The sequence below is a fragment of the Strix aluco genome, chromosome 11, assembly GCF_031877795.1.
Source record: "Strix aluco isolate bStrAlu1 chromosome 11, bStrAlu1.hap1, whole genome shotgun sequence".
Classification (NCBI taxonomy): domain Eukaryota; kingdom Metazoa; phylum Chordata; class Aves; order Strigiformes; family Strigidae; genus Strix; species Strix aluco.
This window is the reverse complement of record NC_133941.1, coordinates 24,416,441-24,545,156: the sequence shown is the minus strand read 5'-3', so window position 1 is coordinate 24,545,156 and position 128,716 is coordinate 24,416,441. Positions and strand designations below refer to the sequence as shown.

Here is a 128,716-nt window from a genome sequence, read left to right as displayed (position 1 = left end):
GAAAGGATGCACGCTGCAGAATGCTTTTGTAGTAGAGTCTCTCTTAGTCTGCATCGATTTCCTGTGCCAAAGAAACCAGCGCAAGGGGCCCAGAGGACGGTGCCACCTTCCTCTGAGAACATCGCTGCAGTTCTCTGGAGGCTTGTCATAAACCTACAGCAGCATCTAATGTTGTCCAGATAAAAGGGTTTAGGGTCAGGACCTTAGTTTCATTTTCTTTCTTCAGCTTCTGTCATTTGGAAGGAAGCAGGAGCTTCCAAAGCTGAAGAAATAGGAGATACTGGCAGTATTTGTCATAAAAGCTGTAAGCTTAAGACTTTTCTTTGTCCTAAAATCTGTTCTTCTGAGTACAGCTTGCTTCAGTGCAGAGGACTAGCACAAGGATTAAGTATCACATAAGTCTTACTTTTGCCTTCATATTAGTGCATAAATAAGATTTAAGCTGCTCATAGCCTCTTTCTAGCTCTCTGCATAGAGCTGAATTTTATATGCTAGCCATGATAAGACTAGAGAAAAAAATGTAGTTGTGGCAACATCAGGCGAGTTTAAACAGGGAACTGAAATTAAATGAAGTGGGGATTAAAAGTGTGATAGCCATAGCTGAGATGTCCTGATGTCAAGCATGTTTCAGAAATGATGCCCAAACCAGGCAATAAGTCAACAACCTTCTCTGTGTGTGAGGTACATGGTCAGTTGAGCTGCACCAACAAACCATTTCCACCTTGTTGATTGCAACCTTGAAGTAAAATACACCAGGTCTCAGTGATACCAGCTGACGGATCAAGGACATCAGGCCCTACCTGCCTCAGAGTCACAAAACACCTTTTCTGAGCTTGGTCAGTGCAGAGTGAAACCAAGCTGCGATGTTCTGAGCAATCAGGTACTGCAGGATCCCAAAATACTGCTGCGCCTGGGAGCTAAACCTCTTGGATTTGGGACAGCTTGCTCTGTTCTTCCCAGCAGTGGTTAGGTGAGGCTCTCCTCTGATCAGCTGCTTATCCAGGAGTCGCTGTCTCTGTCTGAGGTGCCCATCATCCCCGTTCTGTGCTGAATTAAACTGATGCCTGTCATTTTTTTCTTTTTTTAAAACTGAGAATCACAGACTAAGGGATTGGAACAAAAGTGGTTTTGTTTCAAGAGGCACTCATTAACAAATCAATTAGGTGTACTTAATATCATTCTAGTGCTGTTTTCAGTCTGAGTGCTTTTCTATTAATTTTCCTATTTTGCTAAAATGTAGTGTTATGCTGGCAGAAAGAAGAGTTGGCAAAGGCAAAAACACAAACAAGAGAGCTGCCAAATGCGAGGGTAGAAGGAAGTGCCAATCCAAGTAGACGTGGTGAGTTTTCAATTATGTGTTCCCTTCCTTAGATGTGGGATGGACTTTGGCAGGTGTCTAATCTGGGACACGATGAGAAGCATGGTGATGAGGGTGAAGAGCAACACGCCACAGCATTCCAGGAATGAGCCTGCTCCAATTGGAATCTCTTTTCCAACTGCATTTGGGCCTTTAGTACTTCGCAAGTGATAACTGAGCTCTTTATACCTGCACTGTGATCTCTGCAGCCTGGACAAGACCTGCTGTCAGCACCAGGGCTGCAGAAACGCAAACCAGTCACTGAAAGAGGGGTTTTTTTTCCAAATCATTGTTACCACTTAAAACGATGAAGGAGGAATCAGAAATGGTCAGCATAGAAGTTATATTTTTGCTAAATGATTTAATGTATTTAATTTAATAAATTTAATATATCTGGCTCCTAATTACTTGAGGGTATCCACATGATCTGTTATATGGTGCACAGGGTCCAGTGGGGCTTGCGCAGGTGCAAATCTAATGAGAAATGGGAAACTGTAAGATGGATGGTCCTTGTCTGCTGTGCCCACTGGGGACCATCAGCACTGGGTAGTCTGGGCCAAGTTTTGATAGAGGAAAATGGGACTCGTCCATTCATCTAGATATTTAGTATTCACCGTAATCTTTTATAAAATATCTAGATTTCAGCATGCTCGTTTGGTTTATTCATTCTCCAGTCTCCGTGATGGCTACTAGGGGGTACACAAGGTTCATTTGACCTTTTTTTCTAAGAGAAGAATGAATCTGAGGTTTGAGAACTAGTCCCACCATTTCAGAGCTTTGTTGTAAACAAGTGAGGGCTTCTGCTAAATCTAAGCAACCCAAGGCGAGTATAACCATGTAACTGTGATAGCCCCTCTGTGTAAAACTGCTTCTAAAGGTGGCATGTGGCAGCAGGGAATGTGAGTCCCAAATCTTTTTTTCCTGTGCTCATGGATTGTTACTGAGGGGTGCTTACAGCCACTTCAGAGAGGAAGATAACAAAGCTCTGAATTTCTTGCTTGATGCTGAAGCTGTTTAGAGAGAGGAAACACAGTAGAGCAGTGAAAATGATGAATATGTCTTTATGTTCATTATAAACATCTTTGTTGGAACAAAGTTATCACTGTACCGGAGTGCATTGGTGCTGAGTTTGTGCCAGTCCCCCTTCTCTGACAGTGACATGGAGATGGGTCTGGTGGATCTGAGAGGCAAGCTCCAGCCCAGGGCACAAAGCACAGACAGGTGAGGAATCTGTCTCCAGCCATGGCCAGGAGCAGATGTGCAGCAGCATTTAGGGAGGCACTCTAGTGCGACTGCCAGCTGCCTGATGCTCAAAGACATCCCACGCTGGAACTTGTACCTGGCCTTTAATAGCCCCTTAGGGGATTTTTGTCCTAGAACTTAGCTGATGGGGTTTTTTTCACTGTATGGTTTTTTTTTTTTTATATCCACAATAACCTGTGTCAAAGAATCCTAAGGCTAAACTCCACTTTAGGTAGAGAGCACCTTTCTTGGTTTTGAGGCTGCCACACTGACACCTTCTAGGTCTTTCCTGGGGAGAAGCACTGAAGAGCACACCCCTTAACCTTCCCCAGGCCCCTGAGGCTGTACAGAGCTCTCTTGGGTCTTCCAGGGGTCTCTTTGTGGGGCTGAAGAGTCTGGCCTCCTTACTCATCCCTTGCTGGGAAGCTCTGATCATGTTTGCTTCCCCTCTTTGAAGCTCCTTTCTCTGAAGCTGCCCCAGTTCAACAGTGCTCTTTTTGGAACCACATGGGGCAGGGGCAGGCTCTGGGACAGGTTCAGGGTAAAGGGCAGGGGCAGGAATTGGGTCAGGGTAAGGGGCTGGGGCAGGGGCAGGAGCTGGGGCAGATACATGTTTTTGCAAGTGGCTCATCACTGGTTTATACTGTGGTGTAATGTCTGTTTGGTTTGTTCTCTCCTCCTTTCCAGGTGATTTCTTGTATCCTGTTTGTAAATATAACCTTCCCCAACATTTGTTAACATTTCCAGTCCGAGCTCAGTTACTCCTTTTAAAGCAGACACCAGTGTTTGTCAGGGGGATGGAGTGGGAAATATTCATACCTTCATGACCCTTGCATGCAGCCTGCTGGCTGAGAGCATAGGGGTACAACACAGTTGGTTGATATGAGGAAAGAGAGTAAAAAAATAGCTCCTTTTGATGTTCTGCAGTGTATGAAGTGTGGGAAGTACTTTGGAAGTCTTCCCTGGAATAATCTCCCCAGGGAAGTGGTGGATTCTCCAACACTGGACACTTTTAAGACTCGGCTGGACAGGGTGCCGGGCCATCTTGTCTAGACCGTGCTTTTGCCAAAAGATGATCCTTGAGGTCCCTTCCAACCTAGAATTCTATGATTCTATGATTCTATGGATATTTTCCTGCAGCTGAGTGCTGTGGTGTCCTGGGTGACTTTCTATTTTAACATTTCTGTCCCAGAATGCTTGTGTCTGTGGGCAAAGAATATTTTCCTTCTTCGGCATCTCGTGACATTTTGACTGTCTTGATCAATAGTGATGTGTCAGCACTTTGCTGGTTGGCATTATTTCCTTTGTTCAGTCATTTTAACAAGTTAAAAGAAGAAGTATTAACCAATATCAGCTTCAGGCTTTTCTGAAGTTGATACTAGATTTGTGATTGTGTATCCTTCAAGCACTGCCCTTTGCTAAATGAACAAATTGATGATGTTGCAGAGCATCTGTGCAATTATATTTGAATACACCATCTAGAGACTGTGACAAATCCATTGCGTGAAGTGAAAAGGGCAAAAGGTTTAAATAAAAATGGCTTAATAAAATGAATCATTGCAATAATCCATTTAAAACTGCACAAGGGGAAATGCAGCACTGTGAAAAACACTGAGCATTCACCATGAAAAAAAATCTTTGTAAAAATGGATAGTGGGCAGCTCCTTATCTGGTAGAAATAGATGGATTTAATTGCAACTCTGTCTGTTAAATTAGCTGAGGATCTGACCATATACCTTTGTTTGATCTATAAGCATGAGATCATTTCTGCTTTCTGCCAAGCCTCAAATAATCAGGGATTTACATCATGGCTTTTGCTGTCCCTAGATGTACAGAAGACTCGTGCAGTTGTTCAGTTTCATGATACTGCTTCCCTCTTACAGCAAAGCTTATGAGGCTTTATAATTTCAGGTTGGTTTTTTTTTCCACTCCAAAACCAGATGTGAAACTCTTCCCACACTTCTGGCTACAGGCAAACCTGCTCTCTGCCAGGAGAGGCGGAGGGTGAGCTGGTACAAGCAGCTCAGAGCAGGGACCCTGCGTGGGGCCCGTCATTGCTGGAGTCAGTATGCCGGTATGGCTTGAAGCAGCAGTTTCCCACACCCTGTACCAGCTCTGAGCTGGACGGCCGCGCTCCCACCAGCTCCAGTTAAAGCACACACCACTGTAGTTGTGCTGTGGCTGTGGCTCAGTGTCCCCCAGCCCTGGGCACTGTGGCTTCCAGCAGCACAGAGAGCTGGTGAGCTGGCTCCATGCTGGGCAGGGCAGGCAGGCAGGTTGCCCCTGAGATCAGCCTTGGCATGGACAAAGGAGAATCGGGGGTGGGATGCACTGTCTGGGTTAGTCTTCTTGACCCCCAGGATAAGCTTGTAGTCTTTGAAGAAAAAAACACAACTACATCTATGTTGCCAAACGCAGTTACCAACATTGAAGACTTCCAAGCTGGGGCTCAAAAATTTGTCCTTGTTTTTTATTCATAAGTGGCTGCACTGCCCACGGGGCCACCACGAGCCGCAGTCGGGTGGCCAGTCCTGGGGCCAGCAGCTCCTGCAGCCCCTGCAAAGGGGTTGAGCCTGCCCACAGCCACTGTGCAAAGTCACAGAAGGAGTCTCCCAAAAGAAAAAAACCCCTATGTCATCTAATAGAAATTGCTAGCTGGTGTGATAGATAGTTTTGCATATTTTCAATCTATGTGGATGCTGGTTTTATCTTGCTCAAGCTCATGTCAGTCAGCCAGATTATCATAAGGCAAGGGAAGATTGCACTACATGCCCAAGATAGTGAAATCATGGCTATTTGCAATTCTTCTCGTGTGGAGGGTAATGGTGTGCTAAGGAAAGCTGTGGGTGGGTGTGATAGTACCTGGATATGAGTAAAAACATACTTGAAAAAAACATTACTTCATTAAACATTTTTTTTCAAAGATTAGTGATTGATTTGTGGTGTTTGTGGCATTCATATCAGAAAGATGTAGTTAAAATAGAAACGATGCTCTCATTGTCAGGTCATCAGATACTGGTAAAGGCTTGAGAGAGCTGCCTTGCTGTGGCTGGGTGTGAATGTGAATTAGACTATTCACAGCATGTGCAGCCCAGGAAGGTGGCAAAAAATGTTACCAAGAAAAGAATTCTAGTTCCAGTTAGCACATGGGACAGGAAAAGTCATTATTTCTCTTCAGTTATGTTTGAGGACTCCCAGAATAAGAAACTGAGGCAGCTTCAGGGTCTGTCACCGATTTCAGATAGAAGTGTGTTAGGGATGTGGTTATCCACAGGAGGATGTCATTCAGCCAGCTGACCCAAGTCCTTGGAAGAGGAGCTTTTGGGACTAAACCGAGCTGAAGCCAAGCTGGGCATAAACAGTGCTGCAACGTGCTTGTAGGACTGAGTGAATTTCGTAGTTGCAGCAACAAAAAAAAGCAGCCTTGTAACTGAACTGTGCTTTGCCTTCACACAAAGAGTTTTAGTTTTAAATTGGGAATAATTATTGGAAAGAAAATGTGACCCATCGGGTGGAGCCAAGGGGTCACTTCAGCTGTGTCTGGCTCTCCAAACAGGAGGAGGCCCCCAGGAGCTGGATGTGGAGGTGCCTGCCAGGCAGCAGCAGGCGTCCCCCCTCTTCCAGCCCTCCTCGGCACAGGGCGTGAGTCCCAGCAGCTGCAGCTGCCCCTCGGCCCACTCCCCACAGAGTCATTTGGAGACCAGGTCTCATCAGATTTCCAGTGGTCTTTGCCTGCAAATAGCTCTTTAGCTGATTTTTTCCCTCTTCAGTGGATTTTCCCCAATTTCCATTAGCGCAGGGACAACCGGATGCTACTGGTTGTATCCGTGCTAATGAAAATTGGGGAAAGAGCCACTATTTTTTAATTTTTTTTGGCCTGAGAGATAATTTTTGTGTCAAATTTGTGGCATATTAGCACTTCTTCCCTGATTTCCAAAGTAAGCACTAGGCTTAGGATAATGCTGCATTACTATAAATCTGTAAAGGAGCCATCACTTAGGAACAGTACACTAATGCTTTACTACATTTCTTAGCGATTACTTCCTGTTGCTGTTTTGGAGGGATAAAGCAAATCCAGCGCGTATCTCATGAAAGTTTCTAAAGCAGGTACTGGTATCACATGGGTTCAATCTTCTTCTGAGTTACCCAGATCAAAATCCCCAGGACTCATTTGACCTAGGGCCTTGGCAGCTGCATGGTGCCAGCTTCGTTACACAAACATTCCCCTAGCACGGCGGTTTGGGACAGACTTGGACAGGCATGAAGCAGGTTCCACTAAGTGAATGGCATTTCTTTGAAAACAGGGCAACTTACTTAATATTGGAGCAAGTTGCTCATGTGTCACCTTTGGCTCCCTGCCAAAACACCCCAAAATAGAGTAAAATTTGTAAAAAAATAATGATTCTTACGTAAAAGACAGGATGTAAAAAAATCTGGTTTCTGTATCCTAACACTGGAACAATATTTTGATTAAGAATATCTGAGAAAATTAATACTAGTTTTCACCTGGAGGAGAAACTTCAGCCATACACTATAGTTGGACAAGTTTTAGGTAGATAAAACCAGACTCTGATAATAGCAGGTGTCAGGGCCTTTGCCTGCGAGAGCCAGAACATTGACTCAGGTAGCAAATGCCATGGCTTTGGTGGCCCTTCCAAAGTAAGATGCTCTGAATTTTTTTCCAGAGGCATGAGCAAGATATGGTGACCCTTGGAGTCTTTCACTGACCCAGGCCAAGAATGAGCTTAGTGGGAGCTAAGTGGAAATGTCAGCATGTGGAGGTAATGTGGCACTGTCATAAATTTAGCTCTTTTTTTCTTTATGGACAATCCATCATATTATTATTTGTAGAAACTCGGGCTGGATACAAAATTTTAAGTGTATTGGTCCAAGAGACCAGATAGACAAACTATTCTAATAGTAATAATAATAATAAAAAAAAAATAGACATTTCTTGTCAGCCATTGTCAGAATGGTTTATAAAGTGATGGACCACAGCTCTTGAAATGACAAGATGACAGCTTTCCTATATATTACCATTATAAAAGCACCCTGCAACTGAATTTCAGTGGAAGACTGGGGTTGCTTGAGGTTATCTGCATTTACTTTAGAAATATAGCAATGTTTTAAAGGCTGCCTGCATTAATATGAAGAACTGCATTTATGGAGGAAAATATCATCACCTTACTATTAAGGGTTCATGGTGTCCTCATTCCTTATTCAAGGCAACACAAAAAGCTATTTTCAATTTTAGTAGCAAACATGTATGAAAACTGACATGAATGCTTTCAGGTGGTACTCAAAACCCATAGAAATTGGAATCTAGGAAAGCAAACAATGAATAATGTGGTTTAGCAAGGTACAAGTGTACAGGGTACAAGTGACCCGTGTCATGGTGCAGAACCATAGCAGCAGGCAACTGTAAATATTTCAGTCGGGGTACGAGCACCCCAGCCCAGTTACTGCAGGGCAGGATTACCAATAAAATGCTTGAGCAAGAGAGAGAAGCAATTATTTTCGCAGTAAAACTGTAACACCTGGGTGACCGTTTGTGTAAGGATTCTCCCGGACTATGTTTAAAACCATAAGTCTCCAGCTCTCTCAGCACCAACAGCACTGTCACAATGTCATTTATACAGAGTGTTTTAAACACAAGGTCAGGCATTTCTCTATTTGGACACTCCAGCTGCCTCCATCCACAGCTTCCTGAAGGCCCCATCCTTCGGTGCTCTTCGCTCACAGAGCTGACACTCCACATTTTGCTGTTTTAAAATGCATGTTATTAGCCAACATCGAATTTACCAGATGAACCGGATTTCTCTGTGCCAGTCACCTGTTTTCTTCTATCTTTATGACATTAGCAAACTTTAATCATGATGATTATATATATATATATTTATATATTATATAAATCATATTTTGCCACCAGTAAAACTATTAAATGGTTCTGAGTCTGGCACGGTGGGAATGCACTGGGAATAGTGATGCTGAGCCCCGGCTGCAGTTAGGGTTTGAAGGCTGTCAGTCTGCCAAGTCGCTAATCCAGGTGAATCCTCCTGAAAGGAGAATTGCGATTGAGGAGTACGGCTAGCTCCAAGAGAGGGGCCATGTGGGAATTCAGCATGATTTAACTTCTGCACCCTGACTTCATGCCTTAATGGGTTTGTCTTCCTTTTCCAAGTGTCCCTACAGAAGTAGACTCCTCCATGAAATATCCTCTTTGTGGGGTGGCTGTGATAGACTGGGTCTAAGAGAGGCTAAACCTGGGGGCGGGATGAGTGAAGCTGAACAGGAGAAGGGTGTTTCAATAAGCTTTTGCTTTTGACTTTGCTTCTCTTTAACTAGTGAAGCACTGGATTAACTCTAAAAGTTATGAGAAATGAACCAGACTTTCCAGAAGTATAGTTGCCCCGTTTCACAGCTGGAGGACTGTAAAGCTCAGATATTCAACCCCAGATCTGTGGAGATGTTTACACATGTAGCTCCTATGTAATAAGTATTAGACACTTAAATAGGAATAAGGCATCCAAATGCCTTTGTAGAGCTAAACCAAAATTCTCACCCCTGACTAGAGAAGGAAGGCTTTAGAATGAAAAGTCAAACCTGTCTGTTCCCATATCTTGAGCTGTTATCCCAATCATTTGATCTATGCTATGGATGCTTCAGGGTCAGACTGTTACAGAATCACAGAACCACAGAATCATCTCGGTTGGAAAGGACCTTGAACATCACCCAGTCCAACCGTTAACCCAGCACTGACTGTTCCCAACTACACCAGATCCCTCAGCGCTATGTCGACCCGACTCTTAAACACCTCCAGGGATGGGGACTCCACCACCTCCCTGGGCAGGCCATTCCACTGCCTAATACCCCTTTCTGTAAAGAAATACTTCCTGACATCTAGTCTAAACCTTCCCAGGCGCAACTTGAGGCCATTCCCTCTTGTCCTGCCGCTGGTTCCTTGGCTCAAGAGACTCATCCCCCCTCTCTGCACCCTCCTTTCAGGGAGTTGCAGAGGGCCATGAGGTCTCCCCTCAGCCTCCTCTTCTCCAGACTAAACCCCCCCAGTTCCCTCAGCCGCTCCCCATCAGACCTGTGCTCCAGACCCTGCACCAGCTCCGTTGCCCTTCTCTGGACACGCTCGAGTCATTCAATGGCCTTTTTGGAGTGAGGGGCCCAAAACTGAACCCAGTCACCGAGGGGCGGCCTCACCAGTGCCGAGCACAGGGGAAAGATCCCTTCCCTATCCCTGCTGGCCACGCTAGTGCTGATACAAGCCAGGATGCCATTGGCCTTCTTGGCCACCTGGGCACACTGCTGGCTCATGTTCAACCAGCTGTCAATCAACACCCCCAGGTCCCTCTCTGACTGGCAGCTCTCCAGCCACTCCTCCCCAAGCCTGTAGCGCTGCTGGGGGTTGTTGTGGCCCAAGTGCAGCACCCAGCATTTGGCCTTATTGAACCTCATACAGTTGGCCTTAGCTAAGGTATGATACTCTGTCACACTGACTTACAACGAGAGCCCAAAGAGTTTAATACTAAAACTTTTTTTCTTTAAAAAAAAAAAAAAAGGGAAAAAGGAAAAAAATATCTATAAACAACAAATCTTTCTGATGTTTAAAAATGAACCCTAGAACTGCATCCCTTAGCAAATTAGAAAAGAGCAAGTAATGGATGACTCTCTTTTTTTTTCATTTCATGTTGGTTTTTACATAATCTCAAACTCCAGGAAGTATTGTGTGTTCATGTTGCCTTCAGTGGAGTTTAGCAGATACTCAGTTCTCTGTCCTGGGGTACCAGCTGTAGCATGGCACACTTCTTTGATTTCTAACTTCTTCACTTGATCAGAAATCTAAGTTTTGTTTGAGGTGCGATGTAAAACTTTAATATTTGGACCATATACCAACCCTTGAGTGCTTCTGTGGGACCCAGCAGATGCATCTCAAATATTGTCCTGAAAGATTGCTGCCTTAGTGAAATATTTTGTCCACGTTATTGATGTTGTCTACTTGCCCATGCTTTTGCCCACATTAGCTGAAATAATTGTTTCAGCCTGCACCAGAAGTATTGTCTTCTCACAAGCAGAAAAAAAACGGAAGTGTGTATGTGTGTGTGTGTGTGTGTACATATAAATATTTATCTATATAAAAATATATATATTCACATAAATGTATAGACACACATATATACATAAGAAAATACATATATATGTATGTATCTGGTGCTCTGGGTGTTTGTGCATGTATACTTTGTGTATTTTATATATATGTATTATGTATACAGACATAATATACACACATTGTATGTGTTATATATATATAATGTAATATATATGCACAAGCACACAGAGCACCAAGATAGAGCTGATGTGCTAAAGTGTTTTTGAAAGATTAGCAGGCTCCTGAGTGCTCTAATGTCCAATATAAATCAACCCCGTGCTGAGCAGATGCAGCCATCTAGAAAAAAAGGGAGTTAAATTGTTCCATGTCTGTTGGGAGGGAAGGGAACCTGAAAGGTTCCAGTTTTTATCTGAACTCCCTTATGTTCTCCAAGTGCAGGGAGGATGGGGATTTACAGAATGCAAAATGGTTTTAAAATGCATAACGAGGTGGTTCTGCTCTTGCATGAGCCCTTTTCTGAATTCCTGTGTTAAAAACACAAATGCAAAAGTCAACAACCCCCAAGATGACATGTTGTATAATACAAATATATTAGGCAAACATCTGTAGGCATGAGTTAGGGTCCCATTGTATTGCGCACTGTGTGGGAATGAAGAGCCTATGCCTGGAAGGGTTTGTATTCTACATAGACAAGATAGCAAATGAGAAGCCAAATGGGGACAAAAGGAAGCATATTAGTCTTTGTCTCTGCCATTTCCCTGATATTATCATGTTATTTAAGGACTGGAAGCCTGAGAAGCAATTGGAGCATCTGTAACTCCCTTTGACTGGTACTTTACCAAGTGATGCTGCTTCTTGCAGCTCTGAGGGTAACACACTTCTTTGGGTTAGACCAGGGCTTCTGACTGAGTCAGAGTCTAGAAGAACATTTTCCTGTTATCCCAAGTAAAAACCTGGAGTTTGAGGCAAGTGAAAATGTAAATCACAACCATACATTCATATATACTATGGCTATGTAAACACTGACGTTTTTTCTTTTTTTTTTTTTAAGAAAATAAGTGTCTTTTTTTTTAAGAAAAAAAAGGTTTTTTCTTTTTTAAAAGACAACTCAGCAAATGAAGCTTTGTTTGAGATACATGCAGGCTGGTCTTTAGCTGAATGGTCTCTTTGCTCAGGTTTTGCCTTATCACTTGTGTTTGGTGCAGACTGAGCCCGTATCTGAAAGCATTGCACATTGTGTGCTCTATTAGAGAAGATAAGATAAGCTGCACGCACGCACTTCTCCTCTAATATTCAATCTATTAATGGCAGAGTGGACTTTGTAACTCCTGCTATGAAAAGCCAACCCTATGGGGCCCAGGGAAGGTGCCTGGTTTCCAAGCCTTCATCACAAGGCCCTTGAAGCACATCTGCCATGGGGAGGGGGATCCAGAGAGGCAGCTGCGACCTGAACACCAGGTCCCTGTGACGTTCCCCTGGGCTCTGGCTCTTTCCCATATCCATGGGGGATACAGGAAGGCCAGAGCCATCCCTAAGGAGAACAGAGGGGGTGGATCAGAGGAGATGATGACAGGACACTTTTATTTATAGTTTAACTAAAGCAGTGAGAAGGAACTGTTTGGTGTGTGAAAGGGGAGTGAAATCACACTCCCCCTCCTCGGTCCCTTCATGCAGAGCAGTTGGAGCTCGAAGGTTTGGCTCTGCAGAACTTACCTGTCACCTTAACCGCTCCTGATTGCCTCAGGAGACAGTTCCTACAATTCTTCTAAGGAAAACACACAGCCAAGCCCTGTGCCTTGCTTCAGAAGTGCAATTTGCTCCTTCAGCCTGCTACTTGTACCATTTAATTTTTTTTAGTTTTATCCTCACTCTGCCTGCCAATTGTGTTTTATTGCAGTGATTTGGAAATGGACTCCTTAATCTTTCACATTGTTAAGAGAATGATGGTAACTTCACTTCCCACTTCATAGAGAGCAGGGGAAAAATGATTACTGCACTATAATGTGATACTTGCTAAATAGGGACTGGATCAAACCCCTGTCAGCTGGCATTTCTCCTTTTGAGCTGAGGGGGCTGGGGAGACTGAGGCTTTCTTAGCTGCTTTGTGATTGCTAATATCTACAACTGTCACTGATGGTCAGAACAACCAGCGCTTCGCTAGGCGTAAAGAAAACCTGTGTCTGCTGGTGGACTATGCAGAGCTCCTGAAGAAAAGTGGCATGAAATTTAAATAATTCACTGTAATTCAGATGTATCAGTTGCTGGAGCGATGACATACCCAGTTGTAAGGAAAGGTAGTGATTTTGTAAGATACAAGAAAAGTACCCTCCTTTACTTCTCTCCACCTCAAACTTAATCTGCTGCCAACTGAGATTCCTGACCTGGAACTATAGAGAGGTTTCCAGATAACTGTCTCTGGTAGTAGGGGAATAAAGATGAATCTTAAACAACTAATAAAGGCAAAAACATGTTTAGAAGGAAACTTTGTCGTTAGTGTCTTCATCTCATGTCACTGGAAGTGGCTGAGTGTGTGCTGATACTCTTGGGGATATTATTCTCTGTGGGAGGCAGCCAAATGCCTGCCTTCATCATCAGTAATTTCTTTTGTTGTTTTCTCAGGGATCTACTGGAGCACATAAACACCTCCATAGTGTGTTTTCAGATTCATTAGCAGAATTAAAACAAGGCTGCCTTTTAAGGCAGAGATGAGGTGCATGACTGTGTGAGTCCAGGAAAGGAGTAGGACCATTTGGGGTCAGTTGTGCTCAGTTGTGAGCACTCTGGCTGTGGAATATGTTGGTTAAATGATACTGGGTTTTAGCAGCTGTAGTATGTGATATTTAAGGTTTTGATTGGTTACATTTCTCCTGGCTTCTGTATGTTTTTGCATTTTTGTTGGTTTTCTGTATCACTTCATTCAGTTTTGGATGAAGGGAGTATAAGGGAGATGCTGATGAACTGGAGCAAGGCCACTGGAGGACAAAGAAGATGGTAAGGAAATTAGAAGAGGCAGCCAAGGGAACTGGGCTTGCTTAGAGGGGGCCTGTTACCCACTTTCTGGCACTGATGAGGAAGAGCCAGGCTCTTTACTGAGGTGCACAGCAGAAAATTAACAGTGAAGACAAATTGAAGCAAAGGACCAGAGATAACGAAAAATATTTTTCATTTAGAGGATAATTAATTACAAGAACAGAAGCCCACAGCACTCCAAGGACACCACTGGCTTTGGAGGTCTTCAGCTCCCAGCTGGGTAAAGCGTTGAGGAACATGGTCTGAAATCAGTGTTCACCCTGCTCTGAAAGCAGGACTGGAGATCTCTCAAGGCTCCGTGCAGGCTGAAAGAGTCGCTGGTTCTACAATATTTAAGTTTGGCTCTATTCAGCATCACCCAGGTTTAGTTAGGACTGGAGTCAGAGTTAGAGCAAAAGGGAAGGCAGAATAACAAATGCTGCTTCTTGCTGGATCTCCTGGGGCTTGGACTTCTAGGTATAGGCTGGTTTTTGATGCTAATATGTGTCTGCTGCAATAAGACAACTTAGGTCACTTTGCTTTAAAAACCTTATGTGGGAGAGTGGCTGCCTAAGGTTCCCACATCAGAATCATCATCCTTGTTTTGCTAATGGGTGACTGAAATGGCAGGATGGAAATGTCATTACCAACTGTGCAAGCGAGGTTGTCTTGTTTTTAGAATAATAACACAAATGAAAACTTATATGTAAAATTCAGAATCAAGGTAACAGACTGTGGGAGGAGCAGGATCAGTCCAGCAAGTTGCCTTGGTAGAATTTATTTGAATCTCTCAAAGGGAGTAAAGAAGCTGGCAAAGTTTACCTGCAGCAATTTGGACAGAAGACCTACTCCTGATCTTGCAACCATTTTGCCAGGAGGCTTGGGTTATCCCCACAGAGCCACACTGCCAGCATCAGGAACTGCCACATGCAGAAACCTGCTACAGTTTGGGACTTCGTCTTGTATTTCCTATCTTCTCCAAGGGTGAGAGTCTCTTTCCTGTTAACTCAGCGGAACAGACGTACAGGAGTCATCTTCAAAGAACAAACCTACCAGGAATAAAGTTTCCCTTCTCATTCATTTAAATAAGGAATAAGAAGCGGAAGGTCCTGTACGTAGGTAGAGCTCAGATCTCTTCTGTCACTTGCTGTACTCTGCAATTCATTAATATTAACTATGTCAAAATTTGATTTTAGAATATCAGCTCTAGAAGAGATTTTATGACCATGAAAGCTGGAGGTGACTGCAGCCAACAGAGTGTTGATGTTATGTTTATGGTACCTAAATACTGCTGGAAAATTCTCAAACCTTGGGACATGACAGGGAAGGTTTCCTGCAGGACTGCATCCGTATTTGTGTAGAATACAATGCTCTGGGATATTGTCCCAAGTGAATTCTCTGCAAAAAGCACTCTAGAGCAATATCATATGGAGTCTCCTTTAAATCCCATTTCTTTTAATTTTTCAAGTAAATATAGTAAACAAACTCTGCAGAGCTGCGTTGGTGTGTGCAGAGGGCCTGCAGTGCTCTTCCCTCCCTTGAGCAAGAAAAATGATTCTAAATATCCTGTTTTGTTCTTGCATCTTCCAGCTGTGCTATCCTGCCATTCCCGGGGCTCGGGAGAGGCTCTGCCGGATACAAAAAGCTCCCACATACTCGCTTTAACATACTTCTCCTTTGTTTTAGTGCAGTGGATTAGCTAAAATCAAGAGAGCTCTTCTGGGGGAAATACTCATTTTATGTTCCTCTTGGTTTTAAAATAAAATATGAAATCATCTCTTAGTTCTCTCCAGTTTATTGTCTCTTATAGGTATAGAACAGCGTCTTACAGAACATTCATGCCAGAGTGAGAGGGAATTTGCTTTTATGCTATTTAAAAACCAGTCAAGCACAAACTGCCACCACACTTACGCACTTAATCTAGATGTGAGGTTTGTATATAATGATGCTATGTGAATATGTATTTGTATCCATGGGTGTGCATCTATCTTTATAGAAAATTAATACTTACCCATTTATAACTTTAGTATTTCAAGCATATAGGAGTGAAACGGATATAAAAGCTACAATTACAAAAAGAAATTGTCTGCTTAGATTTGGGAATAGATTGAACCTCCTGGTCTAGAAGGACCTTGCTGATAAGGACTCTGATTTCACTGTAACAGAAGCAACGTGATTTCTAGCCCAGGCTGATGGTCTCCTGCAGTGAGCAAAGACTCTGTTTCTGTCTATAAGGAAAAACCTAAGGTTTGTAATTTGGACATTTTTGCTGCACTAAATTTTATGCCAAATACTGAATACAGAGGTTAAAACTACTGCAGAAACTCCTAGGGACAGCATTATTGTCAGACACAAGGAGACAGACCAGCTGCAGGCTGGAGACAGCCTGGTTCTGTTGAAATGTTTGTGAAGTCAATCTCCTGCTTGTGCTCAGTATTCAAGTTTGCAGATGGTGGTGAGGCCATATCATCTTGAAGGTTAAATGCTTCACCAGCCAATAAAACATCAATATTTCCAGAGTTCATTTCCATCCACTGATTGTTCATGTAATCGTCTCAGACATTAAGATCCTTGGGTGGCAGCAGTGTGTGACAAATGCACCTGTACAGTATAAGAAAATGGATTGTGTTATCTTGGGAATACCGTTAATCCCTTATTTTATCTAAGGTTCCCTGCAAAGGCAGACCTCTCTGGCTTCTGATCTGCACTGCTCAGGGCCCATTTTTTCTCAGCTGTCTGTGGACTTTGTACACCCCAGTGCTGCAGCTCTGACCTGCCAGCACTGAGGAGCTGAGGACTTTGGTGACGGCTCTGCACAAACCACAGCTGTTAAGTGGCTGAAGTTCACTTCTGTTACAGCTGAAAGGGGTCTTTCAGAGAAAGTAGTGACAACAAAAAAGAAATATTTGCCCAACGGATAAAAGAATAAAGGTTTCTTCCATGACTTTTTCAGTACAAGGAGGAGATATGCTCTGGAAATCCTCTGTGGACTTTCTCATTTGGTGAAATGTTCCCTTCCCTGAATGTTTTATTTGATCATATGTACTCTTTCTAGTTTTAGCTTACGTTTTACTTTTGTTACCCTGCAGATTTCTGTCTTTTCTTTTCCTATATTGGAAGGCTAATTTAAAAGAATGAGACTTCATTAAACTCCATTGGGTCTAGAATTCTGGTCAAGTCATTTTAGATTTGTAGCAAATTGTTTTCAGCTTTAACTAAGTTCAGTGGAAGCAACAAGTCAAATACTTCTCACAACTCTTTTCAGATTATGTTTATTCACTTTAATGCAGTTATTTTGTTGATCAGCTAATTTAGGAGATAGAGATCTCAGCCTGTGACCATAATCCATCCCAAGGTGAAGCCACTGTGCCAGTCAATAGTTCTTTCCCTTTCAATTTCTGTTGGGCCAACACCTGAGGACAACATATGGTGGCATTAGGTACCATCTATTTTGTTGGCTAAAGAATACACAGGGATTTTTTTTTCTTTGTCCAGCAGCTGAAACAGAATTTTCCTTCCAGCTGCGCTGATCGTGCAATGGTCTGTTGTGGTACGTGTGGTGATGGTGTTAGGATGGGACACGGCGGTGAACCAACTCCTACGCAGAGCAATGCACATGGGGGTGATTTTTAGCAGAACATAACCCACAGTACAGTGCAACTTGGTAAACAGATGCAGAAATAAGAAAGTGGGCTTTGGATTCTCAGTGATCTTGGCATCAGCAATTTCAGACAGTATTTTTTGGATTTGAGTTCTCATTCTCTGCTAGTTTGGAGTCAGATTTCTGAACTCCGGCAAGCTTGATTATTTATATTTTTTTTCCCAGCTTATTTCTTGCTAGATTCCTGGTTTAGGAGAATCATGATTTATGGTTCCCCTGTGTGAACCCAAATGATTAATTTGCACGAAAGTATGGACATGTACAGTGTTTCCACATACTCCACTGCCATAATGGCTCAGTCTGTAGACAACAAGTCCTCAGTGACCAGAAACTCTGGCTATGATGGGAATTGTGCCATTGCCTTTACTGAGTGCACGATCTCAGTACATAAAACTTCAGCTTTGTCATTCATGTGTCTGCAGAACGAAAGAAAGATGAACGTGCTACTTCAACTGTACATGGTTTTTAAATGGAAAGTTTATAATTTTGATCGGGTAGCCTGAAATGTGTCCAGTTCATGGTATTTTTACTGCTCAGCTGTGAACACAGTCCAAAAATGTGACACACTTGTATTGCTTTTTCACTTAATGCTGGATATTAAGTACTGAAGCAAAACAGACAACCAAGAAATTATGTGTTCTAGTAACCAGACAGCTGACTGTACTTAGAAAGCTCTGTTGCAATTTTAATATATCATAGAGTAAAAGCAATTTGTAATTCATTTAAACAGATATAAGTACTTTCCATTAAAGATCACAAATTGTACCTGGGTGTGTTTCTCTCCCTTTCTCATCTTTTTCTCCCTCATTTCAATAGTTACCAGAGATACTCTCATTATTAGTTGCTAATAAGGTATCTTTTTTGTCGGTTAAGCTGCAATGACTGTTAATGGCATACTCTGGACTACAATTTTCCCTGGAAAAGCTTTTGTACAACTTTAAGAACACTGCAGATATTTCAGGTACCTTCACAAAGCTCTGCTGTCTGGGGAAAACCTCACCAGCAGGAGTAGGATCCTTCTGCACGCTTCGGCCAGCTGAACTCTGGGCTCTTCACATTCAGGAAAATATTTTCATATTTGTTTGTGTTCTTTGCTACTCAACCATCTCTGGCTGGCATTGACCTCCATAGCAGAGCATGGCTGGCCTGAACCCCAACGTAGGAAATGAAAGAGCAAACTGTGCATAGTTTCACATCTTCATTCCTCCTTTTCTCTCTCTTTGTGGCCAAGTGACTGGGATCCTCCAGTCTATGGAGCTGGAGCAGTTCTACACATTTGAGTACTCAATAGCTGTGTTGTCTGTTGTCCTTAATTACTGTGGAGCTCTGTGCTGAGTAACATGTGCATTGACACTCATTTTCTTCATTACTGATGGTGTCTGAAATTTAACTTTTCCTCCTTTCTGCCAATTCTGTCATTTTGACAACATTGGCATTATTTCTTAACCATTTTGGAGCCTTGAGAGATGCCCAGCAGGAATTAGTCATTCCTTCTGGCTAACCAGTTTAACAAATGGGATGGCCTGGCTGCCTTTTGTGGGAAAAAAAAGTTCAGCAAATGAATTCAGTTTTAATTTTATTATTTGATTTTCTTAACTTACTTTTTATGTATCATCTAATTCTGTTCACTCTTTTCTCTCTCATGTGCTGTTATCCTTTCAATGTTTAGGTTGGAAGCATCTGAGATCCTGTGGGTGTCTGATAGGGGACTGCAGTCACTGAATAAAGATGAGTCTTCTAATGCTGCTTCCCGTGAAACTCAAGAACAAGCTCCTCTAGGCTATGGGCAAGATTTTCCAGAGACCTTTTTTGTCTTTTTCAGCTTTTAACATTTCATTCATGCCTGTGATATCACTTGCAGATCCACTCTTTGTATTGCTCTGGTATTAGCACGTTCTCGTTTGACTTTTGGGGTAGCAGGGATTGGTTTTGTCAGCTGCGGTCAGAAGGCAAAAGAAGCTGGCTGGCCATGTACAAAGGGCTGCTAACAAGTGAATAACTTGAGTTTTCTCCTGACAAACAGTTTAGATCTGCTGGCAGTGCCTCCACACATTTATTTGAGAATGGAGCTGTTGGAGGGCTGTAGACAAGACCCAGCAATTCCTCAAGAAGCTCAAGTAAGCCGTGATATCACTTGTAGAATGAAATATTTTCTGTAAACTGCACACCTGGCAGACTTGGAACAGAAAGACTGCTGTTCTTCTTGCCTTTTTTGTTAGAGGGACGTTATTTCTTGCTTGAATCAGATGGACTTGAGACCATCTCATTTAATAGCCCTTTTTAATATAATACAATATACAGGTAATTCTAACAATGCACATCACTAATAGCACAGGTTTTCACTTCAGGCCAAATATTTAAGCTATAGTTCTTCTGTTCATGCTATTACAGGGTGAGCTCTAACAAATGGTTATTACAGAAAACTGCCTGTATAAAGCGTAACTTATTTTATACAGATTAATAAACAGAGAACAAGTAGGTTCTCTTGGCTTCCTCTAGCCACCAGCAAATGTATAACTTGCACTTTCAAAAGTTGCTGATGTCTCTCTTCATGATTCCTGTCAGGAATATATTTTCATCATTGCTGTACTCATTAAAAATAAGCACCTAAGGTTTCACGGATACTCAAGGTACAAAGACCGAGTGGATGCAATGAAGTAAAAGGTACTAATTACAGCAGGGAAGTCAGCGGGATTTGGAGTGCTGCCAGATCATGCAATGTGTTTTGGATGACTGTAACTCCAGGGGTTAGTTTGTGGTGGGAAAATAAAATTAACATAAATATCCTAATAATTACTTTCCTTGTCTCTGAAATCAGATTGACAAGTCCTGTGGGGGGAAATAACTCCTTTAACCAGCCTTTGCAAAGGTGATGGCTGCTGGGCTTTTTCTTGCTGGTATAAATTTGAACTTGCAGGAGTCCATTGTGGCTGTCCTGGCTACTTCTTGTTTTCAAGAGAAAAAACAGGACATAGAAGTGTGCATTTATTTTCAGTTTAAGCAAAGTAAGTACATTCAGGAATACATTTCATGCCTTTGCTTAGAATCCATCTTAGTGGAAAATGTCATGCATGGGTAAGACGTACAGGCTCAAACTCAGCTGCAGTTGAAGCCCAAGCTCTTGATGGCTTCAATATTCTTTCACTAATGTGTACTAGAAATGAACTTTGCCCATCTTCTTGGGGATAATTTAAAAATTATCACTTGAACCTCAAGTTTATTTGTGAACCTGTCAGCACTGTCCTTTTTATATGCTTTAAAACAGGCCATCTCACTACCACTGATAACATTATGAACCTGTATAACTCCTGTCTGTGGCATCGGACTCAATATCCTGTCAGCCTCGCATATTGTGTCCCATAACTTCTCCATCTTAAACTCTGTTTGCTTACATTATCTCAGCCCTCAGGCTGGATTTGCAGCACTGAGGAAGAAGAGCCCTGGTGATGGGGCTGGAAATGCAGAAACCCAAGCTCAATTCTGGATATTGAGCACAAGGCGTCACTGAGCACGGTCATTGTGATTTCTTCTGCCTCATCCTTTTTCAGAAGGGATCATCCTTTTTCAGAAACGAATCCTCCCCCCCCCCCCGCCTCACACAATGAATTCTGCTACTTGTTGATAATGCCAGGAGACTTGCTTCTGCAGACAGCTGCTTCTGCCCGGAATCAGCGATGCTCTGATTTTCACAGAACGCTTTCCAAGAGTTCTAGGTCTTAAGGGAGAGGAAAATCCTGCTGCTTACTTACATTTTTATTCCACCATACCATCTCTGTACTTAATGCCTCACAGCATTTTTTCTTTGAAAGTGGCTCCTGATTTTTGGAACTGTTTTCACATTCAGATCTTAACTATAAGAGTAAAAAAAAAAAAAAGAAGAAAAATCATTATTTGTTAGAGCAAGTCTCAGTATGAACAGTACCCCAATATCTGAATATCCCATATTTTGGGGCATTCATATCAAGGACACCTAATGTGAATCTAGCTCAGTTCCAAATCCTGTGGGAATGCAGGTTTCTGCTTTGAAGTGTCCATCTTCCAAGGGATGGGGGTGAGGGAACCTGAAATCTATCCTTTTCTTCTTCAGGCTCTCTCTGCTGGGTCCCCCTAGGCCTTGGTGTCCATGGGGACCCCGCTCTATTCTCCAGGCACTGCTCTCCTTAGCTTTGCCATTTAGCTCTTCCTCAGATGACGGCCATCAGCCCCCAACAGGCGTAACCCACTGGTTGTGAGCCTTTGCTGTTTTCTGATTCCTCATTGAGGCGCCATCTCATCCCCTGCAACCTGCTGTCGGACGCTTTTTCATGGACTCTGAATTCTCTGTCTTGCTGGAAGCCTGGAAATGTCACACATGCACACTTTTTTACTTTTTTTTTTTTAATGAGCACTTGCTTTCTGTCTCTCATTTCCCAGTTCCTCTCATCATTCTTTGTTATTTATTTCCCATTCCTTTATGTGTATTAATTCTGATACTGTGCCTCTTAAAAACATCTCTACCAGCTCAAAAGCTGGTATTTGAGCTTAAACAGGGATTGTGAAAGCTCGGCAAAGCCGAGGCTGCTATGCAGCACACTCTCGCACATTTGTAGCAGGGTCCAGGGCTGTCAAACCCCACGGTGTGATGCAGCGTGCATGTTTGTAATGGAGGGATTTGCATGTTTTTACCATTTTTTTTTCTTATTCCTATAATCAGGCACAAACAATTTAAATGGGGAAACAGAATTATCATTATTTGCTTTCCATTATAATGCTAAGAAATTAAGCTGGAGAAGAAAGTGTGACATATGCCAGATTACCACAGGCACCAAATCCAAAACCAAACATGAATTTGTAAGGCCGTGTCTGCTTAACTGTAACTGTGCTGATTAGCTCCGAACAATGCTGGAGGAGATAGTTTGCATGAGAGTGTACACAGAAACATTTTATCTTCTATTGAAGACATAAATGGTTGTTCTCAGAATGTTTGTTTTTCCAAGCTACTGGCAAAACGGTATGTATATTGATGCCACTTGGCCTGTCACACTGTATTTATTCATTTCTATTTCAGAGGGAACAAAAATGTTCCCTCTTCAAATTAGCTTAATATTTTCAGACTCTGATGGGACAAACATAGCTGCGTGTTGCTGTATTTTTCTATACTGTGGCACTGCACTATACTTAATAGTAGTGCAAGAAAATAGTTCCTGAGCTATGGCCCCTCATGGAATCCACTACGTCCCTAACATCTGCCTACATCTCCTGGGGGGAGAAGTGTAGGGTCACTAGACAAAAGGAAAATATGTTGGGCTTTTTTGCAGCACATGAGTGGGTCACTTGTTATCAGCCACAAGCTGTCACTACGTGAGCACAACAGAGCTCTGCGCCCTTGATAGCCCAAGAGAGTTGGTGGAGGGGCTGAAATGGAGTTTGGCATGGGCATGCAGCCAGCCCCTGGCAGAGACTGACTCTTCAGGTGCAGTATTCCTCACTCCAAAACCAGACTGATATCCCCCATCCTGAGGAGTTCCCATCATCACCCCTCTCTGCTGGGAAAAGCAGCCCTTTATTCCCATCTTTAATCACTTTTTTTATTTTGCAAGGTCCTTTCCTGTTGTGCCATAGCTGTTCGAGGTCCTTTGAGAAGAGATTTTGCTGAAAGCCCTTTTATGAAGACCCACGTAGAAATTATAAACTGGATTTTCCCTATCTTCTGGCCTGTTGACTCTTGTAAACATCTCCAGAGGTTTTTTGAGACATAACTTACTTCCGTTCATAAAACCCATGTTGACTTTTCCCCAGTATATTAAATGATCTTATTTGCTAAAACATTTTCTATTATCGTGGCTGGTACACATTTCAGGGTTACCAACCAGTAGTTTCTGAAGTCTCATCTGAAGGAAATCCTTTTAAAAAGCTGGTGTCATACTTCCTCTATTTCAGACCTTGGGTAATCAAGAAGGTTTTATGTGAGAGGTTATGCACCATCATTAAAAATTAATTTGGTTATTTCATCTTGAGTTTCTTTTGAACTCTTGCTGAATGCCACTTGCTCCTGTTCTTTGTCTGCATGTTCCACAGCATCTTCTACCAACACACAGACCATCTTGTGCATCCCCTCAAAGAGGGGCTCTGGCTTTCCTCTCTGCTTTCCTCCAGGGTAAGCAAAGACTTAATTTAGCCTTTCTGCTGTGACTTTGTCTTGTCTGAGTGTTTCTTTCAGATGCTGATCAAGGACCCCACCAGTTCTCTGACAGACAGACTGCAGGGCATCCAAAGACAAATTTATGATTTGGTTTGATGCTTTTTGCAAGTTGTTCTTCCATTCTTTGGCCTGCTTCTTGTGCCTTTCATGTTTAATCTGCCAGGTTTTCTACTTTCCTCATTTGGGCACATCTTCATATTTTTCAAAAGGAAATTTGCTTCTAACAACCTTTTCTCTCTGCTGCTCAGTCCTGCCAGCTTTTCCTTTCTGATCCTTCTCAAGTCCTTGCTGACAAGCAGGTGTGTCCTGTGCCTCCAGCCCAGTGGCAGCCAACAGTCTCTGCTCTGATGGGAGGATCTGACGCGCTTGGCTCATCCTCGGGGGCTCTTTTCTAACAAGGTCCTTTTACCCAGTTCGCTTTCTGCGGTCAGTACAATGGTGGTGAAATGTCTGGCTCCTGTTGCTTGTGCAAAGAGATTGGATCTAGAGTGTGTTGTGGTCTCAGAGAGTCTCAGAGGTGGCAGTCTGAGCTCGATGGCGTGCTCTGGGTCATTGCTCTTCTGGAAGGTTCCTTAAACAGCGGCTCCATGCAGCAGTCCTTGATCGTGTCTGAGAATGCAGCCTCCCGGGCAGACCTTGAGCTGCACAGGGGTGGCTGAAGCCATCAGTGACAGTTGTAGGTGAAAGAAAAGGTGAGGGCTTCAGGTTCCAGTTTCACAAGGCCTGGGCTGGGCTAACAGCCCCCTGCCAAGGCAAGAGGAAGGAGGCTGCTTTCCCACTCTGGTTTTGCTGGGTTAGCATGTTTTGCTGGCATCTTGCTGTAGGAGCCAGCAGAAGGGCAGGGATGAAACCTATAGCTGGGAGGAGGAGGAGGAGGAGGAGAAGCTGGGGGCAGAGTAAACTGCCTCCTTTGGGCAGCAGCACACCACTGATTCAGGAGCATCCTGGGGACGGGAACAGTTTCTACAACCCAACAGATTATTTCACTGTAACTTCTAATGGTCTCGTTTTCCTTTCAGGAATCTAATTGCTGAACCCAAGGAGGAGTTTTCGCAATAACACCGATGCGTGTGTTATCTGGTCAAACAGAAACCTGTGACCGAGGGTACTGTCCTCTCCAAGAGCTACTGAATGAGCAGCCCGGCTGCTCAAGGCATCTGAGCAATGTGGGCAAACCCAGGTTGTATGGCCTAGGGGTAGGGGGGCTGATGCAGCTCAAAGGGAGAAGCAGGGTGAAGAGGAGGTAGCAGCAGGGCTGGCTGCAGCGAGGGAGAGAGCCAGGGATCAGACTGCTGCTGCTGCTGCTGGAGGACTGGAAAGGTGCCACCGCCTGGCTGGGGAGCGTGTCCCTGCCCTGCAGCCAAGCAGGCTCTGCGGCCGCTGGCTGAGCAGGCGCACCGGGATGCGGGCTGTCACTTCAGCAGTCTTGTGCCCTTGGCATGGTTTGAGCCAGCCCTAATAACTGGGATTAGAAGACAGACAGTGCCCTAGGGCAGCTTAGCAAAATCCAACAGTTAAACAATCCCTGTGCAAACCTAACAAGTGTCTAGTTGGGGTTGCACATCTTCACCTGATGCTGAAGATGAAATAAGGGGTTCAGCAGGGAAAAACTGGGCTGCAGCGTGGAAACTTCCATCAGTTTTAAGATGCACTCTCTGTTCTCTTCCTTCTCTCTCATCTTTTTTTCTTGTGTTCCCACTATACTGATGAGAATTTTTTTACTAAATTCAAAGCGTATTTGCATGGGAGGGGTGGCTTTAAAAGCAAAATCACGTTGCCGCTGTTGATGATGACAGATGACAGCACCTTACTTGGGCAAAATTCCCTTCTGTTACAGCTGGATTTGAAATAAGGATTGTAGACATCGGGTCAATGGAATTGGCCACCTTCTCCATTCAGACCATCAGCAGGACTCCCGCTGATGGCACGCACTAAGTCCCCTCAGCTTCCTCACACAAGCACTCTCCCTGAAGCCAGGGAGATGAGTTACCATCACAGCTTCCCCACACGAGCTCCCTACCTGAAGGCAGCGCCAGGGCTGCTCTTTGCCTGGGGTGCTCCAGGGCCCACTTAAGCAAAACCACCTCTGTTGGCTTATGCCCCCCATTACAGAGAAAAATGAAAAGTTGGCATGAGGTGAGTGGGATTCAGATGCTGCTTCTGAAGCTGCTTCTGTAACTGCCTGTAAGAAAAACTTTGACTTGCAACAGAGTTGTGTTCAGCTTTAAGGAAAAAAATCACTTATCTGTCTTTGGCATCCCTCTGGCTTCACAGGCATGAAGGACTTGATTGCAGGAGCTATAGTTCCTTGTTGACTTAAATTAGATTTATGAGTATTGGGCATTACTGAAAATACAGACCTAAATCGTGAGCATTTTCAAAAATGCTGTTCTTTTGCTATAATGTGACCAAATATTACTTTTAAATTGTGTTTGAGTTGTAGAGATGGAAATAGCAGTCCTTTATATATGCCATATTTCTATGGACTCCCTGCCAAATAAGCTCACAGGAAAGAGTGTTTGTCCAGTGGCACGGCGTAGCTGTGTTACCACTACCCATGGGTACGGTTCCACGCCGGTTGATATTGCCAGAAGAGGCTTAGGAGTTTTTTCTCAGTCTGTTTGTTTGGTGCATCTTGGAATTTCATCTCTCCAATATGCTCCTGCGGACTTTTTTTCTTCTAATTCCATGTGAAAAAAAATAATGAGAGGGTAAGGCAAGCAGAGTGAGTGTTAATAGCCACAGTGCTTAGTGTGGGCCCCAGCCCATATGCTCAGCACCAACAAGCAGGGCTCCTTCAGAAGAGCCTGCTCTTCCTCCTCTTGCTGTTCCCGGACACACACTGCAAACCACTGAAGTACTTTTCTGAATCTACTGCTAGTGTCAGCAAACCGATGATCTCACCCAGCACCGCTGAGACCCAGACTCACTCGTTTGAGGTAACGCTGCGAGGGCAGCGACTGTGGGTGATCCGGCCGGGGTGTGATCCGCACAGCATCACGCGCAGGATGAGTGCGCAGGGTTTCGCTGAACAGCTCGTGCGTGCTGCTGTGTGCCAGCAGCTCCCAGGTGGGACGGGGATGGATCTCGGCACTACCCAGCGAGCACAGTTTCAGATCCCAGTGAAAACAGACACAACTTCGAAGACCGTAAACTGCGCGTACGTGAGAGACGCAGCTCCTGGCACACGCTGGCACAGTGAGCAGCGGGCAGCAGGTTTGGAATGAGAAGAACAGACCCACGAGAGCAGTCTGCCCCGCCTGAGGCTGCCTGCGAGCACCCGCCTGGCCGTGCTGGGGGCCGACGGCAGGCGGGGGGGGGAGCAGGCAGGGCAGGCAGCGGGGGGGGGAGCAGGCAGGGCAGGCAACGGGGGGGGAAGGCAGGGCAGGCAACGGGGGGGAGCAGGCAGGGCAGGCAGCGGGGGGCAGGCAGGGCAGGCAGCGGTGTGGGGAGCAGGCAGCGGGGGGGGAGCAGGCAGGGCAGGCAGTGGTGTGGTGAGCAGGCAGGACAGGCAACGGGGGGCAGGCAGGGCAGGCAACGGTGTGGGGAGCAGGCAGCGGGGGGGGAGCAGGCAGCGGGGGGGGAGCAGGCAGGGCAGGCAGTGGTGTGGGGAGCAGGCAGGACAGGTAGCGGGGGGGGGGGGGGAGGAGGCAGGATAGGCAGCGGGGGAGGGAGGAGGCAGGGCAGGCGCGGAGGGGGGGGGAAGAGCAGGCAGCCCCTGCCCGGCGCCGCGGGGCAGTGCCGCATCCCCGCCAGGCCGCTCCGCGGGAGCCGTGCGGGTCGGGAGAGGACGGGCCCGAGTCCCGGGTGCCAGCGGGCGCGGCCCCGGCCCTGGGGGGGTGTCACAGCACGGCGCTGCCCGGTGCCCCGGGGCCGCAGCGCGCTGGGAGCCGCTCCGGCGGCGCCTCGTCTCCCGCCAGCCCCGAGCAGCCGCCGCCTCCCGCCTCCCGCCCTCCTCCTCCGCGGGTGCCGGCGGACGGGCCGCGGGGCGGGCGCCCGGAGCGGGCTGGAGGGGCCGCGGCGGCGGCTCCCGCGGGACGGCGGCTCCCCCCCCCCGGCCCGGCCCCGGCGGAGGGCGGTCGGAGGCGGGCGCGGGCTGCACCTGCCGGGCGGCGGCGGGGCTCGGCGCGGCGGGGCTCGGCGCGGCCATGCCGGCAGTCACGGCGCCGGGGCTGGACGTGCCGCGGAGCGCCGCGCCCGGGCGGGACGGGGGCGGCCCCCGCGGATACCCAGGTACGAGCGCGGCCCCGGCCCCCAGGGCCCCGCAGCGATCCCCGCACAAGTTCCCTCCTTGCGCCGCTCCGGGAGGGGGGCGATGCCGGCGGGGGGCAGGGCCGGACCCCGGGCGGAGTGCGGGACCCACCCCCCGCGGAGGGGTGCGGAGTGCCCGGGGCAGGATGCGGGACCCCCTGGGCAGAGACGCGTGTCCCCCGGGAAGGGGCGCGGGGCCCCCTCGGCCAGGGTGGCGCTACCCCCCCACACTCCAGGCAGGGTACCGGCTGTGCCGGCTCCGGGGCCGGTCCCTGCGGCCGTGCAGGGCGGGCGGGCGGGCAGGGGGGGGCACCTCGCCCCCACCCTGAAGTTCTCAGGGACCCAGCGCCGCCCCGGGCACGGGAGGGGGCTCGGCGGGGCCCCGGCGGCGCGGGAACGGCTCTGCCGGCGCTGCGGTCCCGGTGCGAGCGGGGAACGGCGGCTCTTGCGGGGAGAGGCTGCGGTGCCGGCCCCGGGGTGCGGGGTCAGACAGGGTGAGGGCCCCCCAGGGATGGGTGTCTGAGCTTCCCCCCGCAGCGCCCTCCCCAGAGCCAGCCCAGCGGGTCACCCCGGGCGCCTCCCGAGCGCCGGGACCGGCCCGAGGCCACAGCCCCGCATGGGCCGTCCCGCCGCAGGGCCGGGCCGGGCCTCCGCTCGCCCTGATCGCCCTTAACTGGGGGGCACTGGGGTTCATTCACGGGAGTCTGGGGTCGGCTCTCGGCTGCGGTGGCGAGCGACTCCCAGCTGCGAGGGCTGGGCCAACAGGAGGTCAAGTACCGGAGAGAAACCATCGGGGCAAATGTGAATTGACTGGGTAGAAAATGAGGATGTCGGTGTCTTAATGGAGCAGGATAATACACTGAGGAGTGCAATGGGAACCAGTGATGGCTTTTTTGCTTCCTTTTCTCTCTCTTCCCCCTCGGTTTTGTTATTCGATTTGATCGCATAGATCATGACGTGCTTTCAAAACCTCTTTGACTCGAATGGGTCTGATTAACTTGATGAGAGCGGACGCTGACGGCGAGCCTGGCCCTGGCGCGGCGGGCTGTGCGCGGGATGTGCGCGGGATGTGCGCGGGCTGTGCGCGCTGCGCGGGGGCTGCAGCCTCGGCCAGTCTCTGGCCGCGGGCGGGGGCAGCAGGAGCCGCCTGGTGCCAGCCCCAGGGAGCCGGGCTGGGGGGCAGGAGCCTGCGGGAGCCCGGTGTGGCGGGGGGGCTGCCCTCGGCCGGGTGCTCCCTGCCCCGGGGCAGGGCTTCCCCTGGCTTCAGTGCTCCTGAAACTCAGGGACCTCCTCCGCCTTCGCAGCCTGCCCCCCCGCCCCGCACTTTAATTTGCTTGTGTGGTTCTAGCAGACTTTATCAATGACCTGATTTTGTTGTTCTGATAGAAATGAGCAAATGTGTTTGGGCTAACAGTGTAGCGATGCTTTAAATTGCATCCACTAAATGTCCTTAGCTGTGCATTTAATTTGAATTTAATAGAGCAGTTCGTTTTAAAAATGCAAAACAAGTTCTTGGAAACCTACTTAGAGAATTAACAACTCAAACACAAGTGTAGGCCCTGTTGCTCTAGTTTGATGCTAATGTTACTAATTATTGACTTTTTTCTTTTGTAATATCATGTGTGTTTGGTTGCTTTATTTGTTGTGTCAAATTGTCTTCTGGGGCTGGGTCTGCCCACAATTAAGGTGAGATTTAGAAGTGGCACGTCCCATGTTACACTCAGCCTTTCTGCTCCTGCCTAGGCTAATCTTGCCCCGTGTAGATCTGTGGCAATACCCCTAGAAATGTGATATCCACAAAAAAAAAAATGGCATTAAGACTGGAAATTTACCCTCAGTTAATCCCTCCTATATCTACAAACCTGGCTTCTCTCAGCCATGTCTCCAACCAGAACAACAAACACTGTTTTTTCCAAACCAACCACACCAAAACCGTGGAGCTGGAGTTCTCGGTAAGGTGCTAAATTGGAGTAAAAAGGGAGTGCAGAGGATCAGGGCATGGCTCTGCCTGCGCGCAGCTGCTGCGCCTGTTGTAGGACCAGCAGAGACGCTTGTGGCACAGGGGGCTTTGCCAGACCTTTGCTGGGTGTCACGCTCCCTCGTCCCCCCTCCCCTCATTGCCCTGCTGCTTTATGGGGGGTTGTCTTGGCCTTCACCATCTGTGCAGATTTCACCTTCGTTGAATATCCATTTGTTACTATGAATGTGTTGAGTTAGGTGGATGTGCTACTGTTAAATCTGAGTGGCTTAGCTAAAATTATGACTACTAGTATCATTTTAAATTAAACTCTTGTTCAGAATACTTAATTTAAATGCGACCATGTTATTTATGCGGTAATATTTGCTGGAGAAGTGACCTCTAGAGAAAGGTGATGACAACTGTTACACAGTATCTTTCACTGCATCCTGCTGTTATTGGTGATCACTTTTCAGGCTGCTTTGATTGAGTGTCCCCGTTGTCAAATTATAGGCTTTGAGGAATAGGGTAATAATAAATATTTGCACGGACAAAATCCTTCACACATTCCTTTTGCAGAGGATGAAAAACCATGTGGCAACATTTCCATTTGAATTAACGCGTGAATAGAGAGAAGTTAGATGAAGTTCCTTGGCGCAGCCTGATGCCTGTAGCACTTAGAGGGTCCTACAGCTTCCTGAAACACAGCTGTGAAATTCAGACACCCTCTGCTTCTCCTGGTCTTGGCTGCTTTTTGAGGGCTGGTTTCTCTCCCGTCTCACCTTCAGCAGGGAGAATGATACCCCCCTGTGCTTGAGGAGGCTCAGCAGTGCACTTGCAAAAGGAGCTGTGGGAGCCTGATTTACACCTCGGGAAGGTCAGTGTGTTGCTCATATATTCTGCGTATCAGAAGGGTGAATGTGCAGAGTGGGAGCATGGGGTGCGGGAAGAGCGCAGCAAATATCTTGAAGCTGAGAAGAAGCCTTCTTCAATTCAGCCTCATTTTTAAATTATACAGATGCTTTTATGTGTTCCATATCGTACTGTGGTTGTTTTGCTGTCACAGCAGCATTACAGTATTATTGCCTTTCTGTGGTAGTTTATTGTGGACAGATACTCATCGACCATCTCTTGCCAGGCTCATTATATTATCTGGAAAAGCCTCTGAAATTCTGAACTGGTCATGTCGGTGGTGGCCCGAGCGCTTTCCTGCCCTGCAGGAATTGCCATGAAGCGGGGTGCTGTCACCAGCCCAGCTGATGCACTGCCACTGAGTTGCTGTTGCCTCTGAAGCTGCTCAAATTATACTGGGGGCTCTTTGGGTGAAAAAGGAGAGAGAGAAAGGAGTAACAACGGTGTGTCATGAGTTTTAGTCTTCATGTTGCTGAAGCTGGGGGCTCTGGCCCTCTGTTTTTCCAGGGTGGTACCTTGGTTGTTGCTGTGATTCCTCCCTCATTCCTCAATGCAATCTGTAGCTCTTTCAGACCGGGGCAGCACATACTTCTATAAACATATAGGTGCATCTGCAAACGCATTGGTGCAGCCACAGACAAAGGGAATGTAGGAAAGAAATACAGAACATGACAGAAACAATCGTTATGCCAGGTTATAAGTTAGTAAGGCCCTTGCTGCTGGGTTGTGTCTGGAGTTGTGGTTCTGCTTCGTCCCTCTGCCTTCCCAAATCAGGGAACCAGAGAGGCTGCCTAAGGCAAGGTGAAACGTGCTGCAGGACACTTCCAGACCGTGTCGTGGAAGAAATTATCTAGCAGACACCATTTATGAGAAGAGAGACGATCTCTGGCTTAGGGCAGACACAAGCTGCAGTTTGCTGGAGGATGGAAGAGGTATCACCACGTATTTGCTTGGTTATACCCTGGATGACTGTTAGTGGCCGTGGTGGGATGTAGGTACCGGGCTGGGTGTATCTTTGGCGTGATTTGAGGTGCCTGTTCTTTTGTGAGCAACCTTTTTTTACTGAAGTGAGTTTCCTTGCCGGTGCAGAAACTGTGAAATCTTGTCACTGAGAACTTACAGTTGCTCTTCCAGGAAAGCAAAAGCAAAGTTGTTCTTCAAAGCCAAGAGCACTGCTGCTCTGCAGAAAGGCTGCAAGGAGGTTTCTCGCCTTGTTTTTGTGATCCTGAGATACGGCTCAGTTTTTAGGCTGAGGAAGAAAACATTGATCCTGAATTTTAATTTCCACAGGGCAGGATGTGACACAACTTGGAATATATGGGTTTGTAATTTCTTCAGGGTTATTTCTCCTTCCTTTTTCTCCCATGAGATCAAAGTAAAAGCTTTTATTAAATAAGGTAAAAGAAGTGACAGTTGTAGAATTTCAGCTAATTGATTTTATCTCCTGTACTGCAAGATGCTGATCTTAGTGGTTAGGCATTTGCACCAGGCATTGTTACTGCTTTGAGAGAATGATTTTTGTGCTTGTCGCAAAAACTCTAGAACGGTACAAAATAGAGAAGGAAAAGAGTTATTAGGTCTTCTGGCACAGTCCTCCATGGCGCAAGATTGTTCCCTATGGTATTCTCCAATACTTTGTCCTGGCTCCTCTTAAATTACCTAGGTTATAAAGATGAATTATGTCTAGACTTCTGAATTTCAGCTAGGGAATGAAGTGAGCTGAATGTTTTGGACCGAAACCATTGATATATCAAAAAGCAGAAGTCAGCCTCAAAACACTGAAACAAAACCACCCGAATGACAACAGATAATCCAGCACTTTCTGGGTTAGTTGTGACCAGAAATGTGGCTGATTTTAAAGAGCCAAAACGCTGCCGGTTGGGCTGTTCCCACTGTGGCAGAGCCAGGAGGTCTTGGGACCTTTCCCGTGAGAAAGCGGAGCCTCCCAACACCCATCTGTAACTCTACAACAAAGAGAATTTTAACTGTGCTGAAATTAGCACTACTTAGCTTTTTTAGGCCCAATTGCCACTGACGTTTTCTGTGCCTGGCACTACAGAGCCTTGCCTTCAATAATTTGATGGGGACAAGCCAACATGTAGGACAGTTGCTAGTTTTCATTTAGGCATTTTATTGACATGCTGTCTTTCAGATGCAGTCACAGATAAGCAGGCGTGTTATTCGGAGGAGCAGTTTTGACTAGCTCAGTGGATCAAAAGATTGACAGAAAGATCATTTTGCAGTCTTGGTGGAGCTCTGCCTCTCTTGCCATTTTGTTTTGTTTTAAGATGACAGCGAGAAATGCTGAAGTTGCAGAAAGCTCACCAAAATGAATCAATTCCTGTATCTGTAGAGGGTCTCGGAGATGGGGTTGAGCTGGTGCCTGGTTTAGGTAGAAGCTTTGGGCAGCAGAGCAGAGCCCCTGGGGTGGGTGCAGAGGTGCTGGCCCAGCACCCTCCAGGCTGCTCAGGGGGGCAGCGCTCACGTGAATTGGAGCAGCAGCAGCTGGCAGAAGCTCTTGGAGGGGAAGAGGATGGGTTAACTCTTTGCTCTTCCTCTGACAGAGTTGGAAGCGACTATTAAGTTGTTATTTCTGGGATGAAATAAAGCCAAACACAATGTTGCTCACATGTACAAGTCTCCTCAGCAGAGGGTCTTTGGTTGGGAGTGATTTTGAGGAGGGGTGAAAATGGGGACAGAAGCTGGGTTAGGTGAAGTGAAGGGATGAGGTACAAAAACCTGAGTCCGTGCGTGGGCTGGGAAACAGTGTTTGGGAAGATGTTTTGGGCTGGCGTGGCCGAAGGAGGTGCAAGGGGCAAGCTTTGTTGTTTGATTCCTCCTGTTCAGGAGAGCAGAAATTTGTGCCTTCATGTAAAAGAGCAGAATTATATACCTTTGCTAGTTGGTTGGGTCAAAAGAGGCATCTGGACTGGACATCAGGTTTTACTTTGCTCTAAAAAGAGGTGCCCTATGAAGCCCGTGGCAGTTTTGCATAGGCAAGAGAGAGCTCTGGTGTTTGGCCAGTTATTGTTAATAAATACAGAAATACAGACTTTTCACTCATTTTAAATACAAATCAGAGACTATCCTTGCCTTGTATTCTGGCCATCCAAAAGCTGCCAGTGATTTAGCTGAATTATCTGATGCAGATCTTAGTTCCTTAGACACGTGCAGTACAAGAAAGTGAAGGGCATGGGGCTGCTGTCCTTTGATCTACTCACTTAAGAGACTTGTCATTCTGCGTATAACTCACCTGCAATCATTGACTTTTTTAATGGGAAAAAGTAAACACAATGGACCGGTTCCTTGTCCTTTTACTGGCATCCCCGTCAATCTTCATGCCATCTTTCACTAATTCCTATGGCCAGGGAGGCCAAAAGCAGATGTGCTTATTGACTCGTACTGTTAATCATTGCCATGCTTCAATGGTTTCTGGCAGGATGCTGCGTGACTTTCACATGTTGCAATTTTGCAGGTTGCTTTTGTGTTCATAGCCAGGCTCCTGGCTGCATGCCCCTCTGCTGTCATGGGTGAAACCCAGGAACGGCAAAGCTGAACCCAGCAGCAAAAAAAAAAAAAAAAAAGAAAAAGAAAAAAAAAAAGAAGAGAAGAAAAATAAAAAGTGATAAAACTGCAGAAAAGGTTTTTAAATCTGTTTAAAGGCTGTTAGTTTCTCAGTCCATGAATGATTTCTATCACCATAATAAATTGCATGCTATTGCTAACTCTTTCAGACTGGTGTCTAAAAAAATCAATTATTCACAGAAATTCTTGCTGACAGTTGCGAATGCAGGGTCACAGCTCCGTGGTGTGCATTTAGCAGCTTAACACAGCAAACCAAGTACAGGAACAGCTTCAGTTTGCTGTTGGAAAGGAAAAAGGACTTGCAGAAGCCAAACCAGGCCAGCCAGGGGGAGCAAATGCAGACAAGGTCACTATCATTCAGGTTGGTTTTGTTTAACAGGGTGGTTGGAAATTCCCCTAGAAAACTAACAGACCTGTATTCAATAGTCTGTTTTAAAACAAGAAAGTAGTTTCAAAGAGAAAAGGTTGAAAAGATTCTATATTCTTTACAAATAGGTGGTTTGTGCAAATGAAATTTCTACGTTTTGGGGCTTTTTGGCCAAAAATGAATGTGTAGCCATCAAGTACCAAGCATTTCTGGTCCACCTAAAATTTCATGTTGGGGGTGAATTTTCTAATGCCTGAAGCAGCTTTTGGCCAGCTCTGGACCCTTCCCGCTCAGGCATTTTTCAGTCAAGGCAGCATCGGTGCGATGCCCACCTCACTGCCCCCCACCAGCAGGGATTTCTGCCACCCACAGAGGTTGAGCTCAGCCTGGCAAATGTCACGCAGAAGCAAGAGGCCACCACCTGCATCACCAGGGGACATCTGCTCTTATCTCGACGTTCATTACCCCAAGCATGTTTGCACGCTGCTGTACCCGAACCAGGCCAAGCAGTTGCTGCAGGCAGATAGCCTGGAGCTGTGGCTGGCTGCACAGGGGCCAGCCGCACGCTCACCTCTAGCACCCAGGTTAGTGGTGAGCAGTGGGAGCGTGTCAGGGTGCGGGCGACAGATGCACGGGGATGCTGCCCGCCTTCTGGGGGGCTCTTGCAGAAGGGGTCCCCAAAGGGTGGCCGAGCAGGTGGCAGGGCACAAGCAGCAGCCTCTGCCCTGTTGAACTGTCCGGTAGGGCATTCTTCATCCTTCCTCCATCTATGGCTCCGAACAGATACGTGCTTTCCCTGTGGAAATAGGTGTGAGGTTTTCTTTTGGCTTCTCCAGTGGCCAGTTTTTCAGTGAGGTGCAAACTGAATAGACTATTGAACACCATGTTAAAAGCAGGAGATGCCTGATGTTGCCAGGGGCATCGTATTCAGACTCATTTTTCCATCAGGTGTGTTCAAATAATAATTTTCTGGCCTTTACCCTTTAATTTCAAAGGTTCCTACCTTAGCTCTGCCCAGTTCATCTGTGCAGCCCACTGTGGGTCACCAGAAGCACCAGTGATTTATATATTGAATCTGTAGATCCAGAGCTTAATGGACAACATTGCTGCTGGTTTCTCTCTATTTTAGTTTCCTCATCTGCAAGAAGCAGTAAAATATGAATCTTGCTCAGTTTACCAAAGGTCTATTAAAATGTTTAATTTTGGCGACAAAATGATATTTATCACGGGAAGCCAGAAAATGTTGGATTTGTTATTAGATGGTGTTCTGGTTAAATATAAAATTGATCCACTTAGGTGTAAAAAAAACCTGTCTGCTCTACAGAAGAAAAGCTGAAGGGTTTTGCAGAGATCCTTAGAGGTGCTAAACCATTTTGTAGGTGAAAAGCCACAGAGCTGAAGCTTTTCTGACAGCGAGCCCTTTTCTTGGGCCCGTTGATAGGATGAGTGCTGATAAGGTATTTGTATTAGAACTGGCCAGACAAGATGGTTTTGACATTTTTCTTCTTTCTACGTTTTAAAGGGAACAAAAGCAAGATAGTGGATTCTGTCAGAGCATCCCCTTTCAGACAAAAGGGGCAAGTTTTCCAATTCAAGTTCCTACAAGCGAGCACCTGCATCCTCCTCTAGACCCCGGAAATGCCCCTCATCATCTCTGTGAGAAGGGAGAGTGCTGAAATAGTTTTGCTCTCAGAAGTGGTTGTTGGTTCTGTCTCACCTCAGGCTTTGTACGAGCACGGAGAAGGGCTCGCCAAAGACAGACTGCTAGTAAAACTTGTCTGTTTTCCTCTTGCTGCCTGACCTGTGTTAGCAAGGTGCTAAATATTGAGTTGGATGCTGAACTCTGGATTTCCCAGAACCATTGGCCTTCTGTAGCGTATTTGTTTAACTTTTATTTCATTTGTGGTGATTGTTTTCTTGCAGTTATTGTGGTGATGAAAAATGCTTTGAGCATTGGTCTGAGATAATCTCTTATCTCACCTACGGACAACGGAGAATTTTAACATTTCTGGTCATCATAGTTTCCATTGGAAAATGAACAGGGTCTGGTTAATGGAGCCCCTGTATCGCTTTGCACCATCTGCAGAAACGTTACAGCTGGCTGCACTGGTTTAACGAATGAGAGGTTATTCATGAGCACTGGGGAAAAATAATGATGAAAGTTGAAAATACAAACCTACAGACTTCACCAGCCTGATGTTTCATGAAGGACACTTCCACCAGCAAGAATGTGCCTCTCAACCTGGCTGAGGACAGAGGGGGGCCTGGCAGCAGAGGGAAGGTGAGGGGATGCTCCTAGTCTTTGTTATTCCCTGGAGAGAAGGAAAATTATATAGAAGCAGATTCCTGACCTGCAGATTTCAAATTCAGAGTTGACCTGATGGATTCATTTGTCTTGTTTTACGTTTCTGACATCCCTGATTCTGCTTGGCTTTCCCTAAAGACGGGGTGACAAATCCTGGGGTGACAGTCGCATCTTGCTTTGGATTTGAACCTCTGCAGAGACTGTGGATGTAGAGATGCATGGGGGAGGCTGAGGACCATCTGTAGAAGACTGCAGTATTGTGTAACTAGTTACTTCTGTTCTTCTTGTGAATACGGATGCTTATTATGCAAGAAGCAGTGCTAACAGACTTTGGAGGCAAGCAGAACAAGGGCTGGAACCCTCACTACCTGGTGAGGATGGCGTGCTAAGACTCAGCGCTCTGGAGCGGTGGATTTTGGTTGCATCCTGGTGAGACCACCTGCCCATCGGGTTTATCTGCTCCACGACATTCGATACATTCAGTCTCAGCTGAAGTGCAGGTGAAAAGTTCATTTCAAGTTATTCCTCTTAATTTTATTGTCCTTAGGATCTTTGTTTTAGAAATTAGGCCACAAACTCTGCATTGTGCAAATATGTAATTTATTTATTATCTTCTTTAGAATGACAAAGAGGGGAGACCATCAGCAATATTAGCTCCATTCACTAAACAATCAGTCACAGAAGCAACTGTTGGCATCACTTCCATGGTAATTTTTAATTGGGAACAGGCAGAATTCTGATGTGCTCCGTAGTGGAAAGATAGATAGATAGACAGACAGACAGCTAGAGATAGAAATAAATTTTTTTTTTTTTTAATTTGATATGAAAGTAATGGTCAGGAGATAAATAGATGACTACTTCTAATTTACTTTAGGTTTAACAGAGCCTTCCTGTTCTCAAAAGTTGCACTATTATTAACTTTTCAGAAGTGTCGTGACCTATTTTTTCAATTCTGTTGGTAAACAGACTAATAAAGCACAGAAAACCCATCTGTTCTTGCTTTACTGGGGACTTCATCAAATACCTCATTTTTCATTTAGTTCTTATTTCTCATTTAATTGTTCCCACACAAAGAGAAATACTCAGTATTGCCCTTGTTGCTAGATCCAGATGAGAATAACCTGACTTTGATGTAAACTGGCAAAACAAATCAATCGTGGAGATGGCAGTACGGTGACTGGAACAAATCCTCTCTTAAAAAAATAACATAAAAGACATGAATAAGAATAATTCTACACCAATCCTGCACATTTTTTATGTTTGAAATAGGAGTGGATTGCGCATGTTGTCAATAAACCCTAATCTAGAATTTGGATGATACGTAGCTTTGGATTTTACATGGATTAAAACTGCTTGCAGCCTTCTACTATCAGAGAGTCATAGAACGGTTTGGGTTGGAAGGGACCTTAAAGATCATCTAATTCCAACCCCCCTGCCATGGGTAGGGACACCTTCCACTAGCCCAGGTTGCCCAAAGCCCCATCCAACCCGGCCTTGAACCCTTCCAGGGAGGGGGCAGCCACAGCTTCTCTGGGCAACCTGTGCCAGTATCTCACCACCCTCACAGGGAAGAATTTCTTCCTTAGATCTGATCTAAATCTGCCCTCCTTCAGTTTAAAACCATTATCCCTTGTCCTATCACTACATGCCCTTGTAAAAAGTCCCTCCTCATCTTTCCTGCAGCCCCTTTAAGTCCTGGGAGGCCGCTCTAAGGTCTCCCCAGATCCTTCTCTTCTCCAGCTGAATCCCCCCAACTCTCTCAGCCTGTCCTCACAGGGGGGTGCTCCAGCCCCCCCCGAGCATCTTCGTGGCCTCCTCTGGCCCTGCTCGAGCAGGTCTGTCTCCTTCTGATGTTGGTGCCCCCAGAGCTGGACCCAGCACTGCAGGGGGGGTCTCACAAGAGGGGAATAGAGGGGGAGTATCCCCTCCCTCACCCTGCTGGCCACACTTGTCTTGATGAAGACCAGGACATGGTTCACTTTCTGGGCTGCGAGCACACATGGCTGGCTCATAGTCAGTTTTTCATTCACTAATACCCCCAACTCTTTCACCTCAGGGCTGCTGTCAATGCACTCAGCCTGTGTTTGTGCTTGGAATTGCCCTGACCCATGTGCAGGACCTTGTATTTGGCGTTGTTGAACTTCATGAGGTTCACATGGTCCCACCTCTCCAGCCTGTCCAGGTCCCTCTGGATGGCACATCCCATCCCTCCAGCATGTCCACTGCACCACACAGCTTGATGACGTCAGCAAACTTGCTGAGTGAGGCTGCCTTGATCCCACTGTCCGTGTCGCCAACAAAGATGTTAACTAACGCTGGTCTCAACACTGACCCCTGAGGACGCCACTCACCACTGCTGTCTATCAAACCATTGACCACTATTGTTTTAGTGTGACCATCCAGCCTATTCCTTATCCACCGAGTGGTCCATCCGTCAAATCCATGTCTCCAATTTAGAGACAAAGATGTCACGTGGGACAGTGTCAAATGCTTTGCACCAGTCCCTGTAGATGACGTCCGTTGCTCTTCCCTTGTCTACCAATGCTGTAACTCAGTCGTAGAAGGCCACCAAATCCATCAGGCACAATTTGCCCTTAGTGAAGCCATGTTGGCTGTCACCAATCACCTCCCTATTTTCCATGTGCCCTAGCAGAGTTTCCAGGAGGATCTCCTCCATGATCTTGCCAGGCACAGAGGTGAGACAGACTGGCCAGGCTCTGGGCATCTATTACTGGCACCAGCACCAGACTGGTGGGAGAGGGATGGATTGAGGTTCCCCTCTGCTGTCAACTCCAGTTTAAAGCCTCTTCACCAGCCTGGCAAGCCTATGGCTGGAGATGCTCTTCCCCTTCTGACAGATGGGCCCCATCAGCCCCCAGCAGACCAGGTTTCTCAAAGTGCCATGGTCTAGGTAGCCAAACCCCTGGCTGTGGCACCAGTCCTGTAACCAATTGTTGATTTGCCAGAGTCAACTGGCCCTTTCAAACCCCTTCCCTTTGACCAGGAGGACGGATGAAAAAACTACCTGTGCTCCGGTGTCCCGCTGCTCCCAGGGCTCTGTAGTCCTTCTTGATACTGCTCAGACTGCTCCTGGCTGTATCTCTGGTGCCCACGTGAAACAACAGCAGCAGATACCAGTCAGTGGACTGTACGAGGCTCAGCAGTCGCTCAGTAACGTCCCTGATAGAAGCCCCCAGGAAGCAGCACACCTCTCGAGGGAGTGTGTCAGGCTGCAGATTGCTATTTCAGAGAAGAGTTGGCAAGCGTTTAAGTGCTGACTCCTAAATCTTGCTACATCTGGTTCACTACGCTGAGCAGCTCAAAAGCCAGATGAAAGTGCTGGGAGGGAAAAAATAAGAGGCTCGGTATCATAAAGAGAGATGAACCGAGTTTGTCTGCTTCAGATTTGGAGGTAAGAATTTGCAGCAGCGTAGCGCAAGGGTTTCCTTTGGATGTGGAAACCAAGAATTTGATGCTGTCTGATAATTTTTGCTACCTTAGCAGGCATGAAAATACCTTGAAATAGGCTTTGTCATCCTTCATCCACCAAAGGGCACCCTGAGTTGTCAGGGACTGCAGTGGGAATACAGTGCTATGTATTTTCCCATCTGGATGTAGGGACCGCAGCACTACAGGGTGAGTAACCAGCAGCCCCACGTGAAGTGGGTGCAGCCATCCAGCAGCTCTGGATTGCCCAGGGACAGCACCAGAGCCTGCTCCGCCTCAGCCGTGTTAATGAGGTGATTTAAGCCTCGTCCCTGACTTCTCTTCTTGCTGGCTTTACACCAGCTTTGTCTAGTTGGAGGATGAGGCCTAGGAGTGTCCCGAGCATTCAACAGGAGTTGGGGCTGGGCTTCTCCTCACGTATCTGGAAAGGCTGTGTTGGTGAGAGCTGCTGCCCGCCTCATGTTTCAGAGCTGCTTGGCATTTGACACTGTGTTGTTTCTTTCTTTTCTCTGGATGCATTTGCTTCTCAGTTCTACCGTACGTGCACCCTTCCCTGCTCTAAGCCAGGAAGGCTTCTCCTCTGTCTGATAGCAGCTGCTGCCCAAACTCTGCCATGGCCGAACTGAAATCACAGATGTGCTCCTGGCAGAGACCTGGCGCACATGAGGAAGCACACGGGGTGCTGAGATGTGCTCACTTGTCCTGGGGGCTCCCGCCTTGCCCGTGACCCTGAGCGTGGTGAGAAGGAAAGCCATGCTGCCCGAAACATGACCCATGAGACTCAGCCTGGCGTGGGAGCCCCAGCACCCCTCCACGCTGCATAACTACTGCATGTTGTTACTTACGTTGCCAACGGTGTGTTGAAAAATCAGTTTTACCTACAAACAGACCACAGAAAAAGAAATGAGGGAAGTTGTTAGGAGTGAGCCTAAGGTATCTGCTATAACAGAGGGGTGAGCAGAGAGCTCATTTGTGTATGAATGTGTAAACACAGAAACTCGCTTCAAATACCTTCTTTCTCTCCTTCCCTTCTTCTCTCTTAATTGCATGGAAATGCCTTATCAATGGGAGAATAAGCTTTTCTGAAAAAGCATTTCCACGAGTGCTTAATGGTTGCCTGTGAGAATGATCAGAATTTGGGTTCCCTCTTCCACAATTTTAAAATTAATTTTTCAATAGAAACCCAGAATGATGTACAGAGATTGTTTTCATTTGGAAATGCTGAAGTTAGGCAAGACCCAACAAACTGCGTTTCTTTTTTCAGACTATGTGCTCTTACAGATGTCTTCTGTAGGCACCCTCCAGTTTTACTGTGTGCAGTTGTCCAGATGGTTCCCCCCCAGAACTGACCCCGGGGGGCAGCCTCCTGCGCAGCTGCTGTTGCAGTTCTTGCATGGCTCTATCAGACTCCGGAGCATGAAGCTCCCCTGGGCAGCAGCGGCCGAGCCTGGCCCTGCCGGCTGGTCCTTACAGCCTGTGTGTGCAGAGGGCTCTGTTACGGTGCATGTGGTCTGTGCCACGCCTGGACCTCCAAAACCTCCCCCAGGGGAATAACTTGGTAAGGCTGTACCCGTGTGTTGGAAGGCAGACAGGTCTGTAAGAGCTTTCCAGCATCTTGGCTTTAGAGTGACTCTCGGAAACTAGTGAAATAGGTAGGAAAAGTCAAATCGTGCCATTGCTGCCGTGTGCTTTTGTTAGAAAAGGTTGAAGCAGGTCATTACCTGGTGCTACCAAGCAGTAGGAAGTCTCCATAGCTTGCTTCCCGGTGGCTGTGGCACAGCTGGGGACCTTGTTCAGGCTCTGCAGCTTCAAGACCCTGGGTCTCCCCACCTCACTTTTACTGCTGATTGGTGTCATGTTTAACACTAATTTCTCAAAAAGCCGTGGCAGTGTCTGATTTTTATAGTGGGAGGATAAACTCCTCCTGGTAGCCATTTGCTGTTGCGGCCCTTCATGCAATTAATTGCTCGTAAGAGCCCAGCCCTTGCAGGAGTCATGGCCAGCTCTGCGAGACAGCGAAGGCATGGTGGTGGGGAGGGGACTCATGGCAGGGCCACGCGGTTTCACTCACACAAGATGTTTTACTACATCTGCTTTATTTCATATTTCACTTCTAGCTGCTTTTCTTTTGCTTTTTGACACAGTGAGCTCTTCCAAGACCTCTTCTGTGAGGCTGCTGTGGATGTTCAACATTGTGCCTGTGACTTCAAGGACACTAATTTCTAAGGCGTGCTTCTGTAGGAAAATAGGCTTGCAGAAATAATACCAGTATGTTTATTTTCTGCGGGGTTTATAGAACCTAATATTCTCTCTTTCTGGCATCTGGTTATTCCAGCATGTTTTTGGTTGCATTAAATAGTCAACAATAAGCAACGCAAAGGCTTGAGTTAGATGTGTATGGGAATAATGAGGCAAAGTCATGGATTGATCCCTTTCTGCACAAACAGCGAGTGGCAATCTTGGTAACATGCTTTCAGGTAATTATTGCTGTGGTTTAGATAATGTTGGTATATATTTCTGTGATGTATTTGATTTTTAGTCTCTGTTTCTCTATGGAAGGAGCACAGGAAATGTTTAATGGGCAAGCACGCCTAGGTTGCTCTCTTGTTTTTGCTCTCTTATCAGCAAAACATAAATCCATAGCTTGCTGACAATGAAACCATATGGTAACTCTTTCTGACAATTCAGTTTTGCCATACAGATAATCCTGGCTGTGCACGAGAAGAGATATTTTGGATTATTTTGTCTTAATTCTTGCATTACTCTTTATTTTTCAGTGCCTGGAAATTACATATGTGGCTATTTCTGAACCCAGAGGTTTGGGTGGATGAAGAATTTATGGAGTATGCTACACTTCAGTGTCTTTACTTTGAGGACAGTTATTTGTCATATGAAATAATCCGTTTATTTACAATAGCCAGTGCCCTTCTTCTGTGTTGGCAGGTAGTAGCAGCAGATTCAGATACTTTTGGAACACTGAATATCCTCTTAGCGTGAAGCCAAGCTAAAAAATGCGTTTGTATAAATCAGCTCTTGCTTTACAAGAAGCTGCAGAAGTAGCTGCAGGAACTTGAAGGTGTTCAGCTCTTTGTGCCCTGAAGGGAATTGGATGGCTGATGGCTGATGGTCATCTCGGTTCAGTAGATTTAGTCAGATAAACATGCCTGAAGAGTATTCAAAGGATAAGTCTGTATGGAACATCTGCTTATATAAATGTGAGTGTGGAAGTTTACCTAAATAATGATTTTCTGAAGACGGAAGGGTAAAATTAACCTAGTGGAAAAGTGAATGCAACAAGTAACTGCAAAAAAATTATAGATAGTTAATAGCAAAGGATGCTAGAGCTTACAGGAGAGATTTTACAAATGAGTTATTAGAAGAACATTGCTGATGAAAATTAGGGCAAATTTTATCCAGAGATACTAAATCCAAACTTGGATGAAATTCACAAAGTCATACGGCAAAAATCCATCTATGCATTTCAATAAAAGCATTTTTAAAAAGCAAAAAGTAGTGGCACATTCAATGTTTTGACTTTGGTGGGAAGAAATTATGTTGAAAAGCTCTTAGAATCTTAGAAGAAGAAATAGTATTTCTGCTCTGGCCAAATGCAGGTGCATGAAATGCAGTTGCTGAACTTTCAGCTCGGCATCTGTGTAAAGCCATGTCTAGAAGCTTTCAAAAGTTTAGCTCTCATTAGCTGTCATTAAGATGAGCCTCTAGGGTTCCTGCCCCAATTACTTCACACGGGAATGATCCTCTGGGAATGACATAATGCTGTTACAGCCCCGGCCAAAGCAAGGAAATATCCATGGTTTCAAGGGATATTGGCTGTTAGAAATCTTTGTAGTCCTCAAGGGAAGAAAAATATTTTAAAATCCATGGCTGAGGAATAATGCTGACAAGGTCACAAGTGTTCAGAGGTTTTAATCACTCAGCATATACCATCATGGGCAAGGACAGTGCAGGAAAGGGTCAAGAGCACTTGAACCAGCTACAGCTGCACGCATTACTCAGGATGGCCAATGCTGGATTAAATGAAATATGTCTGGAAAGAAAGATTCCAGTGCCAAATGATCTATTCTTTGGAGAGCAGAAGCTGATAATGAGTCCAGGTAAACTAGTAAGTCTACTGAAAGCATCTAAGGAGCGCTGCTGTGGTGGCTAAGCAGATGTACTTTGAATCCAGTTTGGCTCTGAATTACTTTTCTGTATCTTGGGCAGCTACAAGTGTCACCAATGTGAACTCTATGTATGTGATCCAGTATCTAAAAATAGTCTTGAAAGTGTAAAATGCAAAAAGGTAGATATTTTGCAGCTTAGGACAATGGTTTTGCATGGTAAGTCTCTGGGTGATTATGGTAAAAAGAAAAGCCTGAACTTGTAAGGCTCCTCTGGAGTGAGGAGGAAGGCTGTGCCATGCACACGCCCCATGTGTTCCAGTAATGGGATTTGGGAGGGAAGCACAAGGGATGAAGGGAAACAACCCTCTAGAAAATACTTGCTCTCATTGAGACGAATTGCTGCCACAGTAAGAGACTGGAAGAAGTGGCAAAACAAACAGAAATAATCTGCATGGAATTAAAACAGGCATGTTCTTAAAAACTGGTCCTCAGTACATATTTACTTAGTAGATCAGACCAGTAATTGTCACTGTGGCTTTTGTTTGGTCTTTTGCTGAGATTTCTTTGTGTTTGTTTTCCAGGGGGCTGGGGTTTTTAAGAGCGTAAATTGAAGATAGGTAGTAAGCCTGTCTGCTGGGGTTTGATCACAGGAGCTTAACAATAATTAATGACTGGGGGGAGTTTTAGTATTAAAAATAAAATAGATTTGCTATCAACATGTGATTCTGTCAAGGTGTTCTCAAGGAGGCTATTAAAACTCTACATTTCATTTGCTTGTAATTGTGGGAAACATTATCCCCCTTTTAATTTTTTTTAATGACATCATAGTGCTTGCAACTCTGGTCTTGCAACTGCAACGCAGTTGCCTCTGAGTCTGCTGAAGTCATTTGGAAATCCTGTGAAAGACAGGGAACTTGGGCTCTGATGTAGAAGCAGTTCTGGTATTTAGTAAATGTTAAAAAAAAAAAAAAAAAAAAATTAAAACAGTTTCCAGATTCTGTCAGTGCACATGTACAAAACCAGAAAATTTATTTATTGTTGTTATCTTTGAAGTGTATCTGGATGTCATATGTTGTCTTAATGACCAATCATTAAAATTTGTGTTTAAAATGAGTGTGAAACAAGGAGTGTTGTGACAATAAAACTCAATGTATAAAGTTAGTGGCTGACATTAGGTGGCCAAGTGAACAGCTCCATGACTCAAAGAACAGCTGTATGAACAACAGAGAAATAGAAAAAGCTGAATACACAAAAATGTACTAAAAATAAATGATGTACTACAAAGCAGAGTTTGTCACTTGAAAATGGAGATAAGATGAATGTACTTGTGCTGTATCTGTATGTGTCTCTCTGTCCCCTCCCTGTGGCTTTCGAACCCACTGGCTCATGTCAGCCAAGGCCAACAGAGGTGCAGTGCTCTTGAACGATAGGAAGTTTCTGTAGGATCATGAGAAGATGCTACCAAGTAGACTGAAACGCTGAAATATGTGATCAGTCCATTAGATCATGGAAAGTTTGCATGGGGGAGGATGTGTTACGAATACTCCCAGCATGGAAGATGCCAGCCTGAGTACTTAATTAAACACACAGAGTCCAACAAGACAGGACTCTGTAGGAGACCATGCCGCTCACAGAATAACTCTTTTTTTTTTTTTTAAATGTTTAATATGTATCAGTCTAAGCAGATAATGTTGCAACAGGAGTAAAACCCCTCTTCGCGCTGGGGGTCGGGGCAGTGGAGCTGTTGAATGTCACGGAAGGGGGTTTGGCCTTGGGCTGGTACTTGGCAGAGCAGTCAGCATTGCCCACCCCGAGGTCTGTTACTTGTTTTGACTGTTAACTTGGACTGATTTACGATCTGATCGCAATAAAATTTAAGTGGACCTTTGCTTTTGGCTCTGGCGCTGCATTGTCTTGCTTTGGTTTTGTTCTGCAGGGCAGTGCAGCCGCATCTTCCCTCCCCGGCTTGGCACGCTACAGGTCATTCATGGCAATGGCACAGCCGTGGGGACAGTGATAACATTCCAGTGCTCTGCCGAGCACCAGCTGGAGGGACCGGGCATCATCACCTGCATTTGGAAAGGGAACAGTACCCAGTGGACAGCCGGAGTGCCCTCCTGCAAGCGTAAGGTCCTTTCCAAACTGTTCCCGGTCCTTTTGGGCTTCATTGTGTTTATTCTGCCCTGCCTATCTCCTACAATGCTAGGATTAATTCTAGACATCTGTGCAAGGAAAAAGACAAACTCAATTTCCTTCAAAGTTGCCCCCACCGACTGTAATTGCGTTCCATATGTGTTCTGACATCATTCATTATCATGACACAGCAAAGACTCTGTCAGGTTTATGCCTGATCTCATGTCACCGACTCCAGTAGTGTTGCACCCAGAGTAACTGGCTCTGTAGCTACAAGCTGTACCCTTCTTTAGAAAAGGTACAGATATGACCAAGTACTGTGCAAACCTATTTTCAAACCCTCTCATCTCCTGGCTTTCTTTTCTGAAGATACTTGTGCTGTAAAAGAATCACAAGTTGTTGCCTGTGCAGCAAAAAGGATTTTGCTGTAAAAGGAACACAGGTTGTTGCCTGTGGGCAGCCACATGGGAAAGTTACTGTAATGACAAATAGTGTTTGAATGGCAACAACATTAACTGCCTTTCATGCTGTATTCCTTCTTATTTATTATAAGGTTGTTAGTAATTTGACTAGAAGTCAAACATGGTACCTCTGAGCTTTGAGAATCTCAGTCCGTGTCTCAGACCTTGTATAATTTTAAATAATCAGTAGATGGATGGCTCTTTTAGACACTTACCACTCTCTCACAAACTCAGCTATTCTTATCTCTCATTTGAGAGATTCCAATAAAGAAAAATGAGAGAAATCCTTCCCTCCAGAAGCTGCAGAAGTATGACACTCTGTGTGGAGCTCAGCTGAACCATTTCTGATGCTGGTTATCTTAGTGCTGGAAGAACTAGATGAGTTTTGAAGCAAGACATGCTCAGTGCTCCAAATGAGCTGGTAAAGATCTGCCTTAGCTGTGCCACGCCACATTACCACTCCTCCGTTTGTCTGGATGATTCACTTCCAGCATCAGGTCACTGTGAACACTCAGCCCTGTATATACTGTCCCTTCTACCCTGCATCCCTCCCCAAACAGAGAAAGACCTGTTGTTTGCTGCCTGACAAGTAGGATGTAATTATATGGAACTGTCCTCACTCTAAAGGGCTTCTTTAAACCCATTTATCCCTGTCAGTATTCATTTTTGCAGCTCCAGTCCTTGTTAACAATCACTTATAAGAGTCTGCTAGCTCATCTGCATTTGATATGTCGACAAAGTTGTGCTTTTTAGCTACTGGAGTGCTAAAGGCATTGTGTTTAATTAATTGCAGTGGTGAAAGACTTGTGAACAATTCATTAGTATCTTATAAACAGGAGATTTTTAAATAGCCCAATTTGAGTCTTGTGTAGCTCTAAGCTGAAGCCAAGATGCTCTGGTAACTTGATGCATACTAACTTGAAAGTCCTCACTGAGCTATTATTGGCAGAAGTGTGAAGCAGGTAAGCTTCAGCATGGTTTAATGCAAATGTGAAAGATAAATTCATGGGTTGACCTTAGAAACATGCTTCTGTGTTTGCTTTGCTGCAGCCATATCAAAATATGAGACTTTTGGATTTAAGGTCGCAGTGATTGCCTCCATTGTGAGCTGTGCCGTCATCCTGCTGATGTCCATGGCTTTTTTAACTTGTTGTCTTATCAAGTGTGTGAAGAAAAGTGAAAGGAGGAGGACTCAAAGGTATGTCAAGAAAAGATTTTTAAAACTGGCCTAAGACTGTACGTCATATGGAGCCCATTTCTGTGATAGCAGAGAGCTTCAAAGGACTTGAAGCTCGCAACATGTTAGTGACTTAAAATCCTTAACTTGTAGGTCGGGCTTTAGGCATAGAAGGACATGAAATTCAAGAGTATTTAGGCACCTGATGTATGTTAATATCAGATGATCTCAGCAGGCCTGGGCAGATCTGGATTTACCCAGGATTATGCAGATGAACATACAGGTCTTATTTGCTGGCCCAATCTTTCTCTCCTTGAATTATTGAAGATTATTTAAGTTTTCCCTTCTTCTCTCTGTCTTCCTTTTTTTTTCCTTTTCTTTCCTTGAACACTGCTAGGAAAATTAATCTACCCATGTCAAAACCATGAAAGCCCTCACTGTCTGCAAAGCATACTTAAAGCTGTCGCAGTGCAGATCTGGAAGGCTGTAGGGTTTTGTCTTCTGGCTTGAAGCGCAAGTCAGCGGGCAGGATTATGAACAGGCGTGGCAAGAAGTAAAATTTACCAGTCCATTATAAAAACTCAGTGTGAAGGGTGGCTGCATGGCCACACCTGGCTGTACACTAAAGCCGAGCCACTGCTGTTCATGAGAGTGTCCATCCAAAGTCACCTGCCTTTCCCCAGGCCCCTCTTCTCCACTTCCCTCTCACTTCTCCAGCTCATTGTTCCCACTGCTGCAGGTAGCTCAGTGGGGTGGCTGCACCCCGTCCCGCTGATGCCTGCTGTGCAGGCAGTAAGCTGCACTTCAGGTTTATTTTAAGCCTCTTCTTGCTTCAAATAAGTGTTTGGAGTGAGGCAGAGCAGCGGCGGAGTAAAGGGAGACTGGAGAGGACACAAGTGAAGGTCTCTCTGCTCCGAGCTGTGTTTTATCTACGTGGGAACCAGCTTAGGGGGGAAATTTTGAAATCTGATTGTACCCAAAATACAGATTTTCTATTTCCCTTGAGAGGATTTTGTGAGGAAAAAAAAAAAAAAAGTCTTTGGTGTCATTCATAATACTAGGTTTTCACAGATAGCATGAAATAAATTTTGAAATGAAAGGGTTGATTGGCATTTTTGGAATTGCCGCTTTTCTTTTTGGTAAGACTATTTGTATCAAAGTCCTTGTTTTTCATTTATTTTAAATGAAGTTTTGTCAAAATTAGCTGTTCACATGACTTTGATGACTTGATATTTTTCTCTTACAAAAGAAAAGCCCTTCACACCGGACATTTTGACCTAGTTCTGTCATCAGGACATAAAATGATCCACTTTGCTGGGAGCTTCTTGGTTCCATGCTGCCCTCTGTCCTCCCTTCACTGCCTCCTGAAGGAGCTGCTGCAGCCCAGCCTGGCCACAGCTGAGCCCTGGACCTGGGGGGGAAACCTGGGGGCACTATAGACGTTGTGTGGCTTGGCCCCACTGTCAGAAAGCCACTGAGATGATGTAGAAACTGTCCACGTCACGTGAGAAGGAGTAATGCATCCCTGTGGGAAACTTCCTCAACCCGCAGCCCGTGCTACAGGCTGCCAGATGCAGTGTAGCTTCTGTTTTGTCGATGTAGTTGGAAAACGTGGATCAACTTTTGGATGCAAAAAGCATTCATTTGAAGACAAGCTGCAGGCTTGACAACTTAATACAAAATGAGGATAGTTGGTAGGGGATTAGTTAAATAAGTGTCTCTTAGACCATCCCTGAAAGAAAAGGTAGTCTTTACCATGGAGTAGGGAGGATGTCCTCATCTTGCCTTTAGCTTTGAGTCTGCCTGTCTACTTTCTTTGGTCTCTCTTAATTGGTCTAATAGAAGAAATCACGTCTCTCTACAAACCTGTCTTGCAAGGTGTCTGTTTGATGATCTTTGAAGTACCATCTTGTGTGTTATCCTTGCATTTGGAGAGAAAAAGGACAAAGGCTGTTGAAAATCCTGACATAACTTCGCCTCCTCCCAGACCTTGTCCCGCTGCGTGAGTGCAGCTGCCATTTTCTTTGGTAGGAGCAGGGTTACATCTTGAGAGGACAGAAATGACACCAAAATCAGCATTGCCAGCCCTCACAATTTAATCTTGTCCCATCAGCTAGTGTGAATGTCTGTGATTATGTGAATCGTAGACTTCCTTTAAAAACAAGAAAAGAAATTGTGATTATTTTTTTTTTGCCCCAGAGTTGTAGAAAGCAGCATGAAAAGCACCTTGAGCGTTTCCAAAAGGAAATCCTGAAGACAACCAAATAAGCTCTGCTCTTAATTAAGGCAACATTACCTGTCTCCTCCATTTTTAAGTCAATTTATCTTTTCAACCTGCCTGGTGATTTTTGAACCCTTAGGAATGGCAGTGCTGCAAAAATTCACAGAAAATGCTTCTTTTTCTGAAATAATTTATTCCATAAAATGGGGATGGTCTGTAGTCTTTTCACATACGACAGGATCTGGCCTGACCTGTGTCACTGATGAAGGTCCATGAGAACAGTGACACAACATCATGCCTTACATGACTGTCCCTATTACCTGGAGTCTCAGAATCCTCTCAATCAAATTGACATAATTACTGGGTTGTTGTTTCTTTGAACTATCCACAGGTGCTCATAAGAAAATGGCTCTTTTTTGTTTGTTTCTTTGCTTGCTTTTTAAGGAGTGCTGGATAATACTTAAAATAACGCTATTTCACAGAATAATATTTATGCTGTGTTTACAACATAATATATTTACAGAATACTATATATTTACAGAATAATATATATGGAAATTTGGCTTACACTTGAAGTTCAGCATGTGTTTAAGTGCTGTCTTCAGTAAACCTGGATTTAGGTGGTCAGATAAAAGCTCAGATATGAAGCTATTTATCACAGTAATGTATTTTACCCCTTGCTTTATTCACAGAGATATGCAGCTGTGGTACCAGCTCAGAACGGAAGAACTAGAGCACATGCAAGCTGCTTACTTTGGTGTTAAGGGAAGAAACAACAACAACAACAATAAGAAACTCAGGAATAAATCTGTATTTGATGATGTGACTAACATGGCATATGATAACCAAGGCTTCTACAGGTAAGGCTATTAAAATACAGTGGCTTGCAATGAGTTTGTTGAACACATTTTAGAAAGAGGATTCCTCAAAAATGCATTTTAAAGGGATGCCCGTGAAGAGGATGTGATGCCAGAGGATAGTCAGGGCTTGTCCTTGAATTTACCTGTCTTGTGGGGAATTAATGTTGCCAGAAGGTGAGACAGCAGAGAAGCTGAGCCTGACCTCCCTCCTTACAGCTCCTTTCATCTATCCCCAGCAGTGCCTGGTTAAGCCTGTCTGCAGGAAAGGTTGCACCAGATTAACTGGAGAGAGGTTTTTAATTGGCTTTGTTAAATTGATGCTAAATGGCAGCAGGAAAGTCACTACTCTGTATTGGTTAGTGGTATCAAGGTGCCAGCTTGCCTAAGAGCCTTAGGAGAGGAGGCAGCCAGGGACAACTGGGGCTGTGGTATGGCTCAAGGTGAGCGTCGAGTACGATCATTTAGCCCTTGGTGACTGCAAAAGCTCTCTTGAGAAATATCATTTTTTTATCGGGGTGTGCAGGGCAAACACGATGGGATCCTCACCCGCAAGGCAGTGTGAATGCCCACAGTGAAATAAAGTGCATCACAGGCCGTGGATGGGTGGCTGGTGGGCAGAGGTATTGTTTGTGTCAGTTCAAAATCATCTCTGGAAGTGTCCAGATGTGTTATGGCTGGCTGTGTTGTTGCTAACAAAAGAAAACCAGAAAATGAGTGTGTTACATCCTAATGCTGGCTTGCTATTACCATTCATATAAACACACGTCACTGTGTCTTTTATATCCTCCGGGTTCTGCTTCGTTGTCATGTACGATAATATATAGCACAATCCTTGTTTGCTTTGAATTCAGTGCTCACTTGTACAGCTTTTATGTACAGCAGTATCTATGATTTGTAGTGGTTACCTGCAGAAAGCAATTTTATGCAGATTATAAACCTACTTCCATGTCACAGTGCAGCTGGAAATCATATTCAAATAGAGCACTTGCACAAAAGTCTGATGGCTGCTTAATCAACTCCTAGCTTTGGGTGATTTCAGAAAGATGTATAAACCTAATTAAATGCTGATTATAACCTAAACAGTTTTTAGAAGACTCGGGATGCAATTTTTAATTTTGGTTAATGTTTTGAATAAGTGTAATCTGCTTTTAAAATAACATGGGTAAACTTATAAAGGGCTGTAAACAGAGGTTAGTGCTCTGCTGGAGTCTCGCTCCTTCTGGGTTCTTATCTGCACCACTCCACAGAGCAGAAGCTGCTGTATTATGTTTACCAAATTCTCTACACCTTTTCTTGACTGAAAGTAGCAGGGAATATACAGTTCCTCCAGATAAGCAGCTTCTCTGGGGCCAGAAATCAACAAGTTTATTATTTCATTAGAAAACTGGAGAATGTGTAAACTGCAGTGGGGAATTGCAGAGGACAGGAGGAGGAAAGCCTCTGAACTCTTTTTTTGCTGTGTAGAACAATACCCGTGCTGTGTTAAATACTGGTGCACATACCCACCTCCTGATGCATGAGGTCCACTGTTAATCAAGGTGTACTGTATTTCCACCATGCGAGGTGATATGATCCTGGCTAATCACTAGCCAGAGCAAAAATCAGCTAGGAGAGCAGGTGTATTAGTCTGTGCACCCCAGAGCCAAGAGTCTGCCGCTTCACACAAGGAGAACGGGCACTGCTTCTAATCAGAGATGGAAATGGTATTGAAGCTGACAGACTCTGAATAAATCTGTCTTGGAATTGCTCTAGGAACAGGTGTGACCCTTCATCAATTTGTACCTTGTCCCTTTCTTCACTCAAATAAGATCTGTTTGATCAAGGTTAGTAAAAGATGCTGATTTCTACTGTTTAATTCTGCTAAATGGATCTGTGTGCAGGATGCGGTGTGGGAATTCTAACGTCTTTCATGCCAATTCTTGAAGACGACAAATGATCCGTCAGCTTTGTGTTTCATTTGCAAGACTTACTTTTTGTGTGTAGAAAATCAGGCTAAGTTTCATCATCCTGTGCACATCCAGCTTATTGGGAACAGCAGGACAGTGCAGCAAATCCCCGGGGAGGTGCAAACAAGAAGCTGGCTTGTGCTGGGAAGGCCAGCATGAAGGGACATGTTCACTACCTGGGTGATGTCTGTGGTACCTGTCTCTGTTTACCATGAAGTGGATGTGTTGGCAGCCTACGCTTGGAAGAAATCTCTAACTGTGTTGGTGTTGCTCTAGTGGTGAGGCTGTTACAGCGTTGATTGTCTGAGGAAATAAATAAAGGCATGTGGCGTGGTTGGAAAAAAGCAGCAAAACTGAGGGCAAGCAAGCCCAAAGGAAAGAGTCTGTATATTGGTGCGTGCATGTGAACCTAAGTGTGTGTCCGTGGTCACAAACAAGCCAAAAGATAACTTAACCAAGGCTTCTCAAGGAAGGTTCAGACTTGACGTTAGGAAGCATTTCCTTACCAAGAGGGTGGTCAAACCCTGGAATGGGCTTCCTGGAGAGGTGGTCAATGCCCCAGGGCTGTCAGTGTTTAGGAGGCATTTGGACAATGCCCTTAATTTGCTTTTAAGTTTTAGTCAGCACGGAAGTGGTCAGACAGTTGGACTAGATGATGGTTGTAGGTCCCTTCCAACTGAACTATTCTATTCTATTCTATTCTATTCTATTCTATTCTATTCTATTCTATTCTATTCTATTCTATTCTATTCTATTCTATTCTATTCTATTCCTGTGTTAACGTTTCAGACATTTGGAGGAATTCATGCAAGGCATCACTAGACCTCTGAGCAAATCAGAAATCCTACTTTGGTTTTCTAATAAGGAACTGTCCTGCGAAGCACGGGAGGCTGATCATTTTCTCCCTGCCCTTTTCAGGGCTGTGGTACACATTGTCCTCTGTGATACAGCCACGGGAAGTGGCTCTGCAACCCACTTAGAAGGGGAAGGCTGAGACATGAGTGGTGCCTGTCTGAGAAAGGAGTGGGCGGAGGCTTGGCAATTTAAGTTGTTTTTACGATAGCATTTCCTTTTCTTAAAGAAAACTGTTCTGCTGCTTCTTCATGTAACATATGAAGTATCTGGAAGAGTGATAACTCCTCCACCCTTGAAGAAGACCCTCTTGAGTATATCTTAGCCTATTTTTGCCTAGAAAAGGATGTAGGTCATGCTGCTTTTCAGACTTAATTGAAATAGATTTAGAGATTAACGTTTTGATTCACCACTTTAGGGATCAAAAATACTGTAAGAACAAATAAAATAAAAAGCCAACTTTTTTCAGGTAAGCCAATATAATATAAAATAAAACAGCAATTCTTTCAGACAGGTAAGATATTTGTTATGGTTTACAGAGTAATTTAGGATTAAAAAACTATCACCTGTTAAAGCAGTGCCTTCGTATGCTGCTGAGATAATTTTGGCTGTAACGAGGTGACATAATGTGGATGCAGAATGCTGATGGACAGAAGTTATAAATAATGTAGAAGCCCAGCTGTTGGACGGTAGAGACTCCAGTGTGCTGTTCTGGACCTGTCTGCCATGAAATAAGATCTTTTTCCCCTTGTGTTTGAAGCATGGAACAAAGGTGAGGAGTATATAGTTCTGCAGGGAAATGTTGAATTTTAGTGGCAACTACTCTAATTATAGTGAGCCCCATTCTGGCTTCTTGGCTGCTTGAACAAATTGCTTTAAAATGCTGAGAAATGTGTCTACAAATACCTGGGATCATTAACCACAGAATGCAGTTACTGTTGATGCCACCTCTTCAATTTGGATGTAAGGAACCCCAATGACAATAAAAATACCAATTTTTAGCAGAAAGTCTTATATGCAGGAGCTGCAAGCATTTACAGCACATTTGCTCTTTTATAATATTTGAAGAGCTAACTAATGTTGAGCAGGGAAAGACAAGTTACAAGTCATGGGGCCGCTGGGAGGGACGTGTTTTCCCCAGTGTTGCTTCTCAGAAGTTTAGAGCAGAGATAGCAGGTTGCTGCGGGATGCAGAGGTTTGAGACAGATTAGCTGAAGAAAAGGGTCTGCCATCTATGGGAGGGAGATTAGCTGCTGCTCTGGGCCACGTAGTTAGAGGAGAACAATGTGCATGAACCTCCAAAACAGCTCCCCAGGAGGACTGCTAGGCAGAGACAGGGCGTGTCGACAGGGGGATATATTGGGAATAGCTCTCACAGCCTGACTGCAGCATGTATCAGGAGAAAAGCCTAAAATCAGTACATTATATTCTGCTCTCTTTAACATTTGAAGATTTAAAAGTCTTCCCAGTTCTGCATGAGAATGAAACCAGGACTGTTGGCATCGTTCATCCAAAGTGAGAGAGCTGCCAAAAGCAGCGGAGAGCACCGCATCTGCTTGGGCTTAGACAGGCACTGTGGGTCCTGCTGGGGAGAGCCCTGAGCGCTGGGGGCATTTGGCATTCCGGAGGAACTTGCTTTTGAAACACTATGTCTGAAATGGGTATGTTCCTGAGCAGGGTATGTTATTTTTGCATCAGTTATTTTCTGACAAAGACTGACCCTGCAGTGATCCTTCTCTGGAATACTTGCTTTGGCAATCTCCACCCGAGGTGAGCCGTCCTCTTCCATCCCCAGCAAACAGCCATGGGGGAGAGCTTGGACTTGGCCAGCTACCTGAGCAGGCAGGTTGTCCTCTGCCCCGTGGCAGGCACAGGGTAAAATATCAGTAAAGAGAAGCTTAATGACCAGCTGTCCTTCCTCTGTGCCAGCTACTGGTAACGTTTGAGAGATGGAGGTGAATGTCAGTAAGAGATGATAGGAGGCAGCTGGTATGGAGAAGAGCAGGCACACCCTCAGGTGGGCACGGGGGTGTGCTCACCCGCTGCCCTGGCTCAGCTGTAGCTCTTCCCTGGGGGAGTGGTTGGTACAGGTGGGTTGAGGCAAGTTTGGCCATGGGATCCCCTGCCTGGAGTAAGGTGAACAAACTCCAGCGGCTTGCTTGTGGTTCCCAAACTGGAATAGCAGCCTCCTCTTTTCCATTAAGCAGTCCTAGCCATGCCTCTAGGAGAAATCATAAAAATATGCACAATCTAGCGTAACCGTTGTGAGAGCAAACAGCAAACCCTTTTTGGCATGCAGAGACATTAAAGAACTGGGCACTCCACTGTTTGAGCCCTAGCATATTTATACAGCAGCATGCACTGAAAGATAGCTGTCCCAGGAGAAGTACAGACAACTAGTAATAAGAAGGAGCTGAGAGAGCTCTTTTCAGTTTACATCAACTTCCTAATTATGGTAAGAAATAGCCCCACCTAGGGAAGCCTCTATTTTCTTTGCTTTTTCAGCACAACAGTCCTGTAACCTATCCTGGAATAGATGCTCCCTTGACTCAGGGATGTGCTGTTATTTTGCAAGGGAGAATTGATGGTCCAATGTTTTCCACACTCAGGGAGAACTGAATTTAGCTGTACACTAACTCCCCTTCACCCTCCGTCAGCTAAGACAACAACCAGAAAGAAACTAGTCCAGGTCAAAAATACATCTAAAGAGCAGCAAAGAAATTTGGTGATTTTTTTCCCCTGGTGTGGAAGCATTTGGAAGAAGTTGTGCGTTCCAAATTTGGACTGTTTTGAGGTGAATTATTTTACACAGCTCTAGGCCAAGTTATGAAACATTCTCTGTGAAGTAGCTGATCTGACTGCAGGAGTGAGTTAAATGGAAAAGCCCGTGTCTCGGTAGGTTTAAAGTCCTCCTTTCAGGTATCCACTACAGCTGGAGCATATTATCACGAAGTAAAAATCTCTTCTGCAGAGAAACAGGCTAGTATATTCTATTCTCTCACAGAAGATATTTTTAGTACCTGAAATTTTTGTACCGGAGCCTTTTCTGACTACAAGATGCATTACCAGTGTACCTGGCAAAAAGCAAGTAAGGACAATCCAACAACAAAGGTGTCCAAGTGAAAAGGTTTTGCAAAAAAAACCAAAGCCAGCATGCTTTTAGGAAAGGCAACTCGGTGTTTTCAGTCAGTCAAGAACTGATATGCAAGGCTGGTGAAATTAGCTCATAGCTTTGACCTCCATGGTAAAATGAAATGTGATTTCTTTTTCTCTTTGATTTAGTGGCTCTAATGGTTGAAGTTACCCCTTCCTTGTGTAAGGGGTTGCAAGGAAGGTACAAACCAGAAACTCATGTCACTCTAAAAAATGTTCATGTCTGCCCAGGCTTGCTGAGGAGCATGGCTGTAAGCCAAAGACCTCCTAGAACTATGGGCAGGGTGGGATGGGACACTTGGCCACATTCCTACCTTGCCCTCTGCCCCCTTGAGGGCACTTTCCCAGCTGCTTTTCCCCTCTGAACACCTAAGCAGAAGAGATTAAAAAGCTGAAGGAACTGAAGGAAGCGGGATAGTGTGGTGTAGATTTACCACAGTGAAAGGGGACAACTCTTGAAGAAATACCCATGTGTAGAGACAGGCTGCTGCAAAGCTTGATGGAAAACATAAGTAGAACAAGAAAAACCCACCAGGACACCTAGAATGACTGCCAGAAGATGCATCAGTGGGAGAATTAAGGGGGCACAACATCTTCTACAGCAGTGACTTAGTGGAAGACTGTTAGAGGTCCTGGGGAAACCTGGGTGCTTTTAAAGGTCAGCAGCCTCACCAGAGAGCTGGACCCTTCACTCCCTCCCAAAGATCCATGCATTTTCTTTTATGATCGGCCTGGCTGTCAGGAATTGCTCTTGTTTGACTGAAAGCTCGGGCATGTGGAGCTGGGGCATGTGGAGCTCAGCCCTGCTGGCTCCTGCCACCCAAGGCTGTGGTACACCCCAGGCTGTGGTACACACGCCCAAGGCTGTGGTACGCCCAAGGCTGTGGTACACCCAAGGCTGTGGTACACACACCCAAGGCTGTGGTACACGTGCGGGGTCGGTTGCGCAGGTACTTGAATGTCTGTGCAGGTGTGAATGTGCCCCCCCGCCCTGGCTCAGCTGCAAGGTTTAAATTGCAGAGAGTCACCAGAGGGCTGTTCCCAGGGCTGCAGGAAGAGGTGTAGGACTGATCATCACTGTGGTGTTTAATGCTTTGCTACATAAAGAATCCAGTGAAATGGCTGCAAAGAGCAAATGACCGGTTTGACTCAGTTGTACGTAATTAATACAGTTCCCTACACATGCAGTGTTTGATTGTGTGGCACTTAGGACCAGAGGGGAGGAGATGCAGCACAGGAGAGGGGCAGATTTCCTTTTCAAGCTTTTACATAGATTGCCCCACACTGCAAGTTGTGCCACCTTGGGCTTCTCTATTCATGGAGGGTTTTTCCCCTCTAGTTTGTTATTACTGCTCTCTGCATTCCCCATCGCCAACATTCAGAGACTAAAATCTTCCAGTACCTTTTGACACGCATGTTTCAAAGAAAGATCAGGCAGGGGAAGTGAGCTGTGGTTTCATCTGGGGGCCCTGTCACAAAGGGTAGGATAGCTGGCTGCTAAATTATACCGATTTCTGAATTTCAATCTTAATTATCATCACAACGAGTATGGAGGGTGTGTGCACAGCAACATGTGCTTTCAGTAAAGCTGCTATTATTGTTTTCATAATGTTTCCATGATTACCCCAGGGTCTTGTACAAAGTCACCAGACATACAGCAACAAAAAAATCCCCTCCAGTATAAAAATCTCTTTTCAGAGCCAGTGCCAGCGCCGGGCAGCATTGTGGCAGCCCCACTGCTCTGAGTTCTCACGCTTCTTAACAGTCCTGTTAACAGCGGTTTCCCCTCTAGCCAGGAACAGCTCTCAAGTCACACAAAGCAAAATTCTTCTGAATCCTCTAAAACCCACTGACAAATGCTATGGTGGCTGTTCTTCTCCCCACAAGGGAGCTCTGACTTTATCTGTCAAATAAAGTCTGTCCTTGTCAAATATATTCTGCATCTAGCTAGGCTGTTCAGCACCTTGCATCCTTGGGTGGATTTGCATTTCCAGATAAGAGTACAGGGCGGTCTTCTAATCCTCTTACCGTGATGTTCTGAAGTAGCCCAGCTGGAAACTGGATTTAAGGTAAGTTGAAGCACTTGAAAAAAACTCAGAAGTACAGAGCTCCCAGGATGAGAATGCAAACCAAAGGCCTCGTCTGATAGCCAAGCATGCAGAGGAGAGCCCACTGCATGCACGTTTATCTGTCCCTTGTCGACACTGCAGCCCTCTTAATAGCTCTTCTCAGCCTCTGCTTAGGTAGAACTCCACTGACTTCACTGTCCCCCTGATGTCCACAGGGTTTGATGTACTGCAATGAATGGAGGGTGCCTACTGTCACCTCATCCTAGACTTATTTCAGTCAATGGAAGCTTAATAGTTCCTGAAATCGGAAGAGTATAGTTGTCCTCCAAGTACAGTTTGAGCCAGTTTGGCTTTCTGAGGTGGCGGTGGGCTGTGGGTAATAGCAGAGTTTCACAATGCAGAGCTTTATAGGAGAAAATGTCAGAATGGAATGGATTCTGCCCAGGTCAACTATATTTAGTGCACAAAACCAGAATACCTAGATTTGAACTATAATCCTGGCAGGGCTATTTGCAAAGGCTGTGGCTACCCCATGCAAAACTTTATCCCAGTTCTTCTTCCTGTACATGCCCTTTTGATTTATTTTGTAACTACTGACTACCACATCAAGAAGATGGAACCGAGTTCCTCATACTATTAAAAAGAAAAAAAAAAGAGCCCAGTAGCAAGTATCTCGGAAGATTTTCTTTCAGCAGTGACATCTGCAGCATTACTCCATGTAGCCTCTGTTCCCTGATGGCAAGCCACAGGGTGCTCAGGTAGGTGTTCTGGTGTCCAGCACAAAGATACTTGAGGACTTGCTGATGCACCAAGATTAAAAGGCACAGTTAAAACAGTGCAGGTCAATAGAGAATCACAGAATCATCTAGGTTGGAAAGGACCTCGAAGATCATCTAGTCCAACCATTGAATACAAAGTGCGTAAAGTTACCACAGCGTTTTTTTGAGAAGTAGATGAGTTTGTCGTTGTCCAAATTACAGGCGGGTAAATCCTGCTCATCTGAGCACCTCCTTGATGAGTGCATTCTCACTTCGGTGATACAGTGCTTCTCGCATCAAAGGCAGAGGTGTTTGAAGATGCCTTTGCACTACCTGACTGTAACTCATGACCCAATTAGTTTTGTAATGCAGTTTTCCAGTGAAGAGCAAGAGTTATTCTCCTTTACAGGAAAGATGTATCTACCAGCTGTATACCCGATCTGTAGCAGAACAGCAAGAACTCGGTTGTCTGGTTTTATTTTCTGTTATTCTCCTGTGGTTCCTATACGTATGCATGTTTTGTGTATGAGCATTTCTGCTGGCTTTCTGCAACTAATAATTGCAGAATGCAGCTTCTGTTTCCTGAGCTGCTTTTCATGTACAAAAGGGTGAGACCGTGTTGTCCTGGATGTGGGTGTGCAGGCTGCTGCGCTCAGTGGCCAGCACCGACAACTTCAGAGGAAGCTGGAGGAGCCACGTGAGCCAGCTCACCTGCAGTGAATGTGGGGCAAGCAACCTCAGCATCTGCCCCGTGTGCAAGCAGCTGCCGTGGGATAACTGATGGTTTACAAAAGCCCACACACTCAGACTAGAGTAATTTCACACAGACCCAAAAGGGCTGTGTCTTACCTGCTCTGGTTCACAGAGCCGTGTGCTTAAAGCCTGCTGCATCCATCATGCCTCTTGCAGCAGAGTTCAAGAACAATCTGACCCCGTCCCCCCTGTTTTCCTGAACAAGTTGTGTGTCGTTTACTGAGCATCTTTTCAGCAGCTCTGCCATCTCTGTCTGCTGCCGCTGCTGCTCTGCTGATACCATCCACGGCTGGGTTATTTGCCACCTGGGTCAGTAGCCTCTGCTGGCTTACCCCATAGCTGGGCAAACCTTCCTTTCCTGGTGTGGAAAGGTGGGGTGCAGGATGGATCGGTGACCACCAGTGCTGCATACACACGTGGCTGGCAAATCCAGAGTCCCCGCCTGCAGTCCCTTCTGGGAGGGCCAGCCGGTAGCCAGCTCAGGCAGTCAAGGGCTGAGCACAAGCCACTGTGCAACTGCATTGCATTGGCATCACTGGCAGCTCCACAAATAACCCCTCCAACGCCCCTGGGCACAGCTGGCTCTCGTGCTCCCAACAGGGCTCCGCTAACCAAGCAAGGACTTTCCTTCTGCACCAGTCTCGGCATTCAAGTGTTCTTAGTAATGTTCTCCAGATAGCAAAGCATTAAATTGAAGCTGGGGACTCATTTGATGGAAAGCAAACAAATAACATCTGCCCCAACCCCGAATAAAACCAACCTCACAAGTCTTTTCAAGGTCTGCATCAGCTTGTATGGAGACACAATTATTTGCCCCACTGCTGCCAACTGGTTTTAATGCAAGGAGAAGTGAGTGCATATGTTACAGCACAAGCTGTTTGCAAAATGCCTTGATGTGCAAATAAAATGAATCACAAAGTTCTGTATCCTCACCAGAGCAAACGGGCAGAAATAACTTTTTCCTTCATGCTTACAGGTTCCAGGAGGAGTGGACGCGGGACATCATAGCTCCTGGGTGTTGCAAAGACAACGATCATTTGCCTAAGCTAAGCAAGAGCAGTAGTGCAGCCGTGAAACAAGCTGTGCCAGGGCACAACGCTGCGGTACAGACAGTGAATTCGATACATGTCGTTGAAGTCTATGGACATAAGGATAGTTACAACAAACCCAGCTGTCAGCTACCTGGATAGCTGGTGTCTGAAATACAATTGCCCTTCTGGACCAAAATGAAATTTGGATAGAAATATGTGCCTTAAAGACAACGTAGAAAGTTAATTATTCATATGAGTTCGGAAGTTTTCTATGTTCCAAGATGGTTATTTAACAGAAATGCTTCAAGGTCTGATACAAATAAAAACATGAATGGTGAGGCCGGCAGTCTGTAGCCATTCTCTGTGGTGTGCTATGTATTGTGACCGTGGCAAAAGCATAATATCACTCTCCTGTACATCTAGAGAGAAACGGTAGCCTGTTTGTATATTTGCCTCATACAAAGTCACTGTTGATAATTACACATTCGTAAGATTGCAACCTTCTTTTAACCGGTGGTTTTTGTAAGCATTTCAGAATGAAGAATCCCCCATATTTTTACACCATAATAGGATAGAACTACAATAAAATATGGGTTTTAATTAAGAGCCCCCGTTGTTTTGTATCAGGAAGGCCTTTTTGTTTAACCCATCTGCTCGGCATTCAGAGACCATGTGAGACTGGCTGCAGTAGAGGCACATCTCCAGACCCACCAGACTGTCGCGGAGTGGGGAGCATACGGAGGGGTGTGCTGCCTTACTTGCCTGGTGAGGGAGCGTACCACTGGCCACCTATGGCTGCTGTACCACTGGCCACTGATGGCTGCTGTACCACTGGCCACCTATGGCTGCTGTACCACTGGCCACCTACAGCTGCTGTACCACTGGCCACCGATGGCTGCTGTACCACTGGCCACCTATGGCTGCTGTACCACTGGCCACCGATGGCTCCTGTACCACTGGCCACCTATGGCTGCTCTACCACGGGGCACCAATGGCTGCTGTACCACTGGCCACTGATGGCTGCTGTACCACTGGCCACCTATGGCTGCTGTACCACTGGCCACCGATGGCTCCTGTACCACTGGCCACCTATGGCTGCTGTACGTGCCACGTGTGAGAGCAGCCCTGTGCGGGCGTGTGGGTGGGGAAGGCAGTGCAGCCTTCCTGCCCCAGTGTGCCTCAGATGATCGTGGCAGCACCCCCGGGAGAGCACTCTAAATAAAGGGCTGATGTAGGTTTTTGGAAACCTGCGTTCTTTTCCTATTACTAATCTGCTCACTGTGTGAGGAAAGAAGGTTGGGTTTTTTTTTCCTGTTTTGCCCATTCTGAATAGTTATGTAACTGGTATGGCTCTTATTCTGCTGTTTATATGCACACACAAGTATATCTTACAGTTACATTAGAGTTATTTTTGTTCAAGTTGAAGCCTTGTTTATTCTCCTGTCATCAGCCATCTAAGGGGCATTGTCACATTCCTGTCATGATGGAAATATGATCTTATAGCAAGCTCCAGTAATTGTTTTATTGTATATCCTGCTTGTTATGAATCAGTTATCCTCTTAAGACCTTTGGTTCTGAAGTTTCGGTTTTGAAATTCAAATTATTGTGGCGTGCTGGCAGGCCTAGAAATACCCTGTTCCATTGTGGCCACACTCAGTAGAGATCCAAAACACGTGCTTGAACTTCAGCTATTTGAAAGTTGCAGCAAAGGAGCTTCATTTTTGTCCCTAATAAGCTCAGCTCTTCTGTACATTACACGGCTGCACCCCTGCAACGCACTTCCTAATATGTGCTGCAGAGAGAGAATACTCATTCCAGTTAAGTTCTCAATTCATTAAATTAATACTAGTCAATGTTTACCAGGACATACTTGTGCTGTGAACCATTTTGCCTGCAGTTTTTTGGTACCCTGCCAGACCCAGCCAGCTTCTGTATGCAGATGCACTCTCGCATCCCATGTGCAGCGTTTGCTTTGGGTGGCGCGTGGGGCTGACGCTGGCTCCGTTGCCTGTCCCACTGGCTGCAGGCACCACCAGCCCTGCTGCAGCTGCGCCAGGCAGCTTGCAGGGTGCTGGCCATGTGTAGGAGGATGCCAGGGGGTCAGAAGTTGCGTTATAAAATCTCGGTGCAAGGCAGTCCCTGAGAGGGGCCAGCTGGAGGCCCTAGCAGGGTGCCCTCAAATGGAAAATGAGATGTCAGGCTGTGAAATCTCTGCACACAGCTACGCACCCAGCTGTCACAGCAGCAGCTCTTCCTCGCTGCTGGTGCGGGGCTTTCTGTCAGGACACCTAGGAATGGCTAGGCTCCATCCGCCAGAGGAAAGCACTCCTGTTTGAGAGTGAAGGCTTGAATAGCTTCAGTGGTGGAAGTCCACAGGTGGATGAAAATAAAAACAAAATGTGTGAAAGAAGCATAGAGAGGAACAAAGGCTGGGAAAACCAGCCAAGCATCGGAGATGCTCCTATACTTATGGCTGGTACATTAGAATTAAATGCAAAGAAGTTAAAGACTTTCCACTTAATAGGTACAACAGTAAGAATTACTAGTCCTTGTGGGACAAACGGATAGGTCTTGAGATGGTAAATGATAGCTTGTTCCAGGTAAGACATATGAGAAGAAAGGCCTCTATATTCTCTGAAGTTCAGCATGAGGTGAAACGCTCGTTAAATAATGTCTGTGGTTGGAGAACAAAGGGCAAAGGTGGCGCATGGGCTGCTGGGCGTTCAGCACTGACTCTGCGTGTAGGAGGAGGCGCTGACAGAAGTTTGCTTGGGGAAATAACAAAACTATCTTTAATATTGCATGACTTTATTTGTCTAATTTTCTGCTGGTAAAGTGTACAACCATCAGGAGTTCAAACATATGTCTTGGTGACTGCTTTATTTCTGAAGGTGAGGTGGCAGTTGCTTCTGACTATAGCAGGGAAAAACTTGTTAAAAATCAGAAGTGACATTTGGGTGAATGTGAAAATAAGTGACATCACATTTTTAACAAAAGGAGGAAGAGCAGCAGAATAAGGAAAATCGACTTCAAAAAGGCAAATTTTGACATACTGAAAGAACAAGTACAAAGGATCTACGCAGAAACAACCTGATAGATGGCATGCAGGGGAGCTGGCAGTCACTAGCAGAGACTGTTTAAAGGCATGCCAGGCAAACCTGATGCAGAGGACAGCAAAAATCTGATACAGCTGCCTCAGGAACTCTGAGGACATAAAAATCAGTGGAAAAACTCAAAAGAAGGAAACGTGGCAGATGACTGGAGGAGCAGCCCAAAAGGAGGTGAGTGGAGCTGTTCAGAAAGGTAAGAGGTAATGTGAGTTACAGCAAGCAAGGGAAATGAAAGAAGATAAAAATACAGTGGAAGAAAGAGAGAGCAAAATTACAGGTAAGGTATTTCTTGGGAAAAGCAAAAATGGATCCAGAGATGACAACCCCTTAATGTTTACTTTGGATCAGGTATCATTGAAAAGTTAAGTGGTTAAGTGGTTAATGCAATGAATTTTCACATGGGACTAGGATTGCAGCCTCGAATAAAGCAAGAAGAAGATCACAAATGTTAAGAGAAGTTTGATTTCGTGATGAAATTCATCCTAAAGCACTAAGGAATTAGCTCCGCAATATTTGAACCATCACTGATACAGCTTCAGGAGACTGTGAAGGGACAAGGGAGGTCTTAGAAGACGGGAAAGGGCAAATCTAACCTTAATGACGGGATAGTAGAGAACCTCAAGCAGTACCAGAATGAAGATGCGTCTCTGATAAAGAGTGTAGGATAAATGATTAAACAATCAGTTTACGAAGAAGGCATATCTCAACGTAGGATGAGAGTTGTAGGCATGGGAGGGAACTGTTCTGTTCTGCTACTAGTAATATCATGCCTGACTTTTTAAAAGCAGATAAGGTACACATGTGAAGGGTGGCCCAGTTATGCTTGATCCTGCCTCTCTCCAGCTCTTCTGAATTTCCTTCCTCTTCCACATCTCTGCAATTATGTTAATTGGATTTAATGATTTAGCTCCCCAGCGTTTTATCATGTGACTTTAAAAAGCGATAATATGATTGCAAGTCACTGAGTGAAATAAATTCTCTTGTTGGGATGTCTGGGTCAACACCCTGTGTGAGAAGGGAGCCCAGTTCTACAGATGAGGCCAATCTGTGTAGTGTTGGATGGGGGAAAGTAAAACCTTGAGATGACGAGGACATTGATAGCCATGGGAAGCAGCAGAGAAGGTAGGTAAATTTACTGTCGCTGTGCCAGAGCATTAAATTACTATCATTTATTTAGGCGTCTAACACAAGAGACAGCAAAGTTACAACAAGATAAGGAAACAACACCCATACTGTTTTTGTAAGATTGGTGGCTCGGTTCCCTCTGGGACTGTGCTTAGTTTATGATGACTGCACCCCCTGGAGTTAGCTTTATTGCTCATGTAAACATTATTTATTGTCAGAAGGAAAATAAGTGCTGTGCAGGAAGGAGATGAAAGCAGCTGAGAATCTAAAATAGGCATTTAAAAACTTGTATTTATTAAGTTAACCCTTAAATTTTTGCCAGCCAGTGGTTTCAATGGATTCAGGCTCCCATTTCTGCTACAGAAGACTTGTATTTCCTTGTGTAATTTATGGAACTGATGGCTTGCACTTAAAGAACAAGTTAAAGTGCTACCAACTACATAAACAAGCCCAAGACAGCCCCCTCCCTGCATGGAGGCTTATAATTTAATTGATGTATGTTACAGTATGACAGGATAATCCTTCACAGATTTAAAAACTGGCAACGGTGTTTATCAGAGCAATTGCTTCTTTGCATTCACTCACCTGGTATTTTGAAACTGTTTTCCTAGAGCAGGCAGCTCTGCTGAGGCTGTTAATCTTTGACTCCTTGCAGAAAACTAAGACGGTTTTTAAGATCTTACGCTAAATATTAAACAGGGAATGGTTTTTAAGCCAGCTGACATCCTATTTGCTATAGGAGGGTATCTGATCTTTACTTCCTTTTCAATGAAAATCCATTCTTTGAAACAAAGGAAGGAACGCATCTGCCATGCTGGAAACCTGGAGTGCCTGAGCCTGGGCAGAGCCGAGCACTCTGCATGGGAACCTTCTGTAAGTCCTTACAGAAGTATCTCCTGTGGGGAACACCTACTTGTATTTGTGGGATATCACAGAGTATAGTGTTGCCAGATCCTGTGACTTTTGTCACAAGTCTCATGATATTTCTTATTAAACCACAAAGGGTAGAGTTAGATGAATATGTGAAAATCACAGCTTCTATTTAAAAATAAGTAAGTGTCTCACATTTGTATTTGAAGGGAGAAGTTTCCGTCCCAAAGTGTCAAACAACAGAAAAAACACAAAAGTCTTTTAAGTTTCTTTGATGGTAGTGACACGATTTGGGGGAGGGCTGGCTCATGACTCATGAATACCTGAAGTTGTCAAATGTATGTATGACCTTGACACGTCTGCTGTGTTTGAAAGCAAAGGACAGACTACATTTTGATCTGGATGGAGAAATGAAGGTTGGGATGGACATCAGAGTATCTACCATAGAGTTAACACTGCTTTCAGGGAGCCTTGCACATGGATTTTGGCCATGCAGGCTTTCTCCTGGACACCTGCCCTGTGGGTATTATCCTGGAAGTCTCTAGAGATGCTGGTGTCCTCAGCATGTTCTGCTGCTGTCAGTCTAACTTTTGGTTATGGGCTAGTATCATTCAAGGTTTCCATGAGAAGCCCACGACCCAGAGAAGAGGCAGGACTGCAAAACTGATGGGGTGTGACAACCTGCAGGAGGTGACTGATACCAATCTGAAACGTCACGACACAGGAAAGCAAGAGCCCTCTGGTTACACCAGACATTGTCTGTAAGAACAGGATGTAAATGGCTGATGGTTTGGGGTGGAGAGGAGGCAGAGATCTCTAAGAATTTTGTATCATCCCAGTCATCAGTGATGATTTGGAAGCAGAGTAACTAAATGAATCTGCTGTAACTTGTCAGATGTAAATGGCTTTTGCAACTATATTTTTTTAACAATGTCATGCAGTACAACTTTTTAATAACTTTAATTAAATAGTAGATGTAATTGAATCTTTTGTTTGGAAGGACCAAGAAGAAAATTTGGCAACATGCCAGCTTTTGAGATGACTTATAGTTGCATCCTTTCATAATGTTGATAGCTCAGCAAGCAGCTGTTAAACTGGGGTACATATTTTCTTTCATGTAGGGATTTCTTAAGTGTTCTGTGGAAGTTTCAAGGAAAATCCACATAAACGCTACCTGATGACATCTGATATGGTTTACAAGTTATCTGCAGAATTTGCACTATATTTAAGTACCGTAGTGTAGTAATCCTTGTGCCCAGAAAAAACACCTGAGGAAAGAGTAGGAAGCAACGTCACCATGAGCACCTTGCAGGCGGAGGACCTCCAGCCAGAGCTGGGACTTGCATGCTGCTCTGGCTTGCTTCAGAAAGGTGGCTATACTAGACTGCATCTATAGGACTCTTTCATCTTCAGTACATTTAGAAATTGTTGAGAAGTTTAAGAATTTTTTTTGGTTTGGGAGTAGGATAGGGTAACTCACAGATAAGCAAAAGTCCAGAAAAGCTAGTGATATATGTTTAAAATATCCTTGGGACTTGTTTCACCTCCCCTTGGGCCCATTTCCCCACAAGAAGCCAGACCACAGGCAAGAGCCAGATAACAACCTCCAACAGGCGTAAAGTGAGGTTCCTCTATGACATTTTAATAAACTTGCTGTGTGGTGGAGCAGTACCTGTCAGATTTAGGGTGGTATTTTGAGCTAAACCTCATAACACATGACTGTGTAAAATCTGATCAAATCCTGTCCCCCTAAAAGTGATACAAGGAACCTCATTTGTTTCTTCCTTCAGTAACCCGAGCAGGTGATCTTTTCTACTTATTTTTTAGGGACTGTTATGAAAAGAGAGACAATTGACAGAGCCACTGCTGAAAGGCTCTAGTACAATTATTCCACAACCAATAGCCATTTCTATTGTCAATGCACCCAGACGGTATCAGGTGGTGGGAGCACTGCTAGCACCCTGCACATCAAGATGTTTTCAAAGCCAGTCTCCATTCCTGGTAGCTAACGCTAATGCAATGGTGGAAACATGAAACTCCTCTGGCACAGCAGCAAGTGAGGCAGTGAAAGTTCATCTGGTGTAGAGCAGAGCAGAAGCAGCTTGTTCCCTGGATCCCTGATGCTATACTTAAGCATGTGTGTGTTCAGACTTCTCATGTGTTTCAAGGTCAAGGTTATATGGAAATGCTCACAGTAGTGTTTCCCACTACTCCCGTAGGAGGTATGTTGCATCTCTGAGCTGCGGTCTGTGGCGGCTTCTAATCCATGTCCAGACCCTGGCCTTTAATTCATAAAGCCCGTGGGCTGTGTGCTGGCTGCACCCCATCCTTTCTGTCCTTCCTGGCCCGTGGTGGGCAGGTGGGGCACTGAGCTGGCAGGGTGGTAACTTCCATGTGAGGACACTGGAGTCAAAGTGGCGTTGTTCTCTCCCTGGAGCTCTGTTGAATGTCAAGTTTGCCCAAGATGTCAGCTGTTTATTTATGCATCTATTTTAAGAGGAGGAGCTCAAATGGCTTTATTTGCTTCCTGCCTTCAAAGGATTTCAATGTTTTGGGTTTTTTAGAAAAAAAAAATGGTTGAGTATTTTTTCTCATGTGTATCATTTGATTTGTACTTTACAAGGGATCTGAATAAGTGTGGTTTTGATCATGTATGTGAAGCTGAATGTTCATTATCCCATGTACCACCTAACAGCCAACACAGTAACTTCTGTAATATTTATCAAGCTGATTTATGATCGGTATACACGGGATTATTCTATATGCTGACTTTTCCATTGTGTCAGGAACAAGAGCTATGCAATTTTCCCATTATCTGTATCGTCTTCTTGGCTTACTAACGCTGTCAAAATTTCCAAGGATAGGGTGTCATACAGCAGAATCGGGGTGCATGTAATTCACTCACGTAATGAATACAAGAAATTTAAACTGACCAGGAATTTCCAGAGCTGTGGATGCTCCAGGCTATGATTTCACCCAAGTCAGTTCTGTTCACATCTAATAGTTTGGCTTTACTGGTTGGGAATAAAGAGCTGAGAACTTGCAGCACAGCTTCTGCCTTTGTGTTTGGAATCAGAGAATAGTTTTTCTTCCTCTCCTAACCACTGAAGAAATAAAAGGTGATTATACCAATAATAATGCTATGGCTATATAAATAAGACTGGGAAACTACCCATTCTATATGCAAAGAACTCGTAGAAATTAGAAGCACCAAAAAAAAAATCCCATAACTTTGAGTAAACAGCCTTGTATTTACACATCCCTTAAACCCAACAGCAAACTGTCGCTGGCTCCCAGGAGGGAAGGAGCAGCCCCGCATCTGCAGTGGCAGGGTCTGTGCTGCCGGCAGCCGTGACCCGCTGCCACCCGCCAGGCCTCTGCCAGCTGCGCCCAGCCCGACCCGCTCCTCCCGCTGCCTTTCACTTCTCCCGCTTGCCAGTGACCTCTGCTCGGCCAGGCAAGGACGGCACTGCCCCACTGCTGCACGGGCACCGGGCACAGCCCAGACCTGGGAAACCTATGGATGATGCTCTACAAGACATGTAAGTGCACATTTGTCATGAGAACTTGGGCAAAATGACCGGTTTGAAAAGTCCGGATCTGCAGGAACAGAAGTGCGGAGCCAGGAGGGGCAGTGGCTGTGACGTGAGTGGCCAGCCAGTCGCTGCCTTCCCATTATTTTCTCCTTCTTAGAGTCTGTTTTTATAAATGATTAGCTAAAACTTGCTGAAGGGAGCTTAGTGTGTAATCTGAGCTTTTAAGAAATATTTAATTCTATTTTCTTAAACACAAAGAAAGACTTTGTTAAAGGAACTCCCTGCACTATCTGGATTTAATTTGTTCCTAAAGAGATCCAGTCCTCTTCAGCTGTGGGAAAATGAGAAACCATATTGTCATGTAACAATTAACAGATAAAACAAGAAAATGCTACATGCTGATGCTGCTAGGACAAGGGTAATATTTAGTAAATCAAATAATTCACTCAAATAAACAAATCAGTCGGTTTATCAGGGAGGAAGCAGGAATGGCTTTTGGAATTAGCTAACCAGGAAATACATCTGCTCTCCTTTAGACACTGGGAAATAAAACATTGTTGGGCACGTCACTTAGCTTAGCCACTAAATTAAGAGATAGAAACCTGAAATGAATCACAGAGTTCCGGAAACAAGGCGGGCTCTGTCGGCGCGGCACGCCTGCCATCAGCAGGCAGCGAGGGCTTCGCACAGTGCCGCTCGCTCCGGGAGCCGTTTGAAAATGAGCATGAGGAATTCCTCCACGAGCGCGAGGCTTTCGTGGCGCCGTTTGCGTGGGGCTCAGCGCTGTTACCAGTACCGAGCGTGTGTCCGCCCTGTCCGTCTGTGCCCTTTGAATGTCACGGGTCACACCGTGGCAGGGCATGCGGTGGCCCAGCTCCGGCCAAGCGTGTGCCTCCCCAGGGACGCGCCCCACGCGTGCGGACGGGTGTCCCCTCTGTCCCCTCTGCCGTGGCCGTGCAGCTCCCAAGGACCTGCCTGTCCCCGGCAAACCTAACAGCGACAGGGCTGCAGAAGTCTGGCGTGCCATGGGCATGAGGAGGAGATATATTTAACCCTTGATTCCTGTATCATTTTCTGAGTCTACAGGACAAAAATATCTCCAGGCAATGTGGCACTGTACACCACAGCATTCCTGAATGATTGATTTTCACTTCTATTTCACTCACAGTGCTTGGAAACACCGTCTGCTAAAAACATTTAAGATTTATATTAGAGATTTCAATCTATACCACATTGAGATGACCAGGTTTTCAATTTTGTGGTTTAGATTCTGGTAGAGATTCCAGGGAAACTTATTAGCAGTGAATTCACAACGGTATAAAATGGTCATAAAAACAAATCCTCAGCATGCCATCCTACCGCTGCTTCTTAGTGCTAGGCAACACCTCTTGCTGTAATATTTTAACATACGTATGGAATGACCTTAAAAATATATGATGAAAGGACTTATAAATTTACAATTTCCTTTCCACAAGGTGCCTGTTTCTGTTACTGCAATACATTGCCAAAAATCACTCTGATACAGGCATGATGAAGGACTCCATGTGCAATAATAATAATAATTTTAAAAACTATTTTCATGCTGTTCAGAAGATCCGGATTCCTGAGGGTAAATGGAATAAACTCAGGATGTTTATTAATCTTCCCAAGGACACGCACCATAAATGTCACAACATTTGACAATACTAAAAATATTTCAGTGAGGTTTTTCCCCATTTTTCCCTTACTGGAGATAAGGAAGCTGCTTTCATTTGTAGTACGGAGGTAGAGGCCAACATTTTCAAGAATAAATGTGGGGATGCAGGTGTCTCCTTTGTTAACGGAGGTGCATATGATCATGTAGGTCGCAGCAGTTCTGGCTGTGCTCACCAGGAAGGTCTCGGCAGTGAGCTCCTCGGAGCGCGGCACAGAAAGGGCAGGGGTGTGAGATGTGGCGCTGGGGTGGGACGCCGCTATCTTTGGAAAGCTCTGCCAGGCTAGAAACTCCACCGCCAGGCACCGAAAAAAAAGGCAAGCATATCAGAGAAAGAAATGACCCAGAAGAGGCTTCAGGACTGTGTGGCTAATCCTGCCAGCCAAAATGCTGCCTCAGGACACGCTAGAAACACGCCCCAGTATGCCCCAAGCACCATCTCTGGGGTTGTGCTGGGTGTGACACTTCCTCCGCGACACCACGAAGTGGCAGCACTCGCAAACTTCCAGCAAACTCTCTTTTTTCGTTTTTTTTAACTCTCGAGCTAGCTGGAGCTGTCTCTCCTAAGAGGGTGTACAGCACGTAACCAAGTGCAAAGTCAGGTCCTCACTAAACCCTTTCTTATCTCCCACTTGGCAGCTCGTGCAGCTTCAGGATTCCTGGCCTGTCGGTCAGGACACGCCGACTTTCCGCTGCGGTGCTGCAGGTTCCCAAGAGGCCACACCAAAGCAAGGGGCCGTATGCTTTATTATCTCCGTTTCACCAGTCCCAGTGTATTGGTGTAGCTTTTCGAGGTGCTTGGGTTAAGATGGCACGGAGACAAAACTGGGCAAACCTTTCAGGATCTTGTGGACTAGCGGTCACCCACACAGTGGTCGTGTTTTCTGGGTAAGGGCCCGTCTTGGTGCTCGGGGACCTGCTACTTAAGAGAAGCAAAGTGTTTTAGTGTTTGTGTGAGGCAGTTGTGTGCTGGAAGTGTGCCGGTCTGGAGGCAGCTTGGCCTGCTGTGATTTTAATCTCTCCGGAAGATTTCTGTCCCTGTTCAACATAACATTTTCTTCATGGTTTCAACACAAGTTGTAATTACAAATCACCCTGTGCCTTTGCCATAGTATAAATCTGCCTCTTCCAACACAGAAAAAAAAAAATAGCAGTTTACAAATGACCACTCAAATACTACCATTACTGACTTCATTAACTTATAATAGGCTTCTAACACAGCCTGTTTACCAACCTGCTCTTGTTTGAGAAGGTGGATGTGTGTCTCTTATCCCATGGCAACATAAAAACAACCCAAAACCCACTTATCTTCAGGCTCGGACTATGATAATAGAGTGGTGGTTACCACTTAGTAACCATGCCTGGTTAATGGCATGGTTCACTATAGAGTCAACTACCAACCTGAAGACTTTTTTTGGCCTAAAATCATGTGCTACAGGCTAGCATTGCCCCACTTTATGTCCCTCCTCCTTTTAAATGGAGGTGTGTCATCAATCCAGACCTGGAACAATACTCTAGGGTAGGAGCAGAAGCCAACTAAAGCCCTAAGAAAGAAGTGCCTTCTGATCAAACCCTCCACAGAGCTGCAGACTCTTGCACTATCAGGAAATAAGTTACTAGCACTCCTTCAGGAGGACAAATATCTACATTGAAAAAAATATTTATTCTGATCCTAGAAAGGCTGACTGAGAATAAAATAGAAGCAAAGGCAAGGCAAACCAGGTTTTAACTGTTTAACTAGTTAGAATTATTTTTTGTATTGAAGTCCAGGGCTGAACATGAGATGCTAGCATAAATCAAAACCAAGCAATCTTGTCTTCATTTCTACATTATAGAAATACCAGATTTTGCAGTAAAAAAATAAGTCTGCAGTAATAAATAATCTCTTTCTTTATCACAATTTGGGAAGCTAAGGGTCAGCTTCGCTGCTCTGCAGCATGTATACCTAGGAAGGCACACTGTCCTCCATACCTCGCTGGGTAATTAAATGCTGATGCATTTTTTTGCAAACGGGAGTTTTTAAAATGGACAGATTTCCTTGTACTTCTCCCCTCACAAAGTTAATATACGACAGTTAATTAGATGTTTCTCTGCAAGCCCTTCTCCGAGAGAAGCTGTCCCCGCTCCTCGGACTTCAATACCCGGCTGTCAGATTTGCCTCCCCCGTCGCAGCTGCGTTTAAACAACCGTCTCCAGTGCTGGGGCACAAGAAAAACTAATTCTGCCGTGAATGGCCTCAAAGCGGGCGCCGTGCCGGCGCACTCCCCCCTCCCCGCGCTGCAGGGCCGCGGCGCGGGGCAGCCGCATGCGGCCGTTCTACGGGAACGACCTTCCCCCCTCGGGGCTGTCGGGGCCGCGGGGCACCCGCCGCCACACGGCGCGGGCAGCCCGGCAGCACCCCCGGCGCCGCCGCTTCCCCCCGGCGCCGCCGGCAGCGGCCCCTCGGGGCCGGGAGGCGGTGCCCCGGCAGGCCGCACCCGCCCGGCCCGCCTCGGCCCCGCCGCCATCCGCAGCAGGAAGGCCCGCAGCCCGCCGGCGGGCGCGGCCGCGGCTGCCATGGCCGGTGAGTGCCCGGGGCGGCGGGGCGCGGGGAGCCCGGGGCGGCGGGCGCTCTGCGGGGCGGCGCCGCTTCGCTCGGGGGCCCGGGACCGCCGCCGCTCGGGGGCTGCCGCGCAGTTCCGCCAGGGCGAGTGTTTTGGTGCCTTCAGCGCCCCGTACTCGGGCCGCCGCCGGCGCGGAGGGCGGGTTGAGCCGCGGGTCCGCGGGGCGGGTGGCGGCGCCGCGGGCCGGTAGTGCGGCGTAACCCCGGCTCCGGCCGCAGCGCCGCGGCTTGGGGCTGGGCTGCGGGGTCAGGGCGGGCAGGGCCGGGCTCCGGGGGCGGCAGCCGGCAGCGGCCGTCGGGCCCGGGGCCGGAGCGGGGCGCTCGTGTCCTCCCGCCGAGGGCGGCGGCTGTGCCGGCCCTGCCTGCGGCGCGGCCGGGGCTGGGCCGGATCCCGCCCCTTGGCACGGAGCCGCACGCCGGGTGGCACCGGGAGAAACCTGCTGGTGCCCGGCCTCCATCTTCTGCTCGTCAGGGCTCCGCCTCGGCCCCCGCCCGCCAGCTCCCCCGGTACTGCCCGCGCTGGCCTTGGTGCGGAGCTTGGAGCGCCGGGAACGTGGGTCAGCTAGTGCCACGCCTGAGTAGCGAGAGCACTTTAGTATCTTGCGTACTGTTTTATTACTTTTTCTATTTTTAAAAGATATTTCAGATAAAGATGAGTTACTGAACGTGCTGGGAAAGACTCTTGGTTTCTGGTTACTGACTTGCCAGTAGCACCAGCATGTGGCAGTGGGTGAGTGTGGCTGGGGAGGGGGCACGTTGGCTTTCACCTCGATCGCCGCTTCCAGCCCAGAGGAGCAAACCAGTGTCTTTTCATCGGAGGTGCGTTTGGTAACCAGTGCAACCTGATCACCTTCTGTGCAGCCAGATTCCTTCTCAAATCCTCAGCATCTCTTTCTCGGGTTCTTGAAAGGGAAAAGCCAAAACCTGAACTAGTGTTAAGCTTACGTTTTGCTGAGAGACTTTTTCAGCTCTTTCCTGAGATGCTCTGGCAGGGAGTTTGTATGGACACATACATACGGCAGGTCACATACCTTCAAGGTTTTGGTTGTCGGCTTGCCTTTATAAATTTTTGTGAAAATCATCCAGGAGTTTTACAGGGAGTTGCAACTTGGTTTTGTGTTGCACAGCAGATACCAGTGAGGTTTCTGGAATGGATGTTTACAAGTTACGTGTGTTGTTATGGAGAACGTCAGAGGGATGTGTTGGGGTTTGTGTCTGTTGTATTTAAATACATCTGCTTGTGACAATCCTGTCATTGCTTGGTAAATTGAAGGAGGCTTTTATGGGGAAGACAAAAGATGGAACCATAATAAAGATACAGTGGTGTCAGAGACAGTATCAAGAGTCCTTATGTAAATATTGCTGGAGTTATTAATTGGGCAGGTCTACCTGCCTGACTTAAGGCAGTTGGCAGCATTTATGCTTCTGGGGCCCAAGTGTGGATGAGAGCAATTATATGTCACAAAATAGCGAGGATGGGCTGATCGCAGCCTATGAACTTGAAATGCAGCTGGATTTCTTAATTTACTGTAATAAATATGAAGTGGCAAGGCAGACCCCAGCCTAAGGTGGCAGGTCCCAGGGGCCCATGTGGTTTTATCCAGAAGGGCAGCAAAAGTAGATTGCAGAGGAGCTTATGCAGGGGATGGCGAGAGAAAAAATCCCATTCGCTATTTCTTGTACAGAAACAACATGAGGTCTTTTATGGTAAGAATAATTAAGCAGTCTTAAAATTACAAAGGGGTTTTTGACAGCCACTGTAAACTGAAAGTTATGTTTGGTGTTATCAGTGTGTTGTGCCGGTGGCTAGTGACACCTTTCAGGGACTGGACGCCTCACCACAGGCGTATGGAGCAAGAGTGTCAATGCCACAGCACTTGTCTGACGTCCTGTCTGCAGCCGGGGTCTGGTATGCCCGTGCCCACATTAAGAGCTGTCTCTGAAAAACTCTCTGTGAAAACACTCTGCTGGTAAATTAGGGAGAGCTTTGGGAAGGGTAGCTCTGTCACCCTTGACGTTTTCCCTGCAGGTGCTGTAGAAGACAGTCTGGCACGTTATGGTTGCATATGAGTGTTATTACTTCCAAGACCAGAATGTATTTCAGCAGCCTTAAAATGGCAGCACTTAGTGTAATGGCTGGGTCATTGTGTACCTATTGCCAGAAACCTAATTGCCCATTTGGAAGGAACAGTAGAGATGTGTCATTTTATGAAGAGTTGCAATGGGGATGATTTTTACCTGCAGGTGAAAAATGATGAATGTGTGGTTTAGTTACGGTCATTTGTTGCTTGCGCATTTATCATCACTGATTTTATGTATATTATTCTCTGTTTGAGGAGCTGCTGGCTACAAATAACCAGTAATCTCTTGCTTTTCTCTGATATCTCTTCATTATACGTTCCTTCCGTGTGTGTGGTCAGGTGCAGGCTGGGTATGTTAGCATGGTGTGCGTACGCTGTATGCCAGAGGCCTTTGGTCCTTTGGATAAGAGAAAAAAGCGGTCGTGTATGATGTGTTGTGGGCTTGTAGTAATGATAACATGAAATTATTAGTCATGTTTTCTTCTCAGCTGTCAAAGACAGTTCCTGAGTTTCCTGTCAGTCTCTTTGACAAGTTTGTTTTCCCTGAGTAAATACTGACCTTTTGTTAAGCAACCTTTAGGTCAGCTGCGGTGAGGTGGTACCCAATCTCAGCTGTATTTGCTGTGTCTCTTAGTGAGGCTGAGCTCAGTCCACTGCCAGCCCTCCAGCTGTGTCAAAACCTGCAGACTCCTCTACTGCAGCTGCGGGTTTGGGCAAACTTGTGGCTGCGGACAGGGTTAAACCCAGTTCAATTAACGTTCTGGTGGAGGAGAAGGTGTAACTGCAGTAACATCAAATTACCAGTTCGGAGTTGGGTGCAATCCCTGTGCAGTCTGAGGGCGTTAAAATGCCTGGCAATGCCATGCCTGTTTCTGTTACTTTAAAATGTAAATAGTGGGCATGTTCAACATTAAAAAGCTGCTGTTCATGAACAGTCATTATAAAACCTCATAGCATGAGCATGTTTATAACTGGGCCATGACTGACAGTGCATGGGAGCGAGTCCGTGCCATAACGAAGCTGCCGGAGCTCCTGGGGCAAGCTGGGCCCGGGAGCATTGTGTGTTGGCTTCCAATGCACATGCTGTGCTTTCCAGATACCCTTATCACGCCAAAGCAGGGTGCCATGTTCCAGCTGCTAGGATTGGTGGGGCTTTTCTTGTTTTCTTTAAATTTAGTAGCTGGGGCACAGTTCTGCAGTGGTGGGCGGTGTCGGTGGAAAGTTTCACTTCTCTGGTCTACCAGAAGCCTGAAGGCAGTTCCTTGAGTGGTTTGGGCAAAGATTTCTCAGAGTTAGAGGAGAGACGAAAGATTTCAGAAGAGAGAAGTGAGATACTGGAAGGGTGAGATATTTCTGCTCTGCATTTATTGAGCTAGTGTGTTGAGCTTGATAACTGCTCTTCTGGAAATTTTAAACGTTGCACCCCATCCTAAATACTGTAATTTGGAGGAGGTGAAGGTGCAGGCAGGCGAAATGTCTCTGTGGGAATGGGGAGGAAGCAGACTACTTCATGGCACTTCTTAAAAATGGAGCATCCCATAGGATGGGAGAAGCATCTTGCAGATGCCTGAGCCAGGCCTAAGACCTGTCCTTGGCAGGCACAGTTTAGCAGTAGCCAGACAGACCAAGAGCATTGTCTCATTTTCTTCTCCTGCCTTTTGGCTTAGATGGGAAGAAAACGGCCACCCCTGAAATCTCAGAGAGGCTTATGCCCTGTAATACTGTGCACCCGCGGGCAGGTTTCAGATGGCAGCAAAAAGCCCTCAGTGAGAGTGGTGATGGTTTAATGAGTGTGTTTAAATGGAAAGTGCCGTGAGGACATGGAGTGCTCCTGACTGCTGAGAAAATGATCTTGGCTTAAATTTGATCCTCAGTTGGTCACAGTTATCTTCAGTGGTGTAATTGCTGCATGCTGCCTGTGCCGGGATCGGTAATAACAAGGCAGCAACAGAGCAAGAAGCAGGGAAGGAGGTGACACTTTGAGCCTGCTTTTATTTTACTTTGTATACTCGTTCTGCCAGATTCTTGTCATCCTTTTAGCACTTGCTGTGATTGGTTGTTTGAATGTCACAATGTTGTTTGAAGTTTAATTGCTCTGCTAGCTGTAAGACCCCAGTTTAATGCGTGTTCTTTGTAAGTTTGCAGAAGGTACAGAGTTGTTGGTGACACTGAGAATCACTGCAAATCACGTAGCTGAGGCAGAAGGACGCTGCAGGGAGTGTGGCTCTTCATTCCCCAGAAAATATTTACATGAACAGACGCAACTTCACAGTCTCCTGATCCTTGCCTCAGCCTTTTGTGCATACCAATGAGTTGATTTGAAGAGGAGAAGTTTGATATCAACCCTGAATCAGATAACGTGGAACTTCTTGCAAAAAAAGGGAGTTGCACAGCAAGTATGTCAGGGCAATATGTTTCTGACAGTACACTAAATAAAGTTGCCTTGACAGCGAGCCGTGGAAAAGCGAGGCATTAGAAACACATGGAAATAATATGGTGTTTGTATAAAAAGTAAAAATGTAACTGAAATCCTGTTGTGCCTGTAGAATCACAGCTCTCTGCGCACTATCAAATGCGGTATGTTCCTGTTTGAATAGGAGTGACACTGGCACTGGAGAAGTTATTAGTGCATGATGGTCAACTAGGAGATTTTCCTGAACACTTTCTTGTAAATGCTGTTAGTACTTCACAGATACAGGAAAAGAACAGCGTAAAACAAAAAGAAACAATCATGATATAGAAAGGGCAAGGGCTGTGTGTAGGTGCAGTGCATCATGCCAAAGTTTTCTGGCTCTTCATTCGTTTATCTTTAAATTACAGGGCACAAAGGGCTGATGGTTTTGTATTTTCTGGTAGCAAAATACCATAAAACCTATGCATTTGCTTTAAATGGGGAATGTGATGGGGCTCGTGGTATTTTGGTTTTGTTTTCTATGCTGCTCAGTTATAAAGTGCTGTACTGACATTTTAACACTTATTTCAGACATGGTCATAGACATTCTCTTTCTAAACCTGGTAAGGGCACAGTAACCTGTGGAGCCACTCTGTGCCTGTATCTTAATCTAGGGACTATGGACAAGCAGCTCTAGGGAAGTCTATGCTCCTGCAAAATCCATTGCTGTGAAATTGGAAATGGTGCCTAAAACAACAGCAAGTCTGGATTTGTGTATTTGCAGGAGTTTGGGTTAATAGAAAAAGATGTGGTTTATTTGTACCTGTATTTGAGTGTACTTCCATGGTAAAAATGTACTGCTTTTTGAGTGCCCTTTCTCCCCGCTCCTACGCAAAGTGATGGCAGAAGTCCTTCCCTAAAAGGCTTCATGGCTCTTTGGCAGAGATGCTGTTCCTGATGTTCCAGTTCTGTTTCAGTCTGGGCAGTTTCTGCTGGGCAAGTTGCTGAAGTCTCCCATTAGACCAGAGACAGCAAGAAACTCTGGGAGGGTTGGGTGAAGTTAGGGCCAAATCACTGCAGGTCAGCCAGCCCCCAGCTTTGCCTGGCTGTGCAAGCACTGTGCTGCAGTCATCAGGTGCTAAGCAGCAGGCAAAGACCAGCCTTGTGCTGTGTACCAGTATCAGTAATGTACGTAATTTGAAGCCAAATTTACGTCCTTTTACCGTTCTACATCAGAGAGAACCTCTCTCTGTGAAATACATATTCCCATCAAAAAATTTATAAAACACATTACTTTTAAACTCCATAATCTGACTTCATAAATGATGGAAATTTTATCGTCAGTGATTTAACAAGTTTAGGACTGTATTTGATTAAATATCCATCAGTGCTTGACATCTTAATAATTTAGAACCTTCTCCCTTTGGAAAGAGAGAGGCAGCACAAGTGACCAGCCAGGAGTTAAGATGTAATTTTACGTGGATGGGTCTTCGGAAGCATGTGGCTGTGCTGTGTTTCCCTAATAGATAGTTGAGCTTTCTAAAATTACATGATGGTGGTAATTTTATTTTAGCTAGCTAACTACTGTTAGGAAAATGAAATGTACAGAATTTAAAAATGGCTTGCTAATTAACTGCTGTGCTTTGTTCTTTGTATTATTTTCTCTCTAGATCAGTCGTATTGTCATCGGCTGCAGCACGACATGTACTTTCTTACAAGCAATAGCCGACTGAATGAGCAAGTGGTTGATAAAATTATTCTTCAGCTTAACAGAGTCTACCCCCAAATTCTTACCAATGCAGAAGCAGAAAAGGTAATTTGATGAATTTTACTATATCTCTGAATGTTGCATTCTTTTTGCGGGTCAGTAGCTCAGCTGCCCTCTTCCTGACTTGACTCTTGGTGCCACATGAAGCCAATCTTCCTCACCTCTTGCTTGCTGACCAGTTGTATCTGGGATCTCGTATCAGAGGAGAAGTCAGAGGCCTGGCGTGTTCCCTGTGCCAAGTGGTTATGAGAGACGGCCCCTCTTTGGCAGCAGCTCAATGCCATGGGCCCTGCCGTGACGGCTGGTGCCGTGCATGCAGAAGCACGCTCTAGAACTGCTCTGTGGGCAGGATTGCACCCGTCGGGTGACCAAACGCCCTGCATGCCTCCCTCCTCACGTGAGCCTGCCTGGAGTGTCGTGTCGGATGACTTGTGCTGCAGCCAGCTGTGTCCACAACATCATCTCTGTTAACTTAATCTGATTAATGTGATTAATAACTGAGTATTGGTAGAGAAGGGGGGCATTAGTCCCACCTGTGAGTGTGGGAGCTGTGGCAAGTGAATGGAGTTAGAAACATCTTCCAGTGGTGCTGCTATGTATGAAGGAGGGCCACCCTCCCTGACATGAAGCTTTCAAAAATGGGTAGCTGGTTTTAGGGAGAATGGTATTTTAGACTTGTGTGGAGTGAAAGTTAAAGTCAGTTAAAAGCTTCCCAGATCCTACTTACAACAGTTTGTACTTGCCCTCTGCTGACTTCATTGTTTGCACAAGGCTCAGGGTATCAGTATCTTAACATTAGGAAAAATAGGTCTAATTCTGTCATAACCAAACTCCGTGGGGATGAATAGTGTTTTGGTGGTGTAGAGCAGTGCTAGATCATCAGCTGAGCCAGTCTAGCCACTCAGTTGTGACAAACAGTGTGACATGCATAATTAAAGATCATCTCATTCCCTCAAGAGCTTCAAAATAAACACATAAAGAATCTGTGAAACATAATTTGTGACTTCTGCACTTAGGAGACAGAAATGAACAGCTTTGGTATAGTTCTGTCAACTCTGTTGAGTGTTTAGGAAGCTTACAATCTCAGCTATATCTGGTAGACCTTGGAGGGATTTTGTCAGAATAAGGAGTGTTGTATAAGGTGTGTTGCATTTCTGTCTCCCTAGAGCAGGAATTGATCCTAACTAAGTATACTATAAAAGTTATCTACTGTAATGGTCTGAAATATAATGCTGTGCTGAGAATGGCTTTGGATGTTTTCCAAATAAGCTGAAATCAGTTTGATGTGTGTCAGGCTAAGTACACATTTTCATCCTTTTTGTAAGGTCTCCTAATTCACCACATTTTGGCTACAGAAAAAAAGTACTTTCTTCTGCAGCTGCTTGCCATGTTGCCAGAGTAATGAGAATTCGTACATGTTGCACTGCGTGCACAGCAGTTAATTGTGCTGGAAACAATAAAACATGTAATCTTGGGATGATGAACACTCCAATATTGGGACTAATATAAGCAGTATAAAGTACCTTTTTGGGTGATCATTACGAGGCAACTAAGGGAAAACTTGAAAACGTAAAACTTTATTATAAGTTTTGTTGATATTTTCTATCACCAGCTGTCAATCAAATTGTAGCATAGCAAGTATCATGTTAGTTTGAATGCAGAGAAAACATCAAACGCGGAGTAGCTGTCACTTTATCAGGACAGAAAAAAGAATGAGGGAAGGCAGAGGCAATATGCTGTCCCTCAGTCAGTCAGTGGTGACCAGATGGGTCTCAGTGCCTTGAAGACTACTGTGCAATGCATGTATGTCCCTTTTAGGTTCCCCTATTTTTTTTGGCCCGTTCTTTTAGCAAATATAAAAGAGGCTCCATATCTTCACTCCCTGGCATACTGTAAAGTGATGTAAAATTGATCTCCAGCTGTTGTAATCTCTCTTCTGACGAGTGCTTTTCTCTTACAGTTCAGGAATCCAAAGGCATCACTCCATACCAGACTTTCAGATCTGATAAAGCACCTTCAGAAGAAAGGAGACAGACACTGTCAAGAGTTTTACAGAGCTCTACAGATCAATGCTGAACAGCTGTATAATGACCTGCCAAGCAGGAAAATCTTGAGTAAGTTGATTTGCAAGTTGATTGAGTTGTGGATTTCCTCATCAAAGTATTACAAAACCTCATTTCAGATGAGGTTTAGGTTATTTAAGTAACTTTGGGGGTATACCTTAATTCCTTCTGACTGGAATTTTCCTAAAGCCAAAAGGGGATTTGAAGGGGATTTGACTGCATAGTTCTTGTTACTTGTTGACTGGTATGTGCAGTCCAAAACTCTTTGATTGGTTTGAAATATGAAATATGTCTTTAAAACAGTTTAAGTGCAACATGTAAGACAGCAATATAACTCCTGTGAAGTACAATTTCTCTTTTCATAACCATTACTTCTTAATGGCTTGTTTATTTCCTCTGTGTTTATTCTGACTTGTAGAACGTAAGAACATTACAAAGCTCAAATTTGTTAAGCTCAAAACTCTGGTGGCCCAGAAGCTTGGCTTCCCCTCAATCCATAAATCTCCTAGTTGTGTCTAGTTTAACGTGAAGCGAACATTCGTAGGCCCTTGCAATGGTGAACTGTGATAAATCACTTAGAACTTGTTTTATGCAGCTGATGGGCCTGACTGATGTCAATAAAGCTGCCTCCCAAATATACATTTATTTACTTCAGAAGGGCTGGGGCTCAAAACAGATTTGATTCTATACTGCAAAGGAGCTCATTTCTTTAAGGAAAAGTATCAAGCCTGACTTGCCAACCTGGGGTAATGCTTGCTATGTGTTGGTGTTTCTTTCTTTTTTCTTTTTAAAAATTTTTTATTTTTTCTCATCTAACAAACTGGAGAAAATAACGGTGTTCCAAATGGCTGGGAAATACGTCAGGCATCCTGCATACTGAAATGCCTTGAGGTTGAGGGAAAGCTCCCCCATTTAACTTAATGAAGCTGCAAAGGGACTGCAGTTCAAGAAATTCTTATAAAGTATCTAACAGCACTGATGCTTCACTGGTCAATTCATTTCTAGTTGCAAGAAACTCCACAGTTAGGTGCCAGGGGAAATTTCAGACACGTGGGTCAAACTCCAGTGAGATTCAAACCGTTACACCAAAGTCCACAGGTTTAAAAAAACCAGTTTGACCTCTTTTATTTCTGGAGTGAAAATTGCATGTAAAATTGTAATTACTTTTGAAGATACTGCATTGTCTAGCTTTGTTTTACCTTTATTTTGAAGGAAGAGGTTTATAGGTACCCAGCACAAATACGTACCAGCAGAAGACTGCACCATTTTCCTGTCTGCCCAGGGAGGCTGCAAAGTTAGCCCAGGTCTCCACATCCATACCTGAACCCTCTTGAACAGGGAGAGTCTGGGCCTATCCCTGCCTCAGAATCTCAGATGAGCACAAATCCCAGTTGATTCAACCTGGCAGCAGCTTTAAGGCAGTGCTTTCAATCTGATATTCACCTTGCAGAAGTCATGCCTTTTGAGGGAGCAGGCTCTTAAATCCAATAGTCTTGGGTCTATTGTTTTCACTTGGATAGAGCTCAAAAGCAACAGGTTTTTCTGCCAGGCTGACTAGAAGGCAGCAGACAGCCTTTATTAATTAAGAGGAACTTATTAAGTCTTAGTGTAGTCACTAAGAATAAAACTTCAAGAGTGTGTTAATGGTTTTAAGAGTTTAAGCTCTGTTAATGTTCAGTAAGACCTTCCACAAGCCATTGCTGAAAATGTATCTTAACATACATGTACAGGTAGCCAAGGCCTGACTGCCTCCCGTATAGATGGTCTGAATTCACTTGAGTACTAGAAATAGTAGAGCTGTGACCAAGTTCATCCGTACCCATAAAACTCACATTGGAAGTTCTGCAGATATTGTGAAGATGAACTCTCACACTGTCTCATGCTGTTGTCACATCTGGACAAACCAGCTGAAAGGAAACTTGTGTAGGGTGTCTGCATGATGCTTTCATTTTTAGCTAGAGCATAAATGTGCTCCTCCTTGCACCTGATTTATGTGGCTACTTCTGAGAGCTTTTACATGGGTAGCCCCATGAGTGGGCAGGGTTAGGGCTTCTCGTGTTCAGACTGTGCATAACAAGTACATGTGCTAGAAGTGCTTCACAGAAAAAATAGAGCTGTTTGTGGTGCCTGAAACTGTTTTGCTGCTGTTGCATTATGCAAAGGGACTCCAGTAACCATCATAAGTCATTAAAGTCTCTGTATCTTGGTACGCTCTCTTGTGTTACCATCCTCAGGACAATGAGAATAATTTAAAATAACTGAGTTAAAATACTAGTACATGCTGAGATTCTGCAGTTTCCTTATATTGACCTGAGAAGGAAATAACGAGATGATGTTTGCTGCTTTTTATGAGTTCTGTAACTAAAACAAATGTCCGCATTCTGGATTGTATAGTCGATCAACATCTGTGCAGCATTTTAAGCTAAAACCAAAACCAACTTTATTCTTCAGGAAAAGCTCCCTTTTCAATATGAGGTATTATCTCTCATGTAAGTGACCTTGAACATTTTGAATATTAAAGGCATTATCCTTCAGACCTCTCACCTGTGAAATTTTATGTTACTCAAATGTTACTTATAGCAGTAGTTGTTAAATTTGTCAAATTTAGCACAGAGCATTTACTGATTTGACAATAGAATTTGTAAACATGAGGAAAAAAGGGAACCCCTAACATGGGGACTTTGTTCTAAATGCAGATTGAACTGAAACAAGCAGTGTTATAAACACCTGGAGAAATTGTTGGTGAGGACACTGATGAACTGGCCAGGACAGATTTCTATAATAGATTACATGCAGCTGTACATATGAAAAATGTTTTCTACAGAGGAAATCCTTTGAAAGATTTCTTTTTCATTTTAAAAACAACCTTAAAATTTGCACTAGAACAAAATTTCCTTGCCTCGAGTATAATATTGCAAGTGAAATGTTTAGTAATGGCTCAGAATTCCCACTAGAGGGTGGGTAAGGCACACGGCACGGGCAGCTTCAGAGCTATAAGCCAAACAGGATCTTCCGAGTGACTCAGAAAATGTTTTTATTTCTCCCAGTGCTGACACAGACTAGAAAGATAAAGGATCGGATCAGCCCCACACAGCAATAGCCTGACAAAGGTGCAGAGCTTTGGATGTGCTCTGCTGTGAAGTGTGAGGATTTCTTAGCTAGAGCACGTCGGGAGGACATCCCTCCGACCGGGCAGGCTGGGTAAGCTTGCCGCGGGTACCGAGTGTGCCGTGGATGCTGTGCAGCAATCCTTTCTGCTTCAGCGACTCTCAGGCTTTGCAGCAAAGTGCTTCAGATGTTTCTGTTCTGCTTGAATGCCACGCCGTGTCACCCCACCGGGAGGGACGCAGTTAGCGTGGGAGACGGATGTTCACCTGCTAATGTTGGCTGACAGAAGGTCCCTGTTGCAGACTTGGTGTACTGGGCAGTTTTCCAAGGCACCTCACTTGGGTCCAGATTGTCATGTAGAAGAAGGAAATCAGTTGAAACCAAACAGTCTCAAATTATTCCCTATTGACAGCCAAATTTGGAGCTCTCCTTTTTTACTTTTCTCTTTTTTTTTAACCCTCTTGGACACAAAGAGGTTTGACTAAGAAAGTTGTTTTGCAGATTCGTGATACATTAAAGAAAAGTCATTCCTCTGCCATTTATGGTGACAGCAGTGTTCTTTGGTGTAGCCCACATATTCTGCAGACAATGTTATCTCCACGTTCATATGGCAAAGGCACCTCTAAAAGAGCTGCAGGTCTTTCTGTTCAAAGCAGAAACTGCTTTATTGCTGCTAACTACCGAACAGCTCGTCTTAAGGTCAATCTCCTTCTCTACTAGAATTTGCAGAAAGATAGAGGCAAAAATTAATTGTGCCAAGTGTTAGCACATAGTACCTACAGATTTTCAAAGAAGCTGTACATGTCTTTAGCTGAGATCAGAATTTAAATAAATAATCTGTGCCAAGCAGTTTGTTTCAGGTGCTTCATCTGCCAGATATATTCATGCCCAGAGATTTACTGAAGAACAGAAAGAACGGTGATGCATTAAATTACAGGGGTGTTTTCAGATTAGCACATATATTAACAAATAGTTTGTATTTATTACAATAAAAACTTCTGGCATTATGGAGGGATTAGCTCCTGCTTTCCTCACTTGGGAAACAAGTGTAATGTTACTTACATGGTTAGGGCTTAACCAGATCAGAGATGTTGCTGCAGCTATTTATAGCTGCATGCAAATGACTACGTACCTATGTCTTTTGATCAACATATATCCAGATGTAACTATAGCAATGATTTACCTTTGGAGGGGTTAATATTTTATGTCAAAATTGGATATTTTTCTGAAATGTGTTGTTTAGCACAATTTTGCATGTGCTGAGTATGTTCGTTTGTTTGCTTGAGCTGAGTACTAACTTTTCATGTGTTGCTTTTATTTCTAGAAACCACAGATTCCACAGAGATAGACACTGACAAGGAGAAATATATGCTAAATGACAGGGGTAAATAAATGCATACAGTGTCACCGGATGGAATGGCTTTTCAGATTATGATGCAATTTATTTTATCATGTAATTTGCATTTCATGTAACAAATAGTTTGTTTTATGATGTCTTTACTGTCACAAGTTAAGTGGAATTAATGGAGGAAAACGTACTGAACTGCTGTTGAGGGAAACAGTGCCAGGAAATTGAAGAGACTGTAGAGTTTAATCAATATTTACAATGGTATTTTTACTTACACTGTTATAGCTAAATTCTTCATTTCCTATGATTTCTTCAATGCTTGAATAGTAGGGTCTATTCAGCTGCTTCTGCTGTCAATTTGCATAAGGCCATCAATAATTTTTTTTATATAACTTTCAAAACTTTTCAATTTTTTAAAGCTTTCAATAAAAAGACTAGAAAGGAAGATGAGCAAGGTTGAACTTAAATATATTTTTCTTAGGAAAACATGTTAATTTTTTTCCCCTTTCTCTGTTCAATGCCCAGATTACAGAGGCAAATGTTTTATTCACTGAAAGATATTTTGAAAAGAAATTGAAGATCTGAAAGAAAGCTAAAGAATTTTCAAAATTTGTAATGAACTATTTTATAATTTAAGTTTAATTGATACTTTATTTAGAAATTTGGATACAATTGTGAGAGAATAAAAGCACCTTCTATCAACTATGCCTTTTTGCCAGTTTTCCCCTGACAGAAAACTGAAATGAGAGGCAAAACCACCGTTTAACTCAATGTATATTTTTGCCTGGGGTGTTCTTACTTTGAATATTGAACCAAATTGCTATTCAGATTTTTCACATCACTGTTGCTGACTGCAGCATAACAGTACAGGAAGAATAGAGAAAGTGCTTGGAAAGAAGAAAATTAAATAATTTCTATTCTTCCTTATGCTGATGAAAGACCTGGCCTCAGAGTGGAGGTTGTCCGGCTGCTAGCCACCCTCGTTGGAGACTACAGCCGAAGGAGCAGCCAAGTCCTTGCTCCTTTGCTGTTTCTCTGATGTCTTGTCCGTGCGGTCAGCTCCACTAATTTGTCAGTCTGCAGTACATTTGCCCTTAAATTGACAGGTGCAGTTTAATTGTAGTAAATACAAATAGAATGTTAGATAATAAAGAAGCAGATATAAATCTTGATGAGGTTTTGTCTGTGGATAAGTAAGAATTAGAAAGGTTTTATTGAACATCAATACTGAACATCAGCATTAAACTGCATGTAATTCCAGGCAGGCACACGAAGGAAATGTTTCCAGTGGGAGATTTGGTTTAGGTGTGCATGTGGCTCTGCGTTTCAGCTTCCAGCAGAATTGTAAACAGGAACAAGAATATTTGCTCTTGTCATGAAAATGGAATTTGTGGAACATCTGTGGGGAAAAAACAAAACCCTAAAAATCTGCTTCTAAGGGACTGCAGACTATATAATGTACTCTAACCCACAGGCAGTGCGTTGGCCCAGCGGGGCTCTTTATAAAGTAAAATGTTACGCTGTGTGGTGAGGTCCCAGCAGTCTGGTTAGTATTTTGTTGTAGTGTTTAAAGGAGGTTTTGCACAAAGTTTTAGAGCAAGAAAACATCTAAGGAAGCTTTCATTTAAATTTCATAGGACATAGCTAGGTGAACAGAGGCGAGTGGTGATTGGTGTCAAAGCAACTGTAGTAAAAATTAATTAGAGTATAGTAAATGTGCTTCATAGTACATTAGCCACAGAACATACATAATTGTGAATGTGTTAGCTTCATTTGAATACATTTAATTATGCATATTAATAGCAATCGATGATTTATGAACGGAACTAAACTTCCACTGCTCTGTTCTGTTGTAATGTGTTTCCTTTTTCATTTTCTTTAGGTCCGGTGTTCTTCCTTGCTTGTTTTAGCGTTGCTGCAGGATTTGCGTTATTTTGGTATTGCTGTAACTCAGGTAATCTGCTCCAGTGATTTTTCTCTTGATTGCCTTACTTTAGCCCAGGATGGGAGAGCAGCGCGTCTCTTGATCCAACATCTTACTTAATAGAGCAGGTCAAGGTGTCATCATTCATTAATGAGGCCAGGATACAAATTGCACTTCAGACATGCCAAGGTATAAATAATGGATAGTTTGCCTACAGATGATGCCACAAATAGGGGCTCATTTTAAAGACAGTAGTCATGTGAGCTCCTGTTGCTATAGCAATGGGTCATGATTCCCAGCAGTCATGAGACATATCCAGACCTTCTGGCTTCTACGTCCGTTGGGAGCTGGGTGAAGCATGACCAGTGCCAGGGCCGGAGGACACTGGCTCAATCTGCTGAGCCCAAGCAGCTACAACCGCTGCCTCTGTTGCTGGCTCTGGGTGTTAGCTCTGTCGGCTCAAAGTTGTCTGCTTCGTGGCAGCCGGCAGAGCAGAGCTCCTGCTCCTCTTCACTGTCCTCCCTTCCACTCACCCAACGTTACTGTGAGAGCGGCAGCTGTTAGCAGAAAGCGCGTTGATGTGTCCCCATGAATCAACTTCAGCAAAGCAGTGAGTCACTGCTAGTGGGAGAGATCCAGGGGGAGAGAGTAGCTGATTCAGAAGTGTCGCTTTCTTTCAAGTCTTCGCACGGTGCTGGTGCGGTGGGAAGTGCCAGTCTTCGCGCAGGGGATGGGGAGCAGAATCCAAACTCCATGTTGGTTTAGTGCCTTCTGCTCCTCATACCCTGGTCACAGTAGACACGGTTGAATATTGTTCTTTACTGTTTTTTCCCAGAGCTGTAGGCTACAGTAGCACCAGTTCATGGATATTTCAGGTGATGTGGGAGTCTGGGCCGTGTTACCATGGAGTCAGGGTTTAAGGCTAAAAGACCTTTATTAGACCTTTGAGGCTAACCCACGTTTCCTTAGCTGCCATCACTTTCCTTCATCAGATACAGTCACCAGCATTTAATGGAAGCATTTTCAGAAAAGCATTCGGGGACTGATACCAAAATACCGGAGAATCCATCAGTTCCCTTGATTCCAGTTAATTGTCCATAGTGTTAGAAGTGTGAGTTTCATTCTCAGTTTGAACTGGTTTCAGCTCCAGCCTATCATTTTTGCTAAGCCTTTCTCTACCAGACTGCAGAGCCCCTTAGCCCCTTCTTTCTGTGCCAGCTGACATTTCATATTTTATCCCCGTGGATGTCCTTGTGCCTCAAGTCGGCTCTCTGTCTTTTTTTTTGCTAAAATTACCAACTAATCTCTCCAAGTCTTTTGTTCCAAGGCTCTTTTTTCCAGTTCCAGGTACCTTTGCAGTATCTCAATGCCCCATGTGTAACAGGGCCACCAGACCTGGATGTAGTGCTGCAGGCTTGCACCATGTGGTGCCGTGCCCAGGTGTAAAGCTGCCCCCTTACCTAACTCAGTAATCTCCTCTTCGTGTGTCTGAACTTGCAGCGATGAATCTTAACAGATTTGTCATTATCCTGTCTTGGCAGTTGATGGATACAATATTGAAGAAAATGGGCTTTCCTGTAAAGAAACTTTTTTTATTTTGTTTTTATTTTTTGTAGATGCTAGCTAGAATGAAACTTAACAGTGTTCACTTTCTCTTTTTCCTCCCATCTTCATTCTGTTTTAGATACGAAAGTCATAGGAAGAGCCAGGAGAATCTTGGGCTTCTCTCCTGTTATCATAGGAAGACACGTTAGAAATATTTGTATGTTGTATTTGGAAGACGTATCAAGAAATTAAGGAACAGCTGCCTCTTCACTTGTCTGTACAGTATACCTGCCAAGGGAAGACAACGGTGCATGAATATTAATGTACTATACTCTCATACCAAAGATTTTATTAACTAGCTTCATCAATAATTGTGTTGCCTCAAGATGTATTCAGAATTTCAGCTATGTATGTCCTTCCTTATGGGAATGGACCATTTATTTTTATAAATGCTTATTTTAAAATATTTATCATTTGGAGAAAAAATATTTTTAATACAAACTTTAAAATTATATCCTAAGTGATCATGGGTCTTAAGCCATGTTTGTGTATGTGTTTTATACTGAAATGAAGGATCACAACTGTTTAAAGAATGCTAGCCTGTCTTTTGTGATAATTAATTTAAGAAAAGCACTTAAAAACCCACATGCACTCAAAGCCTTACTAAGAAGTGGATCTCCATCTCAGGATTGTCTATTTTGTCTAGATCCTTTGTATTTACTGCCTGAGCTCAGGTCGGTGCTGGCACCTACGAAGTTTATCAGTGCCAGTTACCTCTGTGTATGGCCCAGTACTTGCCGTGTTTTCTATTTCTCCTGTTCCTGCCTCATCCCAGCCTGCCTTGTTCACACTCAGCTGTTGGGCGTGGTTTGAATGTGCTGGAGCTGCTGCAGACTGGTTCCCAGCCTGTGGAGGGTCCCAGGGGCTGGAATGTCTGATCTGTAGCACTTCAAACTACCAAGAAGATTTTTCACATTTATTTAGCTTTTCCTTTTCCAGTGAAGTGTTTTGCAGTCTGTCTGTCTAAGGAGCTGAAGTAATCCAAGATACTTTGCAGGGACTTGAGTGCCATGACATGGGGCTTTTTTTATGGCCAGAAATATATATACTTACTTAAAGAGTCTGAGGTTGTTCATAATGTTACTTGATGATGTTATGTTTTTCTTTGGTGAGTTGAAACCTGAAAAACTTGCAGAAACCATTGTAAGACTAAAATTCTTGAAGGAGATGCAGGGAAGCCAGGGCTGCAGGTGAAGCAGCTCAGGGTTTATTAGCTTGCTCCTGCCTAGCTGGGTACAAATGGCCATGGTTCTGAGCTGTCTGTGAGAAACGATGGTTTTGGTGGATACTTCTTCAGTTAGCCGCTCAAGAGCATAAGGAGCTCGGGGAGACCATGTCTCTGTACTTGGTGAGAAAGATGGTTTGTGGCTCTTCATTCACTGACTGCATGAAGAGATTTCCAGATCAGATCAAATGTCACCTCAATGAAAACTGCAGCTACGTTACAAGTTACCATGCACTACAGGATCCCATGTGAAATTTTCAGTCATTTGGAGTTGGTTTTTGCAGAATAATCAGACTGAAAATTGTCTTCCAGCTTTAAACTTTATTCATGCAATAAAAATGTCACCATCTTCTCCAGAGCAAATCATCTTGTAATAACTGTATTTCCTTCCAGGACAACATGCACCTGATGCAGTAGCAAGGATATAGTTGAGAGGAGGGATTGGGTACAGAGACAAATTTTCAAATAAAAGACCCAGAGAGTGTTTGTGGGAGATGTCTTGAGAGATGAAAAAGGGCCCGGAGGACCCTGATTTTACTCTTCTGATAAAATGTTTTTACCTAAAGCATTGGAGTGTGGTTGGAACACGAGCCAACCCCATGCAGAGGTAGCCACGGTCTTTGTTAGGTCACATCTCAGGAACAGATGGCACCTCTTCGTGGCCATCACTGGTGTGAGCACAGCTCATCTTGAAACACCCCGGTGGAACTGGACGAGCTACAGGGATAACACTGTGGCTACGCTGTAAGTCAGCACAAGCTGTTTGCTTTAGTATTTACTCTGGCTCTGGGAAGCCCAGCTCCCAGGTGCTGGGTTTACACTGCGAACGGTGCCTCTACCAGCCAGGTTAAAGCTGGCTTGGCTATTTTTACCCAGCTGCAGCAGCACATTTGCCTGCAGAGCCAGCATTGCCCTAACAGCTCCCTGGTGTAACTGTGCAGTGCTCAACACGAGAGTTGTCTGTGGAGACAGACAGACATACCCCAAGATCAGCAGTGGGCAGAGGGATGTGAAAAGCCTGATTGCTGCGGTGTAAAACGTGGAATGAGACAAATGCCATGCGAACAAAATAACACCCAGCAGAGCAGTTTATTTAGGCTTCTTTCCCCCTGCCTCCACCCCACCAGCTCTTGCGTCTCTTCAATCTAATCTCCACGGGGACTCTTATTAGGGAGAAAATGGTGACGCAGCTGAGTGCGTTTCCTACAAAATTGGCTAATCGTGAGACTCTGCTGCCCTTGTTACACAACGATCTGCTGTTGTGCTGCCTTCCATCTTGGGAAGTGCTTTAATTATATTCTGTTGTTTTTGTCTCTGCCTTGACTTCTGTTTAAGGTGACAACAGGGTTTTTTTTTTTTTCTCCAGCAAATCAGCTCTAATTTATAACATTTGAAATAAAATGTTCCTTTCCCCGCTGCTGCTTACCTCCTGTAGCATCCCCTTTTTAATGGGCTAGAAAAAATATATCTGAAATCTAAAGGGGTTTTAAATCTTTGCTTTGAAGCCAACTTTGAAACCTCCTTAGATGAATGGTATTCCACTTTACCCAAAAAAAACATTATTCAAAGTAATCACAACAGTCACATCTCATTTTAAAGCAGAAACAGAGGCCTTATTGCTGCCGGGCGGATTCTTTCTGTTTAGATTATCCACCGTGTGACCCTTTGAATAACAGGTGGCAAATTGTTGTGAGCTGTTACTGAAACCTACAGAAGTTACTGGTGCCTTATTTAATCTGAACGTGAGAATCTGCTATACTGACTGGTTCAAGGATGCCTTGCAGTGCCAGGAGCCCTCTTCAGTTGATAAAACTGCCCCAGGACCACACTGGCTGTGCAGGAGGGTGTAGCCCTCCCAGTTCCTTAAACCAAGGGGCTTTCTTGAGCCTTGATAACTGTAGGGAATAGGGAAGTTTACTAAAGGCTATGGCTATATTTCTTCCCTTTCTGAGGTTGCTTGAGATGAGGATGCCTCTCAGGAGAAGAAAAAATAAATCCAGGATGAGCTATCCCCAGGGTTAGGAGTGGGAGGAGAGAGGAAAAATGAGTCTTGGTTCGTCCCAGTGTTGTTAGTTAAAGGACCTGACAGCAAAGAATAGAAAATAATCTGTTCTTTTATAAGTGCTGGTTTTTAATTTAAAAAGTAAAAGTGACGCTAGCTATAAAATTGGCATGTGCGTAATTTGGGAGACATTCTTTTTCTTGGAAGATTTTTCCTTCTGGAGCAAATACTGAGGTTTAATACCCTTCTCTGCAGTGCATGCAGACAGCAGATTGAAGGGGTAATTCCGTCTTCAGCTCCCAGAGGAAGCCCGTATGTACCTGTATGGGATCAGGTCCTTCTAGGCAAGCAGTGTTCCTTACTGGGAAATAAATCTTGTAGGGTCTTGGATGAGCCTACCTAGCTGCAGAATTCCAGCTTCCCTGACAAGTCAAGAATAGCTTGGCATTTGCTGCTGAAACTGTACTGGTATTTAGGACCGTGCTTTGCTTTATGTGCGGGGAAGTTGTCTGACTGTGTAAAATTCAGCAGGTGGTTACATGTGCGGAGGAGAGAGGCCATTCTTGTGAATGCAGACAGTAAATGTACAGGAGCTAATAAAAAGCCATATTTTCAACATATCCTCCCTTGCTTTGTGCAACTCTCACTGAAAAAGTAAAACGTTTGCTTTTCCCTAAGCAGCATTGTGGGCTGAGGAGCCGAACGGCTGTTGCATGGGTGATGCTCTCCTGGAGCTGAACGGGGCTCTTGGGAAAGAGATGAGCAAGGAGAGGCTGTGGTCTCTGGAGGGTGGGAGCACGCAGATTATCGAGCAGTTGGCTGCCCTGACAGCTTGGTCTGTGCTCTGCACCAAGCGCCTTGCACATGGACTTGCTGCAGCTCCCACCAGGGACCGTCCCCCTTCGCCGCGCTGAGACTTGTGCATGAATCCCAAGGGGGAGGAAAGGGGGTGAGCGCCACACTCTTCAGCCGGCAGGACTCCTCGTACCTAGCCAAAAATCATCTTCCTTCCGTGGGTTTTTTCTTATGAATGGGCTTTTTGATTTAAGGTAAAGCTGAACTGCCTCTGACTGTCTTGGTGGTAACGCCGGGCTGTCTACATTCGAGGGCAGGAGTTAGCTGGTGTGATACCCCCTAAGCAGGTCACGCAGGTGACTGCCCCGAGCCATGTAAACACTCGAGGCAGAGTGGCAGGGCCGCCTGCATGCAGAGAGCCCTGGGAAGCAAAGGGACAGATCATACCATGAATTTGCACTATTCCATTTCAAGACAGACTGCTATTTAAAGTACTTCAGTGAAGTATGATGTGCCTGCAAGCCAGAGCTGGAATAAAGTGATGATTCATTCTGGGACATACTGGGCTACTTCATAGCTGCTGGCTGTACTTTTTAAATCTGCCAATGCAAAGTTACTCTTTTTGTTTCTCTCACTTGTAATTTTTTTTTTTCTCATACTGTAATAAATTGAAAACATATTTTGTCAAAATTTGCAGTTGTGGATGCTGTGTGCACAGCTGTTGTTCCACCGAGATGCCGTGCTGTAGCGCTGTGATCAGCGTTGCTGTTACACTAAGAAATGCCGTTTGCTGTACTTGACAGGTCCTGCGTTTTGTAAGAATTTCTCCTAACATACATCTTCATGAATCCTGTAGAAATTAATGGAATTTGTTTTTTAATGGGGTGAAGCTGGCATTTAAATTGAAATAAAATCTGTACTGAGAAAAAAATGCTGCTGTTTTTCTTGTAGCTAATGCTTTGCACGTCCTTCAGGAGGTGCCCCTCAACATGTTGCTCTCCCGTGGCTGCTGTCTGCTGACTGACTCCCTTCTTGTCTCCCTGCTCTGTGATGGTTAAATTTTTGGTTTGGGTATTTGTGACAAGATTTGAACATTTTCATCTGCTGATAATGTTTTCATTTGGTTAAGCCTTGCCTTTGTGCCATTTTGGCAGTGCAGTGGATCCTTGCCCATGGAGACACGCGTGGAGGCCTGTCCTCTTCTTGGTAGAAAGTAACTCTGACACAAGATGGATTTTAAGGGCTACTTTGACCACCCAAAATGGGCCTTCAGGTAAGAAAAACATGCAGACAAGTCTGCTACTGGCCTGTTCTTTTGGGTAAACTTTGAAGAGGGATCTGCTGGCCCAGGTGCTGCTATGGGCAGTGTTAAGGATCCTGCCAAAGCAACGTGTTGCTGCAGCAGAAGCAGCTTCAGGGGGAGTCACTGGCCTGCAGCCTGCATTGCATCCCCTGCTGCAACAATTTCTTTGGGGGCCAAGAGGAACCCCAGAGACTTGGCACCTTCCCATATCATGTGAAGTGCTGCTAAACAGTAGCTGGGTTGTCAGTGTCAATGGAGGATGATTTCTTGCTGAGGTAACTGTTGATCAGCAAGAGAGATCCTCTTCCTCCTTTGCCCTCCCTTGGAGCGTCTCTGCCTGATGAGTTGGAATGAGTCTCTCCCCCTTTCCTACTGGCTGGCATGTGGCTCTTCAGGGGAAGAGGGACAGGAGCAGCTTTATTGCTGGGAGGCTGTGCTTGCATCTGTGCCCAGCAGGCACGTGGTGCCCTGATCCTCTGCCACTGCAGCAGAGGTCTTGTGCTTGGAGAAGGGACCGGTGCAGAGCTTTTCTCCATGGACGTCACCAAGGGTTTGATGTGAGTGAAAAAACAGCTCGATTAAACTACAAAACTGTAGGATTTGGGGGAGGTGGTAATTTTCTTTATAGCTTCAACTCGTCCACTTCATAGGGACATTATAAATGGCAAATGCAGAAGAAACCAGTGGCTGGAGATGAGACAGGTGTGCAGCAGCATCGCTCTAATTCAGTGTAGCTGCTTTGGCATAAAGGAGCATTTCAGGTGAATCCTGACCTGCCCTTTCTATTTTGGAGCACAGGCCACTATACACTGCAGTCGCAAGGAAAAGCTTTCTGCCATGTTGCTGTTGATAAATCTTTAATAACATTGTGCCTAGTAAAGCAAAAACCCTTAAGACTGAGTCTGTGCTTCATGAACTGGTAACAGGGGAAATCAGACGCCAGCAGCCGGAGCGCCAGAGCACCTGAAGCCAACTGGCAAGACGTGTCCTCACGGCGTGACTTATATCAAGTTCTCTCTTTTCAGTGGCGAAATATTTCATCACGCTCAGTGGGGGGGTTTTCTCTCTTCTTTTAAGCCCTGGTTTTAGCTACCCTGTGGGTTCCACAGCACCCAAGCCCCACAGCCCCTGTCCAGAGGAGGCTCCGTGCCATCCGGCGGCTGCCTCACACGCACACCAGCTCCAGCAATGCCTGGTCCCTACGGCTGCCTCCCTGCTGACTGCCACAGCACTGCGTTAACAGAAAGGGAGAGATCAAAGGTTATTTTTTCCTTTGTCTGCTCTGAGATAATTCATTTTAAAATCTCCTGGCAGAGGTTGAAAATAAGATGCCTGTGCCTGTCAAATATTCCAGATCCGTAATGGTTCTGCATAGCTGGGTTGTGCTTCTAATCTCTCTGTGGAGGAAGAAAACCACCCACTGGGACTGAGATTTCCAAATCTACCTGGGGCTGAGATGCACACTGGAAATCTTTGGAATCCCATGGCTGCCTGGGAAGAGCTCAGCCCTCTGTCCCTCTCCCACCCCTCCCATGTCCTGGGTTGACCTTTCCACTTGCCTGGGCGTTTCATTTTTAATAAAGATTTATTAAGAAGGTTCCCAAGCACAAAGAGGATTCTGGGTGTTTTCATGGAGGGAGAAGAGGCAAAAACCCCTGCACTCTCCATCCTACCAATTCCAACTTGGGGCTTGTCCTGGCTTGGGAGGACAACACATTTTTTAAAATTCACAGTTCTCAAAATCAAAGGGTTGCTCCTGAGCAGAGCTGGTGCTTGCTGCCCCTTTCTGCTGCCAGACAAGCCAGCAGGAGGGCACAGGCTGCCCAGCCATGTACTGTGACCCAGGCCCTGGGCCGGTGCTGGGGGTGCTGCCGCCGGGGAAACAAGGGGTGACACCAGGGAGACAGGGGCCGTGCTGCAATAGCCGGGAGCCACTGGCAAAAGCTCTGCTCTCACACTTTTTCCTGCACACCAAGAGAGGAAAATCCAGAATTCATCACTGCTTTCAAATGCAAAACTGAACCCATTGTGCACAGACCCATTATGGTCAGAGGCTGTGCTGGATGCTTCTAGATGTGTTACAGACTCCCAGTGGACACCTTCAGATGCTCTTGGTAGCTTTTGCTCGCTGCCTTACAGAAGCTGGCTATGTTCTGGGGGATTAAGGGTCCTGAAGAGGGGACGTTCTTGTCCCATCGCTGTGAGCAGGGGACTGGACTGGCTTCTGAATATCTCACCTGCAGACTTTATGAGGCAAGTACAGGAGCTTGTTCTCCCATCCTTACCTCACGTACCACTCCATGCCTGCTTTGCTTTAGTTTTATGCCATTTTATAGTTAGGCAGCAAGTTGCAGTTAGAGTGGCTGGAGGTGAGAGGAGGCTCATCCTTCACTCTGAGGTCCCATGTGTGCTTCTTAGAGCTGGCTGATTTATCACTCCTTTATCACTCCTGCTTTTTGCAGCACTGGAAGAACTCCATCCTGCCAGGAGGATAGTTTATGGCAGGTAGGGACCAAATTCAAAGTCCAGATTTAACAGGTAAAATGATAGCAGAAAAATTTTATTATTATTATTACTACTAGTAGTAGTATTTAGATAGCATTTTTCTATGAAAGAGCTGCAAAGGTGTCTTTCAGGGTATTCCCAGGCAGGGAGCACTGTGGAGCACAGGTGAAACTTGTCTTGACTAGCACAGAGTCATGAAGAAAACAAGTAGGGCAGAAATTCCTCATTCAGAGCTGGATGAAATTCAGCCCCGGATGAGTCTAGGCTGGTCCTGAGTCTGGAAACACGAACAAGAAGACTTGTTATTCCATCACACCCTGTCTCTGCAAGTGAAGGGGACATGCAAATTAAATCAAATAGTAAGTGACATCAGATTTAACGATGCTGGCATCTCTATTTGATAACCATGGTCTCCTCAAGATCTTGTGATGAGAGCTACCAGCATGGCTGTGGGATGTGGGGCTTTCAAACCTGTTTTTTTATCAGCATGGAGAAAAAAGAGCTTTTACAGAGTGTGAAGGAGAACACTGACCAGCACAGGCCCGTCGTGCCTTGCTCTCACGCTGCCCCATTTAGTGCACTTCATACAGTTTGATTTTGTTAACACACATTCCCAGAATTTGAATCTCCATGGGCCATGGAGAGGCCCAGGGGTAAATACAGTCATTTCTTTCCTGAATGATCCTTTCCCTGGCATGCCTGATGAATCATATTTTCTGACACAGAAAAAAATAAATCCTGTTTCAGGGTAAATAGCTGTCTCCCTCCATAGCTTCCACAAGTCCAACACAAATGTGAAACATAAGGCCTTTCCAACACTTTAAATTATTTTCATCCTTGATGCCAGAAAACTGGGGTAATGTTGGGTGGTGATGAAACCAATTTATTCTCAAATATTTTTGGCACCAGTGAAAATGGTTGACAATGTTTCAGGAGTCCTGGTGTGGCTTTTCATACCATGGCACCAGATTTACCACTCACCTCCCAGCTAATTAAAACCTGTACCCTAAAAAGGGGATTGGAGCTGCCTCTGAGCTGGAATATTGGAAAACGGAGTGGAAAGCATCGTGAAGGAAGCTGGAAGGAAAAGTAACTGGAGTTTTTGCTGTCTCCATTTCTGACAAAGCCCAACTTGCCTGATGAGCAGGCATTGGAAAGTGTCTGTTCCCAGCTGGGGAGCTGTGGCACTCGCCTTGGGAAGGCAGCCAAGTTATTAAATAGTTCTCATTATGAAATAATCCAAGGGGGGAGAAAACTAACCATGAAAACAGATCTTCAATTAACTGCGGAGAAGGAGGAAGGCGAGTTCAAAATAATCCATTGCATCCAATAGCAGGGAGGGTAATTTTTTGTCACCAACCTGTGAGGAGGTTGGATAATAATTGGTTAGATAATGTTCTTGAAAAGAATGTATTCTGTGTCTTCCACTATTTATCACAACATATCCTGCAATAACATGGAGGTAATGCTTCCAGTGTCACAGCCAAGGGCCATCATCAGAACAGTGGGGCTCAGGCTGAGTGCGTGCATTTAATACAGAGTAAAGAATTCTATCAGTGTGAAAATGTGAAATTCCTCCCTGCAGAAGAAGAAGCCTTTAAATACCACATTTTTTCAGACTAAATGATAGTGGGGTAAGGGTAAAACTGGGTACAGCTGACATCACCCTGCAGCATTTGAACTCTAAGGGCCTGTTGTGGCCATGCAGTTATTTATCTCTTCCTCAAATGCTTTATCTCATTTATTTCTTGCTCTAGTAATGTCTTGTCTTTTGAGTCTGGTCCAGCCTTGTTGATCACCTGTGAACATTAAAGAGCTGCAGCAAGACCCCTGTGTGACACTAGGGTGAATGGGCTCCTCCCTTTAAGGAGCTGAGATTGGCTCCTCTCCTTATACATTCCAGCTGTAAAGCAGCGACCTCTCCTTTTTCCAGGGGAGAAAGACAGCCTGCTCCTCAGACATGTAGCTTTCCAAGAGAAAGGCAGTGGGAATTTGGGACACAGCAAACTCTTCTCTTTTGCATGTTTCCCAGTGGGTAGCTAGCCTGAGCTTAGTAGTAGTCCTGAGACAGAGTTTGCCTACTTTTCAAGACAGAATCACAGAATCATCGTCACAGAATCATCTAGGTTGGAAAGGACCTTGAAGATCATCTAGTCCAACCGTTAACCCAGCACTGACCATATCCCTAAGTGCTATGTCAACCCGCCTCTTGAACACCTCCAGGGATGGGGACTCCACCACCTCCCTGGTGGAGACTTTTGACCATGGTGCTTTGTGCTGTTGTACGTGAAAGCTTTCAAAATCAAAACAAAGTGCTGAAATGCTGTTTCACAAGGGAGAACATCATCTCATTTCCCCGTCACTGTGGGAGGTTTCTTCCAAGATACATACCGTCCTCTGGGGTAGTTCCCTGGGGCAAAATCTGCATCTGAACATATTGGTGTGGTGGTCTTTGCAATACATGAGCTTCACTTTAAGGTCATTAAATTTCTGTATATTTAAGTGATGATAGCCATGTTCATTTCTACTAGAAAAAAAGTAGTTTACAAAGAGCTACCATCTGGTGATATCTGGGGTACCATTTGTTTCCGGACTTATTCTAAGGGAAATGTGGTATCTACGTTATTCTTCTGCAGTATCCTTTCTTGGATATTGGTTTAATAGTGATAATACCACGTGTTGTCCTAAGAACTAAACGGGAGTACTTCTGCTCTGTTAGATCATTTCCCTACAGACAGCATAGCAAAACTACTGGGAGTATTCAGAAGCTCTTCGTTTATTATTTTTTAATTCCTTAATGGAAGCGTAGGGTTTGTGGGGATGGCCATGCAAAGATGGGAGGCTCCACCTCACACTTTTGGATATTGTGCTTACGTATATAACCTGCAAATTATTTATTTAAAAGCAAAACATGGCCATTTAGCAGCAATGTGGCTTTTTCTTGTATACAAACAGCTAAGGAGAAGGAGAGCCTGCTTCTTTCCAGGCTCAGTGCTTCTATGTGCTCTACGCTGCCTCCAACCTTATGGGAGATTTGATGATTTATTTTCAAGGAGTGGTGTGTTTTAATGTGCGGGTTATCAAAGATACGCATTGCACGTCTGAAAATATATCATCAGTTACATATTCTAAGTGTTCCCACTGCCCTGTAGTAAGTAAACACACCTTCAGTAGCGCCTGTTCTCCTGTGGTTTGACAAAATTATATTGCAGAACAAGGACCAGCTTTTGACATTGTTTTTTGGTTTTTTTTTTTTTGGGGGGGGGGTATGCACTCTAAAACAGTGCCTAAATTGGTACCACTCATAGCATTTCCTGAGCCTGATAAATCTTATAATGGCAACACCTTTGCTAAGCTAGGAAATGAGCAGAACTTAGTGTTTGGATTCTGTCACTGGTTTCTGATAACTATTTTGTAAATATTTGAATGATCAAAATGATCATGTTTCTTTCAGCTGTTAACAACAAAAGAGTATCCAGGCTTTTAGGCTAACATGTAGTCATAAGCCTGTGCCCTGGACCAAGGGGATGAGCGCAGAGCACCGGTACCTCTGGTCCAGGGCAGTGCCCCCAGCTACCCAGTACCTACAGCAAAGCGGGGTTGGCAGGCTCAGTGCAACTGCGGGAAGACATGTCAGAAAACAGGATGAAGCATTTGTTAGAATAAATTAAAAGGAGTGACCAAAACCTTTCTCGTTCAGTCCATTTTATACAATACTCAGCTGCAGAATAAGCTTCAGCAATGACCTGATTTAGAAGACAAATACATCCAAGTCAGTTCCAGTAAATCTAGTTGTTGTCACCTGCTTCAGTAAATACAGCTACACTGAAAATTCCAACCCGGGCAGTCCTAGATGCTGAAGGGACTAATGACAACGACCAGAGCAGCACATGTAGTTCTTCTTACGCTGTTTGGCAGCTTATGAAACAAGTAAACGGATGACCTGGCCTGAACCGTCTCCCAAGACAGCCTGTAAAAATTCATCTCGCTTCATTATTGATGACCTCTTTTTAAGTGAAATGTTTGCCTACAACCAAGAACTCTGCAGAAGCACAGCAAACCAAAGAACCATTTAAACCAATGCGTTTGTTTGCCGCCCCTAGGAGGTATTCACTAGGATTTTAAATAAGTATCTGACTTGAAAGAATAACAGTCATGTGATTAAATTATTTATACTTGAAACCAACTTGTAGCTGCTTTTGTCTGCTAAAAAATACATGGTCTCGGAAGGCTTCAGAGACTTAAAACACAGATTGCGTGTTTGAGGATGTTTTGCTAATCTTACTTAATCAATGTGGTAATAAACCATGACAAAAAGAGACATCCAGTTGCAAGTTGAATACTGCTGATGCCCAGTACAGTCTTGTAGTCAGCCGGATGCCTTTCAGATCAGGTTTTTGTGTGTTTAGAACCAAGAGACCAGGGTCTCTGAAGTTGCAAGTATCTCCATTATGATGCTCCAGTCACACTTCCAGAGCTCAGGAGGCAGAAGGACTCATGGGGGGTTTTTTGGTTTTGTTCTGAGCCTGGCTCTGGCAGACTTAAAGTGAGCAGACACCTATCCCCTTAATGCAGATCTCCACATCCAGCTCTTGGCACCCAACAACGTGTTTAAGCTTGAAGTATTCCTTCTTTCCCTCCTGTATGTCTCAAAACCTGTCTTGCAAAGTCCATTGGAATCTGTAGTTGACAAGTCATTGCCTGGTGAGTGTTCCCCACCCTGGCTTTGGATCCAGTTAGTTCCACAAGCTGCTGGGGGATGGGATATACAAGCTTTGGTAGTTTCTGCTGGACAACAGCTTAGCAGTAAAGATGCTATAAGAACAGCTAATCACCTTTCTCAGAAGAAACATAGCTCAGCAGCTGTAACAGCTTGTTTGCTTGAGTGACCTGAAAAATTATGGTCCAATAATGAGGGGAATAAAATGGGAAAAGACTTGGTATGTCTGTACTGCAACTCACTCCGACTGCTCTCAAGTGTTTCAGTGCAAGACAAACATGATCATGCTCATAAAAGAGGACCATAAGTAACACAGGAATAGAAAACTACATTCAAAATTGGGCCAAATCACCACCAGGTGTAAATATGATAAACATCAGCAGAGCCTGGGCATCTGTTTGCATCTGCCTTTAGGGTAGTAAGGACAAGTCAAAAAAGGAGAGGATCAGCTAGGTGCCAGAAACACATTTCTTCATATTTTTGTGTCTTGCTTAAAAAGTAGAAAGATGCAAATCTGGCAGTGAAAAATACCTAGTACTCATACCTAAGTTAAAAGAAACTATCTTTTGGATGGGTAATGGTTTTAGGACAAGACAAAGCAACTACTTCAGACATCTAGCTTAGGTACAAAGTTTCCTGTTCAGAAGAGAGGTACCTGCCTCCAGAGAGCCTCTCCAGACTGAATCAGAAGCACAGATGGGCAAATATTCCAGTGAGTAAAAAGGTGAAAGGTAACAAAGGTGGTACATTCCAGAATCTCATCAAAATTACTGCCCGATGTTGAGCCACAGATAAATTTCACACTTGGAAGGGCTCTGCCTACAGACACCTATTTTCTCCAAAAGAAAAGCATTTTTAATGTTTTCAGCACTGCTATTTGGCCAGTCAATTCACTACACTACAGCACCAAAACTGCAATAGCACAAGTATGTAGGAATAGTCCTTCAACAATTCACTGGTTTGTGAGCAATAAATAAGGAAAATTGTCCTGAGTACCTTATTCAGAACTTATTCTGAGCTATGTTTAAATTAGTAAAACACGCACAATTAAATCCTTGCTTGCTAGATACTGGGTAAATACATGTTAGGTTGGCAAAGAAGCAACAAAAGACGAATTAAAAAATAAAAAATAATGTCTATTCCATTACCAATCACACAAGTTTCTGATTTGTTTTCTGTTAGCAATTCTTACAGAACATGTAAATGAAGATATGGTACATCAATGGGCCTTGAGACACAACTAAAGAGAAATGTGATCAATAAAAACTGTAAACGAGATGAGACATATGGAAGTCAAACTTCTATTAATATGTGCAAGGGAGCATTTAAAAATTAACAGTAAGGAAATATATTAGTACAAATCTGCAACTACAAATAAGCACAATCTAGAAAACCAGGATTTTTCTGATTGCAGATACTTTGGAAATAAAATGACTGAAATGTTTCTGGTTTAGAAATTTTTATGACCTACACCATTACTAGTAATAGTGTATTTAGAAAAAGTGTCAGTCCCTGAGCTGGCAGGTAAGAACCTAGAAGATATTTATATCTATATATATATATTTAAAAATAAAAATAAAAAATTCAGTTATGCTTTTAGCCATAAACTCATAAGAGTAACACAACTGCAGCAGTCAATCTTGAGAAGAGGGAAAAGTAAGTTATAGAGGGATAAACTTCTTTAAATGTGCTACTTGAATTGCTGACAGGCACTTGGTACCTGTTTAGCAGGTAAAGTTCACCCTGTATCCTCTAGTTTTCTAGTTGGGCCTAGAAAAGGAGGCTCTTCTAACAGGGTTTCCAGAAGCATATGTAATGCACAGAATATGGACTATAGCAGTTAATATTAAGAAACTATTATCAAATAGGTTATTTGTGTGTCTGTGCACAAAGGAGAGGAAATTTTAAATGTGGTCCAGAGATGAAGAAACAGGACAAATGAGTACCTGTGAGCAAAAGTGGACAGAAGATAGCCTGCTGTTTCTGTTTGTCTCATCTTTGCTTTAGCTAGAGTGGGAAAAAAAGAGACCAAGGCACAGCTCTCTTTGCACACTGCAGAGGAGGACCACTGCTGAGCTATGGAGCACACAGGTTTGGTACCAAGCAAGTGAAACGAAGGATGATGTCACCGTGCCAGAACCGAAGGCCTGCCATTTCTTACCACGGCAGGAATGATAAATTGCCACACAAGCAAAAGGCACAGAAAGTGGGAAGTCCTGTGAAGTGCCACCAGTTGATAGTACTTTGGTTGATGAGCTTATGCCGCTTTCCTGAAAAACAGTTAGTTTCTACTGAAATTGAAATGACAATATTCCAGAAAAACAATGTCCTTGGGTCAAAATCAACCTTTCCTTAGATGCCAGTTTAAATATTAACACATGGGAAAAATTTAGATACACAAATGTGCTGGTTCTTGGAAACTTGAGAATGCTGCTCGGTACGTCCAGCTTCTTCAGATTATTTTCTTCTTCCCTACTGTGTCCAAGTGTTGCTGGCTGAAGTGCAAATGGCATCTAGAATGAATACTTCAGGTCTCTGAAATACAAAGAAAAAAAAAAAAGATATTGAGATGTTAGTGGTACAGTAATTATAGTAAATGACAAATTTGCCTTAAAGGGGGAATTAAGTTTTCTTTCAAAAAGTATGTATAATAGTAAAAGTGAAGCCAGAAAATGGTGGCCACTCACTTTTCTCAGGAGATTGTGGCAGCAGACCGAAATAAACTTGTTTTTTGAGTTACATTCAGATGACCAGGTGCTTTTAGCAAGGGCAATATCAAGTGAGCAAACAACAGATGTAATGTTCCAAAGCAATGAAGAACTTCCACATTTAACAAGTCTGGAGCAAAAAGACACATGTCCTGGACACTGAGTTTGATCATTTTATTAGGAAACTGCATGTGTGAGCAGCATGAAGGCAGGATCACAGAGCTGCTGGTTTTGTACAGCTGTAAACTTGCTTTAAACATCCTTTGGTGTTGCCTCTACCTGAGGTGACATAAACCAGCTACTGTTTCTCCTTTATTGAGGCACTGTGAGTTTATTAAACTATTTCAGCAGTAGATACCAGTCATGTTTAGGTATGTGAACTCTGGCTGTGCATAGCTCTGTGTGATGTATGATATAGAGCTCTAAGAGCAGAACTGTGTTTCATGCCCTCATGACAATCTCAGGGAAGTTACATGTGAACTGGTTTCTCATTTAAGACCTAGCTTTCTAACTAGGGATTCCACAATCCTAGTCATAATTAACCCACAAACCCCTTTGGGTTGACAGTTTATGGAGACCAGAAGGAATAGTAGAGGAGAAACTCCAACATAAATGCTGTGAAGAGCCCCCTTCTTGCCAGATGGTGCCAGCTAAGCAGTAAGACATTGCACAAAACCACTGATGTTTCCATAAGACTTAGCCACACATTTCTGTGAAGGAAGGGGAAAGTAGACAAAGTGCATGGATGGGTGGGAGAAATTTGCAGGGGGATGCACTCCACATGTTTAAAGAGCACAGTAACATTCAGAAGCCAGCCTGGCATGTTAGTGCTGCCCGGAGCTGAACTGGATGGTAACACACAACACGTGTGTCTGGCAAACTCTGTAGCAGCTGCAGGGTTCTTCAAAGTACTTCAGCACTGAGTTCCGCTGTGGAGAAATACAGCAGACGTGTTTGGGAAACACTGCAGGAGCAGCATCTCCTAAAAGCCAGTGAGAGATTGAAAAGGGAGCGGAGCTGGCACTGATACTGAGGAGAATCAATAAGGCACCTCATTAGAGAGTGCAGCACTAGTAGAGAAATGGCAGATGAAATGTGGGTGACCTCACCCATCCAGTATCTTGGCAAGGCAAGGTGTGTCTCACCCGCCCTCTGGATATTAGCTGACTTATCCATATACCATTACATTAAGGCACTAACTGCCCTGGGATTGGATTGTCAGCCCATCTCCCTCTCTACTCAGCATACGTCAGTGTGATAAGCATAAGCTGCTTCTTCCCTCTTCCCTCTTCAGTTCTTCTTTCACTGTACCAAAAAGAGGCACATCTGGGATTCTGGTATGCCACCTTGTCCATTATTTGAATTTCTTGATGCCTATTTCAGATTCTTGTATCTGCCTCTGTTCCTGGCTATTGTGCATGTTTTCTCCTGTGAAGACAGCTAAAATTCCAGTAAACCTTCATTCAGTTCTCTTGGCTTTGCCAGTGCAATTTGGTGGTTAGTGTTTCAGTATTGTTTTAATACGCACTGCTGAGAAGGACGTTGTACCTATAATTCTGATAATATCTCAGATAATCTATGTGCTCCTTGATGATAAAATTAAATATTTATTAGTTTATTTGTAGAGACTATGGTCAGAAAATACAATAAAACAATCTTGTTTCACTGCCAGAATTTCACAGGTTTTGGTTAAAGCAGACGATTCTGCCCACACCCCAAAATAAATGAATTTCATCCTTCATCTTCCTAGTAATTTGTTGCACTGATTTTCCCCACATGCTGTTGAGAGTCCTGATAAATTTTGGTCTGGTCTCCATCCTTGCTACAGGTTTCTGTTGCGCCATTCATTGTCAGAGTAGGGGTTTAAAGGCCTTTTTTACGGAGAAAGGGTTTCATATAGAAGTTAACTCAAACTGATAATGTTACATTTATGGGCTGTCTGTGTAGTAGCCAGTGTACTGCAGCTTGCCAGGAAAGTCAGCAGGCCTTCTGCACATGATTTGAGATTTGGAAGATAAAGAGCCAGAGCAATGTTGGCACACACAGACTTTGCAGTGCTATTTTTAAGGCAGATGCTGGACTACAGGGCTTCTTGGGCTACAAGCCTACAATTTAGGTTTATCTCCTCCCAAATTGTTCATCATAGCTATGATGCTAGAAAGATACCCATTTTGATTCCCACAATTCCTATATTTATCCTTCTGTATAAGTAAATAACAAACTTTAAACTGCAGGTAGAGCAAACAATATTGTTCTAAATGACTGCATGTATCAAGTAAAGTGACAGTGCACAGCTTTGCGGGCTGAGTCTCCGACAAAGCAAAAGCCCTGCAGCTTGGGAGGACAGAAGAGCCACACTATCTGCACAGGAACTGAAGGGCTCCGATGACGTGTAGCACTCTGTTGGACTTAATAGCCCTAGTTACTTGGATAAAGATTAAGTCTTCAGTGTTGACAACAGACTGGATGCAGTATACCGCAAAACCTTCTTAAAGAAAGAGGCATTTGGAGGAAGCAAAGCAATATTATCTCTCTTCTTGGCTTAGTCAGCAATGAGGAGAAGGAGTGGCTAAGACAGAAGGATGACCTTTACACTTCCCATGCATGACACATGCAAGGGCCCCCGACAGCGTGAGATGGTGCCATCAACTTTTGAACTCCACATTTGCAAACACACTGCAATAACTTAGCAGTTTCTAGTAGCATTTGCTTTTGCAGTGGTCTGAAGTAAACTCCCTTCTCTGCAAAGGCCAGAACTGTATAGATAAGCTTGTGGCTATTTTTAAAGCTATGCCCTAGTTTGCACTGCATTTATGTATGCTGTGCCCTACTACCTTACGGTGCAGAGAGACCACACTCACCTGGTGCTTAGTGTCCTGATGCTGACTCAGCAACTGGCTTCTGCACTCCGAAGGCAGTGATAAAAATATTCACAACAACTATAATGAATACTAGTCCAGTTGCAAGGTTGTTGAGGAAATCCAGCTTTCCATGTTTTGCAGGGTTGTTAAGGTCATATTTTACTTCAAAGGGAAAGGAAAAAAAAAAAGTTTTAATTACATGTATATTTCAAAATCCAGAATAAAAGTCTTCACTAGTCATGTGGTTCAAGAATTTCTCTCGCACTGAGCTATTTGCATCAGTCATACTTAAAAGGGAAGTAAGATTCTGCAGTGTCAGTAAAACTGCTGAGGAGAAGATCTTGAACCACAAGGACCCTATTAGCTTCCAGTAATTAATATCTAATCTCTGTGGATGCACATGGGATACACAAACATTACTAGAAATCTTCTGAGTTCTTGATCTTTTGAAATCTAATTTTGTTGCAGACTTTAAGCATTTAAAAATTATTTCAGTCTTGAATACATGAAGCTCGAAGCCCTGACCGGACGGAATGCAGTTAAACCTACTACAGTTAAAACGCTACAGGTTCTTCGCAGACAGCCCAACCTCTTACCAGTGCTGAATTTTTTTTGTACTGGTGCCCTTCCCCAGTTGTACTCCCTGCTTTTGCAGCGATTCTGGTTTTAGAAAGTAAGGGCATTGTATCTGGTAAACAGAGGAGGACTGCAAAGCAGGGTAGCTGCAGTTCTTTTTACAGAGAGCATCAGCTGTGTAAACACCTTCTTTTGCTTCTTGCAGTTGTTCTTTGGTTGAACTGCTAATGGGAGTGAGGGAGGAACACACAAGGGAGATAGTCTTAATTTGGTTTAAGCTTTGATTCCAGACCTTGTGAGAACATACAGATGCATTACATTGGACTGCTGAGACCTGATGACAGAGCAAGGCCCGTGCTTGTCCAGGACGGTGTGAAGTCTGGGGGCGCCTGCCTGGCGTCATGCGGAAACCCAAGGATTTCCTCTGTCTCTGTTCTTTTGCAGTAAGGGCTCTGCAACTCAGACCCTCTGCTCAATTTCTTTGATGCTGGTGCAATGAGTGCTGATGAATTCTGGAAAGTGTTATGAGAATGGGTTTTGTCTGTTAAGACCCCTAGTTCTTAAACGAGTAGATCGCTGGAGCTTGTGTGTGCATGTACAGGACAAGTTTTTACAGCAACATAAATAAAACTCTGAGCTCATTTTGATAGGCACATACACAGATGTAGCTTATGACTCCACTGCATGAGATAAACTTTGTTATTTGCTTTTAACATAACTACCCTGTCAACAGTGCAGAACTTAACCACAGAACCAAGACTCGCTTGCTTGTTGAAGTAGTTAGGTAGAAGTGCTGGCAAAGACACTCATGATGCTGAAGTATTAACAACCAGGTTCACTCGGTTTCCCTGATTAGGAAGTCTAATGCTGTTTTTGTCTCAAGGAATTCTGGGTGCCTGTTCAAGTCCTGTTTGCTAAAGCAGTACAGTCAAACATCACAAACCAGTCAAAGCACTGAAGAACAGCGCAGGGGAACTATCTGAAAAGCTGAAGCTACTGCACACCTGTGTAGGCATGAAATAATATAAGCTCAGCAGTCCTTCATCCTGAAAATGAGTTTATCCATGTCTGTAAAGCATCTGGAGCTATGTGGATGCTTGCATCCCAACAGTACCTGGAAGGACTCTAGTACTGTCATGTGAATGAAGCAGAATAAATGAAATGGAATAATTAATCCTGAAGTATGGAGGAAAAGCACTTCAGACAGTTGGTTTAACAAAGAAAAGGCAATAACGGTCTAATGTGTTTTCTGAGTTAAAAGAAATCATGCTCAAAGGAGAAATGACACTTTCAGAGCTGTCCCTTTCTCCAAATAAGGGTCAGAGAAGACAAGTATTGCTCGTCAGTTTAGGCGGCGTTCTAAAATTTGAAGTAGAATTGCAGTAATCCTATCTTTGTGGTGACAGTACGTAAGATGAGGGAGTTTGTGAAAATGTTAAGAACAGTTATTCTTTAAGTATTTTATTATAGCTGGATTAGATTTCTTGATTTCATGCCACTTAAACTACTTCAAGACATTCTTTGCTTTTCTTCTAGAAAGTTAAGATTACCAAATCACTTTCAAGGACAAGTTTGCTGAACATTTTTCAAAATGTTTTTGTGAAAGGGTCTTTTGAAGGAGGAATTTTAATTCCTAATAGAGGACTGTGAGAACTGGTAGCTCCTGGGATAAAACTCTCAAGGAAAGAAACTGGATGGTTGCACAGATTATTTTTTTTTTTGACTTGTGAGAGTTTGTAAGAGGCAGAATTTTGTGACTAGATGGAAGCTAAAACTGTTCCTACAGGCCAAAACTACCAAATACACATTGTGAAAAGCAAATTCTTGCTATGATGCCTGTACCTTCATATCCTGTCTTCAGTACTTTTGGCCTCAGCACGACAGCATCACTCCAACAGCACACCGCCAGAAGCCGAGAGCTTTGTTCCCCTTGGTACACCAAACCTACAGCCACCGCTGACTGTGGAGTGCGGGCTGAACTCCCGATGAATCTCACTGTTTTCTAGGTGGTCTGTGAACTCTACTGCAGCGCAGTTTCAGAGCTGGGACTCTCTACTCTCCATGTGACGAAGATAAAAATTACAGAGACGGAAGCCACTCTGGCAATAACCGTCAGAAACAAGCATTAAAAAGCAATGTCTCAGCATATACTGAGAAATTATTGCCCAACAAAAACCAGGGAACTTGTTTGCAGCCTCAAAGCCTGCTTAACTGAAACAACCAGCAGGGAGATGCCTTCAACCAAGAAACATAGAAGTGTTTTGCTGATTTTTCCATGACTCTCTTCCCACATTCCCCAGTATCATCAGGTTGCTTTTTCCAGTCCCTTTCTGGAATCTCCTCTGAGCCAGGACCTGGGTTTTGCTCCTGTACCAACTCTACCAAATGCAGAGACAGCTGTATCCTGTCTCTTTCGTAAGAAAGAAGAAAGCCGCATCGGCTGCACATCAGTATCACAAGCTTTATGTATCCTGGTTTCCTAGGAACTTCCTCCTTGAACTGAAAGTTGTTTAGTAAATGCCGTGTGTGAACTCTGGCTGTCACCTTCAAGGTTTTTCGTTTAGGGTAGACAAGATCTGTCAAATAGTACCCATTAATTTAAAGGGGAAGATTTGAAAAAAGTGATGAGAATAAATGATCATATATCACTAGCAGAAGCAGCGATCCACAGCTGCTTCCTACCAGCAAAGGTGTCATTTACTTCAGGGAATAATGGGGTTCAACTGATGCTGAAACCTACACATTTCCTCTGATTGCTACAGGAATCTTTGATTGACTCCCCAAAGTTATGGCCTAGGGTTTTGGGTGCTGCTAATGAATGTCTCAGCCTTTCAGCAACTTTGCAAAGTGTCATTGGATTCTTTCTGCATTTTGCCTTGCAAAAGCAAAGGGGGAAATATCACAGTAGGTTAAGATAGCAAAAAGAAGCACTGAAGACTTGTTTAAGGTCAAAACAGAAAACTTGGATTGCTAGAAGAGTGCTGTCTCTCCAGTCTCTGTGGAGTTTTAGTTGGGTTTTTTGGGTAATTCATGCTCCCTTAGTGATGACATTGTAGAAATGAACCTGGTTCTACAGCTACTTAGATAACCATTCTGCCTGACAGAATAAGGCAGAGGGCGTAGGACATACATGTGCTACTAACCTAGCAATATTAACTTAAAATACCTAATTTTTAGTGATAAGCACTGGTCCTTTTGCCTCATAGCATTGTACCTATTAATACTGAATAGCGGAACCTCTCTTTTTGAGAACAGCAAAGGCACTGCATTGAACTTCTAGGAACGTGAAGGTCCGTGATTCAAGATTGAGATGGAAAGTGGAGAGGGGGGAAGGCAGGGAGCAGGGAACTAATTCTACAGCTGTCTTGTTAAATGCGTCCAAAGCACACACTAACACAACTCCTATTTGAACTCATTCTCTTGAAAAATGATTTCTAGCATATGTTAAATGTATTGCATCACATTTCTTTGGTAGAAAGTAGAAAAGGTTTCCCTAGCAACAAGCAGAATTCAAGACAATCTATCTGTAGTCCCAGAATGCAATTCAAACTGTTTTTTCACATTGTACATAATTTCAAATTTTTTGACTGAAGTCATAGTATGTGGATAAGAAACGAGGTTATGTTCTTACAGTGAAATCTTGCTCCATTTTTCTTTTTAGCTTTAACTTCATTTTAACACAAGTTTGCAAATTAACAAGTACATTTCTACTGCACCCCACCTAGAGATATAGGATGCCTTGAATAATTTCCTGAATTTAAAACTAAGAGCTTTTTTTCATTACTGTCAAGCCTTTGATTTGATTGCAGAAACACAAACCAACTGAAGACAATACGCCACACCAAGATGAAGATGGACATTTTAACTTTCACTTCTGTTTCGGAGTTCTATGTTTGCAATATATTCTTATAATATTACTTATGATATGACCGATATGGAACAAATACATTTCGGTCATAAGATTAAGTAACAGGTCTTGCCAGAAACAGTATTATGAAACTGGGCAGGCTGCATGATTCTATCTGGCCTATTAATGTTTCTTTTACAGTATTTCATCATTTTCCTTCCTCCTCAGGCTTTCTGAAAAGAAAAATATTCATGCTGTGGGCAAATGAGTATGAGGAAGTTGATCAAAAGCGAAGATTCCACATAAAGTTGCCCTTACTCCTTTTGTTGCAATATTTCTATGGTCTTAAGAGACAACTTTAACCAATTCTGAGGTAAAGACTTTCAAATATAACAGCTTTTTAAAAAAGGAAAGAGGAGTCTATATACCATCTCAAATACCATCTTATAGGTTGCATCCTGTAAGGAAAATACATGTCAATGGCTCTTGCTGTTGCTACATACCAAGGAATATCAGGAGCACTCCCACCATAACTTGCAGTGTGAGTGACAGGCTGATAAGAACGATAAGGGGGATGTAGAAGGAAAAAGAAGGTCCTTGCTCCATCACGGCTTTCAGCTGGGATGCGTTGGCCATCAGCAGGGCAATGTCCAACATGCTCTCGGCAGCGCTCTTCTTATTTGCGTAGTGATTGATATTCATAGGTCCATTTCTCTGAAACCACTGTGACATTCTGCGCTAAAATTGGGACAGGGGAAAAAGGTTATTCACACCTCTTTTAATTGGTGGAGTGAGCAAGAGATGACCTGGCCCATCAACTAGTTTCTGTAATCATACTGCTAGAGTAAGAGTGGTACTGAGACTATCAGTGCTGCTTTTTCACTGTTACCACTGTCCTCCACCTGATGAGAGAGCAGTAAACAGTGTCTGTACTGTACTTTGGCAGAAACACTTTTTCCAGCTTGTGGGATCAGTTTAAAAAGTCAATATGCTTCTCTGAGAAAGGCAAGATTGAAAAAGCTGAAAAGTTTGCACTGAGAAAAGTTGGGAGGGAAAAACCCCTGTAAAACAATCAAGCAAACAACAAATTGTTGCTTAGGAGTGAACAAATTTACTCCTAAAGGCATACTTAAAAATACAAATATTTATTAAATTCACCCTCTGTCATCACACATCTACATAGCTCCTTAATTACTCATGAGTCTTATTTTGAGGATTTATGTGGAAGCTGGCCACTGTATGAGCTTTGCTTGACCTCTTTCCCTACTGCTTCGCACTCCGCCATGCCACCGTCCAGGTCCATCCATACGCAGTGAACTGTTTTTCTGTTTAAATATCATAGGATTTGTGGTTGCCGAGCACTGCCCAATTACAAGGAAATTTTTCCTTCCATTTTTGCATCAGCAGTTGGGTGGGGTTTTTTTAATTCCCCTGCAAACAAACAGGAAAATAAAGACTAACTGCAGGGCAAAACCAAAGCTAGTTAACCAGGCGGGATAAATAAAAGGAGTTTTGCCTGATGACGATTCATGTGACTCAGCTTGAAATCTGATAGCTCGTCTCCCAGGGGTGCCTATTTCTCTACAGATTAGATGCAGCTCAGGGTGACTTGGTTAGGCTTAGCTACTTAACTGAGATGAAGAAAGAGCAGGTAACCCTCCTTTCTGCAGTCTCTGAACAGGTTAGGAACTTCATTCTTGCTGCTCTTAATTCTAGACTTTATTGTAAAAAATAATACACAAATATATTAAGAGTAAGCTTATTCTAGCTGACTTCTTTAAATCTGCTTCTTAGAGACCTTCTCACTGCACAAATGTGTTCCCACTTGTCAGAAAATATGGAGAGGAAAGTCTCTCTTTGAAGGTTAGTTCAAATGCAGAAAACACTCTCTAATTATTCTTTTCAGCAGCACTAATAACTATCAAATTTCCAGTCCAAAGCCAGGTTTGCCACTGTCCAGACTTTAAAATCTCCTTTTAAATAGGACACATATTAATGCAGACAGCAAACACATTGCCAGTTTTTCCAGGGCATTCAAATACCAAACTTGACCTATTTTCACCAGAGACTTTTGTAATCAACCACAGGCTAAATATTTTACTGAGAGAAAAATATGATGGGGCAGCAGCAGATTTTTTGGCTTCAAAGAGAAAGCAAACATGTAATTGTAGCTCCGTGCAGACAGCTTCTTTACTGAGATCCCAGGAAGAAAATGGCTCTGAGACGGATACTGACTTCAGTCAGGAAGAACTCAAAATTCATTTGGTTTTGTCTATATCCCACAATCTAAAAACACAGTTTGGCTGGGGAATGTCCCCCATTTGTCACCTTTCCTCTTGCCAAGGAGAGTCTCCTCTTCCCACCCCCCTGCCTCATTAAACCACTATAGCATTTGGGTGCTTCAGAAAAATACTGTTGTCCCAGTATATCATCCCCCAGAAACACTAACCGAGGTGTGGATGGTCATTTCCTTATGGAAAGCAGCATGGAATATATGCTGGCAGTATTCCGTAGAAAAATCCAGACTAACATTTTTCACTGTTTATTGTACAGCAAAAAGCCCAACACACACATTTAGCTCTTGGTTACTTAATGCTAGCAGTGTAAGAGGGGATGGGGAACTACGTGTGTAATAGCAGAATTCAATTTCTGAGCATGAATTTAAAAGAAATTCTTCTCAGTAGACTGTAGAAGTAATATAATCTATTTTGTCAAGAGTTCATAATCGAGGAAGTTTTTTCCTATGCCTAGTAGCTAATTAACTCCTTCCTGCCAAAAATACTGACTTTGAAGTATCTATTGGGTCTACGAGGCAGCAGTGTGTAACACGGGCAAAAACTACACGGGTAGCTGTGACTCAGGGGACTGCAGTGAAAACACGACAAATAGTTTCTTTCTTTTCACTCGATGTAGGAATGTGATCATGTTTGATGTGGCTTTTTTTTTTTTTTTTTTAGCTATACAAAAGAGTACATAGTCCAGGCTACATCTTCCTTTCAGTTACAGCTGTGATTACATAATGTAAGACAGTTTCCACATAAACAACAGAATATGATCTTTTTTTTTTTCCTGGAGAAATGTGCTGCTGCACTTTCAGGACCCTGCTGTTTAGTAATTCTCTGCATGGTAAAGTTGCAGGTGCTACGGCGCTTGAACTGCTGTGGAAGCAATGGTTTTGAGTCACTTCTGAACTCCAATATACGGAGAAGTCTATTCAAAGTAGGGTGCTGTAAGGCTAACTAAGGCAAACCTTCTTATTTCTGGAATGACAACTCAGCTATCTACTATGTTTAGATTCTAAAAAATGGCATTTTACTCTGTTAAGAGGCTTTCAGCTACCACTCCTGAAAGCAGACCGGTTCGGAATTGGAACTAGGCATATGGAGAACTGAAATGTCAGTTGTACTGTACAGAGCTTTTTCTCGGCCTGTGATCTTCCCTCTGTCAGGAAAAAGGATCTGTAATCACGAAAGCCCCAGAAACAATAACTTCTCATCTCCTGACTGAGAAATGGAACCTCCTGACTCATGCTGGAAAACCATAAACCACACCAAAACAAAAGGCAAATTGGCCTTGCCTTCTGGAAGCAAGTTGAAGGCAACTGCCAAAAGTATCAAAACAAAGGCAGTCAGTACTATGGCGGCAATTTTTAAGATCAGACTACATGTTAATGGTTGGACTGGATGATCTTCAAGGTCTTTTCCAACCCAGACAATTCTGTGATTCTGTGATTCTATGTTACACAGCGATATATAGACAGGCAATGAAAGGAGAGCTGTTGCCTTAATCTCAGCATAATGAGAGTCATGTACAACAGAAATTATATGGGAACTTTGTTATGTGGCTTTATGGTTTCAGGGAGATTCCAAGCCTGTGGCAACACGTGCAGCCCGCAGCACGGAACGACACGTATGGTGCTGTTACCACCTGCAGGGCTCACAGAGGGAAAGTGAAACTGCCAGAGATTTTCTAGGCTGCAGGTAAAGTACAGCTTCTCCTGCAGCTGCCGCTGGGCAAGAGAACAGGATGGATTGCACATGATCTGCTTCAGTCTCAATGTAATCAAAACACCTCATTACACACTTCCAGTATTCAAATTACCTGGTACAGACAAGCTGATCCCTTCAGTTGGTGTCGCCGAATGAGTCTGAGGAAAAACAGCACGTGTGCTCACGTGTGTGTGCACAGAGACAGGTGTAGCTGGAACTGCTGTATCTTCCTTTCCCTGTGGGTAACAGCACACCCTCAGGTCTGCCATCGCCCGCAGAATGTCAACCTCTGAGCACAACAACCCGCCGTGCTGGTCTATGCACAGTTATAGAGAGGAGAGGAGTAAAAAGCCTCCCCCTCTTGCCCCATCTGTGACTGGAAGAATCCCCTGTGGAAGAGCTTATTTTCAACCACAGGATGCTGTCCCCACAGACAGTACTGCTCCACGTCTCTGCACAGCAGCCGGGTCTGTTTGCTTGCCCAGAGCACTGCAGTTTGCGAGGAAAAAGCTAAGATGCTACATCAGAAGCTGGCACTTGTCTGCTTCTGTAAGAGCAAACCTTCACACTAGAAATGAATGGTGTGGGATACAGAGTCTTACTGTGCTGGTACAGACTTTGCCGCTGCTTTGCTTCACTCGTCATCTCAACAGTACACCCAGACGAACTGAGTCCCTTTGAAACACAGAAAGGATTTATCGCCACATTTATTAAAAAAATTAATAAAAGTGCCACTGAGGCAAATGTCCTTAGATGCTGAGTTTCAGGAATCACATCTAAGACCCACCTGGTGATTCAACAGGAAGGAAACAGCATTGAAAATGGAAACATTTGAAAACAAATAATAAAGTATCTTTGCTAAATACAGTAACTTCCTATAGTAAGGATTTCGGGTTCTATTACAGCATTAAATCGCTACTTGTGACAAAATTTATGCTGCTGTTTGTTCAACAGAGCATTTATCAAACACTAGTGACTGCTGAAGTAGTCAAATTAACGTACTGATAGTCTGACCAAAAAATAAGGAAAGCCCAAAAGTAGTTTTTCTTTTCCTTCTCCAACTTGACCCGAGTTTCCCTAAATGTACCAGTTGGTCTGTCCAGAGAAGAAAGGCTGGGTTTTTGACATGCCAGTCATCTGTAATACACAGGGGGGGGGAAAAAAAATAGTGAAAACTATGTCTATTTTGCATTTGTATTTAGAACTTAGTTACGTACATTTCTGTCACTCTGCCCTATGAACGCAGGAGGAAAGAAATCATTTGGGTTTTGAGTGCAAGTTTTTAGGATTCATTCGTTCTCATTTGGTATCTTCCTTGGTACTTTACTCAGCCTCTTAAATGTCTTCCACCATATATATGTTCCCCTATCTTGATTGTTTTAAGAAAATCTAAAAAAAAAAAAGCCAAAACAAAAGCCCCATAAAAACTGTAAAAGGCAAATTTTGCCTGAACCAATAGGACCTTGAAATTTCCAAGAGTCAGATATGTTATAAACACTGAATTTACTGTTCTTGTAATGAAGTTAACAGATACTTTTTGCTTCTTATATCCCACTAGAAAACCAGTATTTTGCAGGTGAACTTCCAATTTCCCAAATAAATACTTCCAATTTCCCAAATAAATACTTAGAACCAGAAACTGCAAAGTATAAGCCAGAAGTACAGCCTGGGTCTCTAATTTTGATTTGCAATTTGTAATTGCAGCTACTTAATATCAGCTGGGACTGCAGGGCCCAGAGCTCAATGTGTGTTGCATGTCAGGCCCAGAGTCCCACATCTGGGTTCTGAAAACACATGAATACTTATTGGTATTGCTACAGTATCAGCACAAAATACTTCCATGGTATTCTAACTTTAAATCATTATGCAGCAGAATGCCTTTATTAAATACAGGAGACCCACAGTTTGCATTGGGATAACTGGGAAAATAATGCTGATTATTATGTCTGTATTCCAAACAAGGTTTCTTGAACTGTGCTTCTGATTAATAACACCTTCCTCAAGCTGTCAGAAGGTTCTTCACCTTCAGTTACATTTACTCTGAAATACAGTCTTCATAGTCTTTGGCTTGCTCTAACACTGCATACAGTTTTCTTTCTATTTGAGGCTAGTGATTACTGCAATTTTATGACAATTGATTCAAAATGAGGTCAGACAAGCTTGTTGATCAAGATGACCTCTGAGTTTGTAATGTCACAGAGAAAGCTTCCTTAAATTATTGTGTTTAGGGACAGTCCTAAATTTAAAATAATGTAAACTTGCCATGTAATAATGAGGCTGTGGAAACATAAGGCTGAGTCATACTGATCTTACAGTGGACTGTTCTGTTCTGTGTTTTGCAACAGTCTTTCTAATCAAAACTGTTAAAAAGATGCTAAAAGGCTCTTTTGTTAAAAAGTAATTTTCTACGTTTTTAAAGTATTCACTTTTAAGAAAATACTGCACAGCAAACTTTTCCGGATCTTTTAGCAGTAATTTCATGTTCAGGAAAAATTCCAGTTATATCAAAAAATAATAATACAGGACTAAAACAGAACACAATTTCAGAACTTTTATTTTTTTCTAAGATCAACCCTACAGTTACAGATTGCACTAGTAACTTTACACAGTTATTTAAAATCCTCATAGATTTGGAATTTCTGTCCACATCTCCATCACCCGCCTAGTGAAAATGTAATGGACCATACGTGGCTACTCTGAAATTGGACTTCCCCTCTGCCTCAGGGATCTTGCTGATCTAAAAAAATAGGGAAAATATTCTACAAAGAAAAGAAATATTCTTCCAACAAAAATATTTTAAGCTCTATCACTTATGCAATGAATAATTAGATCCTCTGTACACCTCCTCAGAAGATACCCAATAAAACATCAGATCACTTGTTCAGCACTGACTCAGAGAGAAAACCCCCCACATCTGGACTGAATCATCAGTTACATTTCCTGTAGGAATTTCACAGGGTGGGGGGGAGAAAACTGGCCATGCAAGCACTAGCTGTCAGACTTCTGCAATCATATGTTGAGACAGTGTGGTTGCAGGCAATTAAAAAAAAAAAAAGGGGGGGGGATCTCAGTCTGTGCTCATATTTCATAGCCTGCATCAATTTTCTAGCATCTTTAAAAGCCTATACTTAAGAAAAGCCACCTGCTATACAGACAGAAAATGTAAGTATGATTACATTAAGAAAAAAAGAGTGGTAACCACTCTGATTCCCAAGAGCTAAAAAGTTACTATGAAAAAAAAAGGGAAAAGTACAGTCATGTTAGCTCAGGGCAGAGCACTATTTTCCTAAAACTATACTGGTTCCAGGACCAAGTTAGAATATTTTCACTCCTTAAACGACTTAAAAATAATCAGCACACCTGATGACTAACTTTGTGAAATGAAGTAATAACTTAAAAGTTGTTCATGCAGCTGTTTAAATAGAAGCTTTCTCCTGTGTGATTTTTTTTTTCTGTCTTGCATTACTACTGCTCACACACACAGAATCACACAGAATCGTCTAGGTTGGAAAAGACCTTGAAGATCATCCAGTCCAACCATTAACCTAACATTGACAGTTCCCAACTACACCAGATCCCTCAGCACTAAGTCAACTTTACTCTTGAACACCTCCAGGGATGGGGACTCCACCACCTCCCTGGGCAGCCCATTCCAACGCCTGACTACCCGTTCTGTAAAGAAATGTTTCCTAATATCCAGTCTAAACCTTCCCTGGCGCAACTTGAGGCCGTTCCCTCTTGTCTTATCACTCATTACTTGGTTCAAGAGACTCATCCCCCCTCTCTGCACCCTCCTTTCAGGCAGTTGTAGAGGGCCATGAGGTCTCCCCTCAGCCTCCTCTTCTCCAGACTAAACCCCCCCAGTTCCCTCAGCCGCTCCCCATCAGACCTGTGCTCCAGACCCTGCACCAGCTCCGTTGCCCTTCTCTGGACACGCTCGAGTCATTCAATGGCATTTTTGGAGTGAGGGGACCAAAACTGAACCCAGTCATCGAGGGGCGGCCTCACCAGTGCCGAGCCCAGGGGTAAGATCCCTTCCCTGTCCCTGCTGGCCACACTAGTGCTGATACAAGCCATGCTCATTCCAGTGATTTGGTCTTGCTGCCTATTTTGTGTTGTTAAAGCACTGTTTGTTTATTCTAGCTACTTAAAAAAACAAGCAAACAAAAACTTATCACCAACAGTTTCAATATTTGGAGTATATCAAGTACTCCACATTCAGTTTCATATAAGTAATGCTTTAGAACTGCCATTTCATTCTATATGCAATAATTTCAAGTTCCTACAAATCTGAAGCTTGTTACTTGCTGTATGACATCAAGAAACTACCATGTCCCAAAATTACTTATGAATTAATATACAATCTTGAATACATTTTTAGTAACATGACTATAATAGAAGCTCACTATTCCAGAGCTGTTCTTTTCTACTGTCCCTGTTCACCTTTTTCATAGTTCTTCTTTAACTCTTTCAACTAGCATTTTCTGTTATCTTGGAAACATTAACCCAGATTTTACAACACTGTGAATCTAGACTGTTTCAATATGGACCATGAACACGGAAAGCAGACAGAGGAAGATGAAAAAACAGTTACTATCTGTATTGGTATGAACAGATCCTTTGCAGAAGCAGCCAGACACTTCTGCCAAGTGTAATTATTCACATTAGCCAGTGAGGTGTGCCAGGACAACACAGCATTAGAAGTAAGGAATTTCTTGCTTCTAAAAGCTTGACAGCTGCTAAAAAATTTTATCCAAATTAACAATGGCGTTAAAATAAACCACATTAAACCATTGTGTGACCTCTCATTCAGAATTACAGTGGGCTTAACCAGTCTTTTTTTAATTTGTGTGCTTTGAATGCTTTGAAGGTAAGACAACTACATCTGCACTTCATGTCAGCTCCTCTGTCAGAGAAGGTAGCAGTCTATTGCTGAAGATGTGCAAGAAAGTCTGTTCAGAGGAGAGGCGAGGTGCTCGGGTGGGCAGGAAGCAAACCAGGGTGGTCCGAGCTGCGATGCCTGCAAGCATGCCCAAAAGCAGACACTCACGCACTTTTGACCCCAGTACTGGAGATCCAGGCACCTGTGGATTTGTGGTCTCTCCAGGTTTAGTTGGCTGCTGAGTTGGGGTGTTCTTTTGTTTGTGTGAATTGTGAACTTGGTCAGATTTTTAAAGGTATCTCCTATCCACAGATTGGGTTTTAAGAAATCTGTCCCCATCTGGTTTACCTCACATATACTTTTCTCTTTTTTGGTGAGAAAATGAAAAAAAGTGTGAAGTTCTCTGAAGTGCCACTGTATACATATAATACAATATACCAGTACATCCTTCTGCCTATTCTTTACATGATGCTCACATAAAACTTGCAGTTTCTATGGGAAAGATGTAACAAAACGATGATTGCGTGCAACTGAAGATGAAGCAAAACAGGAAAGTTGCAGAAAAATTCTTGGAGCAGATCAAGTTTAAAAAAAGAAACCCCCATGACTAGCATTTGTGATGCAATCATAACTATGTTAATAAAAAAAGAAAATTGCTAAGAAGTCAGTGGCTTAAAGGAAATCCCTTCAGGCCACCTGTTTGATCCACATATCCCAGCCTCGATTCTGTTTAGGTACTTTCCAGGATTTATTAAAACCAGATTTTTTTTTTTTTTCTTGGTATGACATTCATGAGTACAAGGGTTTGTCAGGAAATGAGGGAGGAAGGAGAGATCTGCTACACAATCAGTCCAGTCTGTCTGCAACCAGAAAGTTTTACCAGTGACGTAAAAGGTGGTTTAGTACAACTGTTTCTATGTGGCGGAGTCTTAGGTTGGAATAAGAGCTGCTTTTTAGTCCTTTCCAAAACAACATAAAAGATGCTCTTTTACCAGTCTGGCTTTTCAGATAAGTGGCATGCTTGGAGAACATCCTTTATGCGTAAACAGAATATGGGATGAAATGCTTTCCAGTGCAGATCTCTGGTCATGTTTTGACAACAGGGAGTAGTAAAAAGCTGGGTATTTCTCTTCTTGTTTTTATTTGGATTACTGTACGGAAAAAAAACCCCATACAGGATCAACTCCTTAAGTAATTCCTCCCACTTCTCTCCTGTGTAGATACCCCTGAGTAACTTTTCCATCCTCTCCCAAGTCATCCGGATGGAAAGACCCTCCCGGTTCGGAGCGGTGCCGGGGTGCTCCGAGCAGAGATTTCGGGGGGGGGGCGGTCACCGCCTTCCAGCTGACGTGTGTAGGGGCTAAGGGGTCAGCGTGCCAAGGGCTGAAAAAGATTTTCTTTTCAGTCCTCCGTTGGCACTTGCCTGTCTTTGGAGTGAGACAAAATGGGATGCTTGCGAGCAGCATCCCTACAAAAAAAAAAAAAAAAAAAAAAAGGTGCTGAATGAATGGCAGACGTGTAAAGACAAGCGGCAATGGAGCAGCACCGGTGACGGGACTGCGGCAGCACTCGGCACACCGCCCCCCCGGGGTCCCTCCCGGCCCGCTGCCGCAGCCCCCGGGGGCGGCGATGGGCTCCGGCCCCCCCCGGCCGCCCCCGGCCATCTCGCCGCTGCCGGGAGACCCGCCGCTGCCCCGGCCCCGGCCCGGCGGGCGCCGCCGCCACCTCCCGCCGCGCTCCCGCCGCGCTCCCGCCGCCATCTCCTGGCGCCGCGGCAGCCGAGCCCGCTCCCGCCCCCCGCTCGGCCCCGGCCCCGGCCCCGGCCCCTACCCGCTCGACGGCCGCCGGCTCCGCGCCCTCCGCCTGCCCGTTGAGCTCGTGGGTCTCAGTGCCGGAGTCCATCCCGGCGGGCCCGGGTCCCAGCCGCGCCCGCCCGCGGGGAGCCGCTGATGTCCCGGCAGGGCCCGGCTCGGCGGCCCCGCGGCGGGAAGGGAGCTTCCGGCGAGGCGGCGATTACCGGCGCTGGCGCGGCGGCCCCCGCAGTCCGTGCCGTGCCGTGCCGTGCCGTGCCGTGCCGTGCCGTGCCGTGCCGTGCCGTGCCTCCCTCCGTCCCTCCCCTCAGACACGCCGCCCGGGGAAGTCCCGTCCCCGGCGGTGGAGGTTCCCACGCAGGACGAAGAGCGGGCGGGCGGCGGGGACCCAGCGCCCGCCCCTGCGGCCGCAGCCTCCTCCCTGCCCAAACCCTGCCTGGGGTGACCCGGCCCCTGCTGCGCCGGGGGCTGAGCGGGGCCGGGGCTGAGCGGGACCTGGGGCTGAGCGGGACCTGGGGCTGAGCGGGGCCGGGGGCTGAGCGGGGCCGGGGCTGAGCGGGGCCGGGGCTGAGCGGGGCCGGGGGCTGAGCGGGACCTGGGGCTGAGCGGGGCCGGGGCTGAGCGGGACCTGGGGCTGAGCGGGGCCGGGGGCTGAGCGGGGCCGGGGCTGAGCGGGGCCGGGGGCTGAGCGGGGCCTGGGGCTGAGCGGGGCCTGGGGCTGAGCGGGGCCGGGGCTGAGCGGGGCCGGGGGCTGAGCGGGGCCGGGGCTGAGCGGGGCCGGGGCTGAGCGGGGCCGGGGCTGAGCGGGGCCGGGGGCTGAGCGGCCGCCTCGCACGGTCAGCTTCGGTTTAAGACCAGACAGCTTGGGTTTAAGACCCGACGCTGGCCAGGAGTCAGTTTGTACAGTTCTGGGGAGGGGTACAGATAATTGGCCCTCTGTGCGAATGTTTCATTTTAGAAAACTCGATCTGGACAAAATTAAAGTTGAAGGCTTTTAAGAGTGCTCTCAGCAGCACTTTAAGGTTTTCAGTTTCACTGTCCTTTTTTTTTTTTTTTCCCTCCCTAAACTTATTTTCCCACCTGTACCATGGCAAAGGATGCACATTAAACAGTTAACGTACAGGTCTGATGGTGATGGAACATCAGAGGAACACTCAGATGCACAGAAACAACACAACTGGCAACAAGAGCAGTAAAGTAAGCCTAAAGGGTGAAACAAAACAAAATAAATTAGATTTTTAAATGTTATTATTACAGACAAAGCTTATGCTACTTACTTAGCAGTGTTCAGAGTAAAAAATAATTTTTTTAAAAAAAAAAAAGATGTGTCTTATATGACCATATGTAATCTCTTTTAAGGCTAGCAGGAACTGCTCATCTGCACTGAAAATGTTCTTGAGTAGCTGTTCAGCAAACCTGTTCCTATGTGTGGTGGCCAAACATGTATTCCCCATGTTAACTCCTTCGAAATCTTCTATGGAAGGAATTGCTTTTCCCACTCTCTTAGCAGAATTAAAAGATAATCTATTTACAGAATGTAAACAAATGTACAGAATGTAAATATAAATAAATAGACATTGACTTCTTTAGAAGAGGTATAAATGAGTGTGGGCATCTACATATTTCACTGGATCCAAGTGTTTCTGCCTCTGTGACTATGTTTTGTGTTTATACCTATATACATTTTGATTTAGAATACTTTGTGGTAAGTTAGCATGAATCTTGTCATTCTCAAATCTGTAATTAAGTCGCTATTTTAATCATAACATATTCTACCAAATCACCTTTAAATCAGTCAGTTATTAAGTGCTGCTAGAATTCAACTTTTTGATCCACCGCACACTATTAATAAATCTTGAATTGCTGCTAAATCATATCCGTGTCAAACATGAGGTCATCTGCAGAAAAGCAGGTCTCGGACTGCAGTGACCTTACAGCGTGGGTCTGCCGGAGACGGAGACTCGGGCTTAAGGACTGCGACACATCAGATAAAAATCTGTGCCATACACTGTATCACTGCAGCCTTTCCCATGCAGCAGCGAGCACACCTCTAATGTGCGATAGCTACTGAGCAGGCACCAGAGTGGAACTGTGGCAACCACTTTAAAATTTTATGAGTCTCTGTGACTGTTTAGTCCTTTGGAGTTTCTCCATTGGGGTTTGATGGAAGTTCATATTCACCTTGGCGTTACACTGCGCTGACTTCTTCTGTCTTTTGGTTTTGAATTCACAGTGATTTTTTGCTAAAGCAGACTTAATTGGTGACTGAATCCATTTTTAGAGTCCATGCAAAAGCGTATGGACAACCAGATGTGGTAAGCATAAATTAAGCACATGTTAGGCTTCCATTTTTAATGCTAAACGTCACTGAAGATTACATTTCACTGTACTCAGGAGTGAGTTGAATTGATCGTTAGCTTTTGCCTCATAAAACCCCCTTGACACAGTTATAAAGTTATAACACTTGCAAGTTATTGTCTCCAGAAACTGCACAGGAAACATTTATTTAATTAGACTTTATAGGAAATTGTCATCTATCTTGATTCCTAGTGGCCTTCTCTGCCTCTCTTTAGGACAGTGGGCTAGAAAACACTTATTTAGAGAGAGAAATAAAGTTTTATTATTGCAGTCCATAGAAAATGGAAGAAACGGTGTATTAAGGGAGCAAAGCTATATCTGTAACTTTTGTTCTTATGCTGAGGAGAGTATACAGTAACAGGACATAAACTGAAAAAACTGCTGCACTATTTTGAGGCAGTGTGATGCTGAACCTGCGATGTTTCCAGTGGATGGGAATATCATACTAATTGCTCGGATGGTGTTATGTCTTGCCAGGGTGGGCACAATTATTTTGTCAAAGAGCAAGCACAGTAAGGTGACACAGGGGCACTCTGAAGCAAAGCTGCAAACCGCACGGCGTTGTCAGTTCTTAACAAGTCCAAGGCTTGAAAAAGCACAATGCTTTCCTTAGTTTGGGGGTTTGTAGTAGCTGAACTTCAGTAATGCACTCAACTAGGGTCGTCTTTATCAGACACATTACCAGTTAATTCAGTAGTCATTAAGTATGCTTTGGCTGTAAATGCCACAGTGTTGGACCCCAAGAAAAGCTGGTCAGAATCCACTCTGGCTGCAAGTGTCCAGTGGCACTTTCAGAGATACTGCTATTTTTATAATTGCCCCTTCTTCAACTTCTGTAGCTCTTTGCAAATGCATCTTGATAAACTTGTTTGGCAGTTGTAAATGTTTGATTCACTCTAGTGAAAATATTCTGCCCTTAATCCTAAAAATTAGAGAAGGTCTGCTCTCTGTAGGTGACACTTAGGAGTGAGTTATTCCTTCTCTGTGCTAACTCACATTTGTACTGCACAGTCACATGACAAAGAGATCTGTGAGAACAGGACCTGTTGTTAATCTTACGGGAAATGAGTGTAATTTCAGTGGAACTGAGGAGCAGCTTAGTCTGAGCTTGTGAAATGGCCTGTATTCACGTATGGTCCGAAACAGTCAATTCTCTGGTGCATCTTTATATTGTTGCCTCTGTCAGTCCAGTATCAAGTTTTTAGCAATAAATTTTCCTGTTATCCAGCCTTTGAGTTACTTCTGCTGGGTGAATCTAAAAAAAAAAAAAAAATTTTGCTGCTTATGAAAAGGATCCTGCTCTCCCTGTAGAGGAATAGTTGCAGGCTCAACTAGTGGTAAGAGAGGTAATAGACTGGTGATGTGAGCAGTCTGCAGCCGTGTAACGAAGCAACAAGACAATACTGTGTGGTAGGTCATTCTTGTTTGTGTGTGAATTTGAGCACAGTCATTATAAAATGAGAACTCTACAAGTGTTATCACATGAGTCTGAGTCAGGATTTTTGGGGAGTGTCATGCAGAGCAGATATTGGAGGGTGCAGAGAGGGTCCTTGGGGCCACCGTCAGAACAGTCATTGGAACCTGGGTGGAAATACTCAAGACAAAAAAGACCCATTGCACTGCATCTTTGCATCTGAGCCATAAAATGAATTTGCAGTCTGTATTACAGTCTGAAGCCATTAATCATTATTAACTGTTTTGTGGGGGTTTTTTTCCTCAAAATCGCTGTGATGACTACGTGACAGGCACAGAATGACCCTAGAACACTAATGAAACCTAACTAGAGAGGACAATGTTTTGCATTTTTACTAAAATTTCAATCGTTTTTTGGTTTGATTTGATTTTGGGGAGGGATTTTTGTTGGTTTGGTTTTGTTTTCTTGCTTGTTGTTGTATTTTAGTTTTGTTTTGGTTTTGTTTTTTTTTTTAATCTAGGGATTCATTTTCTCTGAGTCAATACTATTTATGTGGCCAAAGAG

General features: G+C 44.5%; 3 protein-coding genes across 12 annotated transcripts; 2 read left to right on the top strand and 1 right to left on the bottom strand.

Annotated features, from left to right (window-relative positions):
* Positions 1–26,568: 26,568 nt before the first annotated feature.
* On the top strand, positions 26,569–62,269 carry SUSD3 (sushi domain containing 3). 3 transcript variants are annotated; one of them, XM_074836758.1, is made up of 5 exons: positions 26,569–26,785; positions 46,454–46,642; positions 48,162–48,309; positions 51,202–51,369; positions 61,877–62,269. In XM_074836758.1, exons 1-5 carry the CDS (start codon positions 26,578–26,580, stop codon positions 62,088–62,090), a joined length of 927 nt encoding a protein of 308 aa, XP_074692859.1. In that variant the 5' UTR covers positions 26,569–26,577; the 3' UTR covers positions 62,091–62,269. The 3 variants fall into 3 exon arrangements, with proteins under 3 accessions (XP_074692859.1, XP_074692860.1, XP_074692861.1); XM_074836759.1 differs by lacking the exon at positions 26,569–26,785 and adding an exon at positions 27,651–27,802; XM_074836760.1 differs by lacking the exon at positions 26,569–26,785 and adding an exon at positions 43,206–43,236.
* Positions 62,270–70,461: 8,192 nt separating this feature from the next.
* CARD19 (caspase recruitment domain family member 19) lies at positions 70,462–91,689 on the top strand. 8 transcript variants are annotated; one of them, XM_074836752.1, is made up of 7 exons: positions 75,617–75,686; positions 79,094–79,344; positions 81,011–81,153; positions 83,069–83,222; positions 87,604–87,663; positions 89,510–89,581; positions 91,236–91,689. In XM_074836752.1, the coding sequence occupies exons 3-7, from the start codon at positions 81,043–81,045 to the stop codon at positions 91,346–91,348; spliced, it is 510 nt and encodes a 169-aa protein (XP_074692853.1). In that variant the 5' UTR covers positions 75,617–75,686; positions 79,094–79,344; positions 81,011–81,042; the 3' UTR covers positions 91,349–91,689. The 8 variants fall into 8 exon arrangements, with proteins under 8 accessions (XP_074692850.1, XP_074692857.1, XP_074692851.1 ...); XM_074836751.1 differs by lacking the exon at positions 75,617–75,686 and adding an exon at positions 78,158–78,290 and having other exon boundaries at positions 79,087–79,344; XM_074836749.1 differs by lacking the exons at positions 75,617–75,686; positions 79,094–79,344 and adding an exon at positions 70,462–70,578.
* A 13,132-nt stretch (positions 91,690–104,821) lies between these two features.
* On the bottom strand, positions 104,822–124,794 carry NINJ1 (ninjurin 1). The gene is made up of 4 exons (XM_074836757.1): positions 124,400–124,794; positions 114,202–114,436; positions 109,276–109,437; positions 104,822–106,241 (listed from the first exon to the last, which is right to left on the bottom strand). The coding sequence occupies exons 1-3, from the start codon at positions 124,469–124,471 to the stop codon at positions 109,283–109,285; spliced, it is 462 nt and encodes a 153-aa protein (XP_074692858.1). The 5' UTR covers positions 124,472–124,794; the 3' UTR covers positions 104,822–106,241; positions 109,276–109,282.
* Positions 124,795–128,716: the final 3,922 nt, after the last annotated feature.

Bases quoted from the DNA above. Each gene is read 5' to 3' on its own strand.
- SUSD3 (XM_074836758.1), top strand. From the start codon at position 26,578: ATGAGTGCGCAGGGTTTCGCTGAACAGCTCGTGCGTGCTGCTGTGTGC. The intron at 26,786-46,453 runs GTTTGGAATGAG...TTTGTTCTGCAG, and splicing joins CAGTGAGCAGCGGGCAGCAG to GGCAGTGCAGCCGCATCTTC. The intron at 48,310-51,201 runs GTATGTCAAGAA...CTTTATTCACAG, and splicing joins GAAAGGAGGAGGACTCAAAG to AGATATGCAGCTGTGGTACC.
- CARD19 (XM_074836749.1), top strand. The intron at 83,223-87,603 runs GTAAGTTGATTT...TTTTATTTCTAG, and splicing joins GCCAAGCAGGAAAATCTTGA to AAACCACAGATTCCACAGAG. The intron at 89,582-91,235 runs GTAATCTGCTCC...ATTCTGTTTTAG, and splicing joins TTGGTATTGCTGTAACTCAG to ATACGAAAGTCATAGGAAGA.
- NINJ1 (XM_074836757.1), bottom strand. From the start codon at position 124,471: ATGGACTCCGGCACTGAGACCCACGAGCTCAACGGGCAGGCGGAGGGC. The intron at 114,437-124,399 runs GTAGGGGCCGGG...TCCCAATTTTAG, and splicing joins AGCCGGCGGCCGTCGAGCGG to CGCAGAATGTCACAGTGGTT. The intron at 109,438-114,201 runs GTATGTAGCAAC...TTCCCTTTGAAG, and splicing joins AGTGCTCCTGATATTCCTTG to TAAAATATGACCTTAACAAC.